Source organism: Panthera tigris, chromosome B2 (genome assembly GCF_018350195.1).
Source record: "Panthera tigris isolate Pti1 chromosome B2, P.tigris_Pti1_mat1.1, whole genome shotgun sequence".
In the NCBI taxonomy this organism is placed as follows: domain Eukaryota; kingdom Metazoa; phylum Chordata; class Mammalia; order Carnivora; family Felidae; genus Panthera; species Panthera tigris.
In genome coordinates this window covers 28566072-28710250 of record NC_056664.1, presented here as the reverse complement: position 1 = coordinate 28710250, position 144179 = coordinate 28566072, and the positions used below count along the sequence as shown (strand labels likewise).

General features: G+C 39.0%; 1 protein-coding gene across 7 annotated transcripts; it reads left to right on the top strand.

Moving 5' to 3' along the window:
* The first annotated feature begins 74090 nt into the window (after positions 1-74090).
* Positions 74091-137949, top strand: DUSP22 (dual specificity phosphatase 22). 7 transcript variants are annotated; one of them, XM_042985877.1, is made up of 10 exons: positions 74091-74164; positions 75137-75246; positions 87903-87972; positions 89590-89623; positions 98477-98559; positions 122631-122680; positions 132386-132460; positions 135332-135503; positions 135945-136017; positions 136169-137949. In XM_042985877.1, exons 3-10 carry the CDS (start codon positions 87952-87954, stop codon positions 136384-136386), a joined length of 726 nt encoding a protein of 241 aa, XP_042841811.1. In that variant the 5' UTR covers positions 74091-74164; positions 75137-75246; positions 87903-87951; the 3' UTR covers positions 136387-137949. The 7 variants fall into 7 exon arrangements, with proteins under 7 accessions (XP_042841811.1, XP_042841810.1, XP_042841813.1 ...); XM_042985876.1 differs by having other exon boundaries at positions 87900-87972; XM_042985878.1 differs by lacking the exons at positions 74091-74164; positions 75137-75246; positions 87903-87972 and adding an exon at positions 74765-75088 and having other exon boundaries at positions 136169-136362; positions 137782-137949.
* Positions 137950-144179: the final 6230 nt, after the last annotated feature.

Here is a 144179-nt window from a genome sequence, read left to right as displayed (position 1 = left end):
TCATCTATATTTATAAAGAGATGTTGGTTTGTAATTTTCTTTTCTTGTGACATCTTCTGACTTTGATATCAGGGTAATGCTGGCTCTATAAGAATGAGTTAGGAAGTATTCTCTCCTGTTTTTTTTTTTTTTTGGAAGACTTTATGAAACATTGTTGTTCACTTGTTGTTTGGGAGAACTCAACAGTGAAGCCATCTGGTCCTGGATATTTCTTTGTTAGAAGGGTTTTTGATTACTGATTCAATCTCTTTACTTGTTACAGATCATTTTAGATTTTATATTTCTTTTTCTTTTAGTTTAATAATTTTTGTTTTCTTAGGAATTTGTCCACATCATTAGGTTATATAATTTGATGGTTATAATTATGCATAGTATTATCTTATACTCTTTTTTTTATTTTTGTGAAATCTGTACCTTCTTTTTTCTTTGTCAGTATAGCTAAAATTTTGTGAATTTTGTTATCTTTTCAAAAAACTAACTTTTGACTTTATTGATTTTCTATTTTTCTTTTTGATTTCACTCATCTCCATTCTAACTTTTATTATTTTCTTCCTTTAATTTTGCCTAAGGAAGTTTAGTTTTCTCTTTTTATAGATCCTTCTGATGTAAAGTTAGGTTATTAAATTTGAATTCTTTTAAATGTAGCTATTTACAGCTACATGTTTCCCTTTGAGCATTGTTCTTGCTATATCCCACGAGTTTTGGTATGTTGTTTTTTCTTTTATTCACCTCTAAATATTTTCTAATTTTCTTTGTGATTCTTCTTTGACCCATTGCTTAAGAGTATTTTAATTTCCACATATCTGATTTTTCTAGTTTTTCTTTCTTTCTTTCTTTCTTTCTTTCTTTCTTTCTTTCTTTCTTTTTTGTTTTTTCGCTTGTTTCTAGTTTATTTCTTTGAGATTGGAGATGATACTCTGCATTATTTTAATTTTTAAAAATTTATTAAGACTTATTTTGTGGCCTAATGTATAGTCCATCCTGGGAAATGTTCCATGTGCACTTGAGAAGAATGCAAATTCTAATGTTGCGTGGGGTGTTCTATATGTGCATATTAGATCTAGTTGGTTATAATGTTGTTTGAATTATCTATTTATATTCATATTAATATTCTTTCTCTATGTTCTATCCATTATTTAAAATGGTATGTTGAAGTATTCAACTATTATTATGGAACTACTTCTCCCTTCAATTCTGTCAATGTTTGCTCCAGTGCTGTTACATTGCCTGATTTAATTCTCAGACTCCATACATATTCTACACCTCCTTCTGTATTTTCCTTTCTGTCTCTCTGGATTAAGCCATATAGTTTCTCTCTGGTCAATTTAATTTCCCCTTCTTTTTCCCTACCTCCTTCTTTACTTTCCTTATTCTCTCTCTGGATTAAGTTTTATAGTTTCTGTGTCTGGTCAATTCTACTTTCTTTTCTGTCTCCCCACCTACTTTTTTGTTTTCTCTCTTTCTGGATTAAGCCTTATAGTTGCTCTGTCTGGTCAATTTTTATTTTTTTATTTTTCCCCACCCCTGTCATTTCTCTCTTTGTATGTGCTCTTTCATCAGCACTACCTCCACCCTGTTGTTTACTTGTAGCTGGTGTTTATGTTTTTTTGTTTTTGTTTTTTGTTTTTGTTTGTTTGTGTGTTGCTTGTTTTCCTTTCCAGGGCTACTTCAATGTACAAATCAAAGCACACCTGGTAGAGGGTCTAAAGCATTACTACAAGTAAGGAGATAAAGTAACCAAAGTCACAATAACAGAGAGCAAGTAACACTCCCAAAACCACCTCCTGAAGGGCCAGGCCCTGGACAATGTATGACCCCTCTTTAATACAGTAGTGCTCACAGGTACAGGCTACATAGCAAGCTTTGAAAACACACAAGGGACAGAAAATTAGTCAAAATGATGAAACAGAAGAATTCTCAAAAGAAATTCCAGGAAGAAATAACAGGTAAATAATTGATCAAACAGATATAAACAATATAACTGAACAAGAATTTACAATCATAGTCATAAGATTAATCACTGGGCTTGAAAAAAGCATAGAAGACAGCAGAGGATCTATTGTTGCAGAGATCAAGGAACTAAAAAATAGTCATGATGAACTAAAAAAAATGCTATAAATGAGGTGAAAAATAAACTAGAGGCAGTGACAGTGAGAATTGAGGCAGAGGGGAGAATAGGTGAAATACAGATAAATTTATGGAAAAAGATGAAGCTGAGAAAAATAGAGATAAAAACATTCTGGATCATGAGGGAAGAATTAGAGAACTAAGTGATTCAATGAAAGGGAACAATATCCATATCATAGGAGTTCCAAAAGAAGAAGAAAGAGAAAGGGGCTGAAGATGTGTTTGAACAAATCATAGCTGATAACTTCCCCAATCTGGGGAAGGAAACAGACATTGAAATCCAAGAGGCAAAGAAAACTCCCTTCAGACATAACTTGAATAGATCTTCTGCATGACATATCAAACTGGCAAAATACAAAGATAAAGAGAGAATTCTGAAAGCAGCCAGGGATAAACGGGCCTTAAACTACAAGGTAGACACATAATGATAGTAGCAGATCTATCTACTGAAACTTGGCAGGCCAGAAAAGAGTGGCAGGAAATTTTCAATGTGCTGGATAGGAAAAATATTCAGCCAATAATCCTTTATCCAGCAAGCCTGTAAGTCAGAATAGAAGGAGAAAGAAAGTTTTACCCAAACAAAAACTGAAAGAATTCATCACCACTAAACCAGCCCTACAAGAGATCCTAAGGGGAACTCTGTGAGTGGAATGTTGCAAAGTCCACAAATGAATGGAGACATCACTACAAGCAGGAAACCTACAGATAACACAATGACTCTAAACCCATATCTTTCAATAATAATACTGAATGTAACGGACTAAATGTTCCAACCAAAAGACATAGGGTATCATAATGGGTAAAAAACAAGACCCATCTATTTCCTGTCTACAAGAGACCCATTTTGGACCTGAGGACACCTTCAGATTGAAAGTGAGGAGATGGAGAATCATCTATCATGCTACTGGAAGTCCAAAGAAAGCTGGCATAGTCACATTCATATCAGACAAACTAGATTTTAAACTGAAGCCTGTAACAAGAAATGGAAAAGGACATTATATCATAATTATTGGGTCTATCCATCGAGAAGAGCTAATAATTATATGCATTTATGCACTGAATTCGGAAGCACCCAAACATATAAAACAATCACAAACATAAACAATCTTATTGGTAAGAATGTGATCATTGCAGGGGACTTTAATACTCCACTTACAACAATGGACAGATAATCTAGACAGAAAATAAAATAAGCAGAAACATAGACAGAAAATAAAGAAACAAGGACCCTAAATGATACACTGGACCAGGTGGACCTGACAGATATATTTAGAACTTTTCTTCCTAAAGCAGCAGAATACACATTCTTCTGAAATGCATATGGAACATTCTCCAATATAGATCACATACTGGGTCAGAAAACAGCCTGCAATAATATAAAATAATTGAGATCATACCATGAACACTTTCAGACCACAATGCTATGAAACTTGAAATCAACCACAGGAATAAGGCTGCAAAACCTCCAAAAGCATGGAGGCTAAAGAACATCTACTAAGAAGCAAATGGGTCAAGCAGGTAATTAAAGAAGAAATTAAAACTTCTATGGGAATGAACAAAAATGAAAACACAAGAATTCAAACCCTTTGGGATACAACAAAGGCAATCCTAAGAGGAAAATAGATTGCAATCCAGGCCTATCTAAAGAAACAAGAAAAATCCCAAATACAAAATCTAACAGCACACTGAAAGGAAGTAGAAGCAGAACGGCAAAGAAACCCCCAAACCCAGCAGAAGAAGAGAAATAAAGATCAGAGCAGAAATAAACAATATAGAATCCAAAAAATCAATAGAATGGACAATTAAACTAAGAGTTGTTTTTTTGAAAAGATAAAAAAAATTGATAACCGCCTAGCCAGACTTCTCAAAAAGAAAAGAGAGAGGACCCAAATAGATAAAATCACAAATGAAGATGAATTTGTCACAACTAATCCTTCAGAAATACAAGCAATTATCAGAGAATACTATGAAAAATTATATGCCAAGAAACTGGACAACCTGGAAGAAATGGAAAAATTCCTAGAAACATATAAACTACCAAAACTGAAACAGGAATAAATAGAAAATTTGAACGGACTGACAAGTAGTGAAGAAATTGAATCAGTTATCAAAAATCTCCCAACAAATAAGTCATGGGACAGATGGCTTCCCAGGGGAATTCTACCAGACATTTAAAGCAGAGTTAATACCTATCCTTCTCAAGCTGTTTCAAAAAATAGAAATGGAAGGAAAACTTCCAGACTCATTCTATGAAGCCAGCATTACCTTGATTCCCAAACCAGAGACCCCACAAAAAAGAAGGATTACAGGCCAATATCCCTGATGAATATGGATGCAAAAGTTCTCAACAACATACTAGAAAACCAAATTCAACAATATATTGAAAAGATTATTTACCTGATTTGTTCGTTTTAGCTACTCTGACTGGTGTGAGGTGATATCTGAGTGTCGTTTTGATTTGTATTTCCCTGATGAGAAGTGACATTGAGCATTTTTCATGTGCCTGTTGGCCATCTGAATGTCTTCTTCAGAGAAGTGTCTATTCATGCTTTCTGCCAATTTCTTCACTGGATTATTTGTTTTTTGGGTGTGGAGTTTGGTGAGTTCTTTATAGATTTTGGATACTAGCCCTTTGTCTGATATGTCATTTGCAAATATCTTCTCCCATTCTGTCGGTTGCCTTTTAGTTTCACTCTTATGTGGATCCTGAGAAACTTAACAGAAGACCATGGAGGAGGGGAAGGAAAAAATTAGAGAGGGAGGGAGCCAAACCATAAGAGACTATTAAAAACTAAGAATAAACTGAGGGTTGATAGGGGGGGTTGGGAGGGTGGGGAAAGTGGGTGATGAGCATTGAGGAGGGCACCTGTAGAGATGAGCAGTGAGTGTTGTAAGGAAACAAATTTGACAATAAATTTCATATTAAAAAAAAAAAGAAAAAAGAATTATTTACCATGATCAAGTAGGATTCATTCCTGGACTACAGGGCTGGTTCAATATCCACAAATCAATGTGACACATCACATTAATAAAAGAAAGGATAAGAACCATATGATCCTGTCAATAGATGCAGAAAAAGCATTTGACAAAATACAGCATCTTTTCTTAATAAAAACTCTTAAGAAAGTCAGTATAGAAGGAACATACTTAAACATCATAAAAGCCATATATGAAAGGCCCACAGCTAATACCATCCTCAGTGGGGAAAAAATGAGACCTTCCCCCCTGAGATCAGGAACACAACAGGGATGTCCACCCTCACCACTGTTGTTTAACATAGTGTTGGAAGTCCTAGACTCAACAATCAGACAACAAAATGAAATAAAAGGCATCCAAATTGACAAAGAAGAAGTAAAACTTTCACTTTTTGCAGACAACCTGATACTTTACTTGGAAAACCTGAAAGACTCCACCAAAAGGCTACTAGAACTGATACATGAATTCGGGAAAGTTGCAGGGTACAAAATCAGTGTACATAAATCAGTTACATTTTTATCCACTAATAATGAAGCAACAGAAAGAGAAATCAAGAAACTGGTTCCATTTACAACTGCACCAAAACCATAAAATACCTAGGAACAAACCTAACCAAAGATGTAAAAGATCAGTATGCTGAAAAGTGTAGAAAGCTTATGAAGGAAATTGAAAAAGACACAAAGAAATGGAAAAATATTCCATGCTTATGGATTGGAAAAATAAATACTGTTAAAATGTCAATACTACCCAAAGCAATCTACGCTTTCTATGTAGTCCCAATCAAAATTGTACTGGCATTCTTCTCAAAGCTAGAACAGATTAGCGTAAAGTTTGTATGGAACCACAAAACACCTAGAATAGCCAAAGTAATAATGAAGAAGAACACCAAAGTGGGAGTCATCACAATCCCAGACTTTAGCCTTTATTACAAAGCTGTAATCATCAAGACAGTATGGTATTGGCACAAAAACAGACACTCAGATCAATGGAATAGAATAGACAACCCAGAATTGAACCCGCAAATGTATGGCCAACCAATCTTTGACAAAGCAGGAAAGAATATCCAATGGAAAAAAGACAATCTCTTTAGCAAATGGTGCTAGAAGAGCTGGACAGCAACATGCAGAAGAATGAAACTAGACCACTTTCTTACACCATACACAAAAATAAACTCAAAATGGATGAAAGACATAAATGTGAGACAGGAAACCATCAAAACCCTAGAGGAGAAAGCAGGCAACAATCTCTTTGACCTCAGCTACAGCAATTTGTTTCTCAACACATCTCCAAGGGCAAGGGAATTAAAAGCAAAATGAACCATTGGGACCTCATCAAAATAAAAAGCTCCTGCACTACAAAGGAAACAATCAACAAAACTAAAAGGCAACCGATGGAATGGGAAAAGATGTGCAAATGACATGTCTGATAAAAGGTTAGTATCCAAAATCTATGAAGAACTTCTCAAACTCAACACCCAAAAAACAAATAATCCAGTGAAGAAATGGGTGGAAGACATGAGTAGACAAATTTTCAAAGAAGACATCCAGATGACCAACAGACACATGAAAATATGCTCAATGTCACTCATCATGAGGGAAATACGAATCAAAACCACACTGAGATACCACCTCACACCAGTCAGAGTGGCTAAAATGAACACATCAGCTCTTGCACTGTTTGTGGGAATGAAAACTGGTGCAGCTGCTCTGGAAAACAGTGTGGAGTTTCCTCAAAAAAATGGAACTACCCTACGACCCAGCAATAGAACTACTAAGAATTTGCCCAAGGGATACAGGAGTGCTAATGCATACGGGCACATGCACCCCAATGTTTATAGCAACACTTTCAACAATAGCCAAATTATGGAAAGAGCCTAAATGTCCATCAACTGATGAATGAATAAAGAAGATATATATATATATATATATATATATATATATATATATATATGCTTATATCTACAATGGAATACTACTTGGCAACCAGAAAGAATGAAATCATGCCATTTGCAGCAATGTGGATGGAACTGGAAGGTATTATGCTGAGTGAAATAAGTCAGTCAGAGGACAGATATATGTTTTCACTCATATATGCATTTTGAGATACTTAACAGAAGACCACGGCGGAAGGGAAGGGGAAAATATAGTTATAAACAGAAAGGGAGGGAGGCAAACCACAAAAGACTCTTTTTTTTTTAAATTTTTTTTTTCAACGTTTTTTATTTATTTTTTTTGGGACAGAGAGAGACAGAGCATGAACGGGGGAGGGGCAGAGAGAGGGAGACACAGAATTGGAAACAGGCTCCAGGCTCCCAGCCATCAGCCCAGAGCCTGACGCAGGGCTGGAACTCACAGACCGCGAGATCGTGACCTGGCTGAAGTCGGTCGCTTAACCGACTGCGCCACCCAGGCGCCCCCACAAAAGACTCTTAAATACAGAGAACAAACAGGGTTGAGGGGGGGCGGGGGAGAGGGAGAGTGAAAATGGGTGATGGGCATTGAGGAGGGCACTTGCTGGGATGAACACTGGGTATTGTATTATAGATCAATTTGACAATAATTTATATTTAAAAAAGACTTGTATCTGGAATATATAAAGAATTCCCAAAGCCCAATAAAAAAGCAACACTTCCATTAAAATGGTCCATTTTTATAGATATTTCAACAATGAAAGTTATACTGATGACAAATAAGTGAAGAAAAATGTATTCAACATCATATGTCAGTAAGGAATGAAATACCACTTTCCACCTACAAGAATATCTAAAATTATACAGACTGACCAGGCTTGGTGTTGGATTTGGAAAAACTGAAACTCATATACTTCTGGTGTGGACATAAGTTGAACATATTCAAAATGATCAAGCCATGTTCATACAAATACTTGTACATAAATATTTATGACAGTTTTATGTGTAATAGCCATAAAATAAAAACAACCCAAATATCCATCAACAGGTGAATAGAAAAACAAATTGTGCTATACCCACACAATTGAATACTATTCAATAATATAAAAGGAATCAATTATTGATATATGAATATTATGGATAAACCTCAAAATAACTATGCAGACAGAGTGAAAGCGACAGACAAAAAAATGTGTACAAACTACATGACTTCATTGATGTAAAATTCTGTAAAATACAAACTAATCTTTAGTGATGGAAAGCAGGTTGACTCAGGATGGAAGAAGGGCAGAGTGGGGCAGAAGACAGAGGAATTATGAAAGGGGGAGTGAAAAAACTGAGGAATTGTGGGTAAATTTATTCTTTATTAATCATTCTCCTAATTGTGGGATGGCTGTATGTATAAGCACATACATACATATGTCAAAACAACAAATTGTACACCCAAACATGTGCAATTTATTACCCAATTACCCAATGTCAATTAACACCAATGTCAATAAAGTTGTAAAAATACATATATAAGTTGAGAATTGGTATTTGAGTCTGTATGTTATCAGGGGGACCACTGGAAGGTTTGAAGAGAAAGGTAATGTCCATGGTGCTACATATAATTATCATTCAATTCATGAAACTGATTTTTCTGAAAAAAAAAATTCAAAGTCTTACCCCCTAAAATGAGTTATATGGTATTAGGTTAGAGTCAGAGACATCAGAATGAGCTCATGTTTAGCCTATTACAGATACCAGTTGATACAGAAATAATTATATATAAGTGAGACTACATGGGTTAGTATGTACATATGATATCCTAGTTCTGCCTACTAAGAGGAGCTAGAAACAATGGTACCCCAGTAGCAACAAGCACACCTAGAACCCAGATCTTGATTTCTAATACCATTCTCCAATAAAAGGAACCAGGGCTCTTAGAGAAATGGCTGATTCTAAGGATTGTGACAAGGAAAATAGAAGGTGAGTCTGGAACATTTAGCGGTGCCAACAAGAAAGGAAGTATCCAAGAAACATAATTATTAGAACATATTGAAGGGACATAATAGCTAATTTGAAAGAGCTTCCAATGTCCAAATTTGGAACAATTTGAGCAACAAAAACAATAACATAGTATTGGACTGTAACCCAAAGTGTAAAATAAAAATCCAGGAGTCCATACTGATATAAATAAGTGAATGAATGAATGAACTAATGAATAAATAAATAAATAAATAAATATTAACAAATGTTACATATAGAAGAATTTTAAATAATTTATGTAGAATCTTTGCCCTCCAAGACATGTAGCTTAATTCTTCCTCCCTACCCCAGCCTCCTCCTGTGTAAGGGCTTTGCTTGATGATTTTGTTTGATGACTTGCTTCCAAAGAGAAGGGTATGGACATGGGAGGTGTAAATTTGTAGGTAGGGACACCCGGAAAACACTACTTCACTTATTTAATCAAGGCTATTATTACTAATAAGTCATGTTAATAGCATGTAGCCTTAATATGGTATGATGAGAATGGCACTTCAACTCTGTGGTCTTCCTCCCCAAAACTCATAACCAGAGTCCAACCATGAGCAAACATCAGACAAGCCCAAATTGAGGAACATTTCTACAAAATACCTGACCAACACTGCTCAAAACTGTCAAGATTAACAAAAATGAAGAAATTCTGAAAAACTGCCTCAGACCAGAGGTAGATGACTAAATGTAATGGTGGTATCCTTGATGGGATTCTGGAGCAGAAAAAAAAAAAAAAAAAAAGAAAAAAAAAGAAAAGACATTGGAAAAATTAGTGAAATCTAGATAAAATGCAAAGATCAGTTAATAGTAATGTTCCAGGGGAGAGAGGGAAGATGGCAGCATAGGAGGACGCTGGGCTCACCGCGCGTCCTGCTGATCACTTAGATTCCACCTACACCTGCCTAAATAACCAAGAAAACCGCCAGAGGATTAGCAGAATGGAGTCTCTGGAGCCAAGCGCAGATAAGAGGCCCACGGGAGAGGGTAGGAAGGGCGGCGAGGCGGTGCGCGCTCCAAGGACTGGCGGGAGGGAGCCGGGGCGGAGGGGCAGCCCACCGGCCAAGCAGAGCCCCCGAGTCTGGCTGGCAAAAGTGGAGGGGCCGGACGGACTGTGTTCCCACAGCAAGCGCAACTTAGCCTCTGGGAGGTCATAAGTTAACAGCTCTGCTCAGAAAGCAGGAAGGCTGGAGGACAAAGGGAGGGAGAGTTGCTGAGCCCCCGGAAGACAGAGCTCAGCTTGGTGGGGGAACAAAGGCGCTCACCAGCGCCATCTCCCCCCGCCCATCTCCCAGCCAAAATCCCAAAGGGAACCAGTTCCTGCCAGGGAACTTGCTCGCTCCGCGCAAACACCCAACTCTGTGCTTCTGTGGAGCCAAACCTCCGGCAGCGGATCTGACTCCCTCCCGCTGCCACAGGGCTCCTCCTGAAGTGGATCACCTAAGGAGAAGCGAGCTAAGCCTGCCCCTCCTGCCCCTGTGCACCTTGCCTACCCACCCCAGCTAATACGCCAGATCCCCAGCACCACAAGCCTGGCAGTGTGCAAGTAGCCCAGACAGCCACGCCACCCCACAGTGAATCCCGCCCCTAGGAGAGGGGAAGAGAAGGCACACACCAGTTCGACTGTGGCCCCAGCGGTGGGCTGGGGGCAGACATCAGGTCGGACTGCAGCCCCGCCCACCAACTCCAGTTATACACCACAGCACAGGGGAAGTGCCCTGCAGGTCCTCACCACTCCAGGGACTCTCCAAAATGACCAAACGGAAGAATTCCCCTCAGAAGAATCTCCAGGAAAGAACAACAGCCAATGAACTGATCAAAAAGGATTTAAATAATATAACAGAAAGTGACTTTAGAATAATAGTCATAAAATTAATCGCTGGGCTTGAAAACAGTATAGAGGACAGCAGAGAATCTCTTGCTACAGAGATCAAGGGACTAAGGAACAGTCACGAGGAGCTGAAAAGTGCTTTAAACGAAATGCAAAACAAAATGGAAATGACGACAGCTCGGATTGAAGAGGCAGAGGAGAGAATAGGTGAACTAGAAGATAAAGTTATGGAAAAAGAGCAAGCTGAGAGAAAGAGAGATAAAAAAATCCAGGAGTATGAGGGAAAAATTAGAGAACTAAGTGATACACTAAAAAGAAATAATATACGCATAATTGGTATCCCAGAGGAGGAAGAGAGAGGGAAAGGTGCTGAAGGGGTACTTGAAGAAATTATAGCTGAGAACTTCCCTGAACTGGGGAAGGAAAAAGGCATTGAAATCCAAGAGGCACAGAGAACTCCCTTCAGACATAACTTGAATCGATCTTCTGCATGACATATCATAGTGAAACTGGAAAAATACAAAGATAAAGAGAAAATTCTGAAAGCAGCAAGGGATAAACATGTCCTCACATATAAAGGGAGACCTATAAGACTCGTGACTGATCTCTCTTTTGAAACTTGGCAGGCAAGAAAGGATTGGCACGATATCTTCAGTGTGCTAAACAGAAGAAATATGCAGCCGAGAATCCTTTATCCAGCAAGTCTGTCATTTAGAATAGAAGGAGAGATAAAGGTCTTCCCAAACAAACAAAAACTGAAGGAATTTGTCACCACGAAACCAGCCCTACAAGAGATCCTAAGGGGGATCCTGTGAGACAAAGTACCAGAGACATCACTACAAGCATAAAACATACAGACATCACAATGACTCTAAACCCGTATCTTTCTATAATAACACTGAATGTAAATGGATTAAATGCACCAACCAAAAGACATAGGGTATCAGAATGGATAAAAAAACAACACCCATCTATTTGCTGTCTACAAGAGACTCATTTTAGATCTGAGGCACCTTTAGATTGAGAGTGAGGGGATGGAGAACTATTTATCATGCTACTGGAAGCCAAAAGAAAGCTGGAGTAGCCATACTTATATCAGACAAACTAGACTTTAAATTAAAGGTTGTAACAAGAGATGAAGAAGGGCATTATATAATAATTACAGGGTCTATCCATCAGGAAGAGCTAACAATTATAAATGTCTATGTGCCTAATACCGGAGCCCCCAAATATATAAAACAATTACTCACAAACTTAAGCAACCTTATTGATAAGAATGTGGTAATTGCAGGGGACTTTAACACCCCACTTACAGAAATGGATAGATCATCTAGACACACGGTCAATAAAGAAACAAGGGCCCTGAATGATACATTGGATCAGATGGACTTGACAGATATATTTAGAACTCTGCATCCCAAAGCAACAGAATATACTTTCTTCTCGAGTGCACATGGAACATTCTCCAAGATAGATCATATACTGGGTCACAAAACAGCCCTTCATAAGTTTACAAGAATTGAAATTATACCATGCATACTTTCAGACCACAATGCCATGAAGCTTGAACTCAAGCACAGGAAAAAGTCTGGAAAACCTCCAAAAGCATGGAGGTTAAAGGACACCCTACTAACGAATGAGTGGGTCAACCAGGCAATTAGAGAAGAAATTAAAAAATATATGGAAACAAATGAAAATGAAAATACAACAATCCAAACGCTTTGGGATGCAGTGAAGGCAGTCCTGAGAGGAAAATACATTGCAATCCAGGCCTCTCTCAAGAAACAAGAAAAATCCCAAATACAAAATCTCACAGCACACCTAAAGGAAATAGAAGCAGAACAGCAAAGGCAGCCTAAACCCAGCAGCAGAAGAGAAATAATAAAGACCAGAGCAGAAATAAACAATATAGAATCTAAAAAAACTGTAGAGCAGATCAACGAAACCAAGAGTTGGTTTTTTGAAAAAATAAACAAAATTGACAAACCTCTAGCCAGGCTTCTCAAAAGGAAAAGGGAGATGACCCAAATAGATAAAATCATGAATGAAAATGGAATTATTACAACCAATCCCTCGGAGATACAAACAATTATCAGGGAATACTATGAAAATTTATATGCCAACAAATTGGACAACCTGGAAGAAATGGACAAATTTCTAAACACCCACACTCTTCCAAAACTCAATCAGGAGGAAATGGAAAGCTTTAACAGACCCATAACCAGCGAGGAAATTGAATCGGTTATCAAAAATCTCCCAACAAATAAGAGTCCAGGACCGGATGGCTTCCCAGGGGAGTTCTACCAGATGTTTAAAGCAGAGATAATACCTATCCTTCTCAAGCTATTCCAAGAAATAGAAAGGGAAGGAAAACTTCCAGACTCATTCTATGAAGCCAGTATTACTTTGATTCCTAAACCAGAGAGAGACCCAGTAAAAAAGAGAACTACAGGCCAATATCTCTGATGAATATGGATGCAAAAATTCTCAATTAGATACTAGCAAATCAAATTCAATGGCATATAAAAAGAATTATTCACCATGATCAAGTGGGATTCATTCCTGGGATGCAGGCCTGGTTTAACATTCGCAAATCAATCAAAGTGATACATCACATTAATAAAAAAAAAGAGAAGAACCATATGATCCTGTCAATCGATGCAGAAAGGTCTTTGACAAAATCCAGCACCCTTTCTTAATACAAACCCTTGAGAAAGTCGGGATAGAAGGAACATACTTAAACATCATAAAAGCCATTTATGAAAAGCCCACAGCTAACATCATCCTCAATGGGGAAAAACTGAGAGCTTTTTCCCTGAGATCAGGAACACGACAGCGATGTCCACTCTCACCGCTGTTGTTTAACATAGTGTTGGAAGTTCTAGCAACAGCAATCAGACAACAAAAGGAAATCAAAGGCATCAAAATTGGCAAAGATGAAGTCAAGCTTTCGCTTTTTGCAGATGACATGATATTATACATGGAAAATTTGATAGACTCTACCAAAAGTCTGCTAGAACTAATACATGAATTCAGCAAAGTTGCAGGATACAAAATCAATGTACAGAAATCAGTTGCATTCTTATACACTAACAATGAAGCAACAGAAAGACAAATAAAGAAACTGATCCCATTCACAATTGCACCAAAAAGCATAAAATACCTAGGAATAAATCTAACCAAAGATGTAAAAGATCTGTATGCTGAAAACTATAGAAAGCTTATGAAGGAAATTGAAGAAGATATAAAGAAATGGAAAGACATTCCCTGCTCATGGATTCGAAGAATAAATATTGTCAAAATGTCAATACTACCCAAAGCTATCTACACATTCAATGCAATCCCAATCAAAATTGCACCAGCATTCTTCTCGAAACTAGAACAAGCAATCCTAAAATTCATATGGAACCACAAAAGGCCCCGAATAGCCAAAGTAATTTTGAAGAAGAAGACCAAAGCAGGAGGCATCACAATCCCAGACTTTAGCCTCTACTACAAAGCTGTCATCATCAAGACAGCATGGTATTGGCACAAAAACAGACACATAGACCAATGGAATAGAATAGAAACCCCAGAACTAGACCCACAAACGTATGGCCAACTCATCTTTGACAAAGCAGGAAAGAACATCCAATGGAAAAAAGACAGTCTCTTTAACAAATGGTGCTGGGAGAACTGGACAGCAACATGCAGAAAGTTGAAACTAGACCACTTTCTCACACCATTCACAAAAATAAACTCAAAATGGATAAAGGACCTGAATGTGAGACAGGAAACCATCAAAACCCTAGAGGAGAAAGCAGGAAAAGACCTCTCAGACCTCAGCCGTAGCAATCTCTTACTCGACACATCCCAAAGGCAAGGGAATTAAAAGCAAAAATGAATTACTGGGACCTTATGAAGATAAAAAGCTTCTGCACAGCAAAGGAAACAACCAACAAAACTAAAAGGCAACCAGCGGAATGGGAAAAGATATTTGCAAATGACATATCGGACAAAGGGCTAGTATCCAAAATCTATAAAGAGCTCACCAAACTCCACACCCGAAAAACAAATAACCCAGCGAAGAAATGGGCAGAAAACATGAATAGACACTTCTCTAAAGAAGACATCCGGATGGCCAACAGGCACATGAAAAGATGTTCAACGTCGCTCCTTATCAGGGAAATACAAATCAAAACCACACTCAGATATCACCTCACACCAGTCAGAGTGGCCAAAATGAACAAATCAGGAGACTATAGATGCTGTCGAGGATGCGGAGAAACGGGAAACCTCTTGCACTGTTGGTGGGAATGCAAATTGGTGCAGCCACTCTGGAAAACAGTGTGGAGGTTCCTCATAAAATTAAAAATAGACCTACCCTATGACCCAGCAATAGCACTGCTAGGAATTTGCCCAAGGGATACAGGAGTACTGATGCATAGGGGCACTTGTACCCCAATGTTTATAGCAGCACTCTCAACAATAGCCAAATTATGGAAAGAGCCTAAATGTCCATCAACTGATGAATGGATAAAGAAATTGTGGTTTATATACACAATGGAATACTACGTGGCAATGAGAAAGAATGAAATATGGCCTTTTGTAGCAACGTGGATGGAACTGGAGAGTGTGATGCTAAGTGAAATAAGCCATACAGAGACAGACAGATCCCATATGGTTTCACTCTTATGTGGATCCTGAGAGGCTTGACGGAAACCCATGGGGGAGGGGAAGAAAAAAAAAAAAGAGGTTAGAGTGGGAGAGAACCAAAGCATAAGAGACTGTTGAAAACTGAGAACAAACTGAGGGTTGATGGGGGGTGGGAGGGAGGGGAGGGTGGGTGATGGGTATTGAGGAGGGCACCTTTTGGGTTGAGCACTGGGTGTTGTATGGAAACCAATTTGACAATAAATTTCATATATTAAAAAAAATAATAAAAAAAATACCCCCCTCCCACAAAAATAGTAATGTTCCAATATTGGTTTCCTAGTTTTGACAAATTTATTAGGATTATGTACGATGATAACAGTGGAGGCTAGATAGGGCAACTCTCGGTCTCGCCCCTACTCTTCCTCAGCTCAATAAATATTTTGTATTAGTTTCTGTCCTAACATTACCACAAACTTAGTGACTTAAAACAACACAAATTTAATGGCTTACAGTTCTGTAGGTCAGAAGTCAGACATGGGTTTCACTGGGTTAAAATCAAGATGCCAAGAGGCTATATCCCTTTCTGTAAGTTGTAGGGAAAAATCTGTTTCCTTCTCACTTTGTTTGTTGATGGAATTTGGTTATTTGTGGTTGTTGGACCTAGACTTGTGTTTTATATTGCTGGCAGTAAGCTGAGGTCTACTCCCAGCTTCCAGGGGCCTCTGGATTTGGCTCATGGTGCCATTCCTCCATTTTTATTTATTTATTTTTAAATTTTATTTTTTAAAATTTACATCCAAAATTAGCCTTTCCTCCATTTTTAAGGAATTGGAAGGTTGAGTCTTTCTCACATTGTATCTTTCCAAAGCATTCTTCTTTTGTCATCTTCCACTTTTAAGGATTGGGCCAGAATAATCTTCCCATCTCAAGGTCCTTAACCTTAATCACATGTTCAAAGTCCCTTTTGCCATGTACGGTAATGTATTAATAGGCACTAAGGATGGGGGACACAACATTATTCTGCTTACCACACATTTATTGAATGAATGTTGAATGAAAGAGTCAAAATTATAGGGTGAGGAGGTTTTTTTTCTTTTTAATACACTATACACTACAGAAACTTTGTTTTGTTTTTACTTCTATACTTTAAAAAAATTTGTTGTTACATCATTCCAGTAAGATTAATTTTGCTGTAATTGGCAGTGGCACCCTTAAAAACAAAAGAAGACAGTGTTCCACTATAGAAAATCAAATGAGAAAAAGCACTTACTAAGCACTAAGATGACCCAGAGACTTGGCTAAGAGTTTCAGATGCATCAATTTTATTTAATTATCACAAACCCTAGAAAATGAATATAAGTATAATATCTTCATTTTGCAGATGAGGAAGCCAAGTTTTAAAGATTTAATACATCTCTCAAGTTTGTGCAGCTAGTGACTAGTGGAGGAGCTAATATTAAAAAGAAATTCTGACAAAAGTCCATGGCAGAAATATCTACCCAAGGAGCAACCTTGACTGGCATTAACAATTAGCTGAGTTTAGGAACTAGTAATTCTAAGAGGTGGAATAGATGGTGTCTACAGAGGGGGAAAAAGAGTCCTCGGTGGCCTTATTAAGAAAAAATTAGGAATAAGTGGGGCAAGGTTAAAACTGAGGGTAGATGAGAGGAGATGATCTGAGCCTGAGAAGGGATCCAGATACTGACCTCAGCCACTCTACTGACATTGTATATGGATATAAAATTTATTTTTGTCATTTTTAAACATTCCCAGCATTTTCCCCAACAGCATTATTGAATTATAATTCACATACCATGCTGACCCTTTTAAAGTGTACAATTCAATGGTTTTTAGTATATTTACAGAATTGTAAAATGATAGTAACAATCTAATTGCAGAATATTTTCATGACCTAAAAAGAAAGTACTCATCTGCAGCCACTCTCCATTCCCATCTCTTGTCCCCTATGCTAAGGCAAACACTAATTTACTTTTGGTATGTACAGATTTGCCTATTCTGGACATTTCACATGAATTGAATCATAACAATATTTGTCCTTCTGTATGTGGCTTATTTCATTTAGTATATGGTCTTCAAGCTTCATCTATGTAGTGGTATATATAAGAATTTCATTTCATTTTAAGGTTAAATAACATTCCATTCTATGACATTTTGTTTATCATTCATCTTTTGATGACTGTTTGGATTGTTTCCACCATTTGGCTATTGTGAATAATGCTGCTATGAACAGGAGTGAACAAATATCTGTTCAAATCCCTTGACCAGTGGAATTGTTGGGCCATACAGTAATTCTGTGTTTAATTTTCTGAGGAACCACCACATTATTTTCCACGGTGTCTTTGTCATTTTATATTCCTACCAGCAATGCACAGAGTTCCCATTTCTCCACGTCCTCAACAAAACTTTTTTTGTTTTGTGTTGTTGTCATTGTTTTATAATAATAGTCATTCTAGTATTGTGACATTATACCTCATCTTTTTTTTATGTGCATTCCTCTAATACTTACTGACATTTAACTTCATGTGTTTATTGGTCACTTTATATCTTCTTTGAAGAAGTGTTTAATCACAACCTTTGCCCATTTTTCATTTGACTTGTTTCTTTTTTTGGTGCTGTTGAGTTTTAGGAGTTCTTTATATGTTCTGTATATGAATCCCTTATGAGGTATGTGATTTGCAGATATTTTCTCCCATTCTATAAATTGCTTTTAACTTTGTTGATAGTTTTTGATGCAAATAGTTTTGTATGATAGAATCCAGTTTGTCTTTGTCTTGTGTTGTTTGTAATTTTAGTGTCATATCCAAGAAAGCTTTGCCAAATTCAATGTCATGAAACTTTCCCCCTAATGTTTTCTTCTAAGTGTTTTATACTATTAGTTCTTATATCTAGGTCGTCAATACATTTTTAGTTAATGTTGTATAAGGTATTAGGTAAGTCCATTGTTTTTATGTGAATATCCAGTTTTCTCAGCATCATTTGTTGAAAAGACTCTTTTTTCCGTTTGAATGTTTTAAGTACCCCTGCCAAAAATCATTTTAGTATTTATGTTATTTCTGGGCTTATTTATGGGGTCTCTGTCCTATCTATTGGTCTATATGTCTGTCTTTATGCCAGTACCACAGTGTTTTGATTTCTGTAGCTTTGTGGTAAGATTTTAAATCAGGAAGTGTGAGCACTTCAAACATTTTTTTCTCTTTTTCAGGATTTTTTTTTCTTTTTTGGCTATTCAGAGTCTCTTAGGGTGGATTTTTCTATTTCTTAAAAAAATTACTGAGATTTTTAAAGTTAGAGAGTGGAGGAAAGGGACAGAGGGAGAGAGAGAGGAAAAAAATAGGGAAGAGAGAATTTTAAGCAGGCTCCACACTCAGTGTGAAGCCTGACACAACACTTGATCCACAGTGATTTTGAACTGAGCCAAAATCAAGAGTCATATACTCAACCAACTGAGCCAACCAGGTGGTTGGAATTATTGGGATTTTCATAGGAATTTCACTGACTGTATAGATCCCTTTAAGTAGGACTGACATCTTTAAATATCACAATCAATGAAAACGGAATGTATTTTTATTTATTTATCTTTAATTTCTTTCAACAATATTTCATAGTTTTCAGCAAAGTATTTTATCTCCTTGGTTAATTTATAGAGACTTTATTCCTTTCAATGCTACTATAAATGGAATTGCTTTCTTATTTCCCTTTTCAGATTGTTTATTGTAAGTGTATATAAAAACAAATGATTTATGTTGATTTTGTATTCTGCAACTTTGCTGAAATTGTGTATTAGTTACAACAGCTTTGTGTGTGTGTGTGTGTGTAATCTATCTTTCTACATATAAAATCATGTCATCTGTGAATAAAGATAATTTTACTTCTTTCCAATTTGAATGCCTTTTATGCCTTTTTATTGCCTAACTGCAATACTGCTGTGCTTTGGACTGATTGTCCCCCAAATTCGTATGTTGAAGTCCTAATCTTTGATGTGTTGGTATCTGGAGGTGGGGCCTTTGGGAGGTAATTTGGTCATGAAAATAGAGTACTGTGAATGGGCTTAATGCCCTTTTAAGAAAAGACATAGGAGAGATGATATTTCTGTCTGCAATGTGAAGATACAGCAAGGAGGAAGTCATCTGCAGACCTGAAAGAGACCTTAATAGGAATCAAACTGTCTGAGACCTTGATCTTAGATACCCAGCCTTCAGAACTGTGAGAAATAGACATCTGTTATTTAAGTCACCCAGTTTATGGTACTCTGTTATAGCAGGCTTACTGACCAAGACAATTTATAACTTCCAATATTCTGTTGAATAAAAATGGTAAAATTGAACATTCTGATCTTGTTCCTGATTTTGGAGGGAAAGCTTTTTCAGTCTTTCACCTTCAAGTATTATGTTACTGTTTTTTTTTTTTTTTCATATGTGGCCTTTATTGTGTTGAGTAGTTTCCATTCATTCCTAGTTTTTTATTAGTGTTTTTATCCATGAAAGAGTGTTAAATTTTGTCAAATGCTTTTTCTGCCCCACTTGAGTGATTGTGTGAAAATTTCCCCTTCAGTCTATTAATTTAGTGTGTATTACATGATTGATTTTCATATGTTAAGTCATCTTTGCATTGCAGGAATAAATTCCACTTGGTCATGATGTATAATCCTTCTACTATGCTGCTGAATTTTGTTTGGTAGTATTTACTGGAATATTTTTCCATCAATATTCATAAGGGATATTCATCTGTAGTTTTATTTTCTTATAAAGGTTTTGTATGGTCTTGATATCAGGGCAATCCTAGCCTCTTAAAAAGAGTTAAGAATTATTCTCTTCTCTTCAATTTTTTGTTTGATAAGGATTGGTGCTATTTTTTTAATGTTTGGTGGTATATACCAATGAAGCCAACTGCTCTGGGATTTTCTTTGGAGTTTTTTTTTTTTTTTTTTCTTAGTGATTCAGTCTCCTCACTAGTTATAAATATTTGTCAAATTTGTTGATCTCTTTGAAGAACCGACTTCTGGTTTCATTGATTTTTCTCTTATTTTTATATTCTCTATTTTACTTATCTTTATTCTAATCTTTATTTTTTCCTTCTTTCTGCTAGCTTTGAGGTTAGTTTGTTCTCTTTCTAGTTCCTTAAAGTATAAATTAGATTGTTGATTTGAGATCTTTCTTCCTTTTTAATGTAAGAAGTTGCAGTTATAAATTTTCCTCTTTACAGCATTTAGTGCATTCTATAAATTTTGGTATACTGAATTTGCATTTTCATTTACCTATAAGCATTTTCTAATTTCTTTTGTGATTTATTCCTTGATGCATTGGCTGTTTCAGATTGTACTGTTTAACTTCCACATATTTGTGATTTGTTTTCTGTTTCCCCTGGTTATTGATTTCTAGCTGCATCTTACTGTGTTCAGAAGATACCTTGTATATCAGTCTCTTAAAATCTGTTGAGGCTAGTTTTGTGCCTAAACATATATGGTCTATCCTGGAGAATGTCCAATGTGTACTTGAGAAGAATACTTGAGAAGAATGTGTATGTTGTTTTTGCTGGGTGTTTCGTATACATCTGTTAAATTTATTTGGTTTATTGTATTGTTCAAATCCTCTATTTCTTATTTATTCTCTGCTTGGTTGTTCTATCCACAACAGAATAGGGTACTAAAATTTCCTCCTATTATTGTATGACTGTCTATATCTCTTAATTCTGACAGCTTTTTCTTTATATGTACTTTGAAGGTCTGTTATTAGGGGTGTAAATGTTTGTTATATCAACTTGCTATATTGAAATTTTATTATTATAGAATGTCCTTTTTCTCTCTTATAGACTTTTCTGATTTGTCTATTTTGTATGATATTCATATACCCCTTCCCCTATTCTCTTGGTTACTTTTTATATAGAGTATCTTTTTCCATTCTTTCATTCTAAATATATTTGTATATTTGAATCTACAGTGAATCTTTTATAGACAACATATAGTTAAATCATTTTTAAAAGTCCATTTTTTGGGGGAGGAGCCAAGATGGAGGAACAGCATGGAAGTTTTTTGTGTTTCAAACATCCATGAAATACAGCTAGACCAACACTAAACCACCCTGCACACCTAGAAAACTGATCTGAGGATCAACACAACAATCTGCACAACTTGAACCACAGAATTCAGCAGGAATTCACCCCAAAATAAAGAGCAGGAAGAAATGAGAGCCAGGGACTTAACCAACACAGATACAAGCAAGATGTCTGAACCAGAATTTAGAATCACAATAATAAGAATACTAGCTGGAGTAAAAAATAGATTAGAACCCCTTTCTGTGAGATAAAAGGAGTAAAAGCTAGTCAGGATGAAATTTAAAAATGCTATAAGTGAGCTGCAATCTCAGATTGAGACTATGGTGGCAAGGATGGATGAGGCAGAACAGAGAATCAGTGATACAGAGGAAAAACTTATGGAGAATAATGAAGCAGAAAACAAGAGGAAGATTAAGGCAAAAGAGCACGATTTAAGAATTATAGAAATCAGTGACTCATTAAAAAGGAAAAGCATCAGAATCATAGGGGTCACAAAAGAGGAAGAGAGAGAAATAAGGTAGAAGGGTTATGTGAGCAAATCATAGTGGAAAACTTTCCTGACCTGGGGAAAGACACAGACATCAAAATCCAGGAAGAACACAGGATTCCCATTAGATTCAACAAAAAGTGACCATCAACGAGTCATATACTCAAATTCACAAAATACTCAGGCAAGGAGAGAATCATGAAAGCACCAAGGGAAAAAAAAGTCCCTAACCTACAAGGTAAAACAGATCAGGTTTGCAGCAGACCTATCCACAGAAACTTGGCAGGCCAGAAAGGAGTGGCAGGATATATTCAATGTACAGAATCACAAAAATATGCAGCCAAGAATTCTTTATTCAGCAAGGCTGTCATTCAAATTAGAAGGAGAGATAAAAAGTTTCCCAGATAAACAAAAATTAAAGGAGTTTGTGGCCACTAAACCAGCCCTGCAAGAAATTTTAAGGGGAACTATCTGAGGGGAGAAAAGATGAAAAAAACAACAACAAATAAGTAAGGACCAAAAGCAACAAAGACTAGAAAGGACCAGAGAACACCAACAGAATCTCCTACTCTACAAGCAACATAATGACAATAAATTCATATCTTTCAGTACTTACTAGAGTGATATAATATGTAATAAATGTTCTAAATGTTCCATTCGAAAGACATAGGGTAACAGAATGGATAAGAAAACAGGATCCATCTATATGCTGTTTACAAGAGACTCACTTTAGGCCTAAAGACACCTTCAGATTGAAAGTAAGGGGATGGAGAACCATCTATCATGCTACTGGTCAACAAAAGAAAGCCGGAGTAGCCATACTTATATCAGACAATCTAGACTTTAAAATAAAGACTGTATCACCATTATAACCAAATAACCTGTCTAGTCATTGTATATATTTATCTGTCATTTTTGACAGATTGGGGCCAGCTTGATGTTTTGAATCTTTAGCCCAATATGAAACCTAAAGTCTCATTAAATTTTTTGCCATTTTATTGAAAATATTTACAATCTGTTTTTGCAGTTTTATTGGTAATCTGTGCCATAAAATTTGAAGACCACCATAAATCAAGGGAAATTTTGTATTCAGTTCCTTTTCTAGTGTAATGTTAAAATTGTAGATTATTAATGCATGTCCACTGAATATAACCCTGGTTTTGTGATATAACTGCTTACATTTTATTGGTGATATTAGATTATTGGTTGCATTAAATAACTAAATTCCCGTTGTGATTAATTGAAATTTTGTCTTTTTGCAGAAAATTATTTGTGCATATAAGCTTTGTGCTTAGAGAATGCATGTGTTTTTGTCAGTATGGGAGGATGTAAACTTTGCATCATTAGTGAATTTACTATATTTGTAATGCTTTGAAAAATATAATAGGTATTTGATGGAGCATTGAGTGTAGTGTGTGTGTGTGTGTGTGTGTGTGTGTGTGTGTGTGTGTTGGTGGGTTAGGTACTGTTTTGCCATCACTACCAATCAAGGTTTTGTAAAGTATTCTCTAAGTAACTTCTATACCCACGCTTTTAATTGAGGAACAAAAGGCTCACCAAATGTGGTAAGGGCCTTTGGATACATTCTCAATTTAAAATTTATTATGGTAAAATATGCATAACCAGATTTACAGTTTAAACCATTTTTATGGATACAAATCAATGGCATTAATTTAAGTACATTCAGTGTTGTGTACATCATCACTATCTAGTTCTAGAGCTTTCTCAGTATCCCAGAAACTCTGGACCCATTAAACAATAGCTCCCTATTCCTCTCCCCACCCTAAGCCCCCAAGCCCCTGGTAACCTTTATTCTTCTTTCTTTTTTTGAATTTGACTATCCAAATCACCTTTTATAGGTGTAATCATATAATATTTGTCCTTTGCGTCTTATTTCATTTAGCATAATGTTTTCAAGGTTCATCCATGTTGTGTTGATGTATCATATTTTGTTTATCCATTTATCTGTTGACGGACACTTAGGTTGATGAACACTTTTTTTGCTATTGTGAATAATGCTACTATCAACATTTTTATACAAGTATCTGAGTCCCTACTTTAAATTCTTTTGAGTGTATATCTAGAAGCAAAGTTGCTGGGACATAGAGTAATTCTATGTTTAATTTTTTGAGGAACTCCAGTTTTCCACAGGGGCTGCACCATCTTATATTCCCACCAGCAGTGTACAAGGATTCCAGTTTCTCTACATTTTTACCAACATTAGTTATTTTTGTTTTGTTTTTTGTTTGTTTTTAATACTATCCCAATGAATAAAAAGTATTAATTTTATTGTGGTTTTGATTTACATTTCCCTAATGGCTTGTGATACTAACTAAGCATCTTTTCATATGCTTTTTGGCTGTTTGTATATCGTCTGTGGAAAAATATCTTTTCAAGTCTTGCTCATTTTTAATTGGGTTGTGTTTTCTTGTTAAATTGTAGGAGATTTTAAAATCTGTTCTGGATATTAATCTATTATCTGGTATACAATTTACAAATAATTCTATCCCATTCTATGGGTTGCCTTTTTACTTTCTTCATAGTGTCCTTTGATACACAAAATTTTTAATTTTAATGAAATTTAGTTTGCCTATTTTTGTTATCGTTGCCTATGCTTTTGGTGTCCTATCCAAGAAAGAATTGCCAAGTCCGGTGTTATGAAGATCCACCTGTATGTTTTGTTACTCCTAAGAGTTTTAAAGTTTTAGCTCTTAAATTTATATCTTTGATCCATTTTGAGTTTTGTGCATGGATTCAATTTTGTTTTGTGTTTGGATATCCAGTTTTCCCAGCACCATTTGTTGAAAAGACTGCTCTTTGTCCATTGCATTGTCTTGGCAGTCTTAGTTGAAATTAATTGACCATATATATATATGAGGGTTTATTTCTAGTTATCATAACTAAGGGGTCTATCCACCAAGAAGACCTAACAATTGTAAACATTTAGCACCAAATGTGATAGCACCCAAAATATAAATCAATTAATCACAAACATAAAGAAACTCATTGATAGTAATACCATAATAGTAGGAGGCTTCAACACCCCACTCACAGCAATGGACAGATCATCTTATCAAAAAACCAACAAGGAAACAATGACTTTGAATGACACACTGGACCAGAAGGACTTAACAGATATATTCAGAACATTTCATCCTAAAGCAGTGGAATATGAATTCTTCTCCAGTGCACATGGACTGTTCTCCAGAATAAACCACGTAGTGGGACACAAATCAGCCCTCAGCAAGTACAAAAAGATTGAGATCATACTGTGCATATTTTCAGACCACAAGGCTATGAAACTCAAAATGAACAACAAGAAAAAATTTGGAAAGGTAACAAATACTTGGAGACTGAAGAACATCCTACTAAAGAATGAATGGGCTAACCAAGAGGTTAAAGAGGAAATTAAAAAGTATATGGAAGTCAATGAAAACAATAACACCACAACCCAAAACCTCTGGCATGCAGGAAAGGTGGTCATAAGAGGAAAGTATATAGAAAACCAGGCTTTCCTAAAGAAGGAAGAAAGATCTCAAATACACAACCTAACCTTAAAGAGCTGGAAAAAGAACAGCAAATAAAACCCAAAACCAACAGGAGACAGGAAATAATAAAGATTAGAGCAGAAATTAATGCTATCAAAACCAAAAAAACACACAAAAAACCCCAAACAACAACAGCAACAACAAAAAACAATAGAAAAGATCAATGAAACCAGAAGCTGGTTCTTTGAAAGAATTAACAAAATTGATAAACCACTAGCCACTTTGATGAAAAATTAAAAGGAAAAGACCCAAATAAATAAAATCAAGAATGAAAGAGGAGAGATCACAACCAACACAGCAGAAATAAAAACAATAATAAGAGAATATTATGAGCAATTATATGCCAATAAAATGGGCAATCTGGAAGAAATGGACAAATTCCTGGAAACATATACACTATCAAAATTGAAACAGGAAGAAATAGAAAAGTTGAACAGACCCATAACCAGTAAAGGAATTTAATTAATAATCAAAAATCTCCCAAAAAACTAGAGTCCAGGGCCAGGTGGCTCCCTGGGGGAATTCTACCAAACATTTAAGGAAGAGTTTACACCTATTCTCTTGAAGCTATTCCAAAAAATAGAAATGGAAGGAAAACTTCCAAACTCTATGAAGCCAGCACTACCTTGATTCCAAAACCCGACAGAGACCCCACTAAAAAGGAGAACTATAGACCAATTTCCCTGATGAACATGGATGCAAAAATCCTCAACAAGATTTAAGCCAACCAGATCCAACAATACATTAAAAAAGTATTCACCACGACCAAGTGGGATTTATACCTGGCATTCAGGGCTGCTTCAATATCTGCAAAACAATCAATGTGATTCATCACATCAATAAAGAAAGGACAAGAACCATATGATCCTCTCAATAGATGCAGAGAAAGCATTTGACAAAATACAACATCCTTTCTTGATAAAAACCCTGAATAAAGCAGGGATAGAAGGATTATATCTCAAGATCATAAAAGCCATACATGAAAGATCCAACGCTAATATCATCCTTAATGGGGAAAAACTGGGAGCTTTCCCCCTAAGGAAGGCCAGGAACAAGACAGGGATGTCCACTCTCACCACTATTATTCAACATAGTATTGGAAGTCTTAGCCTCTGTAACCAGACAACACAAAGAAATAAAAGGCATCCAAATCAGCCAAAAGGAGGTCACACTTTCACTCTTCGCAGATGACATAATACCCTATATGGAAAACCCAAAAGATTCCACCAAAAAACTGCTAGAACTGATTCATGAATTGAGCAAAGTGGCAGGATATAAAATCAATGCACAGAAATCTGTTGCATTCCTATACACCAACAATGAAGCAACAGAAAGAGAAATCAAGAAATTGATCCCATTTACAATTGCACCAAAAACCATAAAATACCTAGGAATAAATCTAACCAAAGAGGTGAAAAATGTATACACTGAAAACTATAGAAAGCTTATGAAAGAACTTGAAGAAGACACAAAAAAAAAAAAAACGGAAAAAGATTCTATGCTCCTGGATAGGAAGAACAAATGTTGTTAAAATGTTGATACTATCCAAAGCAATCTACATATTCAATGCAATCCCTATCAAAACACGAACGGTCTTCACAGAGCTAGAACAAATAATCCTAAAATTTGTGTGGAACCAGAAAATACCCTAAATAGCCAAAGCAATCTTGAAAAAGAAAACCAAAGCAGGAGGCATCACAATCCCAGACTTCAAGCTATACTACAAAGCTATAATCATTAAGACAGTATGGTACTGTCACAGAAACAGACACTCATATCAATGGAACAGAATAGAGAACCCAGAAATGGACCTACAATCATATGGCCAACTAGTCTTTGACAAAGCAGGAAAGAATATCCATTGGAATAAAGACAGTCTCTTCAGCAAGTGGTGCTGGGGAAACTGGACAGCAACATGCAGAAGAATGAACCTGGACCACTTTCTTACACCATACACAAAAATAAACTCAAAGTGGATGAAAGACCTCAATGTAAGACAGGAAGTCATCAAAATCCTTGAGGAGAAAGCAGGCAGAAACCTCTTTGATCTTGCCCGCAGCAACTTCTTACTCAACACATCTCTGGAGGCAAGGGAAACAAAAGCAAAAATGAACTACTGGGACCTCATCAAAATAAAAACTTCTGCACAGCGAAGGAAACAATCAGCAAAACTAAAAGGCAACCGACAGAATGGGAGAAGATATTTGCAAATGACATATCAGATAAAGGGATAGTATCAAAATCTATAAAGAACTTATCAAACTCAACACCCAAAAAACAAATAATCCAGTGAAGAAATGGGCAAAAGACATGAATAGATACTTCACCAAGGAAGACGTCCAGATGGCCAACTGACATATGAAAAAATGCTCAACATCACTGATCATCAGGAAAATACAAATCAAAACCACAATGAGATATCACCTCACACCTGTCAGAATGACTAACATTAACAACTCAGGGAACAACAGATGTTGGCGAGGATGCAGAGAAAGAGGATCTCTTTTGCATTGTTGGTGGGAATGCAAGCTGTGCAGCCACTCTGGAAAAGAGTATGGAGGTTCCTCAAAAAACTAAAAATAGAACTACCCTACAACCCAGCAATTGCAGTGATAGGCATTTTTCCATGGGATACAGGTGTGCTGTTTTGAAGGGACACATGCACCCCCATGTTTATAGCAGCACTATCAACAATAGCCAAAGTATGGAAAGAGCCCAAATGTCCATTGATGGATGAATGGATAAAGAAGATGTGATACACACACACACACACACACACACACACACACACACACACACACAATGGAATATTACTCAGCAATCAAAAAGAATTAAACCTTGCCATTTGTAACTATGTGGATGGAACTAGAGGGTCCTATGGTAAGTGAAATTAGTCAGAGAAACACAAATATCATATGACTTCACTCACATGAGGACTTTAAGACACAGAGCAGATGAACGTAAGGGAAGGAAAGAAAAAATAATATAAAAACAGGGAGAGGGACAAAACATAAAATACTCTTAAATATGGAGAACAAAGGGTTGCTGGAGGGGATGTGGGAGGGGGAATGGGCTAAATGGGTAAGGGGCATTAAGGAATCTTCTTCTGAAATCATATGCTAACTAATTTGGATTTAAATTAAAAAAATAAAATTTAAATTTAAAAATTCAATTTTTTCCAGTATATATTCATTTAAGAGTTTAATCTGTTTTTATTTTTAAACTATTTATTAATAAGTAGAAATTTGTTTCTGCCATTTTGCTTTTGTTTTCTTTAGGGTAATAGCTGTTTTGTCACTCATTTCTTGCATTGCTGTATTATTGTACTGAAGATTACTGTATTGAATCATTATTATTCTTTTCTCATTTCCTTCTGTGTACATACTATAGTTATTTTTTCTTTTTTAAAAGTTTATCTATCTATTTATTTATTTATTTATTTATAAGTAATCTCTACACCCAACATACAGATCAGACTCCCAACCCCGGGATTAAGAGTCACCTAGTCTTCTGACTGAGTTAGTCAGGTGCCCTGTAGCTATTTTCTTTGTGGTTACCATGGGGATTACATTTAACATCCTAAAGTTATAACATTCTAATTTGAATTTATATTAGTTCGAGTTTAATAGCAAACAAATTTCTGCTCCTATACAGCTCCATCCTCACCCTTTCTAGTTATTGATGGCAAAAAATACATATTTATACATAGTGTGCCACAAACCATGACTAGAAATTATTTTTCTATGTATTTATCTTTTAAAATTCATGGAAAATAAAAAGTGGAGTTAAAAACCCAAATTACAATAATACTATGTATTACCATGTATTTACTTTCATTGAAGATTTCAATTTATTCATATGGCTTTGAGTTCCTGTCTAGCATCCTTTCATTTCTACCAGAAGTATTTCCTTTAGTATTTCTTGCAGGGAGGTCTAGTGCTAACAAACTCCTTCTGCTTTTATCTGGGAATGTCTTAATTTTCCCCTCTTTTTCAAACAAATTTGCTAAATATACAATTCTCAGTTGACAGTTTTCTTCTTTTAGCACTTTGAAAATCTCAACTCAGTGCCTTCTGGCCTCCAGGTTTATGGTGAGAAACATGCTGAAATTTTAATGAGGGTCCCTTGTATGTGATGAATAAATTCTCTTTTACTAATTTCAAGATTCTTTGTTTAGCTTTCAACAGTTTGATTATAACATGTTTCAGCGAGGGTCTTTTTGATTTATCCTGCTTGGGGTTTGTTGGGCCTCTTGGATTTCTAGATTTATAGCATGCTTCAAATTTGGGAAGTTTTTAGCCATTATTTTTTCAAATATATCTCTGTTTCATTCTCTCTCTCCACCTTTAGAGACTCCTAAAATGCTTATGTGGATCTTCTTGATGATATCCCCTAGTCATCAAAGCTGTATTTTTTTCTTTAATCTTTTTTTAAAATTTTTGTGCCTCAGACTTGATCATTTCAATTGTCCTTTCTTCAAGTCCTCCTATTACTTCATCGTCCTGCCAAAATGTTTTTTTTTTTTTTTACTTTTTTTTAACTATTTATTTTTGAGAGAGAGAGAGACAGAAAGCTGGGGAGGGGCAGAGAGAGAGAGGGAAAGATGGAATCCCAAGCAGGCTCCATACTGTCATCACAGGGCCCAAATCAGGGCTCAATCTCACAAACCATGAGATCATGATCTGAGCCAAAACCGAGACAGACATTTAACTGACCGAGCCACCCAGGCGTTCCACAAAAAAAATCTGTTTCTAAATTGCTTAATGTATTTTTCATTTCATTTGTACTTTTAAAATTCAGAATTAAATTTTGGTCCTTTTATGTTTTCCATGCCTTTATCATTGATATTTCTATTTTGCTCACACATCGTTTTTCTGCCTTTGTCCATGTGTTCCTTTGCTCTTTCAGTATCTTTAAGGAGACTGTTTTAAAGTCTTGGTCTAGAGCTAAGATGGAGGCATATTAGGAGGACCTTAGGCTTGCCTTGTCCCTCAAACATAGCTAGATAACTATCAATCATTCTGAATACCCAATAAATTGACCTGAAGACTTGACCTCTCCCCACCACCTCTGCATAGGTGCAGAGACCTGCTGAGGGTGACTAACCAGAACAAACTGCACAACTAGGGGGAGAGAAGACACCACATTGAGGAAGGTAGGGAATGTGGAGACACGATTTGCAGAGAAACAGATTGTGAGTGTTGCAGAAGGCAGGGAGCCCTAGTCCCAGGGAAATACAAGAGAGAGTGGAGTGCATAGGGATACACACAAGGAGAACACTTCCCCAAAACCATTGACTGTGTAAACAAGAGAGGCTGATTTTTGTTTTTGCAACCATAGGAGCTCAAACACTGGAGTCTTAGAGGTCAGCAGGCTTGGTTGGGATAGAGACCTGAAGGCACTTCCCTACTCCTGGAGAGAAAGCAGGCAAGTAACCCCATGGTAGACAGAGCAATCTGAGGACCCTCTAGGTAGCATGGGGAGAAACTGTTCAATCTTCTTGGAGCACATCTGTGAGAGATGGTGTTTGTAAGACAGGTCTCCCAGACAAAAGAGCTGGTCAGCAGCATTTCTTCCCCCCACCCCAATCTCTGCATAGATGCAGAGACATGCTGAGGGTGACTAACCCAGACACTGGCTGTTTAGCCTGCTTTGCTCCAAATCTCATGCCTCTGTGCTCTGGCATGAGTGCCCTTCTGGGTCAAACTTGCATTCACACCAGCATGGAGACACCCTCCCCCAGAAGACCAGCTCAGGACCCTGCCACAGTATGTCCCTAAAGTCTCGATTCTTAAAATCCAGCAGGCATAACTGGTATAAGGCCAAAGTGCACTGTACTCCAGGCAGGCAAGGAACTGGAAGACAGACAGCATGAAAACAGTTATCTGAAAAATGCCTGGGACACAGGAGGGGAAATTATTCGCTCTTCTGAGTGTGTTTCTCTGAGAGCAGCAAGCACAGAGACCCTCTGCGGACAAAGGAGCTGGCTGACACCATTTCCCTCTCCCACCGTTCATCATAAACCAACCTCAGTAAATAGTGCCAATACTGGCTTCCTAACTTACTTACGCTGAATCCTGCCCCTTGCACTCCGCTAGTGCTGACTTTCCTGAGTAAGTGTGCCTAAGGACTAGCACAGTGGGCCCCTTCCCAAGAAGACCAGCTAAAAATCCCAAATACACCATATCTACTGACCATAGAGTTCTACAAGGCTTCAGTTCTTGTGGAAGTAGCATTAGGCCTCTTTTAACAAGCATACCAGAGCATTTCTAGTAAAAACTTGTCGCGCTGTGGACATCTCCAAGACTACCCAATGCAGGCAAAGAGAGCCTCTGCAGATGACTAACCTGAGGGACAGAACAGCCAAAACATAGCACCAGAGTGTGCACACACACACACACACACACACACACAACAAGTGATACTCCCTGACATTATATGATCTCTTCTTCATGAAGCCATTACTCTCAGGAGTAGGAAACATAACAAGATTTCCTAACACGCATAAGAAGATAGAGCTCTAGATAAAATGCCAAGACAGAGGACTTCATTCCAAAAAAAAAGAACAAGAAAAGTTCATGGCCAGAGATTTAAGAGAAACAGATATAAATATTATACCCAATGGACAATTTAAAGCAACAATCATAAGGATACTCACTGGGCTTGAGAAAGGCATGGAAGACATCAGGAAGACCCACATCAAGTGATAAAATAGCTTAAAAAGTCAGCCAGAAATGAAAAATGAAATAACTGAGATTCAAATCTGACTGGAGGGGTGCCTGGGTTGCTCAGTCAACTGAGCATCCGACTTTGGCTCAGGTCATGATCTCGTGGTCTGTGAGTTTGAGCCCTGCGCTGGGCTCTGTGCTGACAGCTCAGAGCCTGTAGCCTGCTTTGGATTCTGTGTCTCCCTCTCTCTCTCTGCTTTTCCCTGCTCATGCTCTGTCTCTGTTTCTGTCTCTCTCTTTCTCTGTCAAAAATAAATAAACATTAAAAAAAAACTGGAAATAACAAAAGCAGGCCACCACCAAGACATTTGTATTTAAAGTGGCAAAATACAATAATAAAGAAAATCATAAAAGCATCAAGACAAAAGAAGTCCCTAAATTACAAGGGAGGATGCACAAGGCTAGCTGCAGATCTCTTCACAGAAACTTGGCAAGCCAGAATACATGATATGTTCAACATGCTGAGTGGGAAAAATCTGCAAGAGATGAAGAAGGGCACTGTATCATAGTAAAGGGAACTATCAAGCAAGAAGATCTAACAATTATAAATATTTATGTACCCAAAATGGGAGAACCCAAATATATAAAACAATTAATAACAGTCATAAAGGAACATGTTGATAATAATATAGTAATAGTATGGGACTTTCACACCCCATTTATGTCAATAGATCATCTAAGGAGAAAATCAACAAGGAAACAATGGCTTTAATTACACACTGGGCCAGATGGACCTAACAGATATATTCATAACATTTCATTTTAAAAGAATCTGAGAGATTCTCATCTGAGAGAATACATATTCTTTTCAAGTGCACATGGGTCATCCTCTAGAATAGATCACATACTAGGTCACAAAGTCCTTAAGTACAAAAAGATTGAGATCACACCAGGCATATTCAAGAAGCAATAAAAATATCAAATCAACAACCTAATCTTAAACCTAAAGAAGATAGAAAAGGAACAACAAATAAAGTCTAAAACCAGCAGAAAATGGGAATTAATAAAGTTTAGAGCAGAAATAAATGATATGGAAACAGACAAACAAACAACAACAAAGAACAGGCCAGTGAAGGGGAGCTGGTTCTTTGGAAAAAAAAAAGTCACAAAATTGATGAAACTCTAGCCAGGCTTATCAAAAACAAAAGAGAAAGGACCCAAATATATAAAGATCACAAATGAGCAAGGGGAAATAACAACCAGCATCACAGAAATAAAGTTATAACAATGTTATGAAAAAATATATTGCCAACAAATTGGACAACCCAGGAAGAAATGGATAAATTCCTAGAAACATATGAACTACCAAAACTGAAACAGGAGAAATAGAAAACTTGAAGATAGAAATGACAAGCAAAGAAATTGAATCAGCAAACAAAAGTCTCCCAAAAAACAAAATACAGTGCCAGAAGGCTTCACATGTATATTTTACCAAATATTTAAAGAAGAGATAATATCTATTCTTCTCAAACTACCCAAAAAAATGGAAATGGAAGGGAAACTTTCAAATGTATTCTATGAGGTCAACATTACCCTGATATGAAAACCAGGCAAAGACTCCACTAAAAAAGAGAACTATAGGCCAATATCCCTGATGAACATGGATGCAAGAATTTTCAATAAAATACTAATAAATTATATCTAATAGTACATTAAAAGTTTCATTCAAAATAATAGAGTCGGATTTATTCCTGGGCTGCAAGGGTGGTTCAATATTCTCAAATCAATCAACATCATACATCACATTAAAAGAAGAAATAAGAATCATATGATCCACTCAATTGATGCAGAAAAAGCACTTGACAAAGTATACTTGACAAAGTATAACTTCCACTCATGAGAAAAACTCTCAACGAAGTAGGTTTAGAGGAAATATATCTCAACATAATAAAGTTTATATATAAAAACTCCACACTAATATACTCAAAGAGGGGGAAATGAGAGCTTCTCCTCTATAGTCAGGAATAAGACAGGGTGTCCACTCTCAGCACTGTTATTTAACAGAGTACTGAAAGTCCTAGATGCAGCAATCACACAAGAAAAAGAAAACAAAAAGGCATCCAAACCAGCAAGGAAGAAGTCAAACTTTCATTCACTATTTGCAGATAACATGATACTTTATAGAGAAAAACCAAAGGACTCTAATGAAATATTGTTAGAACAGATACACAAATTCAGCAAAGTCGCAGGATACAAAATCAACATGCAGAAATTTCTTGTGTTACTATACACCAATAATGAAGCAGCAGAAAGAGAAATCAAGCAATTGATTCCATTTACAATTGTATCAAAACCATAAGATACATAGGAATAAACCTAACCAAAGAGGTAAAAGATCTGTACTCTGAAAACTATAAAACAGTGATGAAAGAAATTGAAGATGACACAAAGAAATGGAAAAACTTTTCATGCTCATGGATCTCAAGAACAAATATTGTTAAAATGCCATACTACTCATAGCAATCTACACATTTAATGCAATCCCTATCACAATACCACCAGCATTTTCACAGAGCTAAAACTAATAATCTTATAATTTGTATGGAAACACAAAAGACCACAAATTCCAAAGCAATATTGAAAAAGAAAAGGCAAAGCTGCAGTCATCACAATTTCAGACTTTAAGTTACATTACAAAGTTGTAGTGATCAAAACAATATGGTACTGGCACCAAAACAGACACATAGGTCAATGGAACAGAATAGAAAACCCAGAAATGGACCCAAATCCATATGGTCAATTAGTCTTCAAAAAAGCAGGAAAGAATATCCAGTAGAAAAAACACCATTTTATCAACAAATGGTGCTGGAAAAACTGGATAGCAACATGTAGAAGAATGAACCTGGACCACTTTCTTATACCATACACAAAAACAAATTTAAACTGGATGAAATACATAAATGTGAGACAGGAAACCATCAAAATACTAGAGGAGAACACAGGCAGTAACTTCTTGAACATTGACCATAGTAACTTCTTACTAGACACACCAGTGAAGGCAAGGGAAACAAAAGCAAAAATGAACAATTGCAACCTCATCAAAATAAAAGTCTTCTGCACAGCGAAGGAAACAATCAACAAAACTAAAAAGCAACCTTCAAAATGAAAGAAGATATTTGCAAGTGACATAACTGACAAAGGGTTAGTCCCCAAAGTATATAAAGAACTTATAAAAATGAACACCCCCCAAAAAATAATCCAGTTAAAAATGGGCAGAAGACACAAATAGGCATTTTTTCCAAAGAAGACATACAGATGGCCACCAGATACATGAAAAGATGCTCAACATTATTCATCATCAGGGAAATGAGATATCACCTCACACCTGTCAAAATGGCTAAACTTAACAACATGGGAATTACAGATATTGGCAAAGATGAGGAAAAGGGGAAACCTTCTTACACTGTTGATGGGAACTGTTGTAACCAGTCTGGAAAACAGTACAGAGGTTCCTCAAAATGTTAAAAATAGAACTACCCTACGATCCAGCAATTGCAGTAGTAGATATTTACCGAAAGGATACAAAAATACTGATTCAAAGTGATACATGCACTCTGCTGTTTGTAGCAGCATATCACAATAGCCAAATTATGGAAAGAATGCAAATATCCACTCACTGATGAATGAATAAAGAACATGTGGCATACACACACACACACACACACACGCATGTGTGTGTGTGTGTGTGTGTGTGTGTGTATGTGTGTGTAATGGAATATTACTCAGCCATAAAAGAGAATGACATCTTGGGATTTGCAATGAAGTAGATGGAGTTAGAGTGTTATGCTAAGCGAAATAAGTCAGTCAGGAAAGACAAATATATGATTTCGTTCATATGTGGAATTTAAGAAACAAAACAGATGAATGTAGGCAGAAAAAAAAGAGAGAGGCAAACCATAATACAGATTCTTAACTACAGAGAAAAAACTGAGGGTTGCTGGATGGGAGGTGGGTGGGCAGATGGGTTAATTGGGTGATGGGTATTACAAAGGGCACTTGTTGAGATCAGTACTGCGTATTGTATGTAAGTGATGAATCACTAAATTCTACACCTGAAGAAAAAATAAAATAAAATATACTATTGTAGCTATCAAGCAAAAGGAATATTATGTTAAGCAAATAAATCAGAGAAAGATAAAGACCATATGATTTCACTCATGTTTGGAATTTAAGAAACAAAACAGGTGAACATGAGAGAAAAAAAGAGAGGCAAACCAGGAAACAGACTCTTAACTATGAAGAGCAAACTGAGGGTTGCTGGAGAGGAGGTGAGCAGGGGGATGGGTTAAATGGGTGATGGGTATTAAGGAGGGCACTTGTTGTGATGAGCACTGGGTGTGGTATGTAAGTATTGAATCACTAAATTCTACACCTGAAACTAATATTACATTATATGTTAACTAACTGGAATTTAAATAAGAACTTCTTTTTTTTTTTTTTTAAATTTTTTTTTTCAACGTTTTTTTATTTTTATTTTTGGGACAGAGAGAGACAGAGCATGAACGGGGGAGGGGCAGAGAGAGAGGGAGACACAGAATCGTAAACAGGCTCCAGGCTCCGAGCCATCAGCCCAGAGCCTGACGCGGGGCTCGAACTCTCGAACTCACAGACCGCGAGATCGTGACCTGGCCGAAGTCGGACGCTTAACCGACTGCGCCACCCAGGCGCCCCAATAAGAACTTCTTAAAAAAGTCTTTGTCTAGTAAGTATCTCATTTGGTCTTTCTCAGTAATCATTTCTGTCAATCATTTGTACCTTTGAATGAGTCAGACTTCCCTGGATTTTTTGTTTTTGTGTGCCTTATGATTTTTTGATTTTTGAAAATTGAACATTTATATCTTTTAATGTGGTAACTCTGGAAATCAGAGGCAAAAGAAAGAAAGGCAGACAGACAAACTTTTGAATTATTGGGTGCATTAGGGCATATGCCACACAGTCTGACACTTTTATGTGACTTTTTATTGCTAGAAACTATTTACGAAGTGGGATAAGACCCTTACCTTATGTTTAAAAAGTGCAATTGTATGATAGATTTCTGATGTTTGCTAGGATATTTTCTGAGACCTTTTCCATTTCCACAAACTTGCAAATATATTTGTACCATAGCAGTTGAGTTTATTTCGAGGCACTTTCACAAAGAACAAAATCAAGTCAGACACTTAATCGACTAAGCCACCCAGGTGCCCCTCCCAATGCTATAAAAACTTAATCTTTATAGGTTTGTTTTCTCTTTTCCCAAGATTTCTTCAGAACATCTTTGGCTGTACTGTGTTGTTTTGTGTAAATGGAAAAATATATCAAGAACTTCATTTTTGTGGCTGAATAATATTCTATTGTATATATATGGTACATCTTCTTTATCCATTTATTTATTGATGGACAGTTGGGCTGCTTCCATCATTTAGCTATTGTAAATAATGCTGCTATAAACATAAGGGTATATGTATCCTGTTGAATTAGTTTTTTTTAAAATATTTTGGAGGCAAATACCCAGCAGTATGATTAATGGATCATACGGTAGTTTTATTTTTTTATAAGAGCAAATACATTTATTTGAGACCTAAATTGTTTTAAAATTTAAATCCACGTTATTTAACATATAGCGTAATAATGGTTTCAGGAGTGGAATTTAGTGATTCATCACTTACATGTAACACCCAGTGCTCATTCCAACAAGTGCCCTACTTAATGCCCATTACCCATTTAGCCCATCCTCCCGCCCCCCCTGCAACCCTCAGTTTGTTCTCTGTATTTAAGAGTCTCTCCTCGTATGTCTCCGTCTCTCTTTTTATGTCCTTCCCTTCCCCTATGTTCTATTTTTAACTTTTTGAGGAACCTCCATACCTCCATTCCAGAATGGCTGCACCAGTTTGCATTCCCACCAACAGTGCAAGGGAGTTCATTTTCCTCCACATCCTTGCCAACACTTGTTTCTTGTGTTTTTGATTTTAGCCATTTTGACAGGTGTGAGGAGATCTTACTATAGTTTTATTCAGCAATAATTGGAATGAAATCTTGCCATTTGAAATGACATGGATAGAGCTAGAGGGTATAATGCTAAGTGAAATAAGTCAGGGAAAGATAAATACCATATGATTTCAGTCATCTGCAGAATCTAAGAAACAAAACAAATAAGCAAAGAAAAATAAAAGAAAGGGAGAAACAAACCATGATGTGGACTCTTTATTACAGAGAACAAACTGACGGTTACCAGAAGGGAAGTGGGTGGGGGGATGGGTAAAGTAGGTGATGGGGTTTAAGGAGTTCACTTGTCATGATGAGCATTGAGTGATGTTTGGAATTGTTGAATCACTATATTGTACACCTGAAACTAATATAACACTGTATGCTAACTATACTGAAATTTAAATTAAATTTAAATTAAATTAAATTTAAAAAAGAAGTTCATTTTTGTAAACAATTCTAATTTTTGTTTCCTATATTTACCAGCTCCCCTTCCATTTCTCTAATCCTTTTTTTCAGTTTTATTGAAATATAATTAACCCATAACATTATATTAGTTTCAGATGTACCAGATAATGATCTGATATATCTATATGTTGCAAAATGAGCACCATAAAAAGTTTAGCTAACATCTATCACCGCACATAAATACAAAAATGTTTTCTTGTGATAAGAACTTTTAAGATTTACTCTGTTGGCAACTTTCAAATATACAATACAGTATTATTAAATATAATCAACATGGTGTATACTATATATCATATATATATATATATATATATATATATATATACTGTATATCAGAACATATTTATCTTATAACTAGAAGTCTGTACCTTTGACCAACTCTATTCATTTCCACCATCCCCACCACCTGGTATCCATCAATCTGTTTTCTGATTCTACAAGTTCTTTTTTGTGGGTTTTTTTTTTTTTTTTTTTTTTTAGATTCCACATATAAATGAAATCATACAGTATTTATATTTTTCTGTCTGACTTATTTTATTTAGCACAATGCCCTCAAGGTCTATCCACGTAACCACAAATGGCATGAATTTTTATGACTAAATAGTATTCCATCATGTGTATGTGTGTGTATATGTAATATTTCTTTATGATTCATCCATCAATGAACACTTAGGCTGTTTCCATGTCTTGGCTATTTTAATACTACAGTGAACATGGGGGTGCAGCTATCTTTTTGAGATAGTGATTTTATTTTCTTCAGGAGGTGGAATTGCTGAATTATATAGTAGTTCTATTTTTAACTTTTTGATGAGCCTCCATACTGTTTTCTACTGTTTGTAGCAATTTATATTCTCACCAATAGTAAACAAGGGCTCCTTTTCTTTACACCCTTGACAACATTTGTTATGTCTTGTCTTTTTGATAACACCATGTTATCATGTGTGAGATGATAGCTCATTGTGATTTTGATTTGCATTTCCCTGATGATTTAGTGATATTGAGCATCTTCTCATTTGTCTGTTGGTTATCTGTATATCTTCTTTGGAAAATGTCTAGTTCCCATCCCCAATTTTATTCAGATTTTATGCTAGTTATGAGTTCATTGTATGTATTTTAGGTATTAACTTCTTGTCAGACATATGATTTGCAAATGTTTTCTCCCATTTGAAAAGGGTGCCTTTTCAATTTGTTGATAATTTTCTTTGCTGCAAAGATGCTTTTTTAGCTTGATGTACTCCTACTTGTTTATTCTTGTTTTTACTGCCTTTTTTTAAATCAAATTAAAAAAAATCATTGCTAAAACTGATGTCAAGGATCTTACCCCCAGTGTTTTCTTCCAGAAACTATGTGATTTTAGGTCTTATGTTCATTCTTTAATCCATTTTGAGTTTATTTTTGTGGATGGTGTAAGATAAGCATCCAGTTTTGCATATGGCTTGTTCGATTTTCCCAATACCACTTATTCAACAGACTATCTTTTCCCAGTATATATTCTTAGCTCCTTTGTCACAAATTAACTGACCATGTATATATGGATTTATTCCTGGGGTCTCTATTCTGTTCCTTTGATTTATATGTGTTTGTATGTCTTACCTGTAGTGTATTGATTACTATAGCTTTGAGTTATAGTTTGAAATCAGGAAGTGTGATGCCTCTGGCTTTGTTCTTTCTCAAGATTGTCTTGGCTATTCAAGATCTTTGATGGTTCCATATAAATTTAAGATAATTTGTTCTGTTTCTGTGAAAATTGCCATTGAAATTTTGATAGAAGTTGCATTAAATCTATGGATTGCTTTGTGTAGTAATAGACATTTTAACAATATTAATCCTTCCAATTCATGAACATAGTAAATCTTTCCATTTATTTGTGTCTTCTTCAATTTCTTTTATCAACATCTTATAGTTTTCAGTATGCAGGATTTTTACCTCCTTCATAAAATTTATTCATAGGTATTTTGTTCTTTTCAGGCAACTATAAATGGGGTTGTTTTGCTAATTTCTATTTCTGATAACTCATTGTTAATGTGTAAAAATGCAACTGCTTTTGGATATTGATTTTGTATCCTGCAACTTACTTAATTTATTCTAACAGTTTTTTTGGTGAAATCTTTAGGATCTTCTGTATATTATATCATGTCATCTGCTAATAGATGCCATTTTACTCCTTCCTTTCTAATTTGGATGTCTCTTTCTTTCTTTCTTTCTTTCTTTCTTTCTTTCTTTCTTTCTTTCTTTCTTTCTTTCTTTCTTTCTTTCTTTCTTTCTTTCTTCTTTCCTAAAGAAAGGATAAAACAGGCATCCTTATCTTGTTTCTGATCTTAGAAGAAAAACTTTTAGCTTTTCGCCATTGAGTGTGATGTTAACCATAGTTTTTATCATGTTGAGGTGCTATGCTTTGTAAGTGTTGAAGGGTGCTCTGTGCTGGGTATCAGCCTACAGTGTAAAATTAAGGTCTTCTCGGGTCTTTTCTGAACCTGCATCTTTCCCTGGGCATGTGGGGTAACTTTCTAAATTCTCCCATATAAGCAATGCTTTTGAATGTCCTAATTCTTAAAGTCAGCCAAGCCTTTCCCTGAAAGCTGCAGGCCTTCCAGTAGACTTCCAGAGTCCCACAATCTGCCAGTAAAATTATTGTCTAGGTGGAGAAGAGAATTCCTGGAGTTTTCTACTCCATCATCTTTCCTGATCTCTCTACATTGAATTTCAGCATCTCCCTACATTGAATTTTAGAAGATCTCATCATCAACAGTGTGTATATATATATATATATGCCTAGTTAAAAAAATTACCATATATTTCATATATTACTCTGAGTTTTATACAATTAAACAAATATTAAAAATAAAAACACTTAAATCAGATTAATTCTTTTCTTAATATGAAATTTATTGTCAAATTGGTTTCCGTACAACACCCAGTGCTCATCCCAACAGGTGCCCTCCTCAATGCCCATTACCCACTTTCCCCTCTCTCCCACCCCCATTCTCAGTTTATTCTCAGTTTTTAAGAGATGGTTATGGTTTGCCTCCTTCCCTCTCTGTAACCTTTTTCCCCCTTCCCCTCCACCATGGTCTTCTGTTAAGTTTCTCAGGATCCACAGAAGAGTGAAAACATGTGGTATCTGTCTTTCTCTGTATGACTTATTTCACTTAGCATAACACTCTCCAGTTCTAACCACGTTGCTACAAAAGGCCATATGTCATTCTTTCTCATTGCCAAGTAGTGTTCCATTGTGTATATAAACCACAACTTCTTTCTCCATTCATCAGTTGATGGACATTTAGGCTCTTTCCATAATTTGACTATTGTTGAAAGTGCTGCTATAAACATTGGGGTACAAGTGCCCCTATGCATCAGCACTCCTGTATCCCTTGGGTAAATTCCTAGCAGTGCTATTGCTGGGTCATAGGGGAGATTTTTTTAATTTTTTTGAGGAACCTCCACACTGTTTTCTAGAGCAGCTGCACCAGTGTGCATTCCCACCAACAGTGCAAGAGGGTTCCCATTTCTCCACATCCACTCCAGCATCTATAGTCTCCAGATTTGTTCATTTTAGCCACTCTGACTGACATGAGGTGATATTTCAGTGTGGTGTTGATTTGTATTTCCCTGATGAGGGGCGACGTTGAGCATCTTTTCATGTGCCTGTTGGCCATCTAGATGTCTTCTTTAGAGAAGTGTCTATTCATGTCTTCTTCCCACTTCCTCACTGGATTATTTGTTTTTCAGGTGTGGAGTTTGGTGAGTTCCTTATAGATTTTGGATACTAGCCCTTTGTCCGATATGTCATTTGCAAATATCTTTTCCCATTCCATCAGTTGCCTTTTAGTTTTGTTGATTGTCTCCTTTGCAGTGTAGAAGCTTTTTATCTTCATGATGTCCCAATAGTTCATTTTTACTTTTAATTCCCTTGCCTTTGGAGATGTGTCAAGTAAGAAATTGCTGTGGTTGAGGTCAGAGAGGTTTTTTTTCCTGCTTTCTCCTCTAGGGTTTTGATGGTTTCCTGTCTCATATTCAGGTCCTTTATCCATTTTGAGTTTACTTTTGTGAATGGTGTAAGAAAGTGGTCTAGTTCCATTCTTCTGCATGTTGCTGTTCAGTTCTTCCAGCACCATTTGTTAAAGAGACTGTCTTTTTTCCATTGGATACTCTTCCCTGCTTTGTCAAAGATTAGTTGGCCATACTTTTGTGGGTCCAATTCTGGAGTGTCTATTCTATTCCATTGGTCTATGTGTCTGTTTTTGTGCCAATACCATGCTGTCTTGATGATTACAGCTTTGTAGTAGAGGCTAACGTCTGGGATTGTGATGCCTCCTTCTTTGGTTTTCTTCTTCAATATTGCTTTGGCTATTTGGGGTCTTTTCTGGTTCCATACAAATTTTAGGATTGCTTGTCCTAGCTTCGAGAAGAATGCTGGTGCAATACAGACTGGGATTGCATTGAATTTGTAGATTGCTTTGGGTAGTAGTGACATTTTGACAACATTTATTCTTCCAATCCATGAGCATGGAATGTTTTTCCATTTCTTTGGATCTTCTTCAATTTCCTTCATAAGCTTTCTATAGTTTTCAGCATACAGATCTTTTACATCTTTGGTTAGGTTTATTCCTAGGTGTTTTATGCATCTTGGTGCAATTGTGAATGGAATCAGTTTCTTTATTTGTCTTTCTGTTGCTTCATTAGTAGTGTATAAGAATGCAACTGATTGCTGTACATTAATTTTGTATCCTGCGACATTGCTGAATTCATGCATCAGTTCTAGCAGACTTTTGGTAGAGTCTAACAGGTTTTCCATGTATAGTATCATGTCATCTGCAAAAAGTGAAAGCTTGACTTCATCTTTGCCAATTTGGATGCCTTTGATTTCCTTTTGTTGTCTGAATGCTGATGCTAGAATCTCCAAAACTATGTTAAACAACATTGGTGAGAGTGGACATCCTGTCGTGTTACTGATCTCAGGGGGAAAGCTCTCAGTTTTCCCCCATTGAGAATGATATTAGCTGTGGCATTTTCATAAATGGCTTTTATGATGCTTAAGTATGTTCCTTGTATCCGGACTTTCTCGAGGGTTTTTATTTAGAAAGGATGCTGTATTTTGTCAAATGCTTTTATTCATCAATTAACAGAATCATATGGTTCTTATCTTTTCTTTTATTAATGTGATGTATCACATTGATTGATTTGCAAATATTGAACCAGCCCAGCACCCCAGGAATGAATCCCACTTGATCATGGTGAATAATTCTTTTTATATGCTGTTGAATTCGCTTTGCTAATATTTGGTGAGAATTTTTGCATCCATATTCATCAGGGATATTGGCCTGTAGTTCTCTTTTTTTTTTTTTCTGGGTCTCTGTCTGGTTTCGGAATCAAGGTGATGCTGGCCTCATAGAATTAGTCTGGAAGTTTTCCTTCCCTTTCTATTTTTTGGGACAGCTTGAGAAGGATAGGTACTATCTCTGCTTTAAATGTCTGGTAGAATTCCCCAGGGAAGCTGTCTGGTCCTGGACTCTTATTTGTTGGGAGATTTTTGATAACTGATTCAATTTCTTCGCTGGTTATGGGTCTGTTCAAGTATTTTATTTCTTCCTGTTTGAGTTTAGAAGTGTGACAGATATATTTAGAACTCTGCATCCCAAAGCAACAGAATATACTTTCTTCGGAATTTGTTCATTTCTTGCAGGCTGTCCAGTTTGTTGGCATATAATTTTTCATAGTATTCTCCGATAATTGCTTGTATTTCTGAGTGATTGGTTGTAATAATTCCATTTTCACTCAAGATTTCATCTATTTGGGTCATCTCCCTTTTCTTTTTGAGAAGCCTGGCTAGAGGTTTATCAATTTTGTTTATTTTTTCAAAAAACCAACTCTTGGTTTCATTGATCTGCTCTACAGTTTTTTTCAGATTCTATATTGTTTATTTCTGCTCTGATCTTTGTTATTTCTCTTCTTCTGCTGGGTTTGGGGTGTCTTTGCTGTTCTGCTTCTACTTTCTTTAGGTGTGCCGTTAGATTTTGTATTTGGAATTTTTCTTTTTTCTTGAGTTAGGCCTGGATTGCAATGTATTTTCATCTCAGGACTGCCTTCACTGCATACCAAAGTGTTTGGATTGTTGTATTTTCATTTTAATTTGTTTCCATGTATTTTTTAATTTATTCTCTAATTGCCTGGTGGACCCATTCATTCTTTAGTAGGGTGTTCTTTAACCTCCATGCTTTTGGAGGTTTTCCAGACTTTTTCCTGTGGTTGATTTCAAGCTCCATAGCATTGTGGTCTGAAAGTGTGCATGGTTTTATCTCAATTCTTTTATACTTCTGATGGGCTGTTTTGTGACCCAGTATGTGATCTATCTTGGAGAAGGTTCCATGTGCACTCGAAAGTATATTCTGTTGCTTTGGGATGCAGAGTTCTAAATATATCTGTCAAGTTCATATGATCCAATGTATCATTCATGGCCCTTGTTTCTTTATTGATCCTGTGTCTAGATATTCTATCCATTGCTATAAGTGGAGGATTAAAGTCCCCTGCAATTACCACATTTTTATCAATAAGGTTGCTTATGTTTGTGATTAATTGTTTTATATATTTGGGGGCTCCCATATTTGGTGCATAGACATTTATAATTGTTAGCTCTTCCGGATGGATAGACCCTGTAATTATGATATAATGCCCTTCTTCATCTCTTGTGACAGCCTTTAATTTAAACTCTAGTTTGTCTGATATAAGTATGGGTACTCCAGCATTCTTTTGACTTCCAATATCATGATAGTTAGTGCTCCATCCCCTCACTTTCAATCTGAAGGTGTCCTCAGGTCAAAAATGAGTCTCTTGTAGACAGCAAATAGTTGGATCTTGTTTTTTTATCCATTCTGATACCCTATGTCTTTTGGTTGTAGCATTCAGTCTATTTACACTCAGTGTTATTATTGAAAGATATGGGTTTAGAGTCATTGTGATATCTGTAGGTTTCATGCTTGTAGTGGTGTCTCTGGTACTTTGTGGTGCTTGCGACATTTCACCCACAGAATCCCTCTTAGGATCTCTTGTAGGGCTGATTTAGTGGTGATGAATTCCTTCAGTTTTTGTTTGTCTGGGGAAACCTTTATCTCTCCTTCTATTCTGAATGACAGACTTGCTGGATTAAGGATTCTTGGCTGCATATTTTTTCCTTTCATCACATTGAAGATTTCCTGCCATTCCTTTCTGGTCTGCCAAGTTTCAGTAGATAGGGCCGCCACTAGTCTTATGGGTCTCTCTTTATAAGTTAGAGTGTGTTTATCCCTAGCTGCTTTGAGAATTTTCTCTTTATTTTATTTTGTCAGTTTCGCTATGATATGTCATGCAGAAGATTGATTCAAGTTACGTCTGAAGGGAGTTCTCTGTGCCTCTTGGACTTCAGTGCCTTTTTCCTTCCCCAGATCAGGGAAGTTCTCAGCTATGATTTGTTCAAGTACACCTCCAGCCCCTTTCTCTCTCTCTTCCTCTTCTGGAATTCCTATGATATGGATATTGTTCCGTTTGATTGCATCATTTAGTTCTCTAATTCTCTCCTCATACTCCTGGATTTTTTTTATCTTTTTCTCAGCTTCTTTTTTTTCTATAATTTTATCTTCTAATTCACCTATTCTCTCCTCTGCCTATTCAATCTGTGCTATGGCCACCACCATTTTACTTTGCACTTCATTTATAGCATTTTTTAATTCGTCATGACTATTTTTCAGTCCCTTGATCTCTGTAGCAATAGATTCTCTCCTGCCCTCCATGCTTTTTTCAAGCCCAGCAATTAATTTTATGACTATTATTCTAAATTCTTCCGTTATAGTACTTAAATCGTTTTTGATCAATTCATTATCTGTTGCTACTTCCTGGAGTTTCTTCTGAGGAGAATTCTTCCGTTTTATCATTTTGGTTATTTTCTGTCCCTTATGCATTTTAAAATCTTGTGTGCTCTGCACTTGCAAGCACTGCTATATTAAAAAAGAGGGTCATACACTGTCCAGGACCTGGCCCTCCAGGAGGTGTTTTCTCGGGGATTGTTACTTGCTCTCTGTTGTTGTGACTTTGGTAATTTTATTACCATACTCATAGTAATATTTTGTGCCTTCCACCTGGTGTGCTTTGATTTGTTCCTTGGAGTAGCCTTGTAAAGGAAAACAGATAGACAAACAGGAGACGATAACATGCAAACACACAGACAAATAACACAAATAAACAAAAACAAAAACCAAAGGCTAAAAACAAAAAAAAAACAAAAAGCACCTACTACAAGTAAAGAAGAGGGTGGAGGCAGTGCTGATGGAAGAGCATATACAAAGAGAGAAATGACAGGAGTGGGAGGGGAGGAGGATAAATGTTGATTAGGCAGAGAGACTAAAAGGCTTAATCCAGAAAGAGAGAAAGGAAAATAAAGAAGGAGGTGTGGAAGGAAAAAGAAGATAAAATTACCCAGACAGGGAAACTATATGGCTTGATTATTCCAGAGAGAGAGAAAGGAGTGTAAAGACAGAGGTGTAGAACATGTATCAAGACAATGGATTAAATATGCCTGTTTAGACAGATCAATAACCAGAGTAACCAGCCTAGGGGAGGGAAGAGATAAGGAGGAGAAATGGGGGGGGGGTAGTGGTGAAGAATATATCTATATATCCAGAATTGACGTAGAGTTAATCCAGGCAGTGCTGCATCACTTGTCAGGAGGAGCTGTCCGCAGGGTCTCTGCTGCTCTGGTGGATAGCTTTTACCCAGTGCAAGGGGGTGTGGTTTGGCTTATTCTGAACCCACCTCCACTATGAGCCCCAGGAGTTGATCCCTGAGTCCCAGCCTTGGTGGTGGCAGTGGTGGCAGAAGCAGGGATGCCGGGGGGGGATGGTAATCTCCCAATCTCTTCTCCACAGAGCCAGACCCAGTGGACTCCATTTGAGACATCCTCACTGTACTGCAAGCGCAGACAGGGTGGTCCTTCTTGCTCCACAAACCCTTCCCCCCCCCCCGCCCCCCCCCCCCCCCCCGCTTGGCTAGGATTCAAAGTCCTGGTCCATTCTCTCTGGCACTGGGGAAGTGCCTCTCATTGTGGCTATATGTGGCCCTGGCTGGCTTTGTCTGTGTCACAGCACTTCAAGAAGGACTGACTTCTCCTATTGTGGAATGAGCCACCGCCCTAGCCATGAGCCCCCAGGGGTGGCAGAAGCAGGCAGGCTTTGTCTTTTCCCACAGCACTCCACAGAAACGGAAACGGCCGCCTTATCCTTCTGCAAACTGAGCCCTCCACCCAGCCACTGTCGGGGGCGGGGGGGGGGGGGGAGACGCAGACGCAGGCAGGTTCTATGCTATCATGCAGCCCTCCAGGGAGGGAACCACTTTCTCCAGCTGTGGACTGAGCCTCTGACCTACCTCCACACCCAGGGCTGGCTCCCCTTCTCCCCAGGTGCGTGAACAGGGAGGGCCCCAGGCAGAAGGAAGCCCCGCAGTTAGAGATCAGATCCCTCTCAGTCTCAGTCTGAGGTCTTTGTCCTGTCCAGCTATGGTCCTGCACTTCCCTAGCCACTCTTTCTCTTCCCTTTGTCTCTCAGCAGAAGGGGGTCCCTCCCTTCCATGCCAGCATGGCTTTTTTTTTAATCTCCCCCAGTTCGCAGTTACCCACCTATCCTTTTTCCAGCTTTCCTATTTTCTTCCTAGTAGATTCAGTCTCTTTTCCTTCCAGGCTCTGGTGTTCAAAGTCCTTTGGCTTCTACACTTCTTTGAGAGATGTAGGACATATGGATCCCCCTACTTCTCCACCAGGTTGGCCCTCTCTCCCAAAATTAATTCAATTATTTTTTCAACAAAACATCCCAGTGAGAACAGACTGCAATTTGTTATACAAGTTCACATGTCAATAAATGCACTCCACTGATGCCTCACAGCCAACTTACCAACAAATGTCTGCTATAGACCACTATCCAAAATCACCCATATAGGTAAATCATTTCCAGAGGAATAAATAAGCAACAGTAAAGTTATCACTTCTTAATTATTATTGTAAAAATTTATTCTTACACTTTATATTTTTGGTAGAGTCCTCACTAGATATTCTTTGCATTAGCACATTAACTTTAGTCCTCATTACATGAGTTATATAAGATGGTAACATCCATTTGATTTAGTGACTATATTTCAACATCATTTTGAAAAACTTCTGCTACTACATTATGTTGGCCATTATTATCACATAATAAAATCATTACACAGCCATATAGTCAGAATTTTAATTTTTAAGTGTCCTTTATCCATGTTTACTTTGTAAGTATAAGACATCTCTTGGTTAAAGGTCCATCTCATAATGACCATTTCTCTAAGAACGGTCCCCAAACGCAGACAGACTTCTAGGGTTAGGACTCATCTGCATAAATGCCCCTGACCTCAGAGCCATAGTTAATCAACCCAAAGGTGGGCATCTGACCTAACCTGAGTCAAATTGTTTCTCCCAGGGATTTAAAATCTGGAAGTAAGAATCCAGAGATGAGGAGTTGTTGGAGGAAAATCATGTAATTGCAGTATCCAGGGAGTGAAGCCTCATGAGTTCCTACTGATCAAATTCTTGGAGACATGCTGGGTATATCTCTTCTGACTCTTAGTTGCTTTACTTTTCCTTTGATTCTGGAAGATAACCCATTGTTCACTGCCTAGCCAAGAACTCTCCTTTGTTCTTCTTTGCCTAAAAACCCCAGATATTTCCCATGATAGTTTCATGAGATGACTTTCCAGGGTTCCCAGACAACATAGATTATCTTTGCCAGAAACTCTATTTTTCATACTTCCTAGAAAAAGAAGTGGCCATAAAATCCAGTTCTAAGCAAGGACGCATAAGAGAAGTTTGAAGGAAGGATTCTAGAATGTGTCTCCCTTTTCTTTCTGGCCTTCAATGCAGACATAGTGTCTAGAACTGCAGCAGCAGCAGCAACAACAGCAGCAGCAAACACATTAAAGATGGTGGAGTAGACAGGGTGTCTAGGTGGCTCAGTTGGTTAAGCCTCCGACTTTGACTCAGGTCATGATCTCATGGTTCGTGAGGTCAAGCCCTGCACTGGGCTGTGTGCTGACAGCTCAGAGCCTGGAGTCTGCTTCACATTTTGTGTCTCCCTCTCTTTCTGCCCCTCTCCCCATCCATGCTCTCTCTCTTTCAAAAATAAACATTAAAAAAAAAAGATGGTGGAGTAGAAAGATGAAAGAGAAAAGAAATAAAAGATCCCGATGGACAACCCAACTTTGATCTCACTGCCTCCAGATCTCATTTTATCACAGAAAAAATATATCCCTATTTCTTTAAGTCACTATAGTCAGGTTTTTTATTTGTAGCTGCAAACATTCTTCACCAATGCTTTATAGTAGCCAGAATAATAGTCCTTCAAAGATGCCCACATTCTAATCCCTGGTACTTGTAAATATTTGCTTTACATGGCAAAAAAATGACTTTGAAAATGTGATTAAGGTTAAGGACCTTGGAATAAAGAAATTACCCTTGCCCAATGTAAACATGTGAGTCCTTAAAAGTGGAAGATAATTAGGGGTGCCTGGGTGGCTCAGTCAGTTGAACTTCCTACTGTAGCTCAGGTCATGATTTCATGGTTCTTGGGTTTGAGCCCCACATCAGGCTTTGCGCTGGCAGTGCAGAGCCTGCTTCAGATTCTCTGTCTCCCTCTCTCTCTGCCCCTCCCCTCTTTGCTCTCTCTCTTTCAAAAGTAAATAAACATTAAATAAAAAGTGGAAGACAATTAAAGAAGAGCAAGTCAGAAAGATGCAATATGAAAAGGATTCAAGCTGTCAATGCTTTGAAGACAGAAAAAGCACCTAGTGACCTCTAGAAGCTGTAAATGGCCCTCAGCTTACAGCCAGCAAGAAAACATGAACATAGGCCCTACAACTGCAGAAAATGAATTTTGCACACAAACCAATGAGAAGGTAACAGATTTCCCCCTACAATCTCCAGAAAGGAATGCAGCCTACCAATACCTTGATTTTTGCCCTTTGAAACCCATGTCAGATCTCTCACCTACAGAACTGTAAGCTAATAAATGTGTGCTGTTTTAAGCCCCCAGGTTTGTGGTAATTTGTTAAAGCAGGGATAGAAAACTGACACATACATAGTATCAACTTAGTAAATTCAATTTATCTCCTCTAGAATGAAAAGAATCTTCAGTAATTCAATAATTTAGTCTTGTAAAATTAAATCCATATATTCTCTGAATTAAAAATAAAATATGCTCTTCCCAAACTCTCAGATATGTGCCTGGCCTTGCCCAGGTTTATCTTTCATTAGTCCCTACTCTAAGCAGACAAGGATAGTTCTATATTGTTATGTGTTGTTCTTCAGAATTAGATTTGGAGTTGTGGTTCCTCTTTGTTGCTTCCTCCACCAACGTAGATGAACTCAGCCAAAAAAAGGCAAATATTTGGCAGATGTTCTCCTTTTAGCAGAATTAAAATCACAGTAGATGTCTAAAAATGTAAGTGCATGAAATTTAAAAAAAAAACAAAAGGTTCTAAATCTGTGATTCTGTTAGTTCAACATATAAGAACTCTGTTAATATTATTAAAAATTTAAAATAAGTTTATTATTAAAAAATAGTTGTTAGAATTCCATATGGGATTGTATGTGATTATCTATAATGAAATACAAATAGTAGGTAAGTATCCATACTGTAGAAAGAGTTCACATTAGAGTAATGGTCAAGTGCTATTGCTCTGAAGCCACACTGCCTGGATACAAATAACACTCCTTCCACTTACTCAGCACATGATGATGAAGATTTACCTTCTCTTAACTTCTCTTAGCTCTTAATTCCCAATTAAAATGGGCTTATAGTACCCAAATCATAGAATCATAAGTATTAAATCATTTAATATATTTAAGGCATGTAGAAGAGTGCTGGCCTACAACAAATAATTAACAAATATTATTATTTATTGAACATCTTATGAAGAATATATTATAAATGAATATTTCAAGTATCTTTAATGAGATTTATCATCCTGAATTGGCAAGACTATTTTATTTTACATCTGGGCATCATTAAGAAATATTATTGCCAAAACAATTGCTTTCTTATTGGCTATGATGCTTTTAGCTGCAACAAATAAAACTCAACTAAATGTGCTTAAATCATAAAGAAATTTATTGCTTATCCAATAATTCTAGTTCCCTTGGCTTTTCATATAAATTTTAGAACCAGCTTATTGATTTTTACAAGTAATCTTTCAGGGACTATAAATGGGATTTATACTGAATCTATAGAAAAACTTTGGGGACATTTTACATTTAACAATGTTGAGTTTTTCAATTCATGAACATGGTATACCCTTACATTTATTAGATATTCTTTAATTTCTCTCATCAGTGTTTTGTTAATTTTAAACACACAGACCTTACACATATTATATTTACATTGAAGTATTTCATGTTTATTGGTGCTATTATAAATGGTAGGTGCATAGGGGGATGGTTTAAATAAGGTCATGGGGATTGAGAAGTGCACTTGTGATGAGTACCAACTGTTTTATGTTGAATTACTAAATTGTACATCTGAAACTAATATAACACTTGTATATTAACTAACGGAACTTAAAAAATATAAAAATAAAATACTTAAAAAAAGAAAATTAATGGCACTATTCTTTAAAATTTAAATATCCTGGGGCACCTGAGTGGTTCAGTCGGTTGAGTGTCCAACTTTGGCTCAGGTCATGACCTCACAGTTCGTGAGTTCAAGCCCCATGTCAGGCTCTGTGCTGAAAACTCAGAGCCTGGAGCCTGCTTTCTATTCTGTGTCTCCCTCTCTCACTACCCCTACCCCACTCTCTCTCTCTCTTTCAAAAATAAATAAACATTTTAAAAAAATAAAATAAAATTTAAATATCCAAACCGAGGGTTGATGGGGGGTGGGAGGGAGGGGAAAGTGGGTGATGGGCATTGAGGAGGGCACCTGTTGGGATGAGGACTGGGTGTTGTATGGAAACCAATTTGACAATAAATTTCATATTAAAAAATAAAATTAAAAAAATTTAAATATTCATTATTTCATTCCTATTTTATTTAAAAAATGATATTTTTATATTGATCTTGTAAGCTGTGGATTTGTTAAATTCACTTACTAGCTCTAGTGATTTTTTTGTATATTTTTAAAGATTCTCTATGTAATAATTATGTAATGTACAAACAGAAGCAGCTGTATTTCTTCCTTCTCAATCTCTATTATTTCTCCCCCTGCCCTTCTTTAGTGCTTTGTCTAGGATCTCTAGTATGATGCTGAATAGGAGCGGTGAGAGTGGACATATTGGCATTGTTCTTGATTGTAAAGGGACAGCATTTAGTCTTTCACCATTAAGTAAGTTTTTTTGTTTTTTTTTTTTAACAGAAATACCCTTTCTCAGGTTGAGAAAGTTCCCTTGTATTCCACGTTTGCTGAGAGTTTTGTTGGGAATGGATGTGGGATTGTGTCAGATGTTTTTGGTTTCTTTTTCTTTTCTTTTTTTTAATCTGTTCAAATGGTCATTTTTTTTCTGTAGTATATTGATATGGTGAATTACATTGTTTGATTTTCCGATATTGAATCAACATTGCATTCATAGAATAAGTCTCACTTGGTCATAATCTGTTATATTTTTATATATCAGTAAATTTGATTTGCTAACATTTTGTTTGGGATTTTCACACCTAAATTCCTGATAAATTTGGCCTGTGGTTTTCTTTTCTCATATTGTCTTTTCTGATTGTGATGCCAAGGCAATACTGGCCTCACAGAATGTGTTGAGGAATATTCTTTCTCTATTTTCTGGGGGATTCTGTGTAAGATAGTACTGTTTATTCATTAAATGTTTGGGATATCTAACTGTGAAGCCACCTAACCCTTGGAGTAATCTGAAGTTATTTATCAATTTTAAATTTTGTGGTAAAATATACATAACATACAATAGGTCATTTTAACCACATTTAAATGCACAATTTAGTAGTGTTAAATATACTCACAACGTTGTGCCACCAAAACCACTGTCCATTTCCATAACACTGGCTTTTAAGGTTTTATTAAATTCCAGTTAAGTTAACATACTGTATAAACATTAGTGTCAGGTCTACAATATAGGGAGTAAACAGTTATATACAACACATGGTGCTTACCACAACAAGTGCCCTCCTTAATACCTACCGCCTATTTAGCCCATCCCCCCCTGCTCACATCCCTCTGATAGCCATCAGTTTGTTCTCTATTAAGTTAAGAGTCTGTTTCTGGTTTTCCACTCTTTTTAACCCTATATTCATTTTGTTTTGTTTCTTAAATTTCACATATGAGAGAAATCATATAGTTTTGTCTTTCTCTGACTGAATTATTTTGCTTAGCATAATACTCTCTAGCTCCATCCATGTCCTTACAAGGGACAAGATCTCATTTTTATAACTGAATTAATATTCTGTTTGTGTATATGGAATTATAACTGAATTAATATTCAATTTTGTGTATATGGAATTATAACTGAATATCCCATTTTGTGTATATATATATATATCCTATTCCATTTTGTGTATATGTGTGTATATATATATTCCATTCTACTAGTATATATATATACATATATATATATGTATATATATATTCCATTTTGTGTATGTGTGTATACATATATATACACATATACATACATACACAAATATATATATATATACACACACACATATACACAAAATGGAATATACATATATATATACACATATATATACTAGTGGAATGGAATATATATATACATATATATGTATACATATGTATATTATATATGTATATATTCCATTGTATACATTGTACACATTGAATATACATGTATACATGTGTATATGTATATATATGTATATATTCCATTCCACTTATATATATATATATATATATATATATATATATATATATATATTCTATTGTAAGTGTGTGTAGATATATATTTATATATTTGAATCATAGGATAGGTCTGTTTTTAGCTTTTTGAAGAACATCCATACTATTTTCCAGAGTAGCTGCACCACTTTGCAGTGCAAGAGAGTTCTTCTTTCTCTATATCCTCACCAACACCTCTTGTTTCTTGTGTTGTTGATTTTATCCATTCTTATAGGTGTGAGGTAATATCTCATTGTAGTTTTGATTTGTATTTCCCTGATGATGAGTAGTATTGAGAATCTTTTCATGTGTCTGCTGGCCATTTATATGTCTTTGGAAAAAATGTCTATTCATGTCTTCTGCCATTTTATAATTGGATTATTTGGTTTTTTGAATGTTGAGTTTTATAAGTTCTTTATATATTTTGGATATTAACCCTTTATCAGGTATATCATTTGCAATTATCTTTTCCAATTCTGTAGATTGACTTTCTGTTTTTGATTATTTCCTTCACTGTGCAGAAGCTTTTTCTTTTAATAAAGTCCTAATAGTTTGTTTTTACTTCTGTTTCCCTTGCCTCAGGAGACATCTAGAAAGAAATTGTTATGGACGGTGTCAAAGAGATTACCACCTGTGTTCTCCTCTAGGACTTTTATGGTTTCAGATCTAATATTTAGGTCTTTAATCCATTTGGAATTTGATTTTGTGTATGTTGTAAAAGGAAGTTGTCGAATTCATCATTTTGCATGTTGCTGCCAGTTTTCCCAACACCATTTGTTGAAGAGCCTGTCTTTTTCCCACTGGATATTATTTCTTGACTTGGTGAAGATTATTTGATTCATTTGTGGATTCATTTCTGGGTTTTTTATTCTGTTCCAGTGATCTCTGTGTCTATTTTGCACCAGTACCATACTGTTTTGATCACTCTATCTTTGTAATATAACTTAAAGTCTGGAATTGTGATGCCACCAGCTTCGTTTTTCTTTTTCAAGGTTGTTTTGGGTTCTTGGGATCTTTTGTGGCTTCACACAAATTTTAGGATTGTTTGTTCTAGCACTGAGAAAACTCCTGTTGATATTTTGATAGGGATTTTTTTTTAATGTGTAGGTTGCTATGGGTAGTATAGGCATTTTAACAATATTTGTTCTTCTGCTCCATGAGCATGGAACATCTCTATTTCTTTGTGTTACCTTCAATTTCTTTTATCAGTGATTTATAGTTTTCAGAGTACATCTCTACCCCTTTGGTTAGGTTTATTCCTAGGCATCTTATGGTTTTGGGTGCAATTGTAAGTGGGATTGATCTCTTAATTTCTCTTTCTGTTGCTTTATTATTGGTGTATAAAAACGCCACAGAATTCTGTACATTGATTTTGAAGCTGGGGACATTACTGAATTTCTATATCAGTTCTAGCAGTTTCTGGTGGAGTCTTTGGGTTTTCTCTATAGAGTATCATGTCATCTGCAAATAGTGAAAGTTTGATGTCTTTTATTGGATTTGATGTCTCTGATTTGGATGTCTTTGATTTCTTTTTGTTGCCTGATTGCTGTCAGTAGGACTTTCAGTACTCTGTCAAGTAACTGGTGACAGTGGCATCTCTGTCTTATTCTTGACCATACAGGAAAAGCTGTTTTTCTCCATTGAGGATGATATTAGATGTGGGTTTTTGTATGTGGCCTTTATTATATTGAGATGTGTTTCCTCTAAATGTATTTTGTTGAGGGTTTTTATCATGAGTGGATGTTTTACTTTATCAAATGCTTTTTCTGCATCTATTGAAATGATCATATGGTTCTTATCTTTTCTTTTATTAATGTGCTGTATCACTTTGATTGATTGTGAATACTGAACCATTCTTGCAACTGTGGAATAAATCCCACTTGATTGTGATGAATAATTTTTTTAATCTACTGTTAGATTTGATTTGCTAGTATTTTATTGAGAATTCTCGCATCCATGTTCATCAGGGATATTGGCCCATAGTTGTTTTTTTGGTGGGGCCTTTATCTGGTTTTGGTATCAGGATAATGGTGTCCTCATAGAATGAATTTGGAAGCTTTCCTTCCATTTCTATTTTTGGGTACAGTTTGAGAAAAATAGGTATTTTCTCTTCTTTAAATATTTGGTAGAATATATCTGTGATGCCATCTGGTCCTGGGCTTTTGTTTGTGGGAGTTTTTTGATCGCTGATTCAATGTCGTTGCAGGTTATTTACCAGTCTGTTAAAGTTTTCTATTTCTTTCTGTTTCAGTTTTGGTAGTTTATACTTTTTAGGGATTTTTCCATTTCTTCCAGATTGTCCAATTTGTTGAAATACAGTTTTTAATAATATTCTCTTATAATTGTTTGCATTTCTATGGTGTTGGTTGTTATTTCCCCTCTCTCATTTGTGATTTTATTTATCTGGGTCCTTTCTCCTTTCTTTTTGTTAAGTCTGGTTTATCAGTATTTTTTAAAGAATCAGTTTCTGGTTTGATTCATTGATCTGTTGTGTGTGTGTGTTGGTTGGGGGGGTTGTTTGTGTGTGTGTGTGTGTGAGTGTGTATGTTTTAGTTTCTATATCATTTATTTCTGCTCTAATCTTTATTCATTCCCATTTTATGCTGACTTTAGGCTTTGTTTTTTGTTCTTTTTCTAGCTCTTTTAGTTGTAAGATCAGGTTGTTTATTTAAGATTTTTCTTGCTTCTTGAGGTAAGCTCGTATCATTACATACTTCCCACTTGGGATTGCTTTTGCTGCATTCCCAAAGTTTTGGACCATTGTTTTTTATTATTGTCAGTTGTTTCCATGTATTTTTAAAAATTTCTTCTTTGATGTCCTGGTTGACCCACTCATTGCTTAGAAACACGTTTAACTACCATGTATTTGTGGTCTTTCCAGATTTTTTCCTAAGGTCATTTCTAGTTTCATAGCCTTGTGGTCAGAAATGGTGCCTGACCATGATTTCAAACTTTTTGTATTCACTGAGACCTGTTTTGTGACTTAATATGTGATCTATTCTGGAGAATATTCCATGTGCACATGAAAAGAATATGAATTCCGCTGATTTAAAGTGGAATGTTCTGAGTCTATCTGTTAACTCTATCTGGTCCAGTGCGTCATTCAAAGCCATTGTTCCTTGTTCCATTGTTTCTGTTTAGATCATCTATCCATTGATGCCTATAGTAAGTCCCCTACTATTATTGTATTATCAGTTTGTTCCTTTATATTTGTTATTAGTTGTTTTATATATTTGGGTGCTTTCAAGCTGGGTGCATAAATATTTACAATTGTTGTATTTTCTTGTTGTATTGCCTCCTTTATGATTATATAGTGTCTTCTGTCTAGTGTTATTGTCTATGTTTTAAAGTCTAGTTTGTCTGATATAAGTATTGCTACTGGGGCATCCCTCACTTTCAATCTGCTGAAGTCCTTAGGTCTAAAATGATTTTCTTGTAGGCAGCATATAGATGGGCGGGTTTTTTTAAAATCCATTCTATCACCGTATGTGTTTTGATTAGGGCATTTAGTCCTTTCACATTCAAAGTAATTATTGGTAGATATGTATTGCTATTGTATTATTTCTTTTCTTGTTTCTGGAGATTTCTCTGATCTTTTATTGTCTTTGTCACTTTTGGTCTTTCTACTCAAAGAATCCTCCTTAAAATTTCATGCAGGGCTGGTCCAGTGGTCACAATCTCCTTTAATTTTTCTTTTATTTTGTTGGGGAAAATTTACTTTGCAAATTTAATTACAATATATCTTGATGTTGGCCTGCTTTGCTGATTTTGGTAGGAGTTCTGTGTGGCTCCTCGATCTGGATGTCTGTTTTCTTCCCCAGATTAGGGAAGTTTTCAACTATTATTTCTTCAAATAAATTTTCTGCCTCTTTTCTCTCTTCTTCTTCTTCTGGGTCTTCTATCATATGAATGTTATTATGTTTGTTGGAGTCACTGGGTTCCCTAATTCTATTCTCGTGTTTCATAATTATTCTTTCTCTCTTCTGTTCAGCTTCATTACTTTCCATTATTTTGTCTTCTAGGTCACTAACTCATTCTTTTGCTACTTTCATTTTTTTCTTTTCATTGCATCAAGACTGTTTCCAGTCTCATTTATTTCATTCTTCATCTCTGATTGATTCTTTTTCAATTCCTTTATCCCTGTGGTAATGGTCTCCCTGATGTCTTCTATACTTTTCTTAACCCCAGTGAGTATTCTTATGATTGTTGTTTTAAATTCTCCATCAGGCTTGTTACTTATGTGTTTTGCTTAGATCTATGACTGTGACCTTATCTCATTCTTTCATTTGGGATAAATGCCACATTGGGATAAATGTCATTGCATTTTGTCTAAGTCTCTACCTTCTTAGTGTTACAAAATTAGTTATGTCTCCTGATTCTGAGTATAATGGTCTTATAAAGACAATGCCATGTAGCACCCAGGGCTTGGTTCTTCAGGGAGTGTCTCTGGTATATGCTGTGTGCACTCTGTTGTTGGGTTTTTGCTGCTATATCCTTCAAGCCAGTCATATGCAGAGTTTCTCTTGCCTGCTATGAGCAATGTTTGGTCCTTGGCTGAATGTGATGAGTTTTAACCAGGTGTGCTCTTGTATGCTTGTGAAATGAGACCTGACACTACTTCCACCAGAACTGAGGCCCTGCAGAACTCTCTGGTTGGGAGACATGATGTGGGCTAGGGTTTGTGCTGGTCTTCTGGGGAAGGAGCCCACCCTCCTGAGATTAAGGCTACCTTGACTGAGAAGAGCAATCCCACCAGGACACAGGGGGTTGGGGCCTACTGTATGCAAGTTAGGCATACAGTGTTGGTGTGTGCTGCTTCCCACAGGTGACACTATGTTTACGCTGAGGGGCATGGAAATAAAATGGCACCAGCCAGCTCTTTTTGTTCTCAGAGAGGTATCTTAGTGAACTCAGCCTCTCAGGGACATGCTCTGAGAAGAGTGAATAATCTCCCCATTATGTGTCCAACGTGTTCTTCAGATCTCTATTTCCACACTGTCTGCCCCTGGGTTGTTTTCCTGCCTTCTCTCCAGTAGTAGCATAATGCCCTCTAGGCTCTATCCCAGCCAAGCTTTTTGACCTTTAAAACTCCTTGCTTTAAGACCCTCTGGTTGCAAGAACTCTCAGAATTCATCCTCTCTCATTTCCCAAGTCCATGGGTTTGGGGAAACATTATCTTTGTATATTCCCGTGTATTTCTCTCTCTCTCTCTCTCTCTCTCTCTCTCCCTCTATCTCTCTCTCTTCCTACTCTGTGACCATGCCTCCCTCCCCTCCCTAGCACCTGTGATCCATTTCTCCCATAAATGACATCTCCACACTTCTTACCTTCTTCACTGTAGTCTCTACTCTCCCTTTAGCTGTGGAATTTGTTCTTTCAGTCTTCAGGTCTATTTCTGTGGTATTTAGGATGATATGATTGTTATCTAGTTGTGTTCATGGGACAAGGTGAGACTAGGGTTCTTCTACTCCACTGCCATCTTCCTCACCCAACCCATTTCCATAACTTTTTATCATTCCCAAACAGTAACTCCCCATTACTTCCTGCTCCCAGCCCTGGTAACCTCTATTATACTATCCCTATGAATTTGCCTATTCTAGATACCTTTTATACATGGAATCATACAGCATTTATACTTCTTTTCTGGTTTATTTTACTTAGTATAATGTTTTTAAGGTTCATCATTGTATGAAAATTGCCTTCCTTTTAAGGTTGAACAATATCCCGTTGTATGTATAGACTACAGTTTGTCTCTCTATTCATCTTTGTTTTTCTACTTTTTTTAATGTTTATTTATTGTTGAGAGAGAGAGAGATAGAGAAACAGGTTGCAAGCTGGGAAGGAGCAGAGAGAGAGGGAGACACAGAATCCGAAGCAGGCTCCAGGTTCTGAGCTGTCAGCATAGAGCCTGATGCAGGGCATGAACTCACGACCCATGAGATCATGACCTGAGCTGAAGCTGGACGCTTAACCAACTGAGCCACCCAGGTGCCCAACTCTATTCATCTTTGATTTCATTTGAGTTGTTCTATGTTTGGGCTGTTGTGAATAATGCTGCAATAAACATTGGGGTACAAGTTCGAGTGCATACTTTCAATTCTTTTGTATATACACTCAGACATATAGTATCTATCCCTAGAAATGGGATGACTCTTCAAAGTATTTAATTCAGGAAGTTGAGTCAATCTGGTCAGGAGTTGAGTTGAATTTGGGCTTTGGTTATCTTCAGTACACCACTGGCTTCAAATTCCTCTGGTATTACATTGTGCTTAGGGTAGAATCTCAGGTCCTAGAGAGTTTTCTTTAATGTTTCTGCTCCATTCTCAGCTTTGGCATTCCCTGGGATCCCACACCACACACATATTCTCCATGCTTGCCACTTCCCAGTGGTAGACTAAGGCAGGCCTAAGCGTGAAAGCTGGCTTTAGCCATTTTTTAAATTTCTTTGAGCCTAATTTTCTTATCTATAAAAAGAGAAGAATAACACCAAACTTCCAGGATTGTTAGGAGGAACTAGAAACAGTAAATTTAAGAAATCTGGTGGTGAAAACAATAACTACAGTAACATATATCTATTACTATGGGCCAACTAGAATTCTAATTGCTTTATTAATACTAACTCACTTGTTATTCCAGACTTAGTTTGAGTCACCTCCACTAGGTCACCTTTCTTGATTTCTCAAGACTTCATTAAATGTCTTTGCTGATTATTTCTATTTGTGTCTCCAGATCTTACCATTCTCTGTCTTACAAGTGCCCTGAGAGACTGTACATATGGAACACATCTCTTGGGCACCTTTTCTGGCTTCCGTGAGGGTTTGACTTTTAAGTGAGATCAACTAGCAGTTGGAGAGCAAGGCCAGGATGTTTCTTCCCCATGGGCTTACTGATTGAGTTATGTTTCTAGCAATTGCTGTTTCCTTCTCTGTATTAGTTTGCTAGGGCTGCAGCTGTAACAAAGTACTACAGAATGGGCCAAAAACATCTCTTATTTCTTTAAACAACAGAAACTTATTGTTTCACAGTTCTGGAGGCTGAAAGTCCAAGACCAAGGTGTCAGCAAGTTCGGTTCTTTGTGAGGCCGCTCTCCTGCGCTTGTAGATGCCACCTTCTCCCTGTGTCCTTATAAGGTCTTCTGTGTGTCTGTATCCTAATATTCTCTTCTTTTAAGGACACCACTCATATTAGGGCCACCTCAATGACCTCATTTTACCTTAATTACCTCTGTAAAGATCCTCTTTCCAAGTGCAGTCACATTCTGAGGTACTGGGGAGTTAGGCCATCAACATATGAATTTTGGAGAACACAATTTAACTCATAAAACTCCTCAACTACAGCTCCAGTCAAGGGGCCTTTGTCAACCTCCTTCCATGGTTGCAGCTTCTAGTAGGCTCCAATCTAGTCTTCCTTTCCTTAATTCAGGCCTAGGGATTACAACAGCTTCCCACTGTACTGGTCTCCTACTACCTTAGCAGTTATCTTGGGTTCTGTTAACCTTGAAACCTTTCACTAAGAAATTCTTCATTGCAGTTACTTGCACAATCTGACTGGATTCCATTTCTTCCTGAGATACTATTGTAGTGCCTTCCCTGTGGATCCCCTTATCAACTTTCCTCTCCTGCTCCCAATACCTAGCACATTATGTGGCAACTGTCCAATTCCTTGTCCATGTGCCCTATGGAACTGCAAATTCCTTGGGGGTAAAATATGTGTATTTTCATTTTTATATATTTAGGGCCTAGTCTGGTATATGGTGTATAGTAGGTGCTAAATGTTTGTTGTACAATTAGTCACTGACTAATGACTCATTTCCCCCTCCCCCACCATCACTCTCTTTCCAGCATTACATTTATAGAACCCTAATACAACGTCTCTACACTATGAAAACAGCTTCCTAGTGGGCCTCTGTTCCATCTTCAGAACTAATGACAGATTAATCTTCCTAATAAATTATTCTCAGAGAGATGTACTATTCATTTAAGGCATCCAACTCAACCTTAACCTACCTTCAATTTCTCATTCTCCTACTATGCCCCTAACTGCCAACCACTTTCCAGATGCCAGCCTTTGTGCTACTGCTCACACAAAGCAGTTGTTACTCTCTTTGTCTTCAGCTGGAATCTCATCAAGCCTCTAAGGGGTGGATGTTCATAATATCCTTATATTGGTTCATAATATCCTATATGGTATTGTAGAAATTGCATAAGCAGCTCGGAGTAGGAGCAGGGCTTAAAGTCCTAAAGTCTTTAAGTTTAGGGTACCATGGGTAAATCTAGTTTCTAGGTAGTGGGAAGGTTAGGGTATCCCAGAGGAGGGGCCTGGGTAATGAGAGGGGAACCTGGAACAGCAAATAATTTCTGCTACTGCTTATCTGTGTAGCCCTAAGAAAATCATTTAATGTTTTGATACCTGAGTTGCCAAATGTCTTAGACTAGAATCTGATGATAGTCAAAGGCCCTTTGAGTTCTACAATTCAATTTTCTTTAGTATATACCAAATATGATTTGCTGATTTGGCTCATTGTCAACCGTCTATCTCTTGAGGCCAGGTTTTCCTCAAAACGTATAGGAGAAAAGGCTTCCCTTCACAAGGCTGAATATTTCCCAAACCTACATACCTGTATTTATGTATGTATGTATGTATGCAAATATATATGTATATATATATATATATATATATAATTATGTATGTATGTATTTATAATTATGTATGTATGCAAATATATATATATATATATATATATATATATATATATATAATTAAGCTGCTTTTATTTATTTGCAAATTCTATGAAGTTCAAAGTCTTCCCTTAAAGATGTTACCTGTAAGAATATGATAAAGGACAAGGTGAGAAGGTGGGAATTGGTGAGAGGTGGGAAGCCACTATAATCAGTTTGGCTTCGAAGGAAGAGCACATTTTGACACTGCCCTTATTATGTTTAGACATAAAGCATATGCATCACTTCCTATAATATCACTTTTGGAAATGACACCTTATGAACCAAGAATTTCAGAATGTGGCATTAAGACAGGTCAATCTTATATTACTGGCTCTAAATAACCAAAATCATTGTGCTTGAAACATGCATGAATGTATGTATTTGTAAAGAACCTGCATACCAGAAATAAGGAAATGTAAGAGCCAGCTAAGACAGTTCCATAAGTCCTTTCTGTAAGGTCCCAAAGCAAATTTTACAAACTCCATTATACCACATTACACGGAAATTATTTACATGTAAGACCTTTCCCATGGGCTTAGTGAATAAATGTGAGTTAAGCATGGGGGCAGTTTTGGGGTGCCTGGGTGGCTCAGTCAGTTAAGCATCCGACTTTGGCTCAGGTCATGATCTCACAGCTCGTGAGTTCAAGCCCTGTGTCGGGTTCTGTGCTGACATCTCAGAGCCTGCAGCCTGCTTCCAATTCTGTGTCTCCCTCTCTCTCTGTCCCTTCCTTGCTCGTGCTCTCTCTCTGTCTCAAAATTAAATAAACATTAAAAAAAACACATTTAAGTGTGGGGAAGTTTTGTTTATATTTCTGTATCCTGAGCATCTAACACAATGCCTAGAATATAAGTTTTCAATAAATGTTGGTTGAATAAATAAATAAGCCACCTCAATTCTTGGATGGGGAACGTGCATGAGGACATCCAAGACCATGTTACCTGGAGAGCATTAATTGGACTCAGGGACAGTAGGAAGTGAGGGGATTTAAGAAGTGGAAGAAGATGATTCGTTAATGGATTTATGTACCCAAACCCTCCACTTTATGAAAATATAACCACTTTTAGAAGACTGTCCGTTTCCTTTGAAATAATTACTCATTCTTTCAAGCATTGTGATATCTTCAATTTAATATCATGAGGAAAATATATTAGGCTCTCATAGTTATTCTGAAATAGTTTCTAGGAAAATATTCAAATGGAACCTAACACAACTCTTGACTTATTTGGGGAAAAATAAAAATATATTTTTCTCCAGGGAGAAATACTAACATTGGCTTCTCTTCAGCCAATATTTCCCTCTGGAAAGTATTGATCGCCCATTACAAACCTTTAGGAAATCCCAGTTCTTGCCTTTTGTGCAGCTTTCAGAGCTAAAAACAGCCTGGCCCTGCTTAGTGATGGGAGGCAGCTGCTCCTTTTCAACATAAAACACATAGAACTATTTTTAAATAAAGAAGAAGATGCTTAAATGATAAGTATTTGTTCTCATTTCAAATGAATTCATATTTCCCTGAAATACATCATAGCTGTAGGGTAACTGGCTGTTCTGGGTTGCCCAGGACTTAAAGGGCTTCTGGGGACACAAGACTTTCAGTCTTAAAAGCTGCAAAATCCGGGGGAAACTGGGACAAGTTGGTCACCTCACATGACAGATGCTTTATACCTACTCAGAGAACCAAATTTTCCCTTCTTTTTATGTGATGACTAAATATATTAGAAATAAGAAATTCTATAAATTTAAAAAGAACAGAAAGTGACTGATACAAACAAAAACCATATATTTCTTTAGGAAATAGGTAAAGAGGGCTAAGGGATTATTATCTTAAGTCCACAAAACGAGTACATTTAATAACTGGAAGCAAGCATGGTCTGTTTCAAGGTAGTTCTGCAATCAATTAATTAGACATTTTACCTCTGAAGCCCTAAGACAGACAGCTATGCAATTCTGGCAATTAGAATCAACACTTAGACTCATCCTGAAGTTCTAGAGTTGCTATTACTCAAGAAAAGAAAAACCCACAAACATACTTTTATCCAAAAAGAGTGTTCATACCATGGTTTGAATAAAATAACCACAATGAGGAAAGCGTCCTCCCCATTTGCTTGGTTATTATGACTTGAACAAAACCAGATTTTAAAAGCAAAAGTTCATTTTAAATTGGCCATATCTTAAAAATTATTGCAGTGAGGATGTATTGAAAATATCCACATAACAATATTTATTCTTCCAATCCATGAGCATGGAATGTTTTTCCATTTCTTTGTATCTTCTTCAATTTCCTTCATAAGCTTTCTATAGTTTCAGCATACAGATCTTTTACATCTTTGGTTAGGTTTATTCCTAGGTATTTCATGATTCTTGGTGCAATTGTGAATGGGATCAGTTTCTTTATTTGCCTTTCTGTTGCTTCATTATTAGCGTATAAGAATGCAACTGATTTCTGTACATCGATTTTGTATCCTGAGACTTTGCTGAATTCATGTATCAGTACTAGCAGACTTTTGGTGGAGTCTGTCGGGTTTCCATGTATAGTATCATGTCATCTGCAAAAAGTGAAAGCTTGACTTCATCTTTGCCAATTTGGATGCCTTTGATTTCCTTTTGTTGTCTGAATGCTGATGCTAGCACTTCCAACACTATGTTAAACAACATCGGTGAGAGTGGACATCCTGTCGTGTTACTGATCTCAGGGGGAAAGCTCTCAGTTTTTCCCCATTGAGGATGATATTAGCCGTGGGCTTTTCATAAATGGTGTTATGATGTTTAAGTATGTTACTTCCATCCCAACTTTCTTGAGGGTTTTAATTAAGAAAGGATGTTGAATTTTGTCAAATGCTTTTTCTGCATGGATTGACAGGATCATATGGATCTTATCTTTTATTAATGTGATGTATCACGTTGATTGATTTGCAAATATTGAACCAGCCCTGCAGTCCAGGAATGAATCCCACTTGATCATGGTGAATAATTCTTTTTATATGCTGTTGAATTCGCTTTGCTAATATCTTGGTGAGAATTTTTGCATCCATATTCATCAGGGTTATTGGCCTGTAGTTTTCTTTTTTTCTGAGTCTCTGTCTGGTTTGGGAATCAAAGTAATGTTGGCTTCACAGAATGGGTCTGGAAGTTTTCCTTTCCTTTCTATTTTTTGGAACAGCTTGAAAAAGATAGGTATTATCTCTGCTTTAAATATCTGGTAGAATTCCCCAGGGAAGCCATCTGTTCCTGGACTCTTATTTGTTGGGAGATTTTTGATAACTGATTCAATTTCTTCACTGGTTATGGGTCTGTTCAAATTTTCTATTTCTTCCTGTTTGAGTTTTGGAAGGGTGTGGGTGCTTAGGCAATCTACACATTCAATGCAATCCCAATCAAAATTGCACCAGCATTCTTCTCGAAGCTAGAACAAGCAATCCTAAAATTTGTATGGAACCAGAAAAGACCCCGAATAGCCAAAGCAATATTGAAGAAAACCAAAGCAGGAGGCATCACAATCCCAGACGTTAGCCTCTACTACAAAGCTGTAATCATCAAGACAGCATGGTATTGGCACAAAAACAGACACATAGACCAATGGAATAGAATAGACACTCCAGAATTGGACCCACAAAAGTATGGCCAACTAATCTTTGACAAAGCAGGGAAGAGTATCCAATGGAAAAAAGACAGTCTCTTTAACAAATGGTGCTGGGAGAACTGAACAGCAACATGCAGAAGAATGGAACTAGACCACTTTCTTACACCATTCACAAAAGTAAACTCAAAATGGATAAAGGACCTGAATGTGAGACAGGAAACCATCAAAACCCTAGAGGAGAAAGCAGGAAAAAAACCTCTCTGACCTCAGCCACAGCAATTTCTTACTTGACACATTTCCAAAGGCAAGGGAATTAAAAGCAAAAATGAACTATTGGGACATCATGAAGATAAAAAGCTTCTGCACTGCAAAGGAGACAATCAACAAAACTAAAAGGCAACTGATGGAATGGGAAAAGATATTTGCAAATGACATATCGGACAAAGGGCTAGTATCCAAAATCTATAAAGAACTCACCAAACTCCACTCCTGAAAAACAAATAATCCAGTGAAGAAGTGGGAAGGAGACATGAATAGACACTTCTCTAAAGAAGACATCTAGATGGCCAACAGGCACATGAAAAGATGCTCAATGTCACTCCTCACCAGGGAAATACAAATCAACACCACACTGAGATATAGCCTCATGCCAGTTAGAGTGGCTAAAATTAACAAATTAGGAGACTATGGATGCTGGAGAGGATGTGGAGAAATCAGAACCTTCTTGCACTGTTTGTGGGAATGCACTGGTGCAGCTGCTCTGGAAAACAGTGTGGAGGTTCCTCAAAAAATTAAAAAAATCTACCCTATGACCCAGCAATAGCACTGCTAGGAATTTACCCAAGGAATACAGGAGTGCTGATGCATAGGGGCACTTTTACCCCAATGTTTATAGCAGCACTTTCAACAATAGCCAAATTATGGAAAGAGCCTAAATGTCCATCAACTGATGAATGGAGAAAGAAATTGTGGTTTATTTACACAATGGAATACTACTTGGCAATGAGAAAGAATGAAATATGGCCTTTTGTAGCAACACAGATGGAACTGGAAAGTGTTATGCTAAGTGAAATAGGTCATACAGAGAAAGACAGATACCATATGTTTTCACTCTTCTGTGAATCTTGAGAAACTTAACAGAAGACCATGGTGGAGGCGAAGGGGGAAAAAAAAGTTACAGAGAGGGAGGGAGCCAAACCATAAGAGACTCTTAAAAACTGAGAATAAACTGAGGGTTGATGGGGGAGGTGGGAGGGAGGGGAAAGTGGGTGATGGGCATGGAGGAGGGCACCTGTTGGGATGAGCACTGGGTGTTGTATGCAAACCAATTTGACAATAAATTTCATATTAAACAAAGAAAATACCCACATATCACACTGTCTTATATATCAGTTATCTAGCTATCTTTCTACCCATCACTGTATTTGTCCACCTGTTGGGCTGCCCACAAAAACCTTACGAAGCAGAAAGAGGAACTGCCATTTAAAAGTCACAAAGTAGAGACCGATTTCATATCACCTTCGAGATGAACTATGCCTTTAATAGGGAAAAAGCACCATCACGGACCCTTTAATTACAAGAGAGGTAAAATAAGTACTTCCCTATATTTTGGAGCAGAATAGGGAATGAACTGATGTCATTATAAAGCCAAATATAAATGTTTTCAGATTGTGACATTGTTCTAGTATGTACAGTATGCAAGTTGTGTATCAGTGAAGCAGGGGTCGCTTTGCCTTTGACTTTCTTGCCCTTTTTAGGGGTTACTGGATGTATGAGTAGTCAAAGAGAAATATACCTTAACTTCCTCTGAACTGAATGTTCCCCATGCTATGACAGCTTGAACCTCTCTGCAGCTGTGGTTCTTGTGTTAGTCATTTGCACAGATCTGAAGTTGAAACTCTGCATAGAAAAGGCACACAGGTGTGACCAGCACTTGAAAAGTAATGGTCTTTGAATAACACAATGTGGCTCTAGGTGAGATCTTCTTGGCTGGGGGTTGGGGGTAGTTTGGGTGGTGAAGAGGAAGGTAGTCTCCTGGAGAACAGGTTTTCAGTGAGAAAACATCCTCACTTTGGTGTGGATAAGAAAGAAGATAATCCTGGTCTGTAGTCTAGCCTGAGCAGCTCTTTATGTATGACGGTTTTCTCATAATTCATAGGGTTTTAATGATGAATGACTAATCAAAATAATGATCAATGTTATCTAATGTAAAATCCAATAGAGTGTTAAATAATGACACCATTGTGTCATATGAAATGGACTTCCCCTCTCATGATAAGTGAAATTTCTTTTGGGACATTCCATTCTCTGAGGAAACCCCCTCCTCTCTCCAGCCCCCTACCCAGACATTTTAAGTATCTTCAGATATAGTTCAATTTCTGTTTCACACAAAAGGGTAAAAAACAAACAAAACTTACCAACACACAGCTTTTCACTGGAGAAAAACTCTAAAGGAACATTTAGCAGATGGATGTTATGTTTGCTAAGGAGGGCTGCTCTTGCCCAATCATTCCTCAGAGCTGGGGCTTCCCTTGCCATCTTCCTTTATATCTTCACTTCTGGGCTGCCCTAGGGCCCTGCAGGCATATTAAGAAGCAGAAGTGTGCCTTTAAGAGGGTGGCTGCCCATGCAGGTGTCATAAATGTGGACAGATGGGAACTCTGACCAGCGACATTTAGGGACCATCCCACTCCCCACTAGATATAAGGGTATGTGGTCACTTTGAATCAGGTTTTATGAAGATTTAGAATCCATTAACATAGTACTACATAGAAGGTAACTGATCAGAGCTCCTGGTGTATCTCTTCATGCCCAGGTGAGTTAGGGTAAGAAAGCAAGGCCCAAGCTATATTTTAGACCAGTACTGTCAGGCAAATTAAGAAGATGAATATTCTAGTGAATCTAAAAAGACATTAGTAGTTCAGATTTTAGTAGCTTTGGGCTTGGATCATCAACCATGAAAAAGCTTTCTTTTTTAAATCATGCAAATTATTTTTTTAATGTTTATTTATTTTGAGAGAGAAAGAGGCACAGAGAGAGGGAGAGAGAGAATCCCAAGTAAGCTTCATGTTGTTAGCACAGAGCCTGATATGCGGGGCTTAATCTTATGAACCGTGAGGCCATGGCCTTAGCTGAAATCAAGAGTTGGATTAACTGACTGAGACACCCAGGATCCCCTAGACCATGGAAGATTTTAAAGAACCTGTTTGTTGTCTCAGATAGACCTTTCTTGGCAGATATAGGGAAGAACATAGGTCAATTGCACACAAGGAAAATAACCATAGCCAACCTGAAAGATGGATATTCATAAACCAGGAATGGTTTCTTAACCAAAGCTCAAAGAACAACATGATATCAAGGGCAAAACTACAGAAAGTACTGGGCTCCACCAACTACAGCTATGGCTGCAACTCAAGCAACAGAGTACAAGAGTACAGAGTACAAAGAGCTATGCCACATGGAAACTATTCTAAAAAAGGAAAAACAGGTAGATGAGGTATTGATAGAGTATCTAGCATATAAAAGAATGAATTATTCTTGAGCCTCACATGACAAATGCAAAAACGTCCCAGCTGTTTTCTCTCTTTAGTTAAAAAAAATCTGACAGTTTCCCCACATACTAGGAGCTATTATAGGTACTAGATACAAAGATTGATGACAACAAGTCCCTGCCCTCATGAAGCTTAGAATTTTGGAAGTTAGGTGTACTCACAATACACATGCATCCATGTTATGACTTGTAAGCTGACAATAGTGTCACCTTCTACTTGATTTTTAGGAAGCAGGGCTCTTATTTCCTCCTTTGCCTGATAGTCCACTCTATAAACTCCTTGATAACCCCATTCCTCCAACACTGGCCTTACCTCTGCCACCCCTCCCAAGAACTCTACATGTAGCAGATTTTATTGGCTCCCAACTATGTCTGATAGCATCTCTCCACTGGCCTCCTCCCATATTCTCCAACCCCATCTCTCTGCCCTGCTTACCTACCTGCACGCCCATTCCTCTGTTCTTCCCTGATCTCACCAAATGCTTGTGCTCTGAGGTCTGGTCTCTCTGAACCTCATAAGGGGAAGGAGGACGCCAAGTTCACAATCAGAAGACTACTTGGAGGGCTGGAAATTGGTGGCCTTTTAAAGGTTGAAGTCATTGAGGAGCCTATCCTTATGGTCAGGATGAGGTTGACCCCAAACAGTCAACTGGGTACCCTCTTTCTGGACGGTTTTGGAGAAACAAAGAAAATGTTTTGTGCTCTTGCTTAGTAGTCCTAGGCTCCAACTTTCTTCTCTCCACAATTTCTTAGCTTGCTTTTACTTTCAGTAATGCTTTGGTTATATTAGTTCTTCATCTCAACTTCTTGTTCTTAGATTGTTCTTGTTTTACAGCATAGCCTAAGAATTCTGTGGAGGATTAACATTATCTAATAGTATAGATTTAACTTGTTATAAAGTGAGAGAAAGAGAGAGAGGAAGAGTGACAGAAAGAGATTTCATCTCTAAAAGATCTGTGGGGCCTTGTGGCCCCATCATTCAGATGATAATGGCAGAAAGTGCCTTTTGCTCTCCAAGGACTAGAGATATTTCTCATTGTCACAACTGAGGGAATGCTACTGACATATAGTAATAGAGACCAGCGGTATTCCTAAATAGCCTACAATGCACAGGATAGCCCCAAAAGCAAAAAAAAAAAAAAAAAAAAAAAAAAAAAAAATCCAACCCCAAATATCAGCAGTGCTGAGGTTGAGAAAGTCTGGACCAAGGAAGACCAAGGAAGATTACATAATTCCTTTTCACTTGGGCAGAGGTTTATCTCAATTCTCTGAAAATATCAGTAACACTCCTAATGATTTGGTTGACTATAATGATTGAGCTTCTGCTTGTGGGCTTTTGCATACTACTACCTTAATGTTCAGTTATTACTCACTAAATAACACCATTAACTGGTTGTCCTTCACCACATGTGTACAGACTCAGCTTAATAGACTACTCCTCTCTTGTGCACATGTGAAGGCTTTACTTATTTGGAGTCATTACCAAAATTTGTGGTTTTGATTGTGTTGAGAGACAGGAAAATGGCAAGAAGGAAAGTGGAAGTAAAAATCTTACTTGGAATGAAATTCCTCTAGGCTTATGATGACTTAAAAATTTTATGAGAGAGAATGTAAATGAATAGTTTCTACTTTAGATGTGAAACTTGCCAGCTTCATCTAGGAGTCTTCTATCTTCCCTTCTTTCTATAATCAGGAACTATAAAGAATAAAAGAAGACAGGAAGGCACTTGGAAATGGGAAGGTCACCTGTTAAGCATGAAAACTGAATCTGAAAATCTCTGAAGTGTTGCTATGAAAATGAAAAGAGAGAAAACCAGGATGTGTGGCCAAATTGGATAAGACTTTCCCTTTTCCATTTCTTTAGCCCCAAACTTGCAAGATATGACAAACTGTTAATTATTGTGTGCTGATGAAGAAAAGTAGGGTTAGGTTCTATGGTAGGATGGGGGAGTGCAGGCAGATAGTCTCCCCTCCCCGCTCACAAACGCACAAGAATATATTTTAAAAATCTGATTCTTCTGATTTCTGATGTTAATGGTCTCCTCTTTTCTCATTTAACCAAAAATAAAAACTTGCAATTGTGAAATGAGTTCTGGGCATGTGGATCTTGTGGGGCCACACTGAATGCAGGGCAGTGCACCCTTTTTGACTGTTAGGAGATAATCATTGCAGGTTCTGAGCCTAGGAGAGGTTGTAAGAAATGAATAAGAGAAAGGAAATATTCCAAATAGATTATAGAAGAAGAACTGGGTATGGATCTGCCATTTATGGGAAAATACTAACTTATGAACTTGTTGTGTTCTTCAAAGTTCATCTGACTCCCGGAACAACATCAGTAGAGGGAAAAAGCAGTAGTTCATTTATTGCTAGATAGTATCTTCAAAAATTCAGTCAAATGCTCTCATTTTAAGGAGAAATAAAATGGTTCAGAAAAGTTGATTATCTTGCCCAAGATCACTCTGAGATTTAGGAACAAAGGTTGTTCTTGGGATTCCCCAGGCAGTCCGTTAACCATGCTTTGTTATTGATGAGCAGGAAGTCAGTAAAAATAGCGATTGTGAGGAGCAGAGGGATAGGAGTGACTTCCAAGTGACTGGAAGGTGGAGAGGAGAGGTGGACTGGAAGGTGGTAGAGAAGGAAAACTCCAGAAGCAAGGGTTAGGAAGGATGATGCCTGATCTGGGTTCTATCCAACCTATGGGAGCCAGTTTGGGTGTACACTGAGTGGGGGTTTCCTACATGTGGGGTTCTGGTCCCTGCTATTGCCCAGAAGATATGGAATATAAGGAGAGAAGTGGCTCAGATGGAATCTGGAAGTTCTTTTCAAAGTATCAGCATCCCTCAGAATATAACGGCTGTCTTCTCAGTCCCCTAGAATTCATTAATTTATTCAGCAAATATCTATGGAATCCCAATTTCTTGCCAGGTATTGTCTCAGGCCACATGACTATAGTAATGAATGACACCAAGTCCTTTTCATCTGGAAGCTGCTTTCTAGTGAGACAGATAAAATGTAAGAAAACAAATATGATAATGTCCAATTATGTTAAGTGCTGTGAAGAAAATAATACAAGGTAATATGACAGTGACTTGAAAGATCTACTTTAGATTGGGTGGTCAGGAAAAGCCTCTTTGAGAAGGTGACATTTAGGCTGAGACCAGAGCCAGCTTTGCAAAGAGCTAGGTCTGTGTAGGGGGCACAGTCCATATAGAGTGCAAGGTTCAGCCTGGCAAGTTCAAGAAGCACACAGAAAGCCAGTGTGGCTGTAACTTTGTGAGCAAGAAGGAGCAGCTGAAATGAGGTCATCAGGGGTGAGCCTGGCCATATTAGATTGATGCACATGCTCATTTAACAAACATTTAAGCTCATATTGTGTGCAGAGCATTGCTGAAGATATACAAATAAAACTGAGAAACCTCTACCTCAAGGATTTCATCCCCAGGGAAGAAAATTAAGAGTTTAGTAGGGGGTGACAGAATTCTCAAAACAATTCTGCCACAGCTTAGAAAGTGTTCCACTCTAGACAGAATCATAATGCAGACATTACTACGTTGCATAGCAAGGACAGGGGCTTTCCAGAAGCAATTATATTAACACAACTATGCACCTACTACAGTTTACAATCTGAAGATGGGCACACACTAGTCGTCCAAAGCCATGGTAAGAGGTCTGAGATCCCGCCATCTGCTCCCCCAGGGTAGGGAGGTTAAGTCATCCCAGAGATGAGTCATTGAGCCCACCTTTTCCCACCGGGTGAGCCTTCTCGGTCTCCGTGGGTGGGGCAGGGCCATAGGAATCCCCCAACCCGGGCCTAAATCTGTCGCACTCAGAAAACCCAGGCAGGGGAGCCGCGAAGACCAAGGTTAGCACCTGATTCACCGAGGGAATCGAGGCAGGGTGGTGACTACTGGTAACAGGCCCCCCGAGTCGCCCCAGGGGAAAAGGTCTGCGGGAGTTTTGGTGACCCCGATCTCGGGGGACCTGGCCTAGAGACGCGCTGCGGCCGGGTAGAGGCGGTGCCTGCGCGACCACCAGACCCCGCCCCCGCCCCCGCCCCCGCCCTTCAGTCTACCTCCCGGAACGCGCGCCCCAGCAGTCCCCGAGGCTTGCGCTGCGCGTGCGCTTTGGGTTTCGGCTCCCGCCGCCAAGGAGCTGTGGGCCGCGCGGGGCGGGGCGAGCGGTTGCAGCTGCCGGGAGCCAGACTACAAGTCCCAGGGAGCCGGTCCGGCCAGGGAGGGGCGCTGGGGCGCACACGGGGCGTGCACAGGCAAAGCAAGACCATTTCCCGGCAAGGGCGCCAGTGCCTCTGCTCTGCTCGTCCGGGAAGTCCGGGTCGGACGAGCGGAAAGCCTTAGAGTCCAGGCCGGCTCCCTGGAGCAAACCCAGTGGCCTGGATGTCCCTGATTATTATTATTGTTGTTTATACTGCGAGCACGAAATTCTTCTTCCCCAGGGCCTCCTCCCCCGCCCGCCCCACCTGCTCCCTCCTCCTCGTGTTGTAATATGCCTTTATTGAGCCTGCGACCTCATTACCAAGGGTGCTAGAGTTCGCATTCAGCCACCATGGGGAATGGGATGAACAAGGTAACGTGTCTTTCTTTCATTTCTTCTGGTTTTGCTTACACTTTTCAGCCTTCCCCGAGGCTGGTGTTTGCTGGGCAAGGAGAGAGCCTTCGACGAGTGCCCTGCTCTCGCTCCGACCTGTCTGGCCAGGTTCCGTTCCACAGCGACTTTGACACCTGGTGCGCTTTCCCCTGGTGGGAGCGGGAGGGCGGGGCGGCGCGCCTGTAGTGGTGCTCGCGATGTTTTTGTTTTTGAGGTGCCCCCGTCTCCAGCTTCCTGCGGGCTTCTGGGTAAGCAGTCTTCCGCACCTACCCTGCCATCCTGTGTGCTCTGCGACTGAGAGCAAGCCGTGCTCTTTAAAAGCGTTGACACTTGTTCCGCGGAGACCTCAGCTGAGCTCAGAGGGGTTGTGGTTTCTTTTTCTCCCTTCCCCTTCTCTCCCAGAGTCGACTCTTGAAGCATCACCACCCACATTATTAGTAAACTAGAGTAGCTATTTAATTCCTGTTTCTCCCATATTCTTCTTCTTCTTCTTCTTCTTCTTTTTTTCTTCATGTGGACAAAGAAGTTGACAGAGACCTAAGTCCTGAGGTGTTACCGGGCAGGGGAAGGAGTTGTTGAGAAAACAGATTCAGATTTGGTTTATCCTGGATTGTATGGCTCCTGCAGCAAGGGCAACCTGTCTGACTGGCTGTTTGTGCTGATTTTGCCTCACAGAAAATCCATATTGGTCTCTTCTTTTTGTCTCTGTTTTGCCCCCCACCCTCTACTCTCCAGTTTCCCCAGAACCCCCTTCTCAGGTTGTGTTTTTCCTGACAATGGAAGATACCAGGTTTAGCCCTGTAGTTGAGAGTTGCCTGGGGTTCATGTCACCCACAAGGTTAAGGATTTTGTGATCTGGTACTGACTGGTTTCAAGGAGAGACTTAGAAAACTTTTAAAAGTCCTCACCAAAGATAAGTACCTCTTCATAGGCCTTTAAATGATCTGCCTCCATTGTATTCCACACACCTACATCTCCACACAGACTCAGCTTTCATAGTTGGTGGGTATAACAATGTGGCTGTCTTTCTTTTCTTTTTTTCTTTGTGCACTGCGGTCAGCAGTGGCTTGGTTCTTTCAGCTAGAGTGTGAAGTGGGATGGGGGAGTATTAGAACTCAAGGTTGGGAAGAAGAGTTCAGTTAGGCATAATCCTGTGTACCCAGTTAAGTTTTTTTCACCTGCCTGTTTCATGTTTATTGTGTTCTGCAGACAGAGTTTATGGAAGAACTACTGTATGATTTAGGCCTGCATATCTGAGGCTTTTGGCAACCAGAATTGTATTCCTTGTGTGTACGTATGTGTATGTGTGTGTGTGTGTGTGTGTGTGTGTGTGTGTTGGGGGAGGGGGGCAGTGATCAAGATTAGAAACAGACTATTTCTCTCTTGGGTAAATACTTGCATTATGTCCCCATTAGCACTGAAATCCATCAGCACCATGAGCCTTCTGCTTGTTAAATGAAAACAACAATAAAGGTGCTTCCATAAATTTGTGGTCTCTTTTTGCCTTCCCACTAGTTGTAGTCATACCTTAGCTTTCCTTTAGTTCTTTCTACTTTTTTTCCACTTGACTTCTTCACTCTCCACCTTTTTCAGCATTTAATTTGTAGTATTTTAATATTATAAGTCAAAGAACATAATACCAATGATTGCCTGAATGTTCAAAATTAATTTAAGGCTTTTCAGCAAAAACAGTCATAGTCATGATTTTTATCTTTTGAAGAAGTAATACATTTCTTGTTATTATCTTAACCATCTTGTATTGTAAACAGAGCCATTATATCTAACGTGCTGTGCTGTGCTAGTTGTAAGGGCAGAGGGAGAGTATAGTGGTAAATGACACAAAGGTTTTTCATAGAACCTTTGGTATAGACTAGCAATTGAACCAACGGAGGTGTTTGCCTCCATTGTCACAAGTGAGTTTCCTATGAAATCCATGGACAGCTTGATTTCCACAAGGCAGGATGCTTTTGGAGGACACAGAGCAGTGGGGAAAAAAGGGGCAATCAGCTTGGGCCGCTGGGTTCTGAATGAAGTAAACCAACCCTGGCAGTCAGTCAGGGGTTAAGGTGTCAGAACCAGAGGGTCCTCACATCCTACCTATAATGGTAGTGCTTTCTTTATCCCATGTTTAGGTGAGTAATTCAGGTTGACCGAGATAAAAACATGCACTTGGAGAAGCATTTAGAGTGGATTTCTCTGACATGCTGCTCAGAGAGACTAGATTTTTGTTTGTAGTGGGACATTATAGTACTTAAAATTAATAAGACAGTATAGGAGTTTCCATTATAGGTCCTCACCCAAAAGCGTAGGAGGTTCAGACCCTTGAAAGAGCTTTGCATCAACTGGGAATTTTCAAAGACTCTACAGAAACATGACATTTTCATGCAATAGCCTATTTAGTTTAACTCTAATCTCACTATAGATATTTACTAGATTGATCTTTAGCATCTTAGTGAGGCACTCTGCATTGTAGCTATGAGCCAGACACCTGTCTTTGAGTCCAGGCTCTTCCACTTACCAGCTGGGTGATTTTGAGTAGGTGATTTATCCTCTGTGCACCTCATCTATAAAACAGGGATGAAAACAATAGCACTTCATGGGGTTATGGTGAAGATCAGATGAGTTGCTCTGTATGGTAAAGTCTCGAAATAGGGCCTGACACATCATAAACTTATTAGTGATTACAGTTTTGGCCAATTCAGAGAATCTGTTTGGGAATTGTTTTAGTTGCCTGCCTTTCTCTCCTCCTTTTATGAATCTCAAACATGAAGGAAAAGAAAAGATGGCTTTTCCTATTTTGCAATTAATTTGGAGCTCTGGGGAGCTTTATCAAGTTATTTTTCAGAGTCTTTAGAATTCACTCGGGATAAACTGCCATCCTAGCACAAAGAAAAGACCTCCACTAACTACCTTCACAATCAATGGAAACTAGGTTCCAAACCTAGCATTAGGAATTTAGTCATGTTACTTAATCTCTCTGATGGTCCATTTCCCACAAAGAGGAAAAGACAGACCTCCCGGGGTTATAGTCAGGGTTAGACTTTTTATGCTAGAGGCACATGACATGAGGCTCAAAACTAATAGATCACAAATGCTGTGTTCTCTTTCTCTACATCCTCACATCTTTAACTGGCCAGAACACAGAAGCCTCATTCCCTTAAATTGCCTGTGTTATATGCTCTGTCCACCTAACTGAGACATGATGTTTACCACACAAGAGACAGGAAAGTATTGATGAGAACATCTTCCATGAGGACATGGAATATAAGTAAAAACTGCTATTCTTGGAGCAGTCGTAAGAAAATCTACATTGTTTAGTTCCTAAGTTTTCTTTTGCTTTGCTCTCAGCACAGAGCCTGCTTGGATCCTCTGTCTCCCTCTTTCTCTGTCCCTCCTCCAGCTTGCATGCATGCACTCTCTCTTTCTCTCTCTCTCTCTCTCTCTCTCTCAAAATAAATAGATAAATATATTTTTAAAAGATTTTAAAAAATAAAATGTGGCTAACTGCAAATGAGATGTGATTTAAGTTTAAAATACACACCAGACAGTACAAAAATTGTAAACCATTCTATGAATAATTTTACATATTAGTTACAGAAATAAGTTTGTATGTTGTGTATTATAAATATTATGAATATATATTCTGAATATATTCTGAATATATTTCAGTTAAGTAAAATATATTTTTAAAATTGATTTCATCTGCTGCTTTTTACATTTTATGTGACTACTAGAAAATTTTAAATAACATGTGTGGCTCACATTGTATTTCCATTGGGCCACCACCGTGGTAAAAGACAGAGGGGTAGGGCTATCACAAAGCCTGATTTGGGGTATCTCTACCACTCTGCTGCTTCATGAGTGTGATCTTGAACAAGTCACTTACTGTTTCTGAGCTTCAATTTTTTTACCTCCTTCAATTCATAGAGACGGTGGTTAGCTTATCTAGTTTTCTTTGCTCTAAAACAAATATGATGATACCTCCTCCAGATACTACCAAGATTCTTGAGAGAAGCAAATGAGAATTTATTAGAAGACATTCCTGCAAACTGTAAAGTACAAATATGCACTGCTATCAGTGTTCTTAGATTTGTCCCATTAATTGTTATAGTGATAACATTGGTTTAGGATAGCTGTGTTCTGCTTAGGAGGATAAGGGAATATAGTTGAGAAAGGAGTTTAGTTCAAGGGGAAAAGATCAAAGACATGAATATGCCTCCTTAAGCATATGGCAGGGTTCCTCAACTTCTACACTATTAACATTTTGGACAGGATCAATTTTTGTTGTGGGGGCTGTCCTATGCATTGTAGGAGGTTTACCAACATTCCAGGCCTCTACCCACTTGGTGCCAGTTGCCCCCTTCCCCCATTGTGACAACCAAAAATGTCTTCAGGTATTTCCAGGTGTCTCCTGGAGGGCAAAATCATCCCCCATTGAGAGCCACTGGCCTAGGCTTCTCCACTCAGAGGAGAAGGTGTGTGTGACTTAGGACTAGATTGTTATCAAAAGGTGTAATAGGGCCTTAAAAGTTGAGAAGCTCTGTTTTTGTATAGTAAGGGGCTGGAAGGTTAGACATCCTTGTGCTATGAATGCCACTGTTTCCATGTGACAGCACCTGACTTGGCCACCTTCATAATTTATTCATCTGTTCATCCCCCTGTTTATCATATTATATTATTGAACACCTGCTATTGTCAAAGCACTGTGCTAGAGCCTGTACTGGGCTTCTTGTCAAAGACAAGAAGACCCTGCCACCTGGCCCCAGGCAGCTTACAAGAGGAGTACTTCTGCAGGAGGTGAATATACCATGTACACAGCTGTACAGATAAAAACTGCTCTATGCTGGTAATCTCTGTCTTTGGTCCTCTGTACTACCTTCTGGATATTTTTTCTTTTCAACATTATATTTTTATTTTGTATTGAAGGAAAGATGCTTAAGGCAATGTTCTAAGTGCATACGAGAGTATTCTCAGTTTCTTCCTTTTGTAAATGCAAACTGGTTAAGTCCATGGCCAAATGGCATTAAGAAAGTGTGTGAAATTTAACCCTTCTGAGAATCCACCAGATTCTTTGAAACCCAGAAATTTCTGACTTGGGAAGAATTAAGATTCTCCTACCCCCCACAACCTTGTACTGCTGCCTGATCGGGAATTTTATCTCTTAAATCTGTTTGGGTGATGTTCTTAGACTCCATGGCATCCTGAAACACTAAGAGAAATGTTTAAAAAATAAACTCAAAATATTTACTTCCTTAGAAGTAGAATTCTTTTGTTCATAAGTGCTTTTTTTGTGGCTAAGGATTTGGTTTTATGTATTTCTGTATGGCCAGTGTTAGTATAGTGTGGGTGTGAACAATATTGATGAAGAGGATCCATTAACCATGGAAAATATTTAGCATGGTCTCAAAGTATTTCTTCAAGAGTCTGCCTTCATTTTCTATTTGCATACAGTCTTTTATCAGAAAACAAGAATCTTTTTTGACTAGTGTAGTGCCAGAGAGCATCTTCTCTTGCAGTTCATGCTATGCTCCATCACCTTTTATTATCTCTTCATGTGCCAGACTCTGTGGCAGGCTTTTGAGACAGAGTAGGGAACACAATAGAGACCTCCTTCAAGGTCAATCAAAAAAGCAAGCAAATAATAAAATAATTTTAAGTTCTGATAAATAAGATGAAGAAAATAACAGAGTGGTGTGATGAAGGGTGTCAGGGAGTTTAGTGGTCAGGAAAGCTGACCATCTCAGGAACTGTCATCTCATGGAGTATCTAAATGACAAGGAGCCACCCAGGTGAACAATGGAGGAAGACCATTCTCAGCAGAGGGAAACAACAATTATTTTCCAGAAGGCCCAAAAATGATTAGGACCAATCTGGTTCTTATTTTAGAGTCATAGAACATTCCCAAATGCATATACACACTTCTTTCCTTGGTCTATGCTTTTCTTTCCTTCCAGGTGGTAATGATTTTCATGTGCTTTGCGTTCTTGCTTCTGGCTTGAGCTCAGACTTCATGAATTGACTGATTGATCAGCCACTTTGTCCCAGATGAACATTCTGCTCCTCCATGATCTCCTCTACAAGTCATCTTTATGCTGGAAAATGATTGTATTTCATTTTTCTCTTTCTCTGTACTTAAGGATTACCAGCAACAAGTGGATGGGTCAAATGTTTTGAGTTTCAAGTTTGAATTACGAAGCTGACTGGAGTAAAAGTTTAAATATTCATGGGGTTTTTATTTTTCTTGAAAACAAAACTGTAATTTCTCTTTCTGCCAATGGCCAGTCGTGTAGCCTTCCTTTATCTTGTTGTGTAATTCTATATGGAAGAAACTAAAGAAACTGGGATTGAGCTATTCACTTTCTTCTTTTTTTTCTTTTTTAAAATTTTTTTTTAATTTAACGTTTATTTATTTTTGAGACAGAGAGAGACAGAGCATGAATGGGGGAGGGTCAGAGAGAGGGAGACACAGAATCTGAAACAGGCTCCGGGCTCTGAGCTGTCAGCACAGGGGCCCGATGCGGGGCTCGAACTCACGGACCGCGAGATCGTGACTTGAGCCGAAGTCGGCGCTCAACCGACTGAGCCACCCAGGCGCCCCAGAGCTATTCACTTTCTATTTACAGCCCTTGAAACACTAGTTTACTCTCCTGGTCTTGAAAATGGAGTTAAAAGTTGACTGAAATAGCTCTGTCACCTCTTTGCATATGTGGAATTTAAGAAACAAAACAGATGAACATGGAGGGGGGTGGGAAAGGAGGCAGACCAGCAAACGGACTCTTAACTCTAGTGAACAAACTGAGGATTGCTGGAAAGGAGGTGGGCAGGGGGATGGGTTAAACAGGTGATGGATATTAAGGAGAGCACTTATTGTGATGAGCACCAGGAGTTGTATATAAGTGATGAATCACTAAATTCTACACCTGAAACTAATATTATGCTGTATGTTAACTGAAATTTAAAGTTTTTTTTTTTTCAACGTTTTTTATTTATTTTTGGGACAGAGAGAGACAGAGCATGAACGGGGGAGGGGCAGAGAGAGAGGGAGACACAGAATCGGAAACAGGCTCCAGGCTCCGAGCCATCAGCCCAGAGCCTGACGCGGGGCTCGAACTCACGGACCGCGAGATCGTGACCTGGCTGAAGTCGGACGCTTAACCGACTGCACCACCCAGGCGCCCCTGTTAACTGAAATTTAAAAACTTGAAAAAATTAAATCATAAAAGTTTAAATGCATGCAAAAAAAGTGCATCTTAAATTATTTTTAGTAAATTGGCTGTTTGATTTTGGTAAATTTAAGCCTTCCTCTGCCAGCACTCTGCTCTGGCATCCCAAAGGGATGCCACTCTCCTCCAACACTGGCCCCTGTGCTTCTCCCTCCCAATATTTAAGGTGGTTTTTTTTTTTTTTTATGTAGTTGATAACAGTTGAAAATTGGGCTGTTTCCCTTAAAACCTGGATGCTGGAATTGGGGGTCCCGCTCTGCATCTTTGTGTGGTCACAAAGCTATGGGGAAGTTTGGGTAAAAAGCAGGCATGGGGCTGTGGCTGAAGACATAGCAACCTGAGTTCGTGAAGGTCTCTCTTGAAGTGCCAGATTTAGGCTTCATGGTGATAGATACTTGGAACCCTGAGAAGGTTTTAATCTGAAGAGTTACATACTCAACTTTGCACCTTAGAGGGGAGTTTGAGGATTCCTTTTGAGGGACAAGTCCAGAGGTAAGGAGATCTTTAGGCGGCTGTTACAATAAGCTAGAGGAAGTTGAACAAATGTAGTAAACAGAAGTTTCAAGAGGAGCAAATAAATTGGGGAGCTATTAAGGAGTAGAAGTAAGTGTTTAATGGGGTGCTAATAGAGTCCAGAGAAGGGAGGAATCTCTTGTCAGAGTGATCTCTAACTGATTCTGGGAGTGCCAATGGTGCTGCTGTTTACAGGGTGGATAGGACTTTGCTAGTCTGTGACTTGCCTGAAGGTCTGTGCAGCTCATTTGCATTTGTGCATTTTGTCTGGGTTGAAAGGCCTACATCAGGGGCTGTGGTTGTAAGCAACAAAAGCCAAATGTGGTTGCTTTGGGTATAATAGGTAGGATGGCCAGGAAGGCTGGAGAACCAAATTAAGGCTACCCTGCCAGAAGCAGATCCTAGAACTTGTCTGGGGAGAGCATTTCTGGGGCTACCCAAAGATACTGCTGCTGCTATTGTTAGGCTCCAGATGTGCCACCAGCCCTGCTGCCCCTAGTGTAGGAGAGAATGCTCTGGGTTATCTCTGGTTTCCAGTCTGGAGCAGCTGTGGAGACCTCTTGCACTTAGGTCACATTTCCATGTCACAGCAGCAAAGACAAATGAAAGTAGATATCTGGGTATTTGCAGCTTCTGTAGTAAAAGCTAGGCTGTGCTTCCCACCACTCTAAAGTGGGTGGTCGGGGGGATTCCTCAAACATAAGAAAGGGCTTCCGTGGCTAAGAAACCAATAAAATAAAATAATTGTCCATTAGAGTGTTTATAATTTTTTTAGTATAGCCAAGGGGGATGAGGGACCCCAAATAGTGGGGACTATTTCTCTGTTTATGTTTACAATTTTTTTAACGTTTATTTATTTTTGAGACAGAGAGAGACAGAGCATGAACGGGGAGGGTCATAGAGAGAGGGAGACACAGAATCCGAAACAGGCTCCAGGCTCTGAGCGGTCAGCCCAGAGCCCGACGCAGGGCTCGAACTCACGGACCGTGAGATCATGACCTGAGCCGAAGTCGGACGCCCAACTGACCGAGCCACCCAGGCGCCCCTATTTCTCTGTTTAAAGAGAATATTGAGAACAAAGAAATGTGACATTGCAAGGTAGGACCAGTAAGGGGTAATAGGAAAATAGGGGTTACTTGACTTGGCTGCATGTTAGAGAGAAATAGGGAAAATCCTTCAGGGGTAAGTTGGAACCATCCTGTGGAAGCCAAGTTGAAATTTTCAGTTAAAATTCAGTTTTGGAATAGAAATACCACATGAGCCAAGAATTCTACTATTGGGTATTTACCCAAAGAAAATGAAGACACTAATTTGAAAAGATATATGCACTCCTATGTTTACTGAAGTGTTAGTCACAGTAGCCAAGATATGGAAGCAACCCAAGAATCATAATAGACAAGTGGATAAAAATGATGTGAGATCTATCTATCTATCTCATGGAATATTACTCAGCCATAAAAAGGAACAAGATCTTGCCATTTGCAACAGCATGGATGGACTTAGAGGGTATTTTGCCAATTAAAATAAGTCAGAGAAAGGCAAATACCATACGATTTCACTTATATGTGGAATCTAAAAAGCAAAACAAGTGAATAAGCAAACGAAAAGCAGAATCACACCTATAAATACAGAGAAAACACTGGTGGATGTCAGAGGGGAGGCGGTGGGGGGGGGATGGGCAAAAATGGGTGAAGGGGTGTGGGGAGTACAGGTTTCCAGTTATGGAATGTGTAAGTCATGGGGATGAAAGGTACAGCATAGGCAGTATAGTCAAGGGTATTGTAATGGTGTCATGTGGTGACAGATGTTAGTTACACTTGTGAGTGTAGTATAATGTATAGAATTGCCAAATCACTATTTTATACACATGAAACTAATGTTACAGTGTGTATTAACTATAATCAAATAAACATATTTTAAAAAATAAAAATAAAATTCAGTTTTGACTTTCTTTTTTCTAGAAAATAAAGGGTTTGCTATGAAACATCTAGAAAATGACCCAGTGAGAATATGACATTTAAAAATTAATTTGATGGGACAGAGAAGTTAGTTCAATGGATACTACTCTAGCCCATATATGAACTGAGGCTCTAATCTGGGGTGGTGGCTTTGGGCCAAGGAGCCAGGACTGTTCTGGGAATTTGTAACTCACTGGGGAGAGAGAGGCACTAAGGAAGAGAGAGGGAGGTACTGTGGTGGGAGTAGCCTCCAGGTTTTCACTCTGGGTGACTGGGAGAAGGTGACATCATCAGGAGACTTGAATTGATAATGTGGGTGGGAAGATAATGTTTGGTTTTAGATAGCCTTGCAGGGAGTGGAAGCCAGACTGGCGTTGGCTTCTAAAGGATGGATTTAGGAATCATAAAACTGGGGCACCTGGGTGGCCCAGTCAGTTAAGAATCTGACTCTTGATTTCGGCTCAGAGCGTGATCTTGCAGTTTGTGGGTTCGAGCTCCACATTGGGCTCTGTGCTGACAGTGCAGAGCCAGCTTGGGATTCTTTCTCTGCCCTCTCCTGATTGTGCTCTCTCTCTCAAAATAAATAAATAAACTTAAAAAAAAGCAATCATAAAACCATGGCTCTTAAAGCAAGGAAGAGAGGTGATCTCAAGTTCTTGCTTTATTTTATTTAAAGAATAATATGAAACATATTTATTTTAAAAGAGAAAGTAGTAGAAGTACAAAAAAGAAAAGAAAAGCTGGGCCATAATCTTTTCCCCAAATAACCCCTCTTGACTTAAAAAAGTAGGGGCACCTGGGTGGCTCAGTCAGTTAAGTGTCCAACTCTTGATTTCGGCTCAGGTTGTGATCTCATGTTTCATGGGATGGAACCCCATGTTTGGGTTGTGCTGTTAGCACAGAGCCTGCTTGGGATTCTCTGCCTCTCTCTCTGCTCCTCCTCTGCACATGCTTATGTGCACTCTCTCTCTCTCTCACTCTCTCTCAAAATAAATACACTTAAAAAGAAAAGTAAATTGAAGTAATGTTTGCATGAAGTTAGACCATCTAAACCATATAGAAAAGTGCAAACAGCAATACAAAGTGGCCCTACCTGGACCCTCCCCACAGCCCCCCGTGTTCCCTTTACAGAGGTGAACATGATAATGAATACATTGACTACATATACAACTTTACCTTTCCTGTATTTTTATCATGACATTTCCAAGATATGTTAAATAAAAATATATGAAAAGATATTGCTAATGGCTACACACATCTTAATCATTTTAGTGGTACTTAATCTAGAGCCCTGAAAGCTTTCCATGGCTGTCTGTGTCTGCTGCATGCAGCCTGGTCCACAATCTGGACCACAGCCTCCTGTTCTGCCTTCTCTGTCTCTGCCTCCCTCATGTTCTCTCCTGGTAGATATTGGCCTTCTTTCTCTCTACTGGCAGTTTCTGTTGCTCCCCTGCCTGTCCTTCCCTCTCTCCTGGCCCACTACCCTTGAGCTGCAGGTCTCCTAAGTGTTGCTGCCTCCTGGAAATCTTTGGCGATCCCAGAGTGGTCAAGTCACCTCCTCTTTCCCTAGGCAAGGAGTTCCACAAGGGAAGTAGGCCTTTGGCAGGACCATGTCTCTCTCCATCACCCCTATATCCTGAGTGCCAAGCATGCTGCCCACATGTGACCAGAAATCAGTAAACATTCATCTACTGTTATATGTTCTGTGATTTTTGGCAAATACACATGCTTACATTATAGTTCATTATAATTGTCCATTTTATGAATCTGGAGCCATTTGTGGTCAATGTTATAAAAGAAAAATTATTCTGACACTTATTAAAAGTGGTAAAGAAGACCTTATTTGACGCTATTGAAATAGGGGGAGGTACTATTGCAGGTGACAGAACTCAACTCCCAATACAACAGGAAAAAGTGGGGATTTCTAGCCAACAGGCAAGTTGAGGGAAGGATGGAAAATTACTGAAAAGAACTTGATTAAGTATAAAAGGTATGAAATGAGCTTGACTGGATATCAAGAGTGGGAGGATTCTTACTAAACAGGCTTAGCAGGATTCTTTGCCAAAACTGGCAGGCCACAGATGAGGCCTAGTCAAGAGGAAGGCTCAAAGGAGCCTAACTGAAGTTTGGTCAAGGAGGAAGTCATTGTTACTATCAGCCAAGAGAGCCATGTGACGATTATACCCTTTAGTATCTAATGTTACCTCCTAATAAAGATAGGAGAGACCCTGTACAACAGGAGATTGCATATGAAAAAGCTCTATGCAGCCAAGAGCTGCCAGAGACTATCAGTTTGATCTATCTCTAAGATGAACTTGTATTGTTCTTATATTTTAAAATAGGAATAATGCAGTATTTTCTCCACCCTTCCTCCCAGGAGAATCCCAAAGACTGATTATGTTTCAAGAAAGACCTGTCAAATGTTTTAGCTCCTTGGCAATGGATGCTGGTGTTTTCCCCTGAGATACTGTTTCACATGTTCCTGGTTACAGATCTAACCTGGCTTGCCTCAGTGCTGTGACTTCAGTCATGAATATAACTGACCTCTCAGTCCCCAAGGGAACTCTCCAAACTCAGTTAGCCATGGTGATCACACATCCCCATGCCCTGCTCACTTCTGGGTCTTGCCTATTGTCCTGGAGTACTGTTAATCCTTGAACAACACAAGTTTGAAATACAAGGGTCAACTTGTACAAGGATTTTTTTTTTTTACAGTACTGTAAATGTATTTCCTCTTCTTTATTATTTTCTCAACGTTTTCTTTCCTTTAGCTTACTTTATTGTAAGAATACAGTTTAATATACGTATAACATGCAAAATATGCATTTATAGGCTATTGGTCAGGCTCCCAGTCAAAAGTAGGCTAAATTAATAGTTAAGTTTTGGATAAGTCAAAAGTTATTCATGGATTTTCAACTTTGTGGATGGGGTTGATGCCCAATATCTTCATTGTTCAAGGGTCAGCTATAGTAATAAATTCTTTTTTCCTTCTCACAAGTATCCCTATTTGGTCGCTATGTTCTGTGGCCCCTCAGCTTGGCAACCTCTGTACCCCGGCACAGAAGCTAACCCTAGACCTGTATTGCTGTGTTCCAGCAGGCTGCCTTGACAGTGACACAGTACCTTCTGCCTGCAGTGACTTGCACAGATGCTATCAATTTTTAGCAAGGTAACTGGTTGTCAGGAAGATGCTCAAAGAAATCCAGGCATGTGAAGAATATTACCACATGCTGCTTTCAGCTTTCTTGGTGGGAGTGGATAAAAATAGGGAGTGTGAAGCAAATGGAGCTGAGGGATGGTGGAGCAAATGGAGCTAGGGTGTGGGGTGGTAGTACTGACAGGAGGGTGTCACCAGGGCACCAAGGGTCTGCAGTGGCCAGTATTCTGTATGCATTTGAAAATCATGTCAGCTTCCAAAAGCAGTGTCTGTATTTGGATTTCGAACTCTTTATACAAAGTAATGCCAGATAAGAATTAGCTTTGTATTTTGCAAAGTGGGGAGTTGCGTGTGAAAAACCTTGCCCTGGTTCTTATCTCAGATTTACTGAATCATTCTATATGGCAGCTGGGGCTGGGGCTTGTTCATAAATCTGAATTTTTAACACCTTCTGGTGATTCTGATGGATTGTCTTGTTTGAGAACCACTGCCTTAGGAGAAGTAGACATTTTGGAGCAAACATATGCTTTTATTAACCTGTGCATTTCTTTTTTTTTTTTTTTTTAATTTTTTCTTTTTAACGTTTATTTATTTTTGAGGCAGAGAGAGACAGAGCATGAACAGGGGAGGGGCAGAGAGAGAGGGAGACACAGAATCTGAAACAGGCTCCAGGCTCTGAGCTGTCAGCACAGAGCCCGACGCGGGGCTCGAACTCACGGACCGCGAGATCGTGACCTGAGCCGAAGTCGGCCGCTTAACCGACTGAGCCACCCAGGCGCCCCTAACCTGTGCATTTCTAAATGCACAGTTGATTCATTCATTTAGTAATTCTTTATTGAATAGTAATCATGAACCAAGCCCTGGGCCAGGAGCTGGATATACAGCAGTGAGTGAGAGGATGTGTTTGCTGTCCAAAGAGCTTTCTAGCCTAGCAGAGGAAACAGACCTTCACCTAGCAATACCCCTGTGACATCATCACTATAAGGGGAATACCAAGGACTGTGGGTGCTGAAACTGGGGCCTACCCCAGACTCTGGACTCAGGAAAGGCCTCCCCAGGGTGTGAGTCAGAGCTGAGACCTGAGGGATGAGGAGAGTAGGAGTATAGCTTCCAGACTTGGAAAGAGCATGCACCAAGATCTCAGCAAAGGGAGGTTTTCTGGAGCTATGAGATAAGTTGGGGGGGGGGTATTTACGGTGTTATGAGAAAAGGAGGAGTAGAGGGGGAGGGGGAGGGAGGAGTGGTAGATGGCTTGGATTTGGGCCCCTTTGGTTTGGGGCTGTACTCTCAGAATGCTAAGGAGCATTGCAGGGCTTAAGTGAGGGAGAACATGTGGCTCTCTGTGAGGATCTGTGGGGGGATCTTGGTCTTTAAAGTCCCATGAGCTGATGGGTACCAACATGCAGCTATTCACAAGCTATTTGAGCAGGCTTTCTAGTGGCTGTGGGCAGGGCCAGAGCCCTGGAAACAAGGATGCCCAGTCATCTGTGCTGTCCATATAGGAAGGTGCCGGGAAGTGGGCATGGGAGGCAACAGGCCTGGGCTGTGCTCCCACTGCTATGGTGAGGGCCCAGCCTCTGTGTGCTTCAAGTCTGTAACACTCACATTTGATCTGTGTCTCTCTCCTAGATCCTGCCTGGCCTATACATTGGCAACTTCAAAGGTGAGTTATCTTTTATTATTGTGGTAACATACACATAATATAAAATGTGCCGTTTATACCATTTTTAAGTATAGACTTCAGGTGACATTAAGTACATTCATATTGCTCTGCAACCATCCGTCTCCAGAACTCTTTTCATCTTCCCAAACTGAAACTCTGTGCCCATTAGGCACTATTTCCCCCACCCTCAGCCCCGTAGAAACCACCATTCTACTTTTTGTCTCTTTGAATTGTACTGCTTTAGTGTTTGCAGTGTTTGTCCTTTTGTGTCTGGTTTATTTCACTGATCATAATGTTGATTCATATGGTAATATGTGTCAGAATTTATTTCCTCTTTAAGGCTACATATACATATATATAGCCTTAAATATATATATGTATACATATGTATATATTTTTTATGTATACATATATGTACATATGTATGTATACATATATGTATATATGTGTGTATGTATATGTCTGTATATATATATATATATATATATATATATATATATATATATATATATTACCTTTCATCTATTGATGAACATTTTGGGCTGCTTCCACCAAAGGTGAGCTTATTTCTTAAAAGATCAGCTTGAAGCTTCTCAAGCATGATTGAGTCAAGGTGTCGACTCAGTTTATACAAAATCTGATCTGGACATAGCCACCACTTTTGTCCAGGCCCCTTGCTGGGACCTCATACTTGTGCTCAACCCCTTAACCAATGGCTGACAGAGTGGTATGGGGCCACATAGGTTCCAGCTTACCTTTGATCTTCATTTTAATTCTGCATGCTTGCTGGAACATTATTATCAAAAGAAGATGGCTAAAAGGCACATTTAGCAGCCATGTAACTTATCTATAATCTTTTATCACTTTTGTTTTCTGGTTATTGTTAATACATTTTCAGAAACCTGGGAAAAATAAGTGGTAATTTTATCTCTGGTAGATTATCCTCTTCTTGTGTTGACTTTTCTTCTTACATATTTCTCTGCATCTTGTTCTATGTGTATTCACTGTTAGCTACTGACTTTTTTTATTTTTAGTTCATCTGTCTCAAAATGCTCTTTAGCAGTAGAAGGGTGAACAGGCTTTTGTTAGTTTCCAGGGAGGGGCCTAGTTCCCCTTCCATGTGATGTTCTGAGTGTGTTTAAGTGAAGACACTGGTTCCTTACCACTGGAGATATGTATACTTAATAGAATGGAGTAGACCTAGGAAACTTGCAAAAACAAGCCTGCCTGTTGGAGAGAGCCTAATCTCCTCAGAGGGCTCTGAAGTTCCTCCCCCCTGGAGCAAACCAGAATACATTCCTGTCTGCTTTGAAGTTGTTGCTTAAATTTGGGTTCAAGTTCAAAATGACTGTTAAAACAATCTTTTTTTTCCCCAATATATTTTAAATTACTTTAATGTCATAGGAAATTAACCATTAAGATAATTACTGAAAATATGCATAAAGGAACACCTATCTTTCATAGCCATATGATGACTATATCCACAAATCACTTAACTGTGAGATCCCATTACTGTATATCTATTTCCCTGTGAATCTGTATCAGGTTTTCTCCCCCCAAACAATTCTGCACTAGTAAAAAAAAATGCTATAGCATGCTATATTTACTCACCAAAACCATCAAAAAAGACTTACCTCTGTAAAGTAAATCTTGCTAAAGTGGTATATGAGAAACCAATAAAACACACATAAGGACAACCCAGAAAATTTTAGGTTCTGTACCCACTGATTAATAAAAATGCCTCAGGAGAAACCACATTGAATGAGAAAATGCATAATGCTGCTCTTTTTTAATTCTCTGCATAATGTTTATTTCCTTCTCTTCTCCTGCCAACCACCCCTTTTGGCTCCTAGTGCTGTTAATTGCCCTCAAAGAGAATTGAGCATAGGGAGCTGACAGCTGCTAATTGCTACTAGAACATTTTAAAAATAGTACTGGAGTTCCTAAATTAGTAAGCTTTGTAGTTCTGAAAAAGCAGCAAGTACTTTGTGGTAGGTAGGCGGTAGTACTGGAATACATTAAGAAGCAACTATCTTTTGGGGTTACTTAGGGAGTTATTAACTACTTTCATGAAGAGAGGGGAATGTCTTTGTGTTTGAGAACAGAGTTTAGGATAAATTCTTAGAAGTAGAATTGCTATGTGAAAGTGTTTACAAATTACAAATTGTAATGAATACCAACCCAATTAAGTATGTCTGCCAACAGTTTATGATATTTTTATCCTTATTCATAGTAGGTTACTTTCTTCTAGAAGGTCATGGGCGCATAATTACAGGGAACATTTAAAACTCTTTGTACTATGGGGTGCCTGGGTGGCTCAGTCGTTTGAGCATAAGACTTCGGCTCAGATCATGATCTCATGGTCCCTGAGTTTGGGCCCCACCTCGGGCTCTGCACTGACAGCTTGGAGCCTGGACCCTGCTTCAGATTCTGTCTCCCTCTCTCTCTGCCCCTCCCCCATTCACGCTCACGCGCACGCTCTGTCTGTGTCAAAAATAAATAAACATTAAAAAAATTTAAGCTCTTTGTACTAAAATCTATACCTATTTTCTAAGTATTCAGTGTCACGGGAATCCCTCACAGTTCCTGGATTCTTGCTGTGGGTTTTACCCATTAGAGATGTCTACACCAGCCCATACCTCTCCTGTTCAGATGGTTGATATTTTTTCATTGTCTTCATTTATTCTGACATTAGTATGTGGCCGTTTTTTATTCACTCATTAATTCACCAAACATTTATTTAACACTTACCAAGTGTAAGGCTTATCTAAAACAAAGGAATAATGATACAGTGAATGGACAAGAGGCTGGAAGGAAGTGTTGCTCTCCATACAGTTGCCTGTGAATTAATTCATTAATTTCATAAACATTTTGCAAGTGCCACTGTGCTGGGAGTCTGACGTGAATGTACATTTTGGTCCTCAGTGGTTCAAAGTCAAGAGGAGCAAGTACAGAACAGGGGAGCAGGTCCTACCATGGAGAGAAGCAGTGAGGCAGTCTGCCTTGGAATCTGGTTACCCCCCACCACACACGAGCCAGATGTTACCCTAAGACACATTACACAGCCTGGACACCAAGGGGGCTGTGATAAGGATGAACTAGACAGTGCAGCTGATACACTCCATTCAGTGTCTGGCACATAACTGGTCAGCAAGTGTCAGGCTGTTCTTGCCCTCTCTATCTGTGGAATAGGAACCACACACTTATTTCAGGATGTTGTGGAAAGGAGATAGAGCTCATACAGCACCCATGCCATGGTAGGTGCACAGTAGGCATTGATCATTGTTAGCTAGTAAGGGTGGAAGACCAAGGTGAAAGGATCATGACTGCTCCTGGAAAGTGAATCCAGCTGTCATAGGTTCTTTAGCATGATGTCTCATTTGTCGTTTTCTTCTCTTTTTAAACTACAAATAACACATGCCTACTGTAACACAACAACCAATACAAAAATGTATAAAGAAAAATTAATGGAATTTTTTTTTTTTTTGCCTTTCTGAGAGATCTTCATTGTTTTACAGCATGGATTGGCACTGCTATTCAGGTCTTGGTTCTAATGGCTGTGGTCTCTTCAATCCAATCATTGAATGGTCTCCTGTCCTGGCTCCTTCCTCCCCTCCTTCACTCCCCCATCTCTTTTGCCTCTCTTCTCTTCCTTTCCTTCCTTCCTTCCTTCCTTCCTTCCTTCCTTCCTTCCTTCCTTCCAGTGTGATCCTTTACATGTCACCCAGAAACTTCCTCCTTTTTCTTTTTTAACTTTGCAATGAATCACAAATGGTTTTCCAACACCTGGTGATTTTTCTACCTAGAGAAAAACCCACAAACCAACCCAGCTTCTGGAGTCTGGTCTTTGATGAGGTTCTCTCAGTTGAGGTGTCTTAGCTGAAAGCTGGCTCTGCCTAGAAGCTAAGAGGGAAGGCAGGAGTGGAAGCTTGACGAGGAGCTCCAGGACAAGAGGCTAGGGTTATCTGCCGCTTCACAATTTGGCAGATCCCAAAGTGGATGTGAACTGACAGAGGACATGTCCTTGTTTGAAGGTGTCCACAAACTTCTAGAAATGTGGGAAATAAGCTCACACCTTATGTGTGTGCTGGTTATGTACATAGAGACATGCTTGAGGTCTCAGAGCCTTTGTTCTTCTGCATCTGCCAGTGAGAATGGCCATGGTTCCCAGTGGTAGTTCCCCAGTTGTTCAGATAAGGCTGACCTGGTGAACACTGATCTTTGGTAATCTGCTGTTAACTGAGCCTAAGAGAATCAGATGGTGAGTGATGAGCATCAGGTGGTAGAGCAAGAGCTGGAATTCAGATGTCTTCGAAATAAGCATGTATTTGGAAACATTCAGTGGTAATGGAGATTGAAGCCCATACTGCAGCCTTGAAACTTAATCTGGTCCTAATGATAATAATAATGATGGCAATGATGACATTTACTACATGTCAGCCAAACACTATTCTAAGCATATCATTTAGTATTTCCAGCAGCCCTTTGAGGTGGTACTCTAACCATTTTCCCACTTTAAAGGTGACAAAAGTGAGGCATAGAAAAACTTGCCCAAGGTCAACACCAATAAATGTTACAGCCCACATTTAGTAAAGAAGGGAATAGGTAGGAACTGCCCCATTTTGGCCCTCAGCCCAGGTTGGAAATGTATCCACTTAAAAGTTGAACTCACTAACAGCTAATTTATAACTCTAGAAGGTATTGTGACATACAATAATTTGTAACTCTAGAATTCATTAAATTTCACAGTGGGAAGTAGAACTACAAAACAGATCAGAATCACTTACCCACCACTGAGCAGATCTCAACTTGGAAGGCAAAAGTTGTTTGGGAAATGACTCAGAACATGGCTTGGGGATCAGGGTCAGAGCAGAGGGAATTGGGCCCTTCTAAAACAGAGACCTTCGTTCTCCTCTTCGCTCACTCATCCTGCATGGCCATGCTTTTAAGTCTACAAATCAGTGTAGCAGGTACTCTGAGTATTGGAAAGGCATTATCAAAGAAGTTCTTTCCTGCCAAATATCTGTTTCTCTAGAGTGCTTGTGATAATGGTGTTATTTTCTATTGCTTCTTCCAATATATTTTTGTTAATTTTTAAATAAAATCAAAGACAATTAGAGACAATTCTGCTTGACTTTGATGGACTAGCTTATTTCCCATGGCCACTCTGGCATTTTTCACATCTTAGGACTGGTTACCCCTGTTCATCTTCTGTATCAGTATAAGATCTAGAGCACTAATTCCCCTTCCTTAAGGAAGCATGTGGCTGCCACTTTACCTTTTGAAGACAGCATCTTTCAGGAATCCACATGTTCCCTTAGCAAGGTCTTACCAGTGATAGATGGGATCTTCTGCTGAGGGAATGTGCAACACCAAAGGAGAAAGATCAGGTAGGTGTTTCTATTTCAGTGCTCCCACTATGTAAAAATGACATTTGCTTCTTCTGAAGTCCACATGAAGCCTCAGGGGGGTAAACAGAAGCAGGTAGCAAGAGTGGGCAAGAGTCCAGGGGTCAGGGGAGATGTTGAGAGAGAGAGAGGAAAAGAACATAGTTAGCTGTTTTACCAATGAAGGATTGACTATTTGTTTTACTTATTAATGTAATTTATGTTGAATTTTGTGAGTAGTGTGTTTTTTAAGTTTTCTTTTCCTGATTATAAAAGTAATGTAGGCTCATCAGTCAAAATAAAATAAAAACTTTAAAAATCCAAATGTGATAGAAATATGTTAAATAGAGTGAAAACTTCCCCAAACTCTACATCCCAGGGTAACCATGGTCAGTGTATATTCTTCTAGATTTTTTTCCATGGGAATTCTAACTTGTAATCATCCAGTTGGCATTATTAATGCTATTGCATTAATAATGTTACATTTGTGATTGCAAGTGGCTGTGAGTTGTTTTCTGGCTTAGAAATGGCATTAAAATGGCATGCTACAGTGGGGAAGGGACATGATTGGCACCAAGTCATAGCTCACTCCCTGGAGGCCCTGCAAAGCTCCATATGTACAGGGCACACAGTCTTCTGGGGTTCTTATTCAGATGCATGTTCTGATCATGTAGTTAGGTAGTGGGCCTGGGAGTCTGCACTTCCAGCAGGTTCCCAGGTGATGCCATGTTGCTGCTTGACAGACTCTGGTTTGAGCAGCAAAGGACTAAGTTCCACTCTTTTGATTTTGTGCCCAAGGAGAGCTGGTGTGAAACTTCATATGCATGTGAGTGGGCTGATAACCCCATGGTCATGTCTTACAGCTGCATTCACAGCTTGTTACCACAGTGCCTATGGTTGTAAGTAGTCATCCAGAACCATCAATAATTTGTAGTCCTAAAGAGTAAGAGTTCCGATGTCATCATCCAAAAGTATTGGTTAGGCACTTTATGTACTCTCAAATAGTTAGAGCATGTGCTTATGGAATAAGTGTATCAGTGTATCAGTACAGACGGCACTCTAATAAAACAGAAAGGAGCACAAAACAAAAGGAACATTATTGTCTAAGAGTTGCTTCTCCTTTCTTTAGAGCCCAACAATCTGTTGTCTCATATGTGGTGTCAAGTGGTTCTCTGTATTCAAAACAGCATACTTTTATTACCAAACCACATTTTTTGTTTATTTTAATTTGTGTTATAAAAGTATATTTATGAGGTAATGAAAATGTTTTAAAGTTAGATTGCAGAGGCATCTGGGTGGCTTAGTTGGTTAAGTGTCCGACTCTTGATTTGGGCTCAGGTCATGACCTCACAGCTTATGAGTTTGAGCCCTGCATCAGGCTCTATGTCGTCAGTGAGGAGCCTGCTTGGGATTCTCTCTCTCCCTCTTTGCCCCTCCCCTGCTCTTATTCACTCTCTCTCAAAACAAAGAAATAATCTTTAAAAAAATGTCTAAAAAAAAGTTAGATTGCAGTGATGGTTCAAAAACTCTGAATATACTAAAAACCATTGAATCATATACTTTAAAAGGGTGAATTTGTAGCATGTGAATTATGTCAAGGAAAGCTATTTTTTAAAAAAGGAAAAAGTATATTTAAACAAATATTTAAAATTCAAATTCTGGGCAGAATCAGAATCCAGAAGATCCTGCCCTAGAGTGTCAGGAGGCTGCTTTGAAGCACTCCACCAGCTGCTCTGTATTGTCCCACCCTGTATTGTCCCACCTTGTCTGGGCTCTTCTGTGAGCACCCAAAGCTCTAGCTTGATCTTGCTTTACCACTTGGCTAAAACATACATACTGGTGGTGATTAGAAAAATTGCATGTTGGTGAGAATGTGGAAGCTGACTGCCAGTGAGATCTTAAATGATTCTAGTTCCTATTTAATTCAAACTCACTGATGCCAAAACTTGTGATAGTTGGGGGCAGAGTGGGGGATGGTGTTTGGAATTGAATCCCCCTATGTTTGGTGTAGATGGCTGCTGTGTAAATCTGAATTTGAAACTGGAGATGGTTGATTGATGAAGAAAACCTTAAAACCAACATTTTAGTATTACTTTTAAAGATTTCTTGTCTGACTTTATAAAGTGGTGCATGTTTATGAAAGTGCAAAATGTTTATGAAAGTGTTTCAGTCTCTACATAATCATCAAGGCTTATTAAAACTGCAGATTCCTCAGCCTTGCCATAGACCTTGAACTAAATTGGAGCCCCGAACAAGCCCCCCAGATAGTTCATAGACATGTTAAGTTTTCAGAACCAGTTATGTTGAGTATACCAAAAAAAAACCCCAAAAAAATATAAAAAAAATATTAAAACACGTAATTCCATCTTTTCAAGATTATCAGTATTAGAGCTAATTCCTTGTAGCAATTTTTCCATATATGTGTTTGTCTTTATTATGCTTTTATAAATTGAGCTCATATTCTACTTATTGTTTGGTACCTGCATTTACAGTCTGCTTAACATTATATCCAAAGCATTTTCCCATATCATTAATATTTTCCAGAAACATGAAAAACATTTGACTTTCAGTCTTTTTTAACTTTCTATCATTTTACCCTGTGTCATTTAAAAAAGCTTGTCCCAGATCAGGACATGGGCATAGGGGGAGCTGTTTCTTGGTGGACCCGTTTTGTAGGTTAGCAGAAGGGTTCCAACTTGAGGATATTCATTCAGTCTTTCTTGTACAGTATTAGACAGGAGTATTAGAAGAGAATGTAATTTGGTGTTTCACTAGTTTCATACGCAAATAATTTAATAACCAACTGGTAACTTATGGACAATTCTGTTTGAGATTTCCAGAAAATGTTCCATTTTTACTTTGGCCCTGAAGTGAATTGTAGGTGTAAAACACAGTCTTATCTGCATTTAAACCCATCCCTGCCTTTAACATCAGGGTAAAGTCATCCCTAGCAGATTCCTATATGTTACATAGCAAGTGGCTCTTTTGTATTTGATTGTAACTTAGATTATTAATTATTAAGAGGTAATTTTTTAATATTAATACATATTAAACAACTTTATAGTTAATATTTCATATAAGACTAACCTGAGGGTCTACAATTTAACAAATGGCAACTATGAAATGACCTCATAGTTTCACTTCCCTTAAACAGCAACAATCATGATTACATGATTCTAAATATAAATATAAATCTACATAAATCTAAATATATTTCAAGTTTTAGGTGACCACTTTGTATCAAAAAAAATCTGCCAATCACAAATAAATTTAGTTATCTGCAAAATACATTAAAGCAATAGTCCTAAATTTTCCTAGATATAGATTATTCTAGATTGGGTATGGCCAATTATGAAGTTTCAAGAAAGAAATATGCAGGTCATATTGTATTTTTTCCTGGCTAAACTTTAGGATTAATTCATTTGCAGAGAAGAATAAAATGCTCATGTTCTTTCTTCTATGACAGATGCCAGAGATGCAGAGCAATTGAGCAAGAACAAGGTGACACATATTCTGTCTGTCCACGATAGTGCCAGGCCTATGTTGGAGGTAAGGGAGAGCTACATGCATTTATCTTTATTTGTGTTTCCTGGGAGTGCATAGGACATTAGTGAAGGCAACTACCTTCTCTCTGACTCAATGTGCCCCTATTCATGTTGTGTACCTGTGGGCATATTAATTTTGTTTCCAGGCCATATTTGTGTCTATGCCCTGTCTGTGGCATGGCAGAAGAATGTATTCTTTTTCTGATTATACTCCTGCTACATTGCTAGCTTGGCTTTCTTCGCTAAGTACCAAAGAATAAGTTGATGCCGCATTTACCTCTAGATGTTAAAGACATTTAAAACTCATTTGCATTCTTTAAAAAAAATTTTTTTTAAATGTTTATTTATTTTTGAGAGAGAGAGCATGTGTGCGCAAGCAAGCGGGGGAGGGGCAGAGAGAGAGAGACACAGAATCTGAAGCAGGCTCCAGACTCTGAGCTGTCAGCACAGAGCCTGACGTGGGGCTCAAACTCACGAACCGTGAGATCATGACCTGAGCTGAAGTCAGACGCTCAACCGACTGAGCCACCCAGGCGCCCCTGTTTACTTTGTTTTCAATAATATCCTTAGCTTTAGAATCCAAAAAAATTCAGCCTGCTCATTTCCTGATTTTTTTTTTTTCCCCATTTGAGCTCAATTATCTACCATTTACATTTAAGGACAAAAGACAATGGAAGATAAATTGTCACTGGAGATTTTCCGGGGCTTCTGGTACAGGGACTATCAGTGTAGAAGCTCTTGTTATGGCTTAGGTTTTCGAGTAAACAGGGTGTGTCTGCCTGTACACTAATTCCAAAAGCACCTTCACGTCTTCAATTTTACCCTAATGGATGGTTTGAGCTGTTGGCCAGGAGTAAAATCTACTTCTATTTTTTAGCCTTGACAGAGCCCAAGTTACCTTTTTTTTTTTTTTAGAAAATAATACATGTGTGGTTGTGACCCATAGGTGTTCTTCTATTTTAGGATGGGGTATTGGAAGGGGAGGGGTTACTTGTTCTGGAAGAAATAATCCTAGTTCAAGCTGTTTTCATTTAAATTCACATTATGCAAGAGCAGGTAACATACTTTTATTTTAAATTTATTTTCCTTATCCATTAGAGCTGCCAGATTTCAGTTAGTGTAAAGACATGAGAACATAGTGTAATAAGTAATTCTATTAAATGTTATAGTACCAGAGAACAATTGATGGTGAACAAACCTCTGTTCACTTCTCCAGATCTGTGAGTTCATACTTCCTTCTGTTGTTTCAGCTCTGGTTTTTTGTTAAGGTGCTATAATTTGTGTTGCAGCATGATTTTATTGAAAACAATAACAACAGCACATCATTTTTTGGAGATTAACAGTTCCTTTGAAAATAGCTACTCTGTTTCTTCATCTGTCAACAATAGTTTTATATTTAAAATATAGCCAAGCTATGGTCAAGATAATAAGTTAAACACAAACTGGTCATGATTGACTTCCTCTTAAATCACAAGATGAGGCTTGAGGTTTCCTTTATTTTAATAAATTACATAGATGTTCTTTCCACTCTCATCCTCCGGGCCTGCCTCACTACTTTATACTCCATATAATGGAACACATTGCCATGCATGAACACGGCCCTTAAATCTGTTCACATTGTAACTTCTGTCCAGAACCAAGACCCGCACATTAGAAATAAAAAAGCTCTGGACCTTTTTTGTCCAATCTCCCCCACGTTACATGTGGGAAACAAAGGGCTAGAAAGTAAAACAGGTTGGATTATAACCCAATATAAAGAGACACTCTTTGTGTAAAAACCTCAGAGCTGTGGAAAAACTGTGTTTCCCCATCAGTATTCTTTTTCATTCCCTTACCTCAGTCTATAAGGACTGCCTTGGGAAAAAAAAAAAGAGAAATTCTGTGCCTTTTCTTTAGAGGTGGCTTGTATTTAGCAACATCCTGTTGTAGTCTTTGAATGCTGTTATTTACCTCAGCTTGATAATAAGTACTTTCCAAAGTTGCCTTTAAAAAATGGTGAAATAAAGACATGCCAGTCAAACTCAAAAAAAAAAAAAAAAAGTACTTTCCTGTGATTTAATATTCATTAAGAGTTAGACCATCATTTTATAGCATAATATACTTTAATGTTTCTCCTCTTATTTTGTTCAGTTTTAACTTCACAGGTAATTAATAAATACATTCCTATAAAAAAATTAAAACAGTAGTCTCTCTGTACAAGTGGGAAAACTCAGTCACCAAAAGTTATTTCAACTCATGTGCTCACATTAAGTTACTGGGATACAGGAGATTCACTAGGGTCCCAGAAGTTGCAGAACTTTGTTTAGCTCTCTGCCTGGTGCATAAAGGGACTCTTGTGTCTTAAATTGTAAATTCAGTTCCAGAAGCCATGATCTTACCCAGCCTGAGATGAATCAGGGAAATTGTTTGGAGTTGGTAGATTGAGGGATGGATTTTATTCTTCAGCAGCTCTGTGTTATGCTAGCCTTGATCACTGGAGAGAAGTAGAGCAGGGATGAAAGTGAGAGGGCAGGTTGTGTGCAGAGCCAAGCAAATGCAATAAGTTGAACCCCAAACTGGTAAGAAGCCCTAATATAAGGTGAAGGGATAAGGCATAGGAGACGAGATAGCTGGGACCTCCTTCGTGATCTGAAATCTTCAAAGCCATGCATGTTTATTGAATGGCCTCTAACTTACTCTGGGCAACACTAGTCTGGAGCTGGTCTGGGAGTGGCAAGGTTGTTATTATTGAAAATCGGAAGGGTTTCAGTGCTACTAATTCCATGCAGGAGTTTCCAAGCCCTGCTGCCATGTAGCCACTACACTGTAAATACTTCTTTTGTTCATTTCCAACAAATATTTGAATGGGTTTAAAAGCAATGGGTGCTTAGCATCAAATATCAAAGGCTTTTATAATCTTTACGTACGCTCTTATTGTAATGGAAGCTAGGTGAAAGAGGGTAGTCATATTGTGCAATATGGTTTCTAGTACAGAGCTCATAGGTCAAGGGCTTTGTGAAGATTCTAAAAGGGTAGATTGTTGAACAATAGCCCTGGGATGTGATACTTTGCAAAAAATAAAGAAGTTTAGGGAATTTAGCACACTATTGGCTCCTCTGGAAGATCCACATATTTATTAAAAGCTCTCAAGTTCTGCATTGAAGATACATACTTATCAATCTTTCTAAACAGGGAACCAGTTTGTGTGTGTGTGTGTGTGTGTGTGTGTGTGTGTGTGTGTGTGTGTGTGCTGCTTATGTAACACACTATCTAATAACATCCCATGGCACTATTTTCTGCTGAATAGAGTCATGGACATTTAGATTAAGGAGGACTCAGGAAAGGGGTCTGCTGGCCATTAGAGTCCAGGGTGAGCTTTCTGGGTGAGCACTTGTTCAGAGGGATACTTACACAGCTAGTAAGCTAAGGTGACTGTGATCAGGGAAAGGGTGCTAAACCCGATCTTATTACCAAATGGGGCTGCCTTAATATAGATTGTTGTGAGAACCTAATATTGGTAGGATGGAAAATTGCATAGTTTTTGTGCTTGTTACATCTTCCGTGGTCATAATGATTTGTAACCTGTTGTAACACCTGACCAGTGACCATTCTGGTGCATCTGCCATGAAAAGCCTCATGAATATGCTAAAGATATCTTTAGTTATGCATTTATTGATTTTACTTTAGGAAGGACTTTTAAGGAACTTGTGATTTGGTTGATTTCAGTTAAATTAGATGTGATTCTCTATTATTTAGGTACTTTTTAGAAGGGTTTCCCAATATAATGTTAGGGTGTTGTACTCTTTCTAACAATCCAAAGGCAGAAAAGAAATGAAAGAATAAAAGGTGCTGTTCTCAGGGTGGAGGGGCTGGGCCTCACCTCACCTCTGGTCATCTAGTAAAGCCAGGTGGTCTTTGGTGCTTCTTCAGTGGATGAGACAAGGTTTATTTATCTTTTGAATCATGAGGCAAGGTGGTCAGCCAAGATAAAGAGGTCCAAAGCCCCAATTTCTTTTTCTCCAGAAGAGTATCTGAGGAGTAGATTTTCTGGGATGATGATTCTAAGAAATAGTAGAAACTTGGGGGCCTATATATTCACTTGAGTCAGCCCTAAATTAACATCTACAATTCTGAAGAGCTCTGACTCCATTTCTATGCCTACTTTTTCTGTGTTTGACATAGGAATCCCAGATGAACAGGGTCCCAGAGATCACTTACTTTGATTCTACATTGTGTAGACAAAGAAGCTAAAGTTCAGAGACATGAAGGGACTTGCCCACAATCCCATAGTTGATCTGTGTAGCTTAATAGGAACCTGGATCTTCTTTCCCAAGCCAGAGATTTCCCCAGAGTGCCTTACTGCCTTGGTCCTCTCCTTGCAGGACTGATGCTTCTGAATCTGCAAGCAATATTAGTAGATATTGCCACATATGCTTTGGAAAGGGTTATACCATTTGTGCCTTTGCTGGCAATGTATGAAAGTTCCTGTTTTCCAATACTGCCACCAGCACAGAGTTCTATTCTTCATTACTTTTAATTGGCAATATTTTTTTTTGTTTGTTTTATTTGCTGTGAATGCTGTCCTCACACTGTTGAGTTTCTTTTCCAAACCGTTCTTGCCTTTGAAGGCAGGGAGTGATTGATTGATTGACTGATTGATTCAACTCCTGCTACGTGCCAGGCCCTGGGACAGATGCTGGAGATAACAGAAGGAATTAATCCCAGTATTTTCCCCAATGAAGCCCTTAGAGTGTAAACAAGATATATATTATGGGTATTTTATAAATACCAGTAATAATTAAGTCCAGTGCAGGAAGAGCTCTGGCTCAGGGTAGGCCCTTAGTACTAGGAATCAAGTAGGAACAGAGGCCAATGAAGATCAGAGAACAAGGTTTTTCCTCTGCCACATGAATCTGGAGACATTTGCAGTTGACCAGGCATTTGACTGGGTTTTTGGAGATGATAAGAATTTGAAAAATCTGGTCTGTTGCATTCCAGCCAGGAGGAAGCTGGTAGTCCCAAGACATGACTTTTGGTAGAGCTCTGATTCCATGACAGTCATACCAATCTCTTTCAATCCTCCAAAAAGACTGAGAGCCCAGCAAGGCGGATGGCAGTGTTCTGGTTCCTTCATAGCATAATCAGACCTGGTGACTTGCTCACATCACCTGTTAGCAAGTGGCAGGGCCAGGGGGAAAATCATTGCCACCTTCATTAATTTCAAACAGAAGTTAAGTCCAGACCTGTAATTTAAATATTGAAGGTGGAAAAACCCCTTTGTCTATTTCTATGTGTAGGACTTGGTTGGGGAGTTGATTGCTTTTTCTGGAGTGTTTCCTTATCAGTGAGCTGTGTCTTCAGTGTCTACTGATTGCTCTAGATTTGAGGGGTAGTGAAAACTCCTGTCACAAAGATGGTGTTTTTTTCATATCAGGAACCCCATACTGTTTGTAGGTGCTAAGGAAGTAATATTGAGCAATGAAAGATTTCTCCCTTCCCCTGAAAAAAGAAACAGAACTCTATCTTTCTAATGTAAAAATTTCAGAGGTTGTTTCATTTTTCATTCTGTGTACTTAACCAGAGCACCTGCAGGAAACAAAACTATTTTTTGCTATTAACAAAAATGCTTTAAAAAGTATTCTCATTCCTTTGCTGAACTAATCCTCCAAATAATTTTAATTTTTAAATTATTTATATTTTAGGATTACTAGAAAAAAAAACCAGTAGTTTATATGCAGATAGTCAAACCAGGGTATTTTATGTATACCAGGTAGGTTTTTTGAGCTTGAGTTCAGCATGGATATGTATTCTTTCCATTTTAAGTTTTGGCTTTTATACTTTGAACCACTTAAGTTTTTTTTTTTTTAAGAATAAGATGTTTTCATAAAAGACATTTATTCTTGGTGGTTCTGTTTTATATTTCCTTTAACACTAAAGACATATTTTGAGGTGCCCATGCTCACAATTTCATTTTGTTAGTTTTGTTTATAGTTGGCCACATCTTCTGGTTCTGATACTTATTGTTATCTATATGTCTGTACTGCTGTCTTCATTACCCACTTATTTTGAGGAAACTCTCACCAAGGTGAGATATTCAGTCTACTTGGACAGTGGTGTTGGCAGACTGAGGGGCTCCTTGATGTACTTTGGTTGTCTGCTACATGTCTGTCTGGTGACCCTCCTCATTTCACTACCTCAAAAGTTAAGTTGGTTTCCCAAGTGTAAATCAAACCAGAAACAAGGTGTTAAGTGGCATTTAAAGTTTAAGAAACTTCTATATGCTCTTCTTTCTTCTACCCTATTGCCTGCTCAAGCCCTACCCTTCCTCACAGCTTGGCCCCAGCTCTCCTTCTGAGAAGGACACTCCCAGTTTCCTCCAACCTCAGGACTTCTTCCCTTTTTTCTGTAATATTTGTAGTTTGTACTCTGAGCTGGGTTGTGAATTGTATACACTCTGTGACAGCCTCTGTAGTCTATCAAATGGCTATTTAATCTCTGTTTGATATCTAACTCTTTACTGTGTCCAGGCTCCTCAACTGGCTTCAGGCCTACTGCAGGCAAGTACTACACTGAGATTTCTTTGGGGTCTCCAGTACTCAACCTGGGTCTGGTACACAGGAGTCCCTCTGCAGACACTTACTGATGAACTGAGAGCCACATGCATTTTCAACTCCATTCCAAAGTGGGAAATCAGGTCTTTGACCATTTGTAGTTCATTGAGAGGTGTGAAAGAAGAGCTGTGCCAAGAATGATTTATTAACCATGAGTTATAAGTGAAGCCAGAGGATCTGTTTAATACAGTGTAGCCTCATTTATGTGGTTTGTTTGTTGTGTTCCTCACTTGTCAGTAAGTGATAGCAAAACTTGATGTACTGTTTTGTGGAGTTCTTATGGACTCTAGTTCAGAATTATCTTTTGCTAAGTTATTATAACCAAGAATTCCCTGTGATACTTCTATGATGTTCTGATTGATCTCTTAAGGATCCTTTAGCCACCTTTGGTTTGAATTAGAAGCTTTGTCTTACAAGGAGGAAAGTACGTTTTAAGACACAGACAGTGAATGATCAATTAGAAGGTTTGCCATACCCAAGGCAGTATGCTTGAAGTACAGGCAGAGTTGGTTGAGGCATTGTCTCAGACTTCAAGGACTTAATAGCCAGATCATGAAAAGCTGAGAGAACATTCAAGCATAGGGGCTTGTGTTCTGGCTCATGAGAAAGATCCTGTGGTCTTCCTTTGGCAGCCACATAAGCACACTTGCAGGGTGTCACCCCCAGCTCTGCCTTTCTACCTGGTATCCATGTTGGTCCTCAGCTTTCAGGACCCAAGGGCCCACCCTGCCCATGACCTTCAAGTCACAGGAGCTATAGGACACATTTCCCCTAGGAGGATAGGTAATTAATGAAAGCCACATGTTTTATCTTGTACTCACAGAGGTATGGGCAACGATGTTCACTGCAGCTCTGTTTGTAATGGCAAAAAATTGGAGCCAACCCACACATTCAGCAGAAGGGTAGTAATCAATTATGATACAACCATGTTAAGAAATACTCTGCAGCAATTCAAAAAGAGAAAGGTTTATAGGTATACACAGGAAAAAGTTAATTGTTAAGAAAAATAAGCAAGTTGTAAAATAATATCTACAATATAATCCCATTTATATAAAATTAAATATCAATTATATATTTCTGTGTGTACATTTATATGCATGTAAATGTACAGGTAAGGGTTTGGAAGGACCATGCCAGATTCTTCAGAATGGTAAGTGGGGTAGGATGGGAAAAGAGGGTAGGAAGGATGAATTTCACTTTTGTGTCTAGTTTTATTTTTTTCACAGTGGGAGTCTCTTCATAGTTTCTTTTTGAATGAAGAAAGGTAGGGAAGGGAGGTAGGCAGGTGGGTGGCCATACCCCTGGTCTCTGTAGTAGTGACAAGTGGATATTGAGGCTTGGCCAGAATGGGTTCTGTGGTAAAAGTGTTCCCTATGGATTCATGTGTGCATGTTGGACATCAGACACATTACATCCTTGTTGTCCATGATCAGGGGATATAAACCATTCATTTCAGTTATCTTAATCTTGAAAGGGAGAAGGTAGCCCGAGACAAACCTTTCAACTGTCTAGATTTTATTTTTGGTATCAATTAACTTCTATTTGATTGTTTCAGTTAAATGAATTTATGTCCTTTCTTAAGATTCACAAATCCCCTAGTGCAGCTTGAAGCATTGGGTGAGATTTCCTATGTAGATTGGCCAGTGTATCCAATGTGGATGATTTTAGTTAGTTTATTGGCATTGCAGAACCTTCACACTATCAAATTGCTAATGAGGTCCTGGGCCTTTGAAAACAAATCATTGTTTGACCATGGTTTTCAGATTGACAATTGTTTCCAGTGAACCCCCATTGTTTTCACCTCTCTAGGAAAGTCTTTGATGCCACCCAAGTATCAGTGGCACCTACCATACCAAAGGCTTGCAGCAGCTTTCATGTGTTGAGGTAAATTTGTTTGAAGCCAACCCCAGACTTAAATAGAAATGACTCAAATAGAAATGATTATGGTAGGTATCGAAAACTGTCTAGTAATCGCTCTTTCTTGAATCAAGCTGTATCTGAGTTCCGTGTGTGTGGGCAGTCAAGTGCGTAAGAAAGTTCCATCTGGCTGCTGACCCCTCTGTGACAAGCTCACTTGCAAATGGAGTTATAAAACCAGAATTCCAGCATGAATGGACTAAAAGGGGCTTGAAATCTTTATTTCTTCTAGAGAGGAAACGGTGCTTTTTTGTCTTTAAGTGAAACAGATCTATGTTAACCTTTCTTTTCTCTGGCTTTCTAGAGCACCCTGCATTTCAGATGTGAACCTTCTCTTTAGTACTCATATTTATTGTGCAGCCTCTCCACATAACTGAAGACTTTTACAAAGCACTCTTCCTAAACTTTTCTCTAAATCAAGTCCCAGTTTTTTTAGTATTTCTTGCTGAGTGCCCTTTTTTGTCTTTCCTGTCCTGACTCCCCTGTGTGTTCAAGTACTGAGCACACTGTGTGTTGAGTGTTTCTGAAGTGGGTTTGCCTTGTTTGCATCCCTCCTTTTCTTCAATGGGGAATATATCCCATTGATCTGTCAATATCTCCAAACCATGGTCTCAGGAGAAGTATGTAACTTGTGGTCTCCCCTGTGTGCTTCAGCTGGAGTGATAGTATGCATTGATACAACTACATAAATTGCCTATAAATGCTGAAGCACATGGTAGAAATTCTGTCTATTTATGCAAAATATTCAGACTCATGGGCTGGGAAGTTTGGGGAAGACTTTGTAAAGAGGGGTGTTGAGGCAACCTTGTAGAACCAGTATGGTTTGGTTCAGTGGGGAGGTATGTCTCGACTAGGAGCAGCCCTTCGCAGCCCTTCCGGACTGGTCAGGAAGGGGGAAATAAGCCCTGGAGCCATAAGAGATGTGTGGAGATTGGCTGATTATAGAGTGGAGAAGGTGGTCAACATGGTGGGGTAAGGGTGGGGCCATACTCAGTTCTCCTTTTGGCTAAATCAGGAGTTATTCCTTCAGATTCAGCAGATGTTTACTTACCTTGTAACAAGGATTGGGGATAAAATACAAAGAAGTAAGATGGGGCCCAGCATTAAGAAGAGACAGGCACAGAAATCCTTGTAACAGTGCAAAGTTGTGAATGCATAACAGAGGTGAGGGGCTCTGGGGCACTTGTGAAAATGGCTAAACCCAGCCAGGTCAGCCATGATTTGCCAAGGAGTTGACAATTTGGTGTGGTCTCAAGAGATAACAAAAGTTTTTTAGGTACTGATGGTGAACACAGACAGGGTGGGGGAATGAGATTTCTCTAGGCATGCAGAGGCACCAGATGTGCAAAGGCAAGGCATGTTCTGTGACTTGTGAAAGGCTCATCAGGGCAGAGTGGCCAGGCTGCAGAGACAGGCTCAGAGCAGATTGGAAAGTTTTTATTTGTCATGTTGAGGAGTCTGAGCTTTATCTGTGAAGCAGAGACTCAGCAAAGATTTATGAACCAAGTCAGGTGACACATTCAGGTTCCTTTTCCAGGGTATTGACTAGGGAATGGGATGAATGAGGGTAATGGATATCAAGGAAACTTTAGGAAGCTCTTACAATAATCCTGGTCAGAAATGGTGACGGTTTGAACTGGGATGCTGAGAGTGGATTTTTCTGTAGAAGTGGAAGAGTCATTTCCACAACGTGACACAGCAAGGTTAAAAATCAAAGGATGAGCAAAGATTTTTCAGCATAAATGAACCAAAAGAAATGTGGCATAGGAATATTTTTATCAGACAAAATAGAATTGAAAGCAAAAGAATAAAATTGGATTAAGGAGGAACTATATAAATGAAACAAAGGAACAATCTGTCAAGAAATTTTAACAGCCATGAACTTGTAGGTACTTCATAAAACGGCTTCATAATACAGAAAGCCATTTCTAAGAATTGTTTATAATTAGATATGGGGAGTGAAGCAAGGGAGAAGCCAGGGATGTCTGAGGCCACAGCATGATGGGCTAAAAGACAGATGTACCACCAATGGATGGATGTGAGCATTCGGGGAGGCAGAGCTGGAATTGAAGAAGCAGCAAGATAAGTTCTGGGTGAAATGCTCATGTGATATTCCCAAATGAATAGAAATATATGTCCAGGGCTCAGGAGAGAGATCTAGGCTGGAGATGAAGGTTTAGCATCATCATTGTAGACTTGTAGCTAAGCCATTGAGATTGAATAAAACCGCGCAAGAAAATGCTTCAACAGGATGAATAGGAGGCTAGAGAATGAACAGAATCCTGGGAGCATGGAAGCGTCTGACTTTTATGTGGTGTTAATAACATTGAAAGCATATAAACACATGCTCCCATCAGTCACGTGTCAGGTGAGGTAGATGAATCTTGATTATTATTCCTAAATTCACACCCCTTGATGGGTGCTAGTTAGTCTCAACTTTTTTGAGTACAGTCCTTGAGGTACTCTTTAGGGGCACCCCAGAGCACAGAGGGGTTAGAGAGAAAAGAGCTCTGGTGCAGATATAATGCAGTTCTGCAGTTCTTTGGCCATCAACCCTTAACAAGAAATTCTTGTGCATGGTTGTGCTAGATGCTAGCACTAGAAGGCAGGAGAACAAGTGACATAGGAGCAAACTCTGGAAAGCTTTTAATAGGGGCCCAATTTTACTAAGGAGTTTAAAAGGGAAGAGCAGCTTAATTTGGAAGATACAACCAAAGTAAGTATCCTCAGAAGGAAATATGTTTTTGGTTCCAGGTTAGGACAGCACAGCATGTAGCTGGCAGACCTTCAGGAAATCTGAGCATCATGGTGGTAATGGCAGAGGATGTCTAGCCCAAGGGAATTGGACAAATTGCAGGCTCCTTGGGTGAGGGGACTTTGAGTCTGTAGTCAGAAATTGGAATCAGAAGTTAAAGGTTATATTGGTTGGTTGGTTGGTTGGTTGATTAAGATCCAAAGCAGGGTATAATGGCTCTGTAGGCACTATTGTTTTTAGCCATAAGATAAAAAATATTTAAATGTAGTCTGGTTTACTGAAGATGGTTTAAGCAAATTTGCCATTTTTAGGTGCTCCTAGTAATTCATTGCTGGTAGGCACTGCAGGTGGACCTTGTGTCTGCCACAGCTGCAAGGGAAGTGATCCAAACTGACTTTAAAAGCCCAAGAGTAAACCAATGGCACCTAGCTAAGAGTCATCATCTCAGTTCAGGCTAAGTGGACAGGTCATGCCCATACTACTCTTTGAAATGTTTCCTCCTCTCTGTGGTCTGACTCCTGAGGTGTTTTACAGACCTTTGTGTGTATGCTGGGGCAGAGAATTGTGTCAAACCCTGGGTTTGAATTGAGAAATTATTTCTCCTTTCAGTTATCACCACAACTAGTACAGATGTTGAGTTTCAACATGCATTACTTAGAGGCATCTTCAACTAGCTCTTATCTGCTTTTCTAATGGGAAAGCAAATGAAATACATGGTGAAAGTTTGAACTAGTCAAGCCATACCTGCTTATAGCACTGGTGAGGGAAAAGTAGTAGATGCATCCAAGATCTGAATTAGAGCCTTCTTCTCTTGAGGGCCAATATGGACATACTTATTTGCTTCTCAGATTTTTCCTAACTAAAGGGAAATGATCCATAGTATTCCTTTGGTGGGAACCGTAGCCAGCTTCCAGAGAATGGAGAGGACATGGGAAAGCTGCCATCAGGCTATGCCTTTACCCTTTAAATGGCTGCAAAGAGACAGCTTTTCTAATATTGTGTGAGCATGGGGTAAGGCATCACAGACAAACAGAGCTGATCCCAGACCTCAAATTGAACCATGGAAACTATTCCTAAGCAGAGTAGTTTAGAAATCATCTCAGAATTTACAGATCTTTAAAGCATTTGGGGCTTCAAAATGGTGGAACTGGTCCAACTTGACTTTACCTATTTAGTGAAATACCTTGTCAAGGAGACCATCCCCACAGCTACCCAAGCAGAAGGTAATTTCAAAGCTACTATAAATGATTAATTTAAGCTGCATTATAGAATGCTCTGATACTATGCCCTAAAGAACAAAAATTATCAGGGCACCTGATCAGGGCATCAGTCAGTTAAGTGTCTGACTCTTGATTTCAGCTCAGGTCATGATCTCACAGTAATGAGATGGAGTCCCACATCTCTCCCTCTCTCTGCTCCAGCCCCGCTTGTGCATGCATGCACACACATGTTCATTCACATTCTCTCTCTCTCTCTCTCTCCCTTTCTCCCTCTCCCTCTCCCAAAATAAATAAATAAACTTCTTTAAAAAAATAACAAAAATTATGTCATAGCTAACAAAGAATAACATTTCTAAGTATTTGGTTTTTTTTAAATGTTCCTTTACACTGAGGCTAGCCAGCTTTTCCAATGGAAACCTCTCTTGCTGTTGCTCCTGTATGTGTGGTGGCATTGTGGTTGAATAGTTCCAAACAGTAATCCTGAAGTCCTGCTGACCCCAATGAAGGAGGGACCTTTGACCTCCTTGGTGGCCAGTGCTCAATCTCTCCTTGTGAGTCCTACATGGGCTCTAACAAAAGTGGTCTGGGACTTCCTTCTGTGCCTAGTGCAAGAGGATGCAGCTGTCAAAATAAAAATAGCCCATCAGATTTCTTTCAATGGCAGCAGTGGGGGAGGGAAGATTTGGTAAAATGCTGCCCTTTCAAAGGAAGGCCATGAAACATTGGCCAGCCGATCCTTAAAACAGAGCAAGGAAAATGCACCCCCCCCCATTATGTTTGGGTAATAGGACACCCCTTATCTGTTGTACATGAATGTTACATGAAACAGAAATTTAATGCAGTCTCTAATCCACATTTACCTTCATTGTAGAGGGATACTCTTCCTTATATTCAGGAGAAATGGGAGAGGTTCTGTTCTCTGCCCTACTCCTCTCTACTCTTCAGCCCATAGCTCTTTCTTACTGTTCTGAGTTCCATGGCCCTTCTTGTGTGGCTCGTGCACTGGCCTTTACCACCTGTAGCCTTTGCATGTCATAAACATTAGCCCTACCCATGTATGACTGGACAGCTCATAGGGTCAGTTTTGTTTCAAGAATGAAACCTGCTTGTTTTCATTCTTGAAACAAACCACTTCGAGGTCTGATCCCACATAGAGGAGGTGATGTTAGGCCCAAGAGATTGAGTGCTCTTTAGAAAAAGCTTCTTAGCTTTTTCAAAGCTGCAGATTGTATCCAAGACTGAAGACAAGTGGCAATCTACAAAGTCAGTAACTCAGTGTTCAGTGAATTTATTATTCTATCATAAGTGAGAGAGTCTGAGAATTCATTTGTTTAGTAATCTCCAAAAGAGGACACAAATAATGTTTGAAACAATGCTATGTTCCTCCCTGAGTAGAGAGATGTATTTAAGAAGGGAAACAGTCACCTTCTTGCTGAAAAGGTGAGGATGACTCAGGCAGGTGTGCTCATCCAGGCCTAGTAGACAAACAAGAGTGAATGTGGCTCTTCCCACTGGTTCTAGTGAGCTGTCTGCTAACAGCATTCTGAAGCCTGGTCTGTGTGACACTGAATTTGCTGGTAACCTGGGGCTGCAATCAAGATAGAGATGACTGACAACAAACTTGCCTTTTCCAGTTATTGAGCACCTACTAGCAGCACTTAGTGTGTTTCACATATTGCATCTAATTTCTTTGTTAAAAATGTCCTATATTAGAGGAAGATTCCTCTGTCCCCCTCTTTTGCAGAGAAAGAAGAGAACTGAGCACAACTAATGATTTAGAATATTGCAATTCTAAGAAGTTGCTGTGCTGTATCAGGAGCACCTGGGTGGCTCAGTTGGTTAAGCATCCAACTTCAGCTCAGGTCATGATCTCGCAGTTCATGAATTCAAGCTTGCATTGGGCTCTCTGCTGTCAGTGCAAGCCTGCTTTGGATCCTCTGCCTCCCTCTCTCTGCCCCTGCCACATTCACTCCCCACGTCTCAAAAGTAAATAAACATTTTTTTTTTAAAGAAGGTGCTATTCTGTATCGGATATCATTTAAATATAGAAGAAAAATTTGACATGCAAGATGAACTTGAAGCCATGAAAATGACTGTGAAATGTCATTGACTAGACCAGGGCTCAGCACACATTTTTATCAAGGGCCAGATAGTAAATATTTTGATCTCTGTGGGCCCTAAGTTTCCTGTTACAGTACAGTACTGTCTCCTGTACCATGAAAGGAGCTATTGACAATGTATAGATGAACAGGCATGACTGTATCCCAATAAACACAGGCCTGTTTGCAAATCCTGCCAGCGTCATCCAGGAGCCTGTGTTGGGTCTAAAGCCTGGGGCCATTTATTCCCCAATTTAATGCAGTCCTGAAGATATCTGAGCATTTTTCCTGCCCTCACCTTAGTTATTATTTCCCATTGTTAGTGAGACTGTTCACAAGATTCTGCTGAGACCATTTAGAGCTGAGACCATTTAGAGCATGTAGTAAACTAAATATGGAGACCTAGACCTTAAAGACCATTTGTGCCTGGCCTGTCTGCACTGGGTCATGACTTTGGAGCCAACTGCAAGTGCCTCTGGCCAGCCTAGGGCAGTGCTCAAGGACATATATGGGCCATTCTAGTAATTTTTTAAATATAATTTATTGTCAAATTGGCTTACATTCAACACCCAGTACTCATCCCAACAAGTGCCCTCCTCAATGCCCATCACCCACTTTCCCCTCTCCCCCACCACCCATCAACCCTCAGTTTGTTCTCTGTATTTAAGAGTCTATTATGGTTTGCTTCCCTCCCTCTCTGTTTGTAACTAATTTTTTCCCCTTCCCTTTCCCATGGTCTTCCGTTAAGTTTCTCAAGATCCACATATGAGTGAAAACATATGATATCTGTCTTTCTCTGACTGACTTATTTTAGAATTAAAATTGTGAAAATGGATCTTCTTTCCCATGCATTTCTTCCTTCACTTAGCAACCATTCTTTGAAGAGAAGGGTACTGGGATACCGAAAGAAAGATGACTAAGATAGGATTAGGCATTTAAAGAATTTAGGGTCTATTGTGAGAGACCATTCATAAGACAGTTATGGTCCTCTATTCTGTGGTCTTGATGCCTGTGTGCCAGCCATGTTGTGTGTTGTCAGGGCACTTGGAACAGGGAGGTGGAGTCAGCCTGAGGTGGAGGGAGATGATGTCAGGGAAGGTTCTGGGCATGCGGCTGGTAGGTTACATCAGGGGAGGTTCCACCAAGGAAGTACCCCTGGGAGGAGTCCTGAAAGAGAAGGGTATTCCAGATATGAAAAAAAAAATACTGGAGAGAAGAAGGAAGCCTGGGGAGAAGTGGGCAGGAAAGTACAGAACATTTGGAGAGACTCTCAAGCAGCCCAGATACCGGGAGTTTGGTGAGCTGGGGGAGGTGAGCTTAGGAGGTAAGTTGTAGAGAAGTACTGAAGGATTTTGAAGTGGATCTTCTTTACTTTACAGATATAATAAGGAGCCACTGAATGTGTTTTAGCAGCTGAGGCATATGATCGGATAAAAATTTATCTTTGTATCTTTTACAAGTGGTATTAGAGAGTGCTCCTAAAATATCTACTGCTGATTTCTCCTGATTTACAAGCATCCATTTTCAGTCATTGTAATTTTTTGATATGGTCATTTATCATTAACATTTGTTAAGTAATACTGCAGAATTACTTGGTTTGGAGAGTTTTCATGAGTCACACTGGGTACATCAGCAGTGCTCAGACACAACTGAAATCACAGAAAACGGCTTTCAGTGGTGGGTTAGAGCTGGCATGAATCTCCCTCACTACCTTCCCATAACCCACCCATGTTGGCTCACTATGTGTGATGTGCTGACTATGCCCACTTTAGCCTTCATTGAAATAGCTCGAGCAAAAATAAGCATTTGGGTCCTCATCGGTTGATCTGACGAGTCAGATGTATGTCGTTTTTTGACTAACCTGAAAGAAGCCAACAGGTGTTGGAGGTTTCTCATTTGCATTTTTTCTCACAAAATCAAACCAAGGGCTAAATCTTGTTTCTCCACTCTGACCTTCCCACCCCTCCCCACCCCATCAAGTACCACAGAGTTCTTGGAAGTTGTTATTTGTAGTAGTGTTTCCTAAATTTAGCTGGTGCAGGAAGAATCAGTGGCAAATGGGTGCCTGAAGAAAATGCATCTTCAGTTTAGAATCTAGACTCAAAACATTTATTATATAGCACAACAAAAGGATTGCATTTATTTTCTGTGGTGATTTTCTACAGTAATTCCTATGAGATTTTGGTTACGGTACAAACAAAAAGAGAGATGGCTGAGAATCTCATCCCCGGACCTTATCTGTTCATGTTTTTTTATGCTGACTTCCAGTTCTTAGTCCACAGACATACATAAGTTTTTCCATATGTAATCTTTCTGTGGATATAATTTTGTATTCTACTTTTTGCCCTTAAAATGCTATTGGCCATATGAAAATTATTAAATTGAGGAGAAATAATATTCAAAATGTGTGTGCCAGCTACTGGGTTTGGCATCCACATACACAAACTGGATGAAAATCTTCATATGCTTTCTCTGGAGTGAGACACTCTGTGAAGAGGTGGCTTTATAAAGGAGAATAAGGTTGTCAAACCTGTGTACATCTGAAAACAATTTCAAGTCAGCAATTGCCATCTCTTGGGTCTGTGACCTTCCTAGCGTGGCTAGACTAATTTTTTCAGAGTTTACTTTAGGTTTATATGAAAGTGCAGAAGCAGTCAAATTCATAGAGATGGAAAGAGAGTGGGGGTTACCAAGGACTGGGGGAAGGGTTAATGGGGAGTTAGTGTTTAATTGACATAGAGTTTCCATTTGGGAAGATAAAAAGTTCTAGAGATGGATGGTGGTGATGAGAATGTGAATATACATGATGCCACTGAACCATTTAAAATGGTTAAAATGGCAAATTTTATGTATATTTTACTACAATCAAAAAAAAAAAGCAGAATGTGACTTTCTCGAGTGGGAGAGACCTTTGTTTTTCACAGTGGTGTACAAACTGTGCTCTTCTGATCAGGTGTGGTACAATCTAAACTTAAATCTTTTAAAATTTTGTTTCTTTTTTGGAGTCAGATTTTTGGATAATTGGGTGAAATTAGGTCTTAATAGGGCCCCCAACTTATTTTGCTCAATTCAGTCATGGGTGTTAGATGATCAGTGTTAATAGAGTTCTGTGTGTAAGAATTACAGAGTCCGATGTCAGTGTGCCACACTGATATCTTGTAAATGTGATTGTCAAAGAAAAAACTGTCATCTCCTTCAGAGGACAACTCCATATTGCTACTAGTATTTGGATGGGATGAGATAAGAAACCAGGGTTTCTAATAAGGTCATTTTTATTAGCAGCTAAAATAACTTTTCCATCACATGGATTTCCTGATTCTGGCCCCTTAGTGAACTTCATTTCCTATTATGTTTCCTCTTAGTTTGTGAATAAGTCCTTACAGAAAATAGTTATATTCTATAACTGGTTTTTATTAGTTTTCCTGGGAAAGAGAGAACAGATTCTGAAGGGCTTGATCTTTCTTTAGAAAAGTAGAATGTCAGCTAGGTTCTTCAAAAGCCTCTTATGTTTCAGAAACAAAAGAACAGTGAATTTTAGAAATTGTACTTGAAACAAGCGAGAGTTTGATCTCTTACTAGTCCTGAAATCAGAATCTTGGCCCTGCTTTCCAAGTACTTGTCTATGTATCGTTTTAAGTGTAATCTTTAGTTTCAGCCCCAAAGAAAGGCAAAAACCTTACTTTTGGTGGTTACTATGCTTGTTGAAACAGAAAACAGAAAAATATTAGAACTTTTGAGAATATGGACTTAGAAAGCTTTAAACTTTGCTCAAAAAGAATATTCTGGAATACTTTCTAAACTTTCTTTTCAGTGAATTGATGTCTGCGGTGTCTTTCAAAACCTAACACAAAAGCTTTACCCAAAAAGCTTTCTTTGGATGATCTCATTGAAATGTAACCTCTTTCCTGTATTTTCCTAATTTTTTTTCCATACTATGTAATATTAATTGATGTGTTGCTTGTTATGAATATTCAGTATGTATGTGGTCAGTGTAAATATGAGGATTTTTCTTAATTCTTTGCATTCTTCCTCCCTCTAGTCCCCATCTTATCAGTATTAATAGTGTTCGCAGGATGTGTTAAGCCATTCAAAATGCCATGTAGTCAAAAGAAATTATCTGCTCTTTCTTTGTACCTCCTAGAAATCATGACAGTCTTAAAGCATATACTGAGCCCCTTTCCCTTAACTGAACTGTTTTTGTATTCGTGGGCCAGGAACCTAACTTGAAAATCTGCAACTTGATGCTTACTAACTCCATAAAAGTTTAATGGTAATTGGCTTTCCACCAATCACTTTTTTAAAACATTATGGAAAATACTGAATTTTTATTTATTTAATAATAATTTTATTTCAAAGGTAATAAACTTCAGTTTTATTTGTTTTTCTTTTAGCTTTAGAGGTAATATGTAGGAGTAGGAGTAAATATCACACAGTAAGTGCTATACTAATGAAAACATTACTGTTATTTTTTTTATTCCTTTATAGTTAACATACAGTGTCATATTAGTTTTAGGTATATAATATAGTGATTCAAGAATTCTATACACATTACTCAGTGCTCATCATGATAAATGCACTTTTAATCCACTTCTCCTATTTTACCCATCCTCCCACCCACGTCCCCTCTGTGTTATTTTTATTACTTATGAATTTTTCAGATTGTTCTAGAATTTTGTTCTAGAGTAAGATTTTTATTACTTTGTTTTGTTTGCTATGCTTTCCATAATTTATCTAAACACATTGTGCCCCTTTTCTCTGTCTGACCTCAACATTAGAGAATGGTCTTTTGGGGTTCTATTAATACTAGGATAATTTTAAGTCTATCCAGCCTTCTTGTAGCACTGAGTTCCTTAATGGTGTCAGCACTCTTGCTGCTTTCTGAATTAGTAATTAACTGCCATGAATTGTACACATGTGCAGGCATCTGAAGGCTTTTTTCAGGTACTTCATGTTCTGCAGTCTGTGGCCTCCAAGAGAGATACTTTTCGTGCTTTGTTAATGACTAAGCCAAGATAAATAGATGTTCTTGGGTGGTGAGCAGCTGAACCTTTTTGACAGTTTTGACTCCTTTCTTTATAGTATTTGCATAGTTTGTTCACTGTGTGGACAGGCAGGAGACATCTGATGTCTGGAGCTTGTGCAGGGAACATGCCCTTCCATGGCATAACTAAAAGTTCAGCTCCCTTGTTTTAGTGGTCACCAGGTTAAGGCACGGTCACTTTACAATATTTTTCTCACTTGTAGTATTCTTATAGTATGATCTTCATGTTAATTGATTTTCACCTTGTTCAACAGATATTTAGTGAGTGTTTACTATGTGCCAAGGTAGGTTATTGTTCTGTTTTTGAGAGAATATGATCTTGTGTTATATATTTTTTCTGTCCTTCCTTAAGAGTAGGGGATCCCCAAACTTGTGGCTGAGAGCTACTTTGTTCCTCCTTAGAGCTTCACAGATGGGAAGCTGTAGCTGCCACATGCCCATCCCAGTTAGTGAGGGTGAGGGGCCTAGCATGGCTGAAAGTCACCTCCTCATCATCTGTGGGCATGGAGGGAAGGATATCCTTTGCCATCTTCGTGCAGTTTTCTCCTGCTTTATAGGGCCAGTATCCTTTTCTTTTTTGCATTAGGCACCAAAAAGGGGAATGTGACCCCACTCACGGAACACCTAAAGGAAGTGAAGTACTTTCCAGTCACACTGATGTTGGCATTTATAGTAAATGCTCTTAATAAGCTAAGACCTATTTAGCCTCCTCTTCTGTCCATTCTCTTTATTTTTTTTTTCTTTCCTCCCATCATATGGGCTGGGCTGATTTTAGATTCTGTTAGAATTAAGTGGCTGTCAGCATGTGTGACAGGCATTTTTATATCTTATGTTAGAAGGAATCCACCTCAGCATCCTTGATTGATTGAAGGTACTCAGGCTATGACAGTCACAGTGGAAGGGAGCATGGAAACCTGAAAATCCTTCACATCCCTCTGGAAGTATTGGTCTGAAAGAGGTTGGAGGAAGTGTGTGGGAGGAAAGAATTTCATAAGCTTCTGGGCCCGATCCATGGCCAACTCTCACTTAAGAGTAAAAGAAAAGAGTAAATGAGTCATTTCAATGACGGGTGTATGAAATGACCAGCATGTGTATCTATACTGATAAGCTTTTTGACCTTGATGGAGGGAAGGAGTGAAATCACTTATTTTTACAGTATCATTTCCTTTTCCATTTTTTCCTTTTAAATTACTTCTTTAATACCTCTTTGGGTTTGGAGGTGCTTTAGAACTTCAAACAACTGCCTTAATATTTCCAGCAGAGCACAGTGCCCAGAGTCCAGGGAAAAATGAGGATAGAGAGAAAAGGAGGCAATTAGGGATAACAAAGCAAAAGTTAAATGAGGGAGAAACTGCTGCTTCACCATCCTCTAGCGCTGATCCTTAAACCTTACCCTTGACATGTTTAATTGTGTTTGGTCTCATGCTGAAGTGTTCTCATATGTATTAACAGTGGTAAAACTCATCTTCTTTAAGAGTCTTTGCTGGAAGATGTAATGATTGACTCAAAGCTGGAAAAACATGAATGTGTATATGAATTAAACAGGAAAAAAGGGTTTTTCTGACTTCTCATAATAGTGGGAGACAGGGAGGGGAATTTTAGGGCTCAGGTCTTAGTTACAGACAGCTGATTCTACTCTGAGCCAGTTTAAGCAGGAAGGGGTTTATTAAGAAGTTGTTGAGAGCTTATGGTCTCCTCAGAAGAGCTGGAGAAACAGGCTTTCAGCTGAAGTTAAAGGAACAACACTCAGACCACATCACACAACTGGCCCAGTAAGATCTGCTGCCACGTCTCCCCACCCACCCCCAGTACCACCTGCCTCTGCTGCCACCTGCACCTGCCAAGCAGGTGCTCTTTACCCATCTAATTCTTCCCATGTCTTGTTTCCAAATCCACTTCAAGTAGGTGTGTCAGGTGATGCAACTAAATCCTGAGTCTACACCCTAATAGCAAAGGAGATTGAGAAACATAATTTATGTGGATTCTGTATTGGAATAGTGGGATTCACAATGTTGGGAAGTATTGAAATGTGGAAGTCTGGAAGGGTTTGGGGTGGCTGCAAATTTAGATGTTCCTTATAAGACTACATTAGCAAATACAACACAGAAATGCCTCATAATATGAATTAACAGTAAAATTTTATGATCAACTGCAAAAAAAAATGCAACTCTAGAAGACAAGTTCCTTTATGGCTTTATTTGCTGAGGGACTTTTGGTAGTCTATATCATGATTCTACATATTTCTCCTTCATTTACTCTCTTAGGTTGGTTATTTTTCTAGTGTTTGATGTGTTTCTTCTCCTATTTATTATCCTTGACATGGCAAGATCCCATCAGATTAGGCTATCAAAGGAGGAAGGATTTAAAAATCATTCATTTAAGTCCTCACAGAACCATATTCTTTTGAAGAAGTTGCTGAGATTTCTAGATTTTGTACTTCTACTTGACATTGAAGACCTTTGGAACTATACTTTCAATCCCCCTGAAGAAGAAACAACTAGGTTTTTAATAAAACAAATTTAGCTTGAGTTTTTGTAGCATGAATTTACACAGACACTTTTTTTACTCATATAATCCATTTCAGATCTTTATTTTACTTAAGTCACTAAAGATAGACTTTCCCTCTTCCTCATTATTTTTTATTTTTTTTAATATATGAAATTTATTGTCAAATTAGTTTCCATACAACACCCAGTGCTCATCCCAAAAGATGCCCTCTTCAATGCCCATCACCTACCCTCCCCTCCCTCCACCACCCATCAACCCTCAGACTCCCAGACCTCCCCTCCCCTCCCTCCCACCACCCATCAACTCCTCAGTTTTTAGGAGTCTCTTATGCTTTGGCTCTCTCTCCCACTCTAACCTCTTTTTTTTTTTTTTTCCTTCCCTTCCCCCATGGGTTTCTGTTAAGTTTCTCAGGATCCACAAACGAGTGAAAACATATGGTATCTGTCTTTCTCTGTATGGCTTATTTCACTTAGCATCACACTCTCTAGTTCCATCCACGTTGCTACAAAGGGCCATATTTCATTCTTTCTCATTGCCATGTAGTACTCCATTGTGTATATAAACCACAATTTCTTTATCCATTCATCAGTTGATGGACATTTAGGCTTTTTCCATAATTTGGCTATTGTTGAGAGTGCTGCTATAAACATTGGGGTAAAAGTGCCCCTATGCATCAGTACTCCTGTATCCCTTGGGTAAATTCCTAGCAGTGCTACTGCTGGGTCATAGGGTAGGTCCACTTGTAATTTTTTGAGGAACCTCCACACTGTTTTCCAGAGTGGCTGCACCAGTTTGCATTCCCATCAACAGTGCAAGAGGATTCCTGTTTCTCCACAATCTCTCCAGCATCTATAGTCTCCTGATTTGTTCATTTTGACCACTCTGACTGGCGTGAGGTGATATCTGAGTGTGGTTTTGATTTGTATTTCCCTGATGAGGAGCAATGTTGAGCATCTTTTCATGTGCCTGTTGGCCATCTGGATGTCTTCTTTAGAGAAGTGTCTATTCATGTTTTCTGCCCATTTCTTCACTGGATTATTTTTTGGGTTACACAGACATTTTTAATAGATTTTTATGGAGACCTATGTGAAGTTTTTGGTTTTTTTTTTCAAATTGGGCCATTCTTTTCTTTTTTTTAAAATTTTTTTTAACATTTATTAATTTTTGAGAGACAGAGCCAGATAGAGCATGAGTGGGGGAGGGGCAGAGAGAGGTGGGGACACAGAATCCAAAGCAGTCTCCAGACTCTGAGCTGTCAGCACAGAGCCCAACGTGGGGCTCAAACTCACAGACTGCAAGATCATGACCTGAGCCAAAGTTGGACATTTACAACTGAGCCACCCAAGCACCCCAGGGGCCATTCTTTTTAAAAAATGTATTAGTTTGGTACATAAACTTTTACTCTTTTGAAAAGCAAGCAAAATATATCAAAATATTTTGCATGTGTAAAGTTCCTACTAATGCATCAGTGAAATTGTAACTCTCTGATTACTAAAATATGATATAGAAAACTCTGTAACATAACATTACAATTTTTACTTAGCATGTTAAAGTTTTTACTAACAGTGCTTCTTTTTTGGCTACTCAAGATCTTAAATGAAATAGATTTTAAAAATGCTAAATATGTAAACAAGCATTTGAAATCATAGTTTTGAAACCTGTTGACACTTACTGGGAAGCCCTCAATTATTTCACTTTTTTGATAAACCCTGTCTAAACCTACAAGCTGTTTGCAAACTAGAGCATAAATATTTGTATGTATGGTCGCGGAAAATAACCAGGAACCTTAATTAAAGAGTTTTTCCCTGGTTCCTTGGCAACAAAAGATGAGTGAAAAACTTCTCCTTTTTACTTTTTATTTTTTGACCTGAGTAAATAGTTCCTTTAAATATTTTTCTCCACTAAGTATCGTCTTTTTACTTAAATTTTTTATATCATTCTACAGGGAGTTAAATACCTGTGCATTCCAGCAGCGGATTCGCCATCTCAAAACCTGTAAGTTGGTTTTTTCCTATATTTTTTGGAGATATTAAAAACAAATAAAGGACAGTAAAGTAAAGGACTGTGAAATCATTGGAGCCAATGGGATGCTTCATGCCATGCGTAGCTGCTGCTCTGCAGGGGAGGTAACAAGGCCCATAGGAGGTCTGTGCTGCCAAGTTAGGCAGAGCTGCAGCTGGAGGCATGCTTCTTGTTTGCCAGTCCTTCAACTACACAACACTGACTGATGGGATGTCTATAAGAGCCTAATTTTTAAAAAGGATGCCTTAAACCAAACCTTGAGCATGTTCATCTCTTCTCTAGAAGTAAACCCTTAAGGAAGCTATTGGGTTTTGTCTAAAAGCAGCACTGTCCAATAGAAATAGAATGTGGACCACAAATGTAAGCTGTGTAGGTAATGTTAAATTTTCTAGGAGTCAAATTAAAAAGAGTAAAAAAGAGGGGCACCTGGGTGGCTCAGTCAGTTAAGCATCTGACTCTTGGTTTTGGCTCAGGTCATTGTCTCATGGTTTGTGAGACTGAGTCCCAAGCAGAGCCTGCTTGGGATTCTCATGCTCCCTCTCTCTCTCTATGCCCCATCTCCCTCCCTCCCTCTCTCCCTCCCTCCCTCTCTCTCTGTCTCTTTCTCTCTCTCTTTCTCTCTCTCTTTCTCACTCTCAAAATAAATAAATAAACTTAAAGAAGACCATGATATGGAGTAAAATTTTACTGAAGCATGAATTTGAACCTTGCAGGCTAAGACACTGGGGCAGAAATAAAGTACTTAACCACTCATTGCCTCCAGTAGATACCAGCCCCTGCTTCCAAGGCTGGCCTTGTGCTTACATTGCAGGTCAAACGCAACCATGCTAGAATTATAGGTTACTGCATCTTATCTGGGAAGTTACAAGCTATGGTGATGTTTGTGAATTTGGGAGCCCACAGGCTTGTTGGGATTCATCCTTCGTGATTCTTAAGCTCTATTGCCTACAAATCCTGCATATTGGAGTTACAGACCATATAATCTTATGTTTAGTATCCCAATTGTTCATCTTTTCTGAAAGCTATCAAATACTGGAACATTCGCAAATCTTGATTTTTGATTGCTAGAGAGCAGTGAAATCCCAGGTTACACAATAATTTTGTGAGATCTACCTGTTTGAAAAAAAAATGGGGCTAGAGTCAGATGGATTGATGTAGGGAAGGGTGGGGGGTGGTATAGGACAGGGGATAGGTGGCATAGGATTAGATGAGATAAGGGCAAGGGTAGATTTGAAGCAGGGACAAATATGTTCTTGCATAAGGCCTTTTTTTTTACACTAACTCTCCATATTTCACAGAAAAAGTCAGTCTTTAAGGCTGAGGATGACAGAGGAAAGATTTTACTAGGATCACTAGGAAAACAGTAGTAGCTTGGGTCTAGGAGGAGAAGAAGCACCAGAGAACTTCCTTGGTTACTAGTCGTGTCAAGAAACAGAAGTGGTTGGAAGGGCATGGTGTATACGGAAGGAAGTGAGCCACTGCCTTTCTCTGGAGACCACAGCAATCTTCTGCCCATGTTTTGGTGGCTATTTTTAAAATGGTTGCTTTGTTCTTATCTCAAACTGAGATTCTAATATACTGCTGAACTTGTCAATACCTGATTGGCAATATGACTCTTTGGAGGAATCAGATTATAACACATCCTGGGCATTTGTTGTGAGGTAAGGTGGCCACCTGTACTTGATTGCCCTCAAGACATTTCAGCTTTGCTAGGAGCCAAGCATTGTGCTTGATGTCCAGGACAATAACTGACTTACCAAACGAAGATTGAGCATTGAGCAGTCCTGCACTATATAGACAAGTAAGCAGTAGACCTTGATGTTAGATATCTTAAATTTAAAACTAGTTGTATCTACCTTGGGCAAGTCATTTAAACCCATCTGAACTTCAGTTCCCTCATGTAAAAAATACCTGCCTTGAGGATTTTTGGAGATCAGATCACGTATGAAAGTGTTCTCTATGAACTCTAAGCACTTTTGAGAATAAGAATACACTTTTACTCTCTTAAAAGTGTATTCATATATCTTGAGAGTTATAAAAGAAGATAGTTGAAATAACAAGTTTTGGTGCTCAGGAGACCCACTTTAGTGGGAGATTTGGAAGATATGCTTACATGGAAAGACCAGAGTGACAGAAAATGTAGCAGAAGCTTCTCCAAGTTCCAGGGTCTCATGGGTCAGTTCAGGTCTTCTGGCAAAACCAGCCCAAACACAGTCACCTTGGGTCCAGAGGACTAACCTGTAAGATTTGAATTTGTTCTCTCCTGTCCCAAATATGTGCAGAGGTCTTGTTAAGCTGTGTGATTTGCCTTCTTAACTCTTTCCTTACATCTTGGTGAAAGTGTAGGGTGGGACACCAGGTTTCAATAGGTAGTTACCATAGCATCCATGTTTGGGGCTAATGACAGAATGACTTCAAGAGGACGTGCCATTGCTGCTATGTTGAGGGAAGTCCTACAGCTGTACAACCTCTGTTTCAATTGGAAAAGAAAGTTAAGGCCGTAACTCATCGAAAGGCAGAAAAGCTGGCACTCGCCTGTTAAAAGTTATGTTCATAGGCATTTATGTGATTCTTTGGGAAAACTTTTATTTGTAATCCATTAGTAATCGCAAATCTTATGCATAAGTAAGACTTTGGGCACATCAATGTCCATGAGTTTATAAATATTTCTTGCTCTACTGAAGTTACATGGAAATTGTGGAGTTAAGTTTGTAATTTGAGTGTACTGTGTATGTTAAGAGACAGCCTATGAAATAGCTTGAGTTTCTCTTTCCGTGTTACAAATGTTTCTTTGGGAGCATAACATACCTTTTAACAGCAAGCATGCTTTCATGATATAATTAGACTATTAACCATTGGCAAATGGAATACTTGACTTTTTATATGGCCTGTTCACTTCAGGTAGCCTGTGGTCACCAAATATTAGGAACATATAGCTGACAGTGAACCTTCACTTTTTGTACCCTCAACCAATGCAGATAGGAGATAAATACTCTGGTTAACAAAAGCAAGAGAAATCAAGTCCATCACTTGGAAAATATGCTCTGGCTAACTCAGACAATTATAACTAGTAGTTCTTTAGTCTAGCCACTTTTAATTACTGATGCCTGAAAAGTCTTATATTTAATGACAAAATAAATTCTAGAAAACTGTATCACTTATTGTTTTAAACCTACAGATTTTTTAAATTGTTTAACTTTAGATGTAATTTAAAGTTTTATATCCTAAATATTACCCCACAAACCCCTATACCAACAGGAATTCTTCTTGCTAATTATGCTTAGTAAGAGGTTTGTGACCTTTTGAAACTAACTGCTTTCACTTGGCATTCAGTGGTTGTAAGCTGCCCAGAAAGGTCAATTTTCTGTCTTGGCTTTAATCCTCACAAACTCCCCCATGATCTCCAGGAACTTAAAATGCAGAAACCTGGTTAAGATAACATTAACACATTAAAATTTTACCTCAGTTCCCTAACCACCTTGCCTTTCAAAGTCAGGAAATGTGAAAGTTCAAGTTCTCATAGTTGTAATACCCCCACAGACCCAGGCTGGGGTGTTTTGCATGATTTGTCACAATTAGAGGCATCCTAGAGCTTATATCACATGCATACACTACATGATCTCTGAGTGGCTGATGTGGGGTGGGTGGTGAATTGAGGCTTTTAGAAATACTTGCTTTTGCTTTCTCTGTGTACTTTCTTATGCAAGTCACTTTAACCTCACTTCTCATCTGTAAAATACCTATCTCACACAATTCTTGTAGTATTAGGTTAGATAAGTGAAAGTATTTTTTATGAACTGTAAGCAATTCCAGAAATAAGATTATATTTGCTATCCAAGTAAGGAGTATTAATGTATTTCAAGAGTGAATTATTGGATATATGGTAGATAATTTATTCATTCTTATTTTAATATTTATTAAATTGGTATTTTTTATTTAGATATTGTTAAGGGAATACTTTTTTTAAATCTTCTAATGTCAAGTACAGGAGAGTTTGGTCTGTGCTGTGGAGTTGGTGGCATTGCATCATTGCAGTAGAACTTTTGTGACATTCAGTGGTTTGAGTATCGAGCAGGTCTCTAAATTTCTTGAGGTTTTTGTGGGGAGAAGAGGTAATTAGCAATACAGAAAGCTTATATTTAAAGTACCAGTAAAACTTCCTTGCCTTATTCTACCTCCCTTTTTGTGTATGTTTTCTTTAATTTAGCTGATGTCTTCTGTACATCCAACTCTTTCGTCCTCTTATAGTTTTTCTGTGTTGTAATTATTAAAAAGAAGTTTTGCAAAATCAAAGCTAGGTGGGCCCTTGGAGTGCTGTGGTTCTGTTTCCAGACAGATGCATACATACTTGAGCATACATGTGCACACACACACACACACACACACACACACACACATGATCACACATGACTCCTGAGGACTTTGCAGCCCATAGGAATGAGAAATACACAGAAAATGGATATTGAGTTTTTTCTATAAGACTTCACTTATTGAACTTAACTGTATTTTAGTCTTAAACTTTCTTCTCCTAGTTTTTCTAGTGTTCAATTATTCTTTGTGAAATAATGTTATAGTAGATGGTAGAGAGGTTTTTGTTTTGTTTTTAAAATGACCTTATGTAGCAAAATGAAAAGCATGATAAAAATCCCCCCCCCAATTAAAAAAATGTTTAAGTGCAGGAAATATAAAAGTTGGGGAATCATTGATGTAAATATGAGTTAGTTGTATGTGTTAAATTCTGTGCACTGATAGAGCAGCTCTGCCAGTGTCTGTACTGGTGGAGAATGTTCCTGCTTGCTTCTGGGTGGGGTGAGAGTGTTCCAGCTGAGGGAGCCTACATGGTTTCTGCCCCAGGAGGAAACAGCTCTCCTATCTGAGCTCACCTTCCAGAGCACAGGCTCACTCAGATAGAACATTCCACCCATTTACTTTTTGCTTTATCTTTTTAAGTATTCCTTTTCCAGGAAAAAAAATCTAAGAGTGCTTACCTTTCCTGTTTTTTTTTTTCCTCTTTTGCTTTCATATACAACATACATGCACAGACGTGTACACGTGTCTGTGTGTACACATATGTGGGAAGGAAAAGTGTCCTCAGTCGCATGGCTCTGCTGTCAATACAGCCTAGTCTGATACTGCTGGCTTTGGAGTGAGCCCAGCTCCCTGAGCTCCTGCTCATATAAGCAGAGTCTTCAGCAGGACAGAGCTGCCTCAGATCCCACAATGGGGATCACAGCCTTAAAATCTTGCAGTGTTGGAGTGAGCACACATTGTTCAGCCTCAAAAGATGATCATCATGTGGTGTAGTTTTGCTAGATCCCATCCACCAGTCTTTTTGTGTACTCTCTGAAGGTCAGGAAAACCTGGCTGATCCTGGCTTTTGGCCTCTGGACAGAGAGAGAGAGGAAGCTGTTCAAGAAGGACAGCCAGCACAGACTGAGGAAGTGGAGGAAGGGCAACAGTGGCTGCTGCAGGGCTGTTTGCTGAGTGCTCATGGAGGACATGTCTCCTTGAGGGCCTACCAAAGGCCTGCCCCTCTGCCCTACCCAAGGTGTTCTCTTCAGATTATTGGCAGCAGCAACCACTGTTACGTGACTTTGTGACACACATGTAGGTCAGTGAGCCTCACTGGCTTTCCTCCAACAGACCTTACTCCATGTGTGGGTATGCAAGTGAAGGTACAAAATGAAGAGCAGGAATAGGGAACCTGTGTTCATTGAAACAGTCTGTGTTGGAATGGTGTTTGAGATATGTGCTTCTGCTTCACATCAGAGAATTGGGCAACAAGGGCCAGAGTTGCGGGTATTTCCCGCTGTGGAGGAGGGAGTTTAATGACCAGTGCTAGAGCTTATGTCATCAGCTTCCCTGGAAATAACCCCCACTCCTGCAACACACCAAAGCAGTAGTGAATGCGCATGCCTCCTGGCTTTACTTGGAAAAGGCATTTCTAGGAATGTCTGCTTGGCGTGGCCTCCTGCCTAATTGTGTTTATGACTCAAGTTTTGTGGTGGCGCTTTAAGCCATCCCTTCACTAGCATCATTACACTCTCAGGCTGGGCTTTGAGCCACCCTCTCTCTCACAGATGCCTGCTGTGGGGTTCCTCAGCTCTTGCCCCAACTCAGTGGTGGACAGGTGCTGTTTGTGGGTTTGTCTTAGGCTTAAGATTGATGCAGTTAGAACTAAGAGAAAAGGGCTGGCAGGGAGCAGAGTAGGAGCACCTCCTCATGACTTCCTTGCCCCCACAGCTCTTTCATATGCTCTCTCTGGTCTCTGACAGGTCTGCATGTTACCCTGCTGACCCCACTCCACCCCACACTCTTATTCTGAGAAGAGGCAAAACTGACTTTAGAACCCAGATACACCCGACAATATTTAAGACCCAGGTTTCATCATGCATGTGGTTTGGGACATGCAGGTATAAAATCCAGATATAAGCAGTTGTTCCCACTTTCAGGTTTCAGTAAAGGGATTCATTTGTTGTCACTTGAATTTTTCAAGTTCTTGATGAGCTCCATAGCACTGACCGTGTTCCCGTAAAACACTAAGTTCTACCCACTTAGAGTGGCATAGTTAACTTTCATGGCACTCGGGCTTTGCAGTGGGTTCTGGGGCAGTCTGTGACTTCTTCACTAAACTGGCAACTGTCATTCATTTCTAGATTTATTTTTCCTTTTCTGGTTACTGTATTCTTCTCTGCCTCTCTTATCTCAGATGCAGCTCTGCACGATTAGAAAGAGACCCATTAAATAGGCATGAGCATGGGCTGCAGGCATGGAGAGGACTCTCAGAACTCTTGGATATCCCAGCATGGCTACTTAGTGGACAAATATGTGTGCCCTCTAGCCACACCCCTCAGCTGCCAGGCTGCAGTCAGGGGTGAGCCTTGGGTTCTGGGCAGCCTGTCCTGGTCCTGGGATCTATAGTCAGACCCACCCCACCCTCTGGCGTGTCTGCCACATGCAGTGACCTACAGAGGAGGACAGGCTGCACTGTGCAAACCATGAAGCAGATGGCAGAAGGGCAGCCTGTAGCCGCTCCTAGGCCAGATGAGTTGGCTCAGTGTTGTTAAAACTATTGAATTGGTTGCTGATACTGGGTAGATTGTATTTGGCTGTAAGTAGCAGAGTGTCTGATTGATAATGTTTTAAGTTATAAAGAAATTTAGTTCAAGCCTTGACCAAGAAACCTGGTGATGGTTGCTCCCAGGCCAGGGCATCCCCTGAGGTCCCTCTTTGTATCCTTGCTGCCTTTCCACCCCAGGGGCTTATCACCAGTGGTTACAGAACAGCTGATGTAGCTGTAAGCATGACACTCACTTCTAGTTTCCTAACAGAAATCTGAGGCAGAGATAGATAGCTTCCCTTTCATCAGGAAGGGAAAACTTTTCCAGAAGTCCCCACCTCACCCCACAACCTTTTCTTTAGTTCTCCATGGCTGGAGTCAGAGGTAGGATGGAGTATTCTGACAAACTAGTGCCCCAAACAAAATCAGAGTGATTCAAGATGTCTGCCACAGTTTTAATACTTCAAAATCAGAAAACTTCACTGCAGACTGTTTTTGCTTGAGAGATGGGAAGCTCTAACAGCACCGAGCCTTCACTCTTGCCTACAGTGCCTTGCCCTTGGGCCAGGATTCTGCCAGTCACATCACAGTGCCTGCATCCCTTCATCCTTCTGTGTGCTCTGCTACGCTGCCTGGCTTCCATGGGCTTCTGCTTTACGGTCCTGTCTGAGGTCTGTTTCAGTGTTGACACTTCAAATTTCAGGAATTACAGCAGGAATCTTTTCTTGCCTGCTTTATACCAAGCAGTGTTTGCAATTAGAGTTGCAATGTCTTGAGTCATTTTATAAGTTTATGTCTGGGAGCATTTGTGCCTGGGAATGTTAGCAAAAGCATGTCTTTCAATATTCTGGTAATTAGAAATTTTAGGTAAGAATATGGAGCCCTTGGGTTAGACGCCTAGGACCTTCCATGTTTAGTGACATCATGCCTTATGGTGGGTTATGGAATATGTACAAGTATGCATGTGCATTGAGTTTCCTGTATTGCTTCTCTGTCTTAATCTAGCTGGGCAGCTACACTTAGGTTGCTAAGTTTCTTCTGGATTTGATACCTGGATGAGTTTGTTATGCCACACCTGAATTTCCCAATCTTTTTACATTCATTTGTCTTGTCATCCTTCATAGAACAATGGACCTAGCTTATGTGGTTAGAAACTACATCTCATTCTTCTCTGAATCTCCTGCAGCACAGTTCCTGGTAAATAGTCAGCACTCAGTTGGTGTTTAAAAGAAGATGAATTTATTCCATGGGCAACTTCAGGTGTTTTACTGCTTTACAAGTCATTCAGATGTAGAAGACCTCAAAAAGCATGTGCTCTGTAGGTTCCCTTGGAATATTTATAGTTAACCCACTAGGCAGTCCAGAATGTGCTCTAAGTGGTTGGTGCTGCCACACATATGTAGGAGAAAGGGTTTTTAAAAAGCTAAGGATCAGAAGAAATAAGGATCATGGTTTCATCATTATATAGGACTTTATGGTTTGCAAAGCATATTGGCATATATTACCTCATTCCACCCTGTAAGACATTATTTCCACTTTTTAAGTGAGGTTGAGGGAAACTAAGTGACTCTCCCAAGGTCACACAGCCAGTAAGCCACTGAGCAGGGATTGAAGCTGCACTTACCATTTTCCCACAGCTCTCTGGTGACATGCTGACAGGACCTACCAAAGTCAAGGGAGACCAATATGGGAGAATATGATTAACTTTTTCAAATCATCAGAAGTAAACTACTTTTTTTTAATGTTCATTTTTATTTTTGAGACAGAGATACAGAGCATGAGTGAGGGAGGGGCAGAGAGAGAGGGAGATAGAATCCAAAGCATGCTCCAGGCTTTGAGCTGTCAGCACAGAGCCCGACTTGGGGCTTGAACTCACAAACTATGAGACGCTCAACTGACTGAGCCACCCAGGTGTCCCAGAAGTAAACTACCTTTTATTTATTTATTTTTTAATGTTTATTTATTTTTGAGACAGAGAGAGACAGAGCATGAATGGGGGAGGGTCAGAGAGAGGGAGACACAGAATCTGAAATAGGCTCCAGGCTCTGAGCTGTCAGCACGGAGCCCGACACGGGGCTCGAACTCACGGACCGCAAGATCATGACCTGAGCCGAAGTTGGCCGCTTAACTGACTGAGCCACCCAGGCGCCCCGTAAACTACCTTTTAAAACTGGGAAGCCTGAATGATAAGGACACCTTCTTCACCTGAACATCTGTGAATGTGCACAACTGGTGTGCAGATCATCAGTGTGGTGTCACTGCTATGGTCCTGAGTGTTCAGAGGCACCAATGACCAATGGGATAGGCAGAAGCCTCCCCCCCCCCCACCCCCGACACACACACACACACACACTGGTGAGTGGCAACTGTGTGTTTCAGGGATTCCTTGCAGAGAAATTCTGAAAATCCCAGAAGATGGGCAGCCCTTCCCAAGCCTCAGCATTGTGTATGAAAGGTTCTAAAGCTGAGGCAGCTCCAGACCCAGACAATGTGACCACGGTTTTGAAGCTGTGGGACTCTGAGACCTTTTCAAGAAACCTCAGATGGATTTTTTCTTTTCATCATATGTTGAGTAAAGTAGAGAGATGTCACTTCTCTCTTTTTTTCTCCCCCTACAGGACAAGACATTTCAAAGAAAGTATTAAATTCATTCACGAGTGCCGACTCAGGGGTGAGGGTTGTCTTGTACACTGGTATGTATGCCTCTACCTAATTAATAATAGCTTAGCATTGCTTCTCAACCTGATTTCTGTCAAGTGTTTTTCTGTGTGTGATTAATTATTTCAGCTCTTAATAGTTCGTCTACCATCTGAATCTTGAACATACACCCCATCTGACCCCTGCCATTTGTTAGTCATCATTAGTTTTTGATGACAGAGAACCCTATGTTTTTTTTTTATTTTCATTTTCACAGTAGGATTTCTGTAGTGACTGTCAAGGTTACTGGACAACAGAAAACTCTTTTCTAGCCTATGTCTATCATTCCCTCAAAACAGCCTCCTGTGGAGGGTACAGATTTTGTGGGCTCATCCCTGAAACTTCAATGACCTTCCAAAACACCATTTCTTTCTGGAGAGTTTTGATCACATATGTGGGTGTTTAGCATTGTATTAGTGTAACACCAAAATAACCATTTCTTCTACATATGCAGATTGGGGCTTTTATGTATGTTTAGCTTAGTACTTTGAAAAGATAATAGATTCTTAGAAATAAATAGTTTATATATAGCTCTCTACCGCATTCAGCTATACTTTGTGTGGATATGTATATACATACACGAGTACGTACACACTACAGAGAAAGCTGTTAAAACGCACATAATCCAAGGACAATGTACATAAAGTTCTTAGCACTGTACCTGGCACATGGTAAGCTCTCAGTGAGTGTTGGCTCTCATATTTTATTTTTTTATTTTTAATTTAAATATAGTTGACATTAGTTTCAGGTGTACAATGTAGTGATTTGACAATTATATATATTATGAAATGCTTGTTACCACTAGTATTCATACTAATCACATAACTAATATGTCAAAGGAACCAGTAGCCAACATCCTAGAGCTGGAACTCTGCTGTTCATTAAAGTGCAGGCTGAGCATTTCCCTCTTTATATTGAATGAGGCTCCATATTGAATACTCTTCAGCCACAGAAAAAGATAAGATCTTGCTATTTACAGCAACATGGATAGATCTAGAGGGTATTATGCTAAGTGAAATATGTCAGAGGAAGCAAATACCATAAGATTTTACTTATATGTGGAATCTAAAAAACAAAACACATGAATGAACAAACAAACAAAAAACAAGCAAAAGGCAGAACCAGACCTGTAAATACAGAGAACAAACTGATGGTTGCTGGAGGGGAGGAGGTAGGAGGATGGGCAAAATGGGTGAAGGGGAGTAGGAGATACAAGGTTCCAGTTTTGGAATGAATAAGTCATGGGTATAAAAGGTACAGCGTAGGGAATACAGTCAATGGTATTAGCATTGAATGGTGACAGATGGGAACTACACTTGTGGTGAGCACGGCATAATGTAAAACTTGTAGAATCACCTGGAATTAATGTAACGTTGTATGTCAACTATACACAGTTTTTTAAAAAAGAGACAATATTATATTGTAAAATATAGATATTTTTAAAAAGCTTAACAGTCCTTTGAGTTTCCCCAAAGAAGTTGCTGTTGTAGTGAAAGCTCTTTGGAAATGTGAAGTGATGTCTCCTGGGCTGCGTTGCTGCTGAGATTGGTGATAAACTTGTCTTGACCAAGGAGATCCATTGCTTGATATCCAGGAGAGCCATCAATGAAAACTAAACTGTTCAAAGGACCTGTAACCCGTAATAGGAGAGCAGGGATAGTAGATCATTTGATTGCTTTAGAAAAAAATAGCATTCTGCAGTTTTATGCAGTTCTTGAAATAGTGTGATTTACTTTTTTTACTTTTAAAAAGAGTAGGACATGTAACACATTGTGGGTTTTGTAATGGTAATCTACATTTGATTAAAAGCACTTTGAGGAGTGCAGCTGGGACCATATAAGGGGAGTTCTGAAATCTTGTGCCTGTGCTTCTATGGCTCCTGGTGAATTAGAATCTCTAGGTTTGTACCCCAAGAGGATGTATTTTTTTAAAAGCTCTCAGTATTTCTGAAATAAAACCCTAAGAAAGAGCCACTACTTGAGAGTCATTGTTTTATTATTATTATTATTATTATTATTATTATCATCATCATCATCATCATTTGAATATGTATAGATATGATATTCTAGGAATTTGTATTTCATATGGTTGTATAAATCTGAAGATAGGCTTTTCTAAAAATGAGAAATTTTCTAAACTTCCCCATATTAAACCGTTGCTAGAACACTCTAAATCTGATGCAGCACAGCCTTCTGTGACCACCTTAATTTGCATATGCATTTAAAATTGGTCCCTTACTCAGCCTGCCTGATATAATTAACCGTTCTTGACCCATACATCCCAGAGCACATGGAATGTGTCCTCTCTTGCATTCTGCTTAGTTGTGTCGAGAAGAATAAATACTTCCTAAGAGCTTCTGTATTTAATGGGTTTTTCAGTTATAGATTGAGTTTTCATTTATCTAAGAAAACCAGACTTAAAAAAAATGAAGTCTTCTAAACTGCTGCAGTTTATGAATAGATTTATTGCATAGATCCAAGACCTTCAAGTTCCTTTGATGTGCTTTGGTTAGGTTTTTTTTTCTGTCCTGGGAAATGGGGAATATGTGAAGGAAGAGGGGCTAGGGAACATAGAAAATCATAAAACTGAAGTGTCCAAAGCCATAGCCAGTAGGAAATCTACAAAAAAATGAGGCTAACACAGATACTGAATGCCTGAGATTCTAGTGTATAATAAAGTAGAAGCGTATAATAAAGTAGAAGCTTATATGTTTCTGAATAATTTCATACTGGCTTGGTGTCCACTCATAATCCAAGGCAGGACGACTTTCTCAAACGAGATCCACAGACTCTCCTGCTCTCAGTGAATCATAGGATAGACTTCTGGACTGAAACCCTTTGCCCATGTGGGTTCTTTTGGCCCTACAGCCTGGCTGGCGTCTCCAGGAGCGTGACTCTGGTGATCGCATACATCATGACTGTCACCGACTTTGGCTGGGAGGATGCCCTGCACACTGTGCGTGCAGGGAGGTCCTGTGCCAACCCCAACCTGGGCTTCCAGAGACAGCTCCAGGAGTTTGAGAAGCATGAAGTCCACCAGGTAACCATGTTCAGGAGACTTTGGTGATGTAAACAGCAGCCCCTGGGAAGATGCCACAGTCTTTCTGTACATCATGGAGGTTGGAGTTAGAAAGGCCCACAGAAGACATCTAGTCCAAGAATGCCCCACCTGCATCCCCATTAAAGTCATCAGCTTAGAACATATCTTTTACCATCAGACCCCATATTAGCTTCTGTTTATCTCCCTTTGGGTCAAGTACCATTTTCTTGGTTTGGCTTGCTTTCATGTCCTCAGGCCACAATCTGGAAGAAGCAGTTATTTCTCTTGCTTGACACTGGCTGGCCAACCACAGACCCATGATTACCCAATGCCTATTTATTCCTTGTTTATATGTGGCAAAATCTGTACTGTTAAGTAATAGGTAAAATCTATGTGAATGCAGGTGTGTGTGTGACATTTTGGTTTTTTTAACTTCTCCAGTACCGACAGTGGCTGAAGGAAGAATATGGAGAGAGCCCTTTGCGGGATGCAGAAGAAGCCAAAAACATTCTGGGTAAATATAAAGAGCAAGGGCGTGTGGAGTCCCAGCCTGGTACGAGGCGGTGGAGCAGCTTTCAGACCCTGCCTCCTCTGGCCTACAGCAACTATACGACAGAGACCTAATAGAGTGATCTGGTGCCTGCCTTTCCATCCCTTGTCTTCAGTGCATTTCTGCTGGGTGCCCTGGAATACTGACTTCCCCCATGGAGGACAGGAGAGGGAGGGTGGCGAAGGTGGATCCAGGCTTCTTCTCCATGAACCCACCCAGGCCCCTTCACTCAGCCAACTTCTGCCCTGCCTGAGCTTGGGGAGTCTGCTTGATTGCCCCGTACCAACTCATGTGTGCACCTGTGTGCAGGCAAGTGTGCATGTGTGCCCATGAGCGTGAATGTTCATATTGCAGCAACAGTAACAAAATCCATGCTGACAGCCTTGGTATCACCACCCTTCCTTTTTCCAAGACTCCACATGGAAGTCATTTGAAATTAACATTTTAAAAGCTTCTCAGCCGGAAGCAGCCTGTGGCTGTGAGCAAACAGAATCCAGGGTGGTCATGGTGAGAGCAGCAGGAGTCCAGACTCCCTCCTGAGTGTTGTTCCAGGGGCCCTGGAAGACAGAGAAGGGGTGCTCTGAGCATTGCCTCAATCTTTCAGTGAAAGTGTCCCAGGCTGTGGCTCCTACCACCTCAAGTCAAGACCCCCTTCTCAGCCCATCATATCCCTGAGTTCTACTTAGTGTTTGTTCTTGGTGGCACTGACTATATTTAAGTTCCATGGGGAGACCAACCACTTCAACCCAGGCTGTATGCCCAGAGCGCCCTTCCTTTCTACTCCTGTCCAGCTTCACTTGCTCTCAACCTCTTGTTCTCTTGCTGTTACCACTCTGCAAGGGCCTCTTTGCAACATTTGCATGCATCTTCAGGAATTGGGAAGAGCATTTATTAGGCACTGTAGCAAGTTTGCATATAAAAATACATTTTAAAATGCCTGAGCACTTATTAAGCACTTTTGTGTATGCTGTGGATTTGATATTCGACCTCAGCTACCTCATTAAATGTTTTTTGAAAAGGTGTTTTCGTTACTGTAATCAACTCATCGTTGAAAATGTTTGGTCATGATTGCTTTTGAAGCCAAAGTACAAAAGCATCAGTATCAATGGGCTATTTAAAATTTTTGACTGGAGCTCCAATGATGCTTTCTAGTGGGTAAAATTTCACATTCAGGCCGAGGCCAGCAGGCCTGGAGGACGTCTGCAGTTTGCAGCATGGGGCAGCAGGAATCTTGGAATGCTGCGAGCAATCTCGTGGTTCAGTCTTTTATACCACCTCAAATTGTTTAAACACACAAAGCCACAAGAATGAAAAAGTATGCTTGGCCTCTCCCAGAAAAGATGTTGCAACCCAGTTTCTCCAAATTCCACCAACAAAAGAGTCCCTGAATAAGAAGAGCAGTTTTCCTGTGCATATAGAAGGTATGTCACAGGTGAGCTCTTTGGGGACCAGAGAAAACTCTACACACCCACATAGGCCCCTGATATACACTGGGAAAGGGAAGCGTGGCCATGGACTTTTCCATCTACAGCTGAAATAATTTGTCTATAAGGTACATTTTTTTTCCTTAAACCAAAAGGAAATGTAAATATGTTCACAGAAATAATATTTAGGATATCAACTGGAATCCTTAAATATGTGTGTACATTTATGAACATCTAAATGTATTCTTATAGGTCTTAAAATGTTGCTTTAATATTTGTTGCCAGTAATATTCTTTCTCCACAGCCACTCCAGGAATTCTGAAGTATTGGGCCTTTCTCAGAAGACTGTAATGTACCTGAAGTTTCTGAAATATTGCAAAGCCACAGAGCTTAAGGCTGGTGCTGCCAAAAAGAAAAGCAACCTAGGGGCGCCTGGGTGGCTCAGTCGGTTAAGCGGCCGACTTCGGCTCAGGTCATGATCTCATGGTCCGTGAGTTCGAGCCCCGCGTCGGGCTCTGTGCTGACGGCTCAGAGCCTGGAGCCTGTTTCAGATTCTGTGTCTCCCTCTCTCTGACCCTCCCCTGTTCATGCTCTGTCTCTCCCTGTCTCAAAAAATGTTAAAAAAAAAAAAATTAAAAAAAAAAAAAGAAAAGCAACCTAGAGTTTATTTTTAAGTATCCAGAAGTGATTTGTAAACTTGGTTTTCATTTTAAATTGACTACATGTACGATGGTGGTGATATATGTTGAGAACTAAGGGTACTCTTTTAGCAAGAGAAAATATTTTTACCTTAATTCCACTGCTGCATCAATTTCTTTAACCTTAACTTTGATGTTTAAGCAATTTTTTTAAATGTTTATTTATTTTTGAGAGAGATGGAGACAGAATGTGAGTGGGTTAAGGGCAGAGAGAGAGGGAGACGCAGAATCCGAAGCAGGCTCCAGGCTCCAGGCTCCGAGCTGTCAGCACAGAGACTGATGCGGGGCTCAAACTCATGAGCTGTGAGATCATGACCTGAGCAAAGTTGGACAATCAACCGACTGAGCCACCCAGGTGCCCCATGTTTAAGCAATCTGAAGAGCCCTGCTGCACTGCTTTGGTTACTATTTAGTAATCATGATTGTTTCTCATGAGAATTACGCTGTGTAAACTCTGCCTGTATGTTCTTCAATTCCCCAGCTTGGGACATATCTCTTGGTGTGTGTTTCACCCATGGTTTGCGTTCTCCATGGTGGAATTTACCAAGAGCTACACATTTTTGTTAATGAAGGGCAACCTAGCATTTAACTTCATGGGCAATGCATTCTTCCTGAGGTGAGGGGTGGACACTGTATGTGTTTCTGCCTATGAGGGTCATGATACAGGATTGGAGCCTGCTCTCATAGCAGTAATGCTGGTTTAATTGCAGAGGCAATGAAAAGTAAATTAATTTCACCATGAGAGAAAAATTGATCTTCAATGTAGAAAGAAATTCATAAATTGGACTTATAGTTTGTTTGCACACGTGTGAAAACTGAATATTTGGCACCCCTGGAATTATTGCACTTATCTCAGGGGTGTGCAGCCCAGGTACTCCATGATCATTTGCTGCACATTGTTGAATGCATTTTATTCTGATTCCATATTCAGCTTTTAATTTGAAGAAACACACACTGGCCTAAAGAGCAATTTAAGTCAATTTCCTAAATTTTCCATTTCTAAATCCGGGGGAGAAGGAAGGAAATTTGACTTTTTAGTCTAAGGATAGGGTTGGCTTGAACTAAGGGCAGGTGAACACAGGAGCTAATGTACCTGGACCCTTTAACTGTAGGTGGCAGGCTTGACCTGTGTTCTAAGTTTCTGCTTCAACCAGGGAGGGGCTCAGGGAAGGGGCTGGGAGCTGTGTGTTGGGATGAAGAGGACCCTCTGTACTGGCAACAGCCCCTGATGGGTGTGAGATGATACACACTGATCAGTTTGGGTCATTAAAATGCTTATTCTGACTCAGCAGGCCTGCCTGAATGTAGTACGGGTAATCTAGTTGTAGGAACCTTTGAGTACTCCCATGTGTCATACTTAAAAGCCCCAAGATGTTTCCACTTCCCACTTGTGAGGATATGCCAGAGCCTTGTCTCTGGAAAACTCAGGGGAAATGGCCAAGGCTGAACACAGAGCCTTAGGAAGACCTCTGTTCTGTGTGTAGGACATGAGGTGGCAGAATTAGGAAAACAGGTTTGCTGGCAATGGCCCCAGTCCAGTAGGGTCACCCACCCCTTGCAGCCTGACATCCTTTCCTGTCCACTTCTTCTTGCTATAGGATGAGATCTGGCACCAACAATAATCATCTAATAATTGGTGTTCTGTGGATTACAAACTATCACTGCAAAGCTTTATAAACCCGCAGACAGGGTTATTCATTTGAGTCTCAAAAAGGCTAAGAAATACACTGGAAAGTGAAAATGTTAGTGCTTCTTTGCCTGAATCTGGATCTTTTGATCCCAAATCAGTGGGTAAAGTGAGAGGGAGGGGCTGAGCCACCTCTGGGCTTTGCACTTAGAAGTTTGTGAGCCTCTAATGAGGGCTAAGGGAGAACAAGCACCCCTGTAGCAAAGCTGTATGGCTTTTGAAGCCAGAACCTCTTATTTGCTTCTCCCCTTTTCTCCCTAGGGAGTTTGTTTTGATCCCCATTAATGGTGTTGACAGGAAAATTGACAATTACAGAGTAAGTCCTAAGGACTAGTATAGGTGCTCCCAAAATGTGTGGGAAAGGGAAAGAGAAACACCATTCCAGTTTTGGGGTGAGTTAGGCAGTGTTCAGGGAAGGCATCTGGGAAAAAGTGATACTTAATTTGAGACTTGAAGCTTAAGTGCTAGAATTAGCTGGGCATAGTGGGAGGAAAGGGAGTCCAGGCCCAGGCTCAGCATGCATGTTAAGTTGGTGGCATGAGGGAACACAGTGCACTGGGGTGACCCCAAGTCATTGCGTAAACTAAAGCAAGAACCAAGGGGTAGGCATTGGTGGTAAGTGGTACAGACAAAGCTGCACACGCAAGCAAAGACTCAGCTGGCCAAGGTGATACCATTGCTTAGTGTCTGTTGTATAATAACTGGTTTACTTCTTATACCAGCCCTTGGAGCTGATCAAGCTCAGAGGTCAGGTGCCCTGCCAGCTTTCCACAGGCTGATTCTTGAGCTTGGAACCTCATGAGCAGCATGAGTACCATTATGCAGATATAATGGATATAATGGGTGGGGGCTCATTGAATGTGCTGGAGCAAGCAGGAACCATGGTTGGTGTGTAGGTGGAGAATTAAGGGTGGGGGGTGGCAGTCAGGGGGCAGCTGTTATGTCATCCAGGTGATTGAAACTAGTGCCCTGAACAGGGTCATGTTGATAGAGATGAAAAGGGACAAAGGAAGCAAATAGATTTGGGATTGAGGGAGGTTGGGGAGGGAGAAGCAAATTCTCTTAGTATTGGGATGAACATGGGGGACTATGGGTTTTGTGGCCTTGCCACTCTGGAATCTTCCAACACAATGGTTCTTTGTACCAGTATCCTCCTTCCCCATGATGATTGTTTGTAGGCTCTGAAATGTCAAGGTTAGATTTAAGGGGGCTGCCAGACCTAGGACCTCCAAAGGCAGTCATCCCAGCTTTGCAGATTAGGGCCTCAAGTTTATCTGCGTACACAGGACAGACTCCCTGGAATAGACTCATGACAATTAATGTGGAATTCAAATGTCCAGTTTCATAATTTATCATGAAAAATAAAAGAAAGTAGCTTTATGAAAACCAATTTTATTCACTAGACTATCTTTCATTATCAGATTTGTGGGGGAAGCCAAATTAGTCATTAGGCATTGTCTTGTAAGATGGACATGGAGCTAAGAGCCTTAGTGGTGTGCAGGGAGTAATCCTGATCTGGCATTCCCCCATGATTGGAGTGCTTTTCCCATAACATTCTTGAGTGGTGTTTCTGCCAGGCTCCTGCTTTGCTTCCTGAAGTCACTTTTCCAGGGTCTAGCAGACTACCCAGTTTATATACTTTTTTTTTCCCCAAGGTGATCTTTGGTTTAAATCATGTTTTTTAGAGCACCTTCATTAACCTTGGGTATTCTCGTGTGTCTTCAAAAGCATTTATGCTTTTCCGTGAAGATGAGTTCCCACTAGTGGCTTTTTTTATTTATTAGGTGCTTGTTCTTTCTAGTTTCTGTCTCAGCAGGGAACCCCATTTACAACTTCTGGGGCTTCTTTGTGTTACTCATGCACAGAGACAGCCTATAAATTCTGGTGATTTGTGTGCATATGTGTGTGCACATACACCTGTGTTTTTTTGGTTTTTAGTTTTTAGAGAAATCTTTAACTTTCAGGAGAGTCATGCGTACAACAACAAAGGTACCTTGAACTCGGGTAACCTAGATGGCAGGTACCTGGAACACCCAGGGAAATGTCAGAGCTCATGTTGCACAACCAGAGCTCGTCACGAAGGGCTGCTCTTTACACCAGTATCTAGTCATAAAAATAGGGAACACACTAAAATTCAAAACCCTGTGATCCCACACTAGATGACTCCTCCCATCCTGGCCCTAAGTTATTAATAATTTTATTAAGAATGTGCTTTCAACACACTTATATTTATATATGTACTTAACAAGAAATCACCAAGACTTCAGAGGGAAGTTCCTCTTCCCTTTCCTTTTTATTGCCCAGAGAAAGGGAGAAACTGAGAAGCAAAAAAAAAAGAAAAAAAAAAAAGCTGCCTTTGATTTGTAACTGAAGGCTTGAGCATGTCAGTCATTACCTTAGGATTTAGTAGGGTCTCCTTAAACCTTGGGCTCATCAAGACTGTCATGGACTTGGATTCGTATAACACAATGGCCACATTTCATCATGCAGAGAGATCTTGACACTTTGCTCTTAGTTTCCTACCCCTGCTATAGATCTTGAGACCTGTCACTGCAATAACAGTACATAATTAGTTCAGCCAGTACCAAAATTAGTAATCAAAATTAGTATCTATTTTGCAGCTTAGGCTTAACCACCTAATAAGCATCTGACTAAAGGTTACAAGTGCTGTGTCTGTGTCTCTTTCCATCTGGGGAAAGAATTGCCAGTACGTTTTTGAACATCTGCAAGTTTGGGTTTATTTTGACTCTGGATATCTTATGCAAACTGTTGATCAAGAGTTAGTAATTTGCAGTTAATTTTCCTGAAGCTTCTAGTTCAGTTATTAGAGTCTGGTGTCAAAAGAGCTATTTTAGCAGGTGACTGAAATTACTAGGCAGTTCAACATTCTGAGTGTGGCGTTCACTGTTTATTTAGAAGTAGGGTTAAGAGATGTTTTAGATAGGATTATACCTGATCACAGCCTTTACACAAAGGCCTATTTAAGAAAACTAGAGAGAGGGGGAAAAATAAAACTGATTTTTACAGGGTTAACAATTCCTTCTAGGAATAATGTCACTTGCAACAATTTTGGGAAACAACACTGATCATGCCATTTCACCATTTGTCCAACTTGACCCAAGGAGGCCCCATTACAGGGGCCTTTCCACTCAGCTGCTCAGTCCTCCAGGGCCCACATCAGTGACAAGTGAAAATATAAATAAGAAGTTGCCATCGACATTATGTTGGCCTCTCTCTCCCCTCAGAGTCCATTTATCATCAAGTGTTTTGCCCTCAGTTTCTTGTGCTCTTCCCAGAAGTGGCCAAATCAGCACAAACAGGAACCATACTTTCTAGTGAGCAGGTTTGCCTTTTGTTGGTTGGCTGTGGGATTCCCCAAGGCACTGATATGGAGCCTTTTGGGAAAATAAAAATCAAAAGGCCTCTACATTGTGCACTAAAGAAATGTCACCTTCTGCTTTGCAAAGGGTGTGCCCTTCAAGGCAAGAGACCCAAGTGGCACTGAGCTTCCTCAGAATGGGAGTCCCTAGAGAAACTTGTCATGTGCCAGGAGTCAAATGTTTGGATGCTCCTTGGTTTGTATTAAGCCACACTGATGTGGTGACAGACAGAAAGTCAAGAAGGTGTGAGAGGAGAGGACCATTTCTTGACTGTTTGCAGAGGCCTTCACGGATCTCCCAAAATCAGGTGCATCCCAGAGGTGTATTGCAGGCGTGGGCTAAAACCCACATTTCATGCCTTGATATTCACTGCCCCACAGCACACAGCCCTGTTCTCTGCTTTGCCAGAGCTCCTTCCTATCATCTTCCACCTTCCAGGAGGAGGAAGGCACAGGTCCTCATTAAGCAGGTTGGGGGATAGAGGTGGTACTTAGTAAATGAGAGGCCAGGGCCCTGGACTGGTGACCAGGAAGCCAAGATAGTCACATGTCAGGCAGGCCTGACTCAGGTCCAGTTTCATCCTGGTTCTCTGGAATACCTTGGGGAAGTCCCAGAGGAGGCAGCCCACTCATGTGGGGAACTTCTTCTAAGACAGGAGTGAAAGAAGCTCCCTAGGAGGGATGAGCAGTGCTAGAGGGTCATGGCACAGTGATGTGGCCAGAGGCAGCCTCACAGCCTTCCTGGGTGGCATTTTATGTGTCTATAAAGGCCCTTCTAATCCTGAGGAGCTCACATCTGGATAACAAGACAATCAATCTTGTGATAGTCAACAATTATTGAGTACATAATGTGGGAGAGAAGCTGGCATTGAGATTTTTCCTTGAAATCACTTCTGGCAACAATCCTGTTGGATAGATTTTACTATTATCACCATTTT

Excerpts from the sequence above, each read along its gene's own strand:
- DUSP22 (XM_042985877.1), top strand. The coding sequence starts at position 87,952 with ATGCTATCAATTTTTAGCAAG. Across the intron at positions 87,973-89,589 it reads TGCTATCAATTTTTAGCAAG|ATCCTGCCTGGCCTATACAT; the intron begins GTAACTGGTTGT and ends TCTCTCTCCTAG. Across the intron at positions 89,624-98,476 it reads ATACATTGGCAACTTCAAAG|ATGCCAGAGATGCAGAGCAA; the intron begins GTGAGTTATCTT and ends CTTCTATGACAG.